General features: G+C 42.4%; 1 protein-coding gene across 46 annotated transcripts; it reads left to right on the forward strand.

Moving 5' to 3' along the window:
* The first annotated feature begins 40,818 nt into the window (after window positions 1-40,818).
* On the forward strand, window positions 40,819-121,246 carry ZBTB38 (zinc finger and BTB domain containing 38). Of its 46 annotated transcripts, none has more exons than XR_010132945.1 (8): window positions 40,878-41,345; window positions 42,412-42,486; window positions 53,844-53,906; window positions 59,302-59,367; window positions 68,692-68,936; window positions 76,359-76,463; window positions 100,058-100,245; window positions 101,851-102,588. XR_010132945.1 is itself a non-coding variant. In XM_055383083.2 (8 exons), exon 8 carries the CDS (start codon window positions 114,723-114,725, stop codon window positions 118,308-118,310), a length of 3,588 nt encoding a protein of 1,195 aa, XP_055239058.1. In that variant the 5' UTR covers window positions 40,971-41,345; window positions 42,412-42,486; window positions 53,844-53,906; window positions 59,302-59,367; window positions 68,692-68,936; window positions 76,359-76,463; window positions 110,578-110,700; the 3' UTR covers window positions 118,311-121,246. The 46 variants fall into 46 exon arrangements, 43 of the variants coding, with proteins under 43 accessions (XP_055239053.1, XP_055239055.1, XP_055239047.1 ...); XM_055383083.2 differs by lacking the exons at window positions 100,058-100,245; window positions 101,851-102,588 and adding exons at window positions 110,578-110,700; window positions 114,723-121,246 and having other exon boundaries at window positions 40,971-41,345; XM_055383084.2 differs by lacking the exons at window positions 100,058-100,245; window positions 101,851-102,588 and adding exons at window positions 110,603-110,700; window positions 114,723-121,246 and having other exon boundaries at window positions 40,971-41,345.
* Window positions 121,247-121,896: the final 650 nt, after the last annotated feature.

Consider the following 121,896-nt stretch of genomic DNA (forward strand, 5'->3'; position numbering starts at 1 on the left):
GATCAAGGTCAATATCAACAGTGATGATGTTGATGGTCTGTACCTTGATATGATGTGACAGGAACAGCACTTTACCTCTGTGGTCTTCCTCCCCCAAACCCATGACCCCAGTCCAACCATGAGAAAAACGTCAGACTAAAATTGAAGAAAATTCTATAAATACTTGACCAGCACTTCTCAAAACTGTCTGGGTCATCAAGAAAACAAGGAAAATGTGAGAAACTGTCAAAGCCCAGAGGAGCCTAAGGAGACATGACAACCAGATGGAATGTGGTCACCTGGATGCTTCCTTAGAAGAGAAAAAGGACACTAGTTAAAAACTAAGGAAACTGAATAAAGCTTGGACTTTAGTTAATGATACTATATCCGTATTGGCCTGTTAGTTATAAGAAATGCACCACGCTAATGTAATATATGAATAATGGAGGAAACTGGGTATTGGGTATATGGGAATTCTTTGTACTATCTTGTCAACTTTTCTCAAAATCTAAAAACTACCGTAAAATAGAAAGTTTAGTTTAAAAATATATAAAGCTAATTGCCAGGGAAACTACTGATTGGAAAGCTACTGAGACTCTGTGTCTTCCAATCTTTCCTGAAAACCCTTGAGAAATTTTATAACCACATGCAGACCTAGGTCATGCCTCTGGTGGCTGCTGCACCAAGATTAATGGGGAAAGATTCTAGTTGTATAGTCTAATGCTTGAAGTTCAAGATGGGAAAGCCAGGAGAAAAGGTAAGGTAATTCATCATTTTACATAATATATTCATCATTCATTCGTTCGCACGCCGCTGCACAGAAACAGTGACACCCTCTCTTCCAGTTCACCTTCTCCCAGTCTCCTTCATGGACTTCTCTGTCTATCCATGCTTAAAGGTGGTGTTTTTCATACAATTTCATGTGCATAATACCCTACATTTTTCTGTCCTCAGCCTCATCTACCACTTACTTGCCAATGACTCTCAGATCTAGAGATAGATCCACTTGTCTACAGCCATCCCCATTTGAATATCCCACATGCACAGCACATCTGCAATGGCACTTAACACCTCCTCAAAACTTGTTGAAGCCACTACTCTTTTCTTAATCTCTCTTTCTGTGAATGATGTCACCACCCCCTCATTTACTCAAATCAGAAACTCAACCTGAACTTCTTGTCCATCCCAGAAAGCCCCTCAGCTACCAAACTGTGCACACTCTACCTCCTAAATGTTTCCTGGGTCTAGGCCCTTCCCTCCAACCTCAGCACCTTAGCCAGCTTCTTATCATGTCTCATCACAGAGCCCCTACCTGGACTCCTCCAGCCCCTGGGTAACCCCCGCACTCCCCACACAGAGCGTCTCTAAAACACAGCCCAACCACACCACTCCTGTGCTGACAACCCTCCGAGGTGCTCTGTCACCCCTGGAATGCAGCCAGGCTTCTCTGCCTGGCACACAAGGCCCTTCTTTCCCCTCTTGTCATTCTCTGCTCATCTCCTTTCATGTTCCCAAACGCACCTTCTGCTTCCACCAAACTACTGGGGATTCCCTTTCCCAATTTTTCCCATGTCCTACTCCTACTTGGTCTTCAAAATTCAACCCAAGCTCTCTTTGGGAGCATTCTCTGAGCCCTCCAGGCCTCCTCCTGAGTGCTCCCATAGGTGCTCCTCCCCTACCTGTCTCCCCGTCCCCCAGTCGTGCATAGCTCTGCCATTGCTCTCATTCTTTCATCCAATAATTGGCTAGTCTGAATACTACAAATACAACAGCGAACAAGCCACAAAAGAAAAAAACCCCGCCTCCTTGGAGCTTTTACTCTCTGCACACTGGTTTTCCTGTCTTTTCCCCTTGAAGGTGAGAACCATTCTTTATATGCTTCTTAAGCACTTAGCATAGTGCCCAGCACATGGCCAGTGCTCAAAAATATAGATGAGTATGTGAAGGAAGGTCCCTGACTGTGTTCCTCCCATCCTTCATGCCATTCAATGAAAGGAATTAGAGAAATGGCTTCAACATGCTCAGGAAAAATAACTTCAATATATCACTCCATCCCTTCCCACATCCTTCTCCCAACTTAATTTTATTTCCCTCAGAGCAGCACACGTTTAATGACTCGTGACTGTACATCCTTCTTTGAGGGTCTCCACTTGCCTCTGGAAAGAATAATACTGCCACAAGCAGAGTATTATACATGCTACTTGTTTGTTTTTAATTTTAACAATCAACGTATATGCACAAAGAATTATATTTCTAGGGCAAGACATACAAGTTATAAAACGTGGTGCCATGTAGCAGGGATATTAAGGGACCGAGAGGTTAGGAACAGGGGAGGAGAGCAGAAATGGAAGGTTAATTTTCTCATCTTGTAAAAATGGAAGTTTCCAGATACTGCGTTACATTTATGTGTCAATAACTAGAATCCTATATTTCAACCTCTATTGCTTTTCATTGTACAGCCTTTGGTACTGTTTGGATTTTTTTTTAATTAGAAAATTTTAGAAAACTCATTGGAATAGAAAAATAATGAAGGGTGGCGAGGCACGGTGGCTCACGCCTGTAATCCCAACACTTTGGGAGGCCAAGGTGGGTGAATTGCTTGAGCCCAAGAGTTCAAGACCAGCCTGGGCAACATAGTGAGACCTTGCCTCTATAAAAAAATTTATATATCTATATATATTGTATATATATATATCACACATAATTTATATATATTTATATATGCATGTATTTTATATATATAAAATAATGAAGGAGAGATGACATATTTATTGTGGAAGAAAGGTGGCACAGTCACCAGGAGGTTCTTTGAAGAGTTCCTTCCTCTGGAGTCATGATGGGCACTGGGAGGTGTACGTGTCCAGTGTTGACTATAGCCAGTGGCCTCAGGGAGTGTGTCTGGTCCGGCTTCTAGCTGACAGCTTTCTCATCAGTGCTGAGTCACTGGCTGCAGCTGCAATTAATGCGCTCTCCTGACTAAGGGTACCATGGAACGTCCTCTGCCTTTGCCCCCCAGAGCCTTGGGAACAGATTCCTGGAAATTCTGAGCAAGGTGCTAGCAAGTCCATTGCAACCCACTCACCAGAAAGCCTTCCTCCACTGATGGGGGATGTATGGTGGCTGTCCTTGTCCCTCTGTGTCCCTTTTCTGATGATGTCATTCTCATCCACCCTGTGGAGTTGTTGGAAAGAACACAGCCTCTGAAACCAGAGGACCAGGATGAGAGGGTGTTCAGGCCCTCCCTTGTTCAGGGACCTTGTGTCAGACACTCAGACTCTTTATGCTTCTGTTCTTGCCACCCTGCCCAAATGCACTGCTGTGGTCTGAATGCTCCCCTCAAAATTCACGTGGAAACTTAATCCCCAATGGGGCAGTATTGAGAGGTGAGGCCTTTAAGAGTTGATTGAATCATGAGGGCTCTGCCCTCATAAGTGGATTAATCCATTCATGGATTAATGGTTAAAGGGTTATCACAGGAGGGGAACTGGTGGCTTTACAAGAAGAGGAAGAGAACCTCGCCATGCGATGCCTTGTGCTACCCCAGGGCTCTGCAGAGAGTCCCCACCAGCAAGAAGGCTCTCACCAGATGTGACCCCTCAACCTGGAACTTCCTGGCCTCCATAACTAAAGGAAATATGTTTCTTTCCTTATAAAATACCCAGTTTTAAGTATTCTGTTATAAGCAACAGAAAACAGACATGTACTTTCCCCATGTCTCCAGATCCTTATAAGGATCAAAGAGAAGATATATGTAGAGTTCCTCTGTCAGCTCAAATATTATTACTAGCAGCATCTCTTTGAACTTTTGCTTATAAGATCTTCAATTCCAACTCCATCTCATGACTCATGACATCAACTCTAAATATCTCATTTACTCTTCTGTTGAAGCATGCACTATGCAATGTGTGACACAGGTGAACGTGTGCCTTATGGAATAACATGCCTAAGAGCTCTGGGGTGATTGGGCAAAGTCCTTGGTTATGTTCCCACCTGGAGAATCTATTTCACTCTAGGCAACTACTGGACAAATTCAGGCTACTGATTATGTAGGAGAGAGAGACAGAGACAGAGCTGGCTAGCCCTAATATGTCACCATCAAATTGTGTCCAATGAGGGAATGTCTTACACTGTCGTCCCCATGGAAGTTTGTAGCCTGAGTACAGCTTTCACCTGTACAGCACTGATGTTTATGCCTGCTCAAGAATGACTGTATTTGGGTTGTTTTTTGTTTTTTGTTTTTTTTTTATTGCTCACACACAAATGAGAAGGAATTACTGTATTTTTGTGTAGGTGTTTGTGTTCACTTTGCTGGTTTTAGGAGAGGCTTCAACATGGGGCCATTCTTCTCTGGATTCCTTAGGCTGCAAGTGTGTCATAGTAAGCTGAGGCTGAGCCTGAGGCTGGGAGAGAGTTTAGGTGTTTCCCGTTCATGGGTTTGAGCAGAAGAGGAAAGATCTGAGAAGCGCTGACCTAGCCAGGAGGCTGCTTTCACCAGCCGATGAACAAGTGTCTGGTGATCATGCATCTGTGCTTGGACAGGATTCTTCTGGGAAGGCCTGTGAGTCAGGGCCCCTGGGAGTCCTCGGCTGGGGACTTCAAATGAGTCACTGTGCTTTCTGATGCCTGACAAATAAGTGGAAGATAATGCGCTTGCCTTCAGTCTGGAAGACGTGTGACCCTTTGGGGAAGAGGGTCAGCAGCGGGGAATCGTGTCGTTTCCTTTTCTGACCCTTGGCCTTTCCTGCAGATCAACGTCAAACACCATAACTGAGCAGCTTGATGTCTCATTTTTGTGCTTATCTTGTTTTTCATCCTAATACTTTTTTCCTAAGTTGAATCATTCAGGGCTCTTGATGGCCTCTGAAATGAGTTGAATTTTCCTAGCCTGTCATTCAAATTCTGGCCCCTTCCTATTTTCCCATTGAGAATGCCCTGCTACTCCAACCAAATTCATCAGCTGGCCATTCCCTGAGTGCACCCAGACAGTTCCACCCTTGCTCACATTTCTCCTCTTGTCTGTGTCTTGTCTGTATGCACCCCTTCTCTTTTTATGTAAACCTATTGAAATTCTGCTCTAGTCCCACATACTGGGTGGCAGTGGCCCCTTCCCCAGCTACTCTAGCCCCTGGCAACTCCTCTCAGCTCTGAGCCCTGCAGCCCTAGCTGCACCTCCAAACTTGGCACAGGCTCTCACCCGGCCACCTCTCCTTTATGTTGGGGATGTGTCTTGTACTTTGCTGTATTTCCAGAGCTTGGCAGGGGCTATAATATGTAATGGGTGCTTCATGATATTTGCTGTAGATAAGGATGAAACAATCTGCCGCCCTGAGCAATGCCCTGAATGCTTGTTCCTGGCACCCTTGGCTTCTAGAAGAGCCTGCAGATGGAGTGGGGGAGGGATGCCGAAAGAAGAAACCCAGAGGGCAGCTCTGCTTATATATCTTCTGTACTGAGGTTTCAAGTAACATTAGCTTAAGAAAAAAGATTCTGTGCTGAAAATTTGAAAACTACTGGAAACTACTGTTATTGTTTCTACACCTAATTGATAAACTAGGGGAAATTCATAACCGACATTCAGTGGCACAGAGAACTCATCAGAAAAGGAAGGATACAGAACAAGTGTGGGCATTTTACATGGCACCAGGAAAAAAATACCTGTCCTGTAGAAAGGGGTTTCTTAAACAACGAACTTGCCAAGACCATCTAAATTCTAGAAGTTTGCATTTTGGGTCTCAAGAGGTCACAAGTGATTGAAGCTCCACAGTGAGTTCTACAAGGGGTTGGAGATCTGGCTCCTTTGTTAAATCCTTAGCAGGCCTTTGAGGGTCCCAGGGGACAGTGTAAAGCCCAGACTCATTGTTTGCTCCAGTAAAGCCTTCTTCGGATGCAGGAGACAGAAGCCAATGCCAACTGGCTCAATTAATAGGGGACTGGGGTTGGTGTGAGGTTATAGGTAAAGGAGACCTAGGACAGCAAGTCAGATTCAGCCAGGCCCAGGAAACCAGCGCGGGAGAGTCACTCACATGGTTGGTTGCTCACTCCAGGCCCACTTCATCCCTGCTTCTGTCTGCCTGTCTCTGCTTGACGTCTACCAGCCCAGAGTCCACAAGACCTCATGGCTCCAAAGCCTGCTGCTATCTGGATGGGCAGCCACAGATGGCCTGCCACTCAGATCACATTTGTGAGACGGAGGCTCAGGTTGACCAGGCACAGCCCCTGCTGGGTCCACTCCATGCCTAATCAGTGAGAGGAAGGGGTTACCACAGGATCAAGAAGCACCAACAGGGCTGGCTGCAGAGGGTGGACAAGTAGAGCCCAGGCTGCCAAGACAAGGGCAGTGTGGGTGGGGAAAGAGTGCCCAGCCTTGCATTGACCCCTTGCCTAGCACCCTCATGGACCCAGAGACATCTGGCCCTGCAATTTGTTGGGTTTTGGAGCACACACTCACTGTGTAAGCACAGTAATATTGCAGTGGATATTTTCACAGCCAGCTTCCACCAATGATTGTAAGTTCTTGCTTCCTCCTAGGGCTGCAGTCTAGTTTCTCCCTCACAGTGTGGATCTTACAGCTTAGGGTGGAATCTGGTTGGCCAATTTTTCAGCTTTGACAACATGGAAAGTCAGAAAATAGGCTTTCATAAACAGTGTGGTTGCCTCTTACATAAAAGGTAGTGTCCAAAGTCAGCACACACAGGGAAATACATGGAATCAAAATGTCTCCTGAGAATCCTTTGAATCACCCATAAAGAATGGGACGTGTACATCTCTCAGGAAGCCTAATATAGCCATTTTCTTCTAGCACTAGACAGACCATGTGTTTTTGGCTGACAACCAAGCAATGTGGTTGGTTTGCATTCAGGATCATGTTTAATGAAAAATCTTTAGATCCCTTCTCAGGTATTTAAAAGAAAAAAAAAGCTATGTGCCAAAGAGGCCCATGGTAACCTAGAACCTTAGGGAAATGCAGGTTCTCTCTGAGGCATCTTCTCATGGGAATGTGAGGGGGGATGCTTTCAACATTAAATCACCTCCCTGCCTTCCTTCTTTCCTCCCTCCCTCCATTTTTCCTTCCTTCCTTCCTTCTTTCCTTCCTTCCTTCCTTCCTTCTTTCCTTCCTTCCTTCCTTCCTTTCCTTCCTTCTCCCTTCCTTTCTCTCTGGCAAGGATATATTGTTAAATTGCCTTAGGTTAGCTGTACATGGGATGTCACCATAAGAGGACAGCACCCCTGTCTGTCCCTCTCCCCTTCTTGCACATGGGGATGAGATACTCTCTCAGGCAGGGACTGTCCTGTGGTCTGCGGTGCCTCTCCCTATACCTTCCCCAGCCCCCGGTGCCACATATCCCAGCCCCCTGCATGCGCTACATCCTGCTGTAATGACCCCTGATTAACGAGTTTATTCTAACCCTGCTGTGCCCAGTTCCTCTACCTGAGAAGTGAGCTTTAACAAAGAAGGAGACAGGCTGCATAAAATTAAAACACCTGATTTTGAACAATTAGCTAGATATGGAAGGCTAATCTTTCAGATCATCTTTCTAAAAATGAAAAAATGGACTAGATCTCTGGTCCTTAAACTTGGCCATCCATCAGAATCACCTGCAGAGCACAGATTCTGGTTCAGTAGCTCTGGGACAGGTCAAGAATCTGCATGTCTGACACTACCGCCTCTGCTGCTGACACTACCGCCTCTGCTGCCGTCACCACTGCCAGGTCTGCCCCACTCAATGCTGGCGCTACCTGTCAGCCAGAACCACACTGCATATCCCTGGAAAGGGTGCTTGGTTGGAAGGCCTTTGTTAGAGAAACAGCCTTAGTGTCCCTCGTGCATAAACTGAGGATAATAGTTGTCTGCTCGTGTTATGTAGATTTGTTGCGAGCACTAAATGACTTAATATTTGTAGTGTTTAGAACTGTGTCTGATACAAAGTAATGGCCATACAAGTGTTTTTAAGTAACAGTAATTTTTAGAGTCCCATGCCTATTATCCACAAGTAAACTCTAGTCTTATACCTCTAGAACAAATGAAATCAACTTCCTTAGATACAGCTGAAATCCTGGCCTGAGTTCAGCTGAAAGCCTGGGCTTAGATGGCTGGAAAACAAAATAAGAAGTATGAATGTTCCTCATAACTTTTCCCAGCCCTGGAGCACAGATAACCTACAAGATCTGGACTGAATCTGCTGTTTCAGGTAGCATGATGCCCTGGGCTGGGCTGGAAGAGACAGGAACAGGCACAGGCCTTCCGTGGCTGCCGCCTTGGCCACTGATGGCACAATTATCATTCCCCACAACAGGGCCCAGCTAGCCTGAGATCACCTCCCAGAGGCATCTCTGCTGAACTCTCCATGACATGTTGGTCCCACTAGTTTCTGTCAATCACATCCGCATGCTGTTTCATCACAATAGTAACCACTGTTTAAAATGACCTGATTTATGTGTATCTGTTTATTTATTATGGCTTCTCCACTAGAATGTAAGCATTTATGTCTCGTTCTCTACTACACCCCAGCACCTAGCACAATGCTGACACATAGTAGAATGCTCAGTAAATATGTGTTGAATGTATGAACCACAATAGTGTCAAAGGGTATGAAATTGAAGGGGAAAATATCATATATTCTTTTCATTTTGTCTGTCATCACCTTTCTCTCTCTTACTACTGTGAGTTGAAAGCTGCTTTCTAAGAGCTAGTAGTCTGAAGCAGACTACTAGCAGACTGTCTGAAAGCAGACAGTCCTGTGCTGGAACTGCTAACCATGGGAGAAGGGACCCTCCCAACTTTACTTGGAAGGCTCTCAGTCTTGCCTGACTGCTGGTCGATGGGACGTTTGTCTTAAAGTATCAGCAAAGTACAAAGGCACTGGCTGGTGCCTGGATGAGCTTTATTCTCAGAAATATTCACATACTCTAAGTGGGAGATGTCAAACCCATGCCAATAGCTCCATTAAAACCCAGGCTTCCCACCAAGAGCAACTGGCATGGTTTTCTATTTGCTTCTCTTGACCATCAGTGATAAAATTTACTATTTTATATACAGAGACAGAACATGTGTTGGGCATCTCAGTAGTTCAAACCAAAGACAGAAAAACACCTCTTACTTGTATGTAATAGATTTTTTTAAATATACAGTTTTCCTTTTTTTAATTAATTCATTTATTTATTATAGAAATGGAGTCTTACTGTGTTGGCCAGGGTGGTCTTGAACTCCTGGCCTCAAGCAATCCTTCCATCTCAGCCTCCCAAAGTGCTGGGATTACAGGTGTGAGCTACCACACCTGGCAGTAATAGATGAATTTACTTGTACAACAAACACAAATTTTTGTGTTGTGCGGTTTCTCACTAGGGCCACTGTTGGCCTCTGGGCAGAGATACTACTATGTGGTGTGGGATTTTCCCACATGATAGGACATTTAGCATCCCCCGTCCCTGGGGAACTAAATGCCAGTAACCCCCAGGAGAATTTGTGACATCCAGAAAATGCCCCCAGGCATTTCCAAACACCTTCTGATGGATGAGACTGCCTATTTGAGAATCACTAGGCAGGGAAAAGTAAATTCCTTCATTTTACTTCAAATGGGGTGTGTTAGCATCATCTTGCTTGAGCAGCTTTAAAAAAATAGTTTCTAATTACATACATAACACATTCTCTTTGCAAACAAATCCTATAGATAAAGCTGAAGTCTCCTTTGACGCCCACTTCCAGTTCTAGTCACTCCCCGCTTCTCTGAGGAAGTGAGAGTAACTGACATGGTTTCTACCTTCAAGACCCTTTTCTTTATGTTTATATACAGATGTAGGAACCTGCATACAAGTATAACGGAGTGTTGTTGGTGTGTGTTTGTGCTGTGTATTTCATCTGCAACTTGAATTTTTTACTCCACAATACCTGTTGAAGGTCTTTCCATGTCCAAACACGTAGAAATGCCTCATCCTACAGCCGAGTAATACGTAATGACTGCACAGCATTTTATCATGTTAATGGGCCTCTTAGCAGAGAGCTGCAAAGGAAATCAGTTCCCTGGATGAGGCGTTGCCTGTGGTCTGGTCACAGGACCAAATTAGACAAAAGCTGAGGTCATTTTGAATCATCCCCTCCAACCCTGCCGCAGTCCGCAGAACAAAGCAGTGGCCTGACTTGAATTTGAACATAGTATCTCTAAGCCTGGGTATTCTGGCATTGTGTAAACACAGATCTCTGAGCCTACTGCACTGAAATGGATTCATTTCCTTTTTTAGCTTCTGGCATGGCATTTTTAGTTGATAAATTGTGGTTCTAAGGAAGCAGGTTTGATGATCCCCTTTGTCCTTCAACCAAGTGTGTAAAGGAGGATGTTTACTTTTATGGGTAATTACAGGTCTATGAATTGAGCACTTAATATGAGGCACCTTCATCCCTTATCTCAAGTCCTCACAACAGTCCTTTGCAGGAGGTATTAGTAGCTCATTTTTGCAGGGAAGAAAACTGAGACTTGCGGAGATTACATAATTTGTCTAAGGCAAATCAGTTAGTAAGTGACACAAACCCAGGGCTTACTCTCAGATCATAATTATCATTAATTAATTTATTTATTCAACAATATTCATTGAATGTCTATCGTGTGCTGGAAATGGTACCCAGCACTAAGAATACATCAGTAAACAAGGTAGTAAACAAAGCCAACAAGCATATGAAAAAATGTTCAACATCACCAATCATTAGATAAATGCAGATAACCACAGTGAGATATCACCTTGCACCATCAGACTGGCTATTATTAAAAAATCTAAAAATAACAGATGCTGGTGAGGTTGCAGAGAAAAGGGAACACTTATACACTGCTGGTGGGAGTGTAAACTAGTTCATCTGCTGTGGAAAGCAGTTTGGTGATTTCCCAGAGAACTTAAAACAGAACTGCCACTCCACCCAGCAATCCTATTACTATACTCAAAAAAAAATACCCAAAGGAATATAAATCGTTCTGCTGTAAAGACACATGGATGCATGTTTATCGCAGCACCATTCACAATAGCAAAGACATGAATGAACCTAAATGCCCACCAGTGGTGGACCGGATAAAGAAAATGTGGTACATAGACACCATGGAATACTATGCAGCCATAAAAAGAATGAGATCATGCCCTCTGCAGTAACATGGATGGAGCTGGAGGCCATTATCCTAAGCGAATTCATGCAGGAACAGAAAAACAAATGCTGCATTTTCTCACTTAGAAGTGGGAGCTAAACATTGAGTACACATGGACACAAAGAGGAGAACAATAGACACCAGGGCCTACTTGACAGTGGAGGGTAGGAGAAGGGTGAGGGTCAAAAAACTTCCTATCAGGTACTATGCTTGTTACTTGGGTGATGAAATAATCTACACACCAAACCCCTGTGACATGCAATTTGCCTATGTAACAAATCCGCACATTGTACCCCCTGAACCGAAAAAGAAAGTTGGAAAGTTGGAAGAAAAAGAAAATAAAACAAAGATGAGATATTTGCCCTTCTAGATTCTAGAGCTGACATTCCAGTGGGGGACAGAATAGGTAAACAAACAAACAATCTTTTAGGGAACATTAAGTACTATGAATGAACATCTTTTAGGGAACATTAAGTACTATGAATGAACGTAAAGCACAATAAAGGGACAATGAGTTGCAGAAGGGCTTTTTTAGAAAGGGTGTTGGATAAGACCTCCCTGGAGTTGTGACATTCAAGCAGAGACATGAATGAAGCAAGAGAGTGGGCCATGCCAAATCTCAAGTGAACCAGTGTTGCAGGCAGAGATCAGTAGGTGCAAAGGCTCTAAGGTAGGATATTCTGGATATGTCCAGGAAACATAAAAATGCTGACAAGGTCATATTGGAGTCACCAAGGCAGAGAGAGATATGAGGTAAGATCAGAGAGGAAGCCAGACCCAGTTCACTTGAACTGTTCTAGGCCTAACATGCCACTCCACCAGCAACTCCATGGGTTGATTCTGAATGTGATAGGAAGCCTTTGGAGCATTTTGAACAGAAGAGTAGTATGATCTTGTTTAAGTTTTTAGAGAATCATCCTGGCTCCTATGTGGAGAAATGTTGGTAGGTGGGGAAGAGTAGATTTAAGGACACAAAGTAGGAGACTACTATAAAAATCCAGGGAAGAGGTCATAGATTGGCCCAGAGTGGTAAGCTGTGGAGAAGGTAAGATGGTAAGAAGTGGTTGAATTTGTGTGTGTTTTGAAGGTAGAGCTGATAAAGCTTTTTGATGAATTGAATAACTTTTAAAGAAGAAAAGCAGTTAAGGATGATTCCAACCTTTTTACCTGGGCATCTCACTGGAGGTGGTGCCATTTACTGAAATTAGAAAGCCTAGTGTGGAGTGACGAGTGGGGACCAAGTTCAAGGAGGAGTGGGGAATCAAGAATTCTATTTTTGACATGTTACAATTGTGAGGCCTGTTAGACCTGCAGATAGAAGTGTTGAATCAGCAAATGAATTCATCAGGAAGAGAGTCCAGGCTAGAGATACTAATTTGGGAGTCGTTGACATCTTGATGATCTTTACAGGTGTGGGATTTAATGAGCTTAATGGGAATTAAGTAAAACTATTTTGCTTATTACTTATTATGGGTAGGTCACAGCACTTTGTGCTTGGAGTATACCAGCAAGCAAGGCAGACACAGTGATTATTCTAAGTGGTTTGCTCCGAGCCCTGCATGCCACCAGGAATGGTCTTGACTTTTGTTATTGTTAAACTTATTAAATGTTGGAGTGGATGCAAACTTAGAGATGACCAAGTACAAATTCCAAAACCTCTCTCAAATTTACAACTGAGGAAACTGAGGCATGGAGAAGTTAAGTAATTTGTTAAAACCTAGTGTTTAAAAACCATGTATACTTTAGAGTTTTCAATAATATTCAGTCCAAAGCGTTCATATTCTTCCTTTTTATTTGTATTTTTCTTATAGTCTAAGAAAGGAAGTTAAGTTGAGTGGATAGTAAAAAAGATAATTAGAGACTTTGCCTAAAAGACCTATGAGAGATTCAATTGAATTCAAAAAATAATTATTGAATGCCTATTGTGCTAGAAACTATGGGTATAAAGATGACTAAGAAGACAATTCCTACAAAGGGAGAAAATTTTGCAAATCACATTTCTGAAAAGAGACTTGTATTTAGAATATATAAAAACTCTTCAACTCAATAATAAAAGAGACAGATAACTCAAGTGAAAAATTGGCAGATCTAAATAGACATTTCTCCAAAGAAAATATACAAGTGGTTGGCCGGGCGTGGTGGCTCACGCCTGTAATCCCAGCACTTTGGGAGGCCGAGGCGGGCGGATCACGAGGTCAGCAGATCAAGACCATCCTGGCTGACATGGTGAAACCCCATCTCTACTAAAAATACAAAAAATTAGCCAGGTGTGGTGGCGGGCACCTGTGGTCCCAGCTACTTGGGAGGCTGAGGCAGGAGAATGGCATGAACCCGGGAGGTGGAGGTTGCAGTGAGCTAAGATCGCGCAACTGCACTCCAGCCTGGGTGACAGAGCAAGACTCTGTCTCAAAAAAAGAAAGAAAGAAAGAAAAAGAAAGAAGAAAGAAAGAAGAAAGAAAGAAAGAAAGAAAGAGAGAGAAAGACAGACAAGTGGTTAATAAGCGCATGAAAAGATGTTCAAATAATTAACCATCAGGGAAATACAAATTAAAACCACAGTAAGATACCACTTCACATCCTCTATGATGGCTATAATAAAAAAAGACAGACAGTAGCAAGTGCTGGTGAAGATGTGGAGAAATCAGAGCCCTTCTACATTGCTGGTGGGACTGTAAAACAGTACAGCTGCTTGGGAAACAGTTTGGCAGTTTCCTAGAATGTTAAACATAAAGTTATCATATGACTCAGCAATTCCACTCCTAGGTATATACCCAAGATAAATTAAAACATATGTCTACACAAAAACTTGTATACAATACACATGACTGTATACAAATGCTGTTATACCAGCATTATTCATAATAGCCAAAAAAGTAGAAACAACCTGAACGTCCATCAACTGATAAATGGGTAAACAAAATGTGGTGTAGCCACACCATAGATGGTATCCATATATACAATGGAATATTATTCAGGAGAATTGCCTGGGAAGCAAGTTCAGGGTGAGAATGGAGAGCCAAGGACAGAATCCTGTGAAGCACCAATACTGAAAAGACAAGTAGCAAAGGAAGGTCTGTGAAGAAAACAGATGGTCAGGAGTAGAAGATTAAGAGAAAGAAGAGTTAATATTAAGGAAACCAAGGGAAAGTCTTCCAAGAAGGAACTGCATAGCAGAGGCAAATGCTAGAGTGAGGTCATCAGTGAAAACCAAGACACAGCCACCAAACACAGTGGACATCCATGACTGCAATCTGAACACACCATCTGTGAAGACATTGCCAAAATAATTGAGGAAATAGGAATGTGGAATGTGTGTATAAGATGATATTACAGATTTGTTGTTAATTTTCTTGGTTTGATATGATACTATGGGTGTGTAGGAAGATGTTCATTTTTTTTAAAAAAAGCATACTGAATTATTTCAGGGTGAAACGTTAGAATGTCTATAATGAACAATAATTTAGCAGATAAAATGGATGAAACAAGGCAAAATACTAACGATGGGGCCAGGTACGGTGGCTCACGTCTGTAATCCCAGCACTTTGAGAGGCCAAGGCAGGTGGATCACGAGTTCAGGAGATCGAGACTATCCTGGCCAACATGGTGAAACCCTGTGTCTACTAAAAATACAAAAATTGGCCAGGCACGGTGGCACGTGCCTATAGTCCCAGCTACTCAGGAGGCTGAGGCAGGAGAATCGCTTGAACCCGGGAGGCGGAGGTTGCAGTGAGCCAAGATCACGCCACTGCACTCCAGCCTGGCAAGATGGAAGATACCAGGCAAGCTGGGACCAACACAGAAAATGGACCAATATCTTGAGCAATCTCAGCAGAGCCAGTGAGACTCTGTCTCAAAAAAAAAAAAAAAATAGTAACAATGGTTAAATCTAAGCAACAACTATATACGTTTACTAATTATACTATTCTCTCTAGTTTTTTGTCCATTTGAAAACTTTGGAAAATCTAAAGCAATCAACCACACAAACAAAACCTGTAAAGAAGCCACTGGATTAGGCAGTTAGGAGAACCCTGGTGACACTTGAGAACATAGCTGCAGTTGAGAAGCGGGTGCCACACCCAGATTGTAGGGGATTTGAGGTGAGGCTGGAGAGTGGGCACAAACCCTCGTGCAAGAAGTTTAGCCCGAAATAAAAAAACTAGAGAGGGCAATAAGGTCCCATGATCTTTTTTTTTTTTTTTTTTAATGCACAGATCTGGGTTTGTGTACAGGCAGTGGGAAGAAGCCACTAAGAAGCTAAAGATGGAAGGTGTTGCTGAGAGAAATAATGATTCAGGGAGGGAGAGAAGAAAAATCATGAACAAGAGCTGAGGAAGGGGAGAGGACAGGTCTTTTAAGCTAGGGGTGGAAGGGAATTATTTGATGTGAAGAAAATTGAATGAGCACGAACAAACCTGCAATGTCAATATATGGAGCTGTGTTCCATCTCCACTGAGATCAAATGTCTGCAAGTCTATATGTTTATGACACTGAATATATCATCAGAAACAAAGCTGCAAAGTATTTCCCATCAGTTTCATACATTTTGGGCATTGCATACTGTATTGTCAGGATTGATCCAAGAGAACAGCAGCCATGTGGCTTGCTGGATCGGAGGAAGTTTAGGACAAGGAAGTGAATGAATGGCAACAGGAAAGCCATCTGGGGTAAAAGTGGTAATCCTTCCCCACTCAGGGAAAAGATGGGTGATTCACAGCAACCAAGACCGCAGGAGTATTGGTTAAACCAACACTCCAGTTTACTCTTATGAACTACCTCAGAATCCCTTGGGGTTTCCATTCAAGGGAGCAGGACAGTAGTATCATTTGGGGACTTCCAAGCATGGTGTTAGGTCATGAGAGCCAGGGAGGTGGGGATTGTCAACAAGCAGATACAAGGACCCTTGGCGGTTGCGGGAGGAGAAGGACTCTGAGCAAATGGGATCAAACAAGTGGAATGTTTCTCCCACAAATTCTCGAAGAGGGTGACTAAGGCTATCACAGCATACATGGTCTTCCCATCCACACAGGAGCTTTGTTTCCTGATCTATACCAGCAGAGGTACAGATCAATCCAGGATAATTATCCTCAGCCCCTGTTGGTTGAAGATACCAGGCAAGCTGGGACTGACACAGAAAATGGACCAATATCTTGAGCAATCTTAACAGAGCCAGGACCAGGCATGGATCAAAGTACAACTCTCCTTCTGGATAAAGAAATATCCACAAAAATCTGCTTCGAACATCATATCATCTTGAGACAGTTCCGTGGCTCAGATTCATGTTGTTTTCTCCTTTGTCTTTGAGCCCCAGAGACATGTTCCATTGTGTAAATGACACGAATGAGGACACCATTCTCTTGTCAGTGATTCTCAAACTTTTTCACCCAAGGGCCTCTAACAGTAGAAGAGAGAAAACGTTGATGCTGGGAATTTTGAGGGACTTGCATCTAATCAATATGTCCAAAGCACAAAATCGATTCCATGTCTCCTGGTTACCTTAGGAACCCAGGTGTACTTTGTATTCTAGTAACAGCAGGACAGGAGACCTCCAACTGTGGTCCACTTTGGCTATGTTTTAGTTGGCTGCTGTTTTCTGTTGCTGCTGTAGTAAGTCACCGAAAACTTGGTGGCTTAACACACACAGTTATCTTACAGTTCCATAGGTCAGAAGTCCATCATGGGTCCCACTGGGCTAAAATCAAGGTGCCTACAGGTCTGTGTTTCCTTCTGGAGGCTTAGGGGAGAATCCCTTTCCCTACCCTTCCCAGCTTCTAGAGACTGTCCTGATTCCTTGGCTCATGGCTTCGTTCCTCCATCTTCTTCTTCTATTTATTTATTTATTTATTTTGAGACATAGTCTTGCTCTGTCACCCAGATTGGAGTGCAGTGGAACAATCACAACTCACTACAGCCTCAACCTCCAAAGCTCAAGTGATCCTCTTGCCTCAGCCTCCTGAATAACTGGGACCACAGGCACATGCCACCACACCTGGCTAATTTTTTGTTTTTATTTTTTGTAGATGTGGGGTCTCACTGTGTTTCCCAGGCTGATCTCAAACTCCTGGGCTCAAGTGATCCTTCTGCCTTGGCCTCCAAAAGTGCTGAGATTACAGGCTTGAGCCACTGCACCCAGCTCTTCCATCTTCAAAGCCAGCATTGTGCATTTCTCTGACCTTTCTTCATAGTCATGTCTCTCTCTCACTAACTACAATTGGGAAAGGTCCTCTGCTTTTAAAGACTCAAGATTATATTATGCTTATTCAGATCATGCAGGATAATTTCCCCATCTCAAGGTCCATAATCTTAATCACATCTGCAAAGCCTCTCTTGCCATGTAAGGTAACATATTCACATGATCTTGGAATTAGGACCTGGACATCTTTGGGGGTCCATTATTCTGTCTATCACAGCTGCTATTGCAAGAAGCCCTGCTGTTAATCCTAGGGAAGAAATTAAGGAAATTCTCATCTTCCTGAGAGGGGAGGCAGGCCTATGGTATTTCCAGACACTTCTTGTCATCTAGAGATCTAAGCTTAACTGTATATTGCTGAGAGTCATCAACCTCTCTCACATGAACTACCAAGAACTTTTGCAAAAGAAGCTGGAGAAGACTTTGTGTTGGGGTAAGTTGGAAAAATGGGGCACCCACTCTAGATAGATGTATGGCTTAGGAAGAAGCTCTAGTGGTTTCTGTGGGAAAGGGAGGCACAGTGTTCCTAGATGGCAGAACTTTTTTTTTTTTTAATGGCTTTGGGAGGGTTGGTAAAGGTCAGTTCTGTGACACAGATATGGAGGAGCAACCACAGGGCTACCCTTGGCTATGGCTGCCAGGGCCTGGACAGCTGATGTTGGACTACATGCTGGGAACAGGTGAGCTCTGGCCCATGGTGGTGTATACATGGGGGCATGAAGAAATGAGGGCTTCTGCTCGGCCTGCAGCTCATTCTCTCCTAGACTTTTCTTTTCTCAACCCATCTATTTGCATGTGAGATTCATAGTGTTTCTGCTAATTCAACTTTGACCCTATTTTATGTAAACTAATTATCCTGGCCTTACTATGCAAGGACAGTATTCTCCCATCTCTTTCCTGAGTTCCATCTCTTAGCTTCCCTGTGTTGGCATATTACTTCTCCCCGAGCTCAGAAAGGCTGCTTATGGTTGTGGTGCATGGGTGTGTGTGTGGGTGTGTCTTGGGGTGGGAGGTGGGAGGCTGGCAGTGCTTAACCTACAATAGGTTCCAATGCTAGTTTCCTTCCCATCCCTCCCTTGCCCATTCTAACAGCTTAGTTTTCCCCCAGGCCCTCACCCACCAAATCATTGTGACAACTGAAGACACCCCCATGGATTTCCCAAAGACCTCCCGGGGGACAAGGCCACCCCCACTGAGAACGTCTGCTCAGAAGGGTATGAGTGGAAGGCAATGTCTGTTCCCGGCAGGGCTTCGGGGGCAGTTTCTGGCTTACAGAGGCTGAAGAAATTTCCTGGAATAATACCTACTGGGCTCCACTGCTCTAAATAGTGGCTGTGATTTCTTACCAGTTAAAGCAATCACCTCTCTCTGAAGCTCCTGTTGTTCAACCTTTGGCCATGATATATCCAAGGTGGGGCTCACCTCAGAGAGTCTCCACCCTGGCTGCACGTTGAAATCACAGGGTATCTTTAAAAAATACTGATACCCAGGTGTCACCCCAGACAGTCTGATTAAACGGGCCTGGTCCTCTAGCTATTTTAACACTCCTGGTGATTAGCCAGAGCTGATAACCTGTTATTAGGGGATTTTCTCTGTGAATAACCTTGACGCTGGAGTGAGGAAGGGCTTAGCAGCATTGAAATAAACGCTTCCCATTGGCTGGAGAAATTTCCTCGTGAGCCACTCCTCCTTTAATTTATCCCACTCTTTCTCCTTTCCTCCCTTCTACCCATTTTTGTTATAATTATTTAGAATTAATCATACAGTTCCCTTTCGTTCATCCAAGCTATTACTCTGTTGCAACAAAGGTCAGGATGAAAAGGGCAGCGCAGTTGGCAGCTCCATATTTTTACTTCCTCTTGGTGTAAAGTTTTACTGAATAAAGGGAGTGCTACAGTGAGACGCTCAGACGAGGGGTAAATAGGAAATGAGCCAGTGCCCAGCTGGGCTCAGCCTGGTCCACTCAACATTGCCAGCCATCAGACTTTCTAGAAAACACAGGCTGAAGGCACCCCTGCTGCCTCTCAAACTCTCCGAGGTTTTTTTTTTTTGTTTTGTGTGTGTGTGTGTGTGTGTGTGTGTGGTGCAATGCTCACACATGAAGAAGGCCAAACCTCAAGCTTTCTTCACATACCTGTACATTTCAGTCTCTGAAAGAAAGCACTGTCTACTATGAATGTTTTATTCTGCCATCTGCCTGGTGGAAATTACTGAGGGAAACAGCTGGTTCAGCACTTCCACCACTAGCTTTTATAAAGGAAGAACCAAAGAACTGTTCCTCATTAGTTGTGAAGCCTAGGTTTCAGAATGCACTGCTTTTATATTCTCATGAAAATTACCAAAGAATATTCAAGTTAGTTGTCACTGTTTCAAACGCCACACAGTTGATGAGTTACATATGCGTGGGCTGCATGGCATTTCTGCAGTCATGGGAATTGTAGTTGTGCATCTTAGACTCTATGCTCCTAGTGTTAGGGTTAGAGACAAAATGTGAGTAGAGAAATTGTTTCTACTTTCAAAGGTGGTGGGGTGATGTGCTTCTTGGTTTAAAAAAATTAAAAGTATAATTTGTGGCCAGATGAGCAATAGTTTATGGCTCATTTGAACCTGATCTGAATTCATTAAGACAGTCTTGACTTGACTGGACAAGACATAATTTGAATCTGAGTATATATAGAGCTATAGAGGCATGTACACATATATTTCTGTAATATATAGTCTCTTAGCATATGTTTAACCTAAGGAATGACCACGCTGTGTAAAATACTTTATACACGGGCCTGTTTGGTTTCAGACTCCTTCCTCACCCTTCACCTACTCTGCTCTTTGTCTTACCAGTGCCCACTTTTGCAAACAGATTTCTCTGGCTGCCAGGTCACCTAGGCTCTGGCTGGGCTCAGCCAATGAGAAACACTGGAAGGCAGGAGGAAGGAAAAGGCCAGGGTTTCTCTCCCTAAGCCTCTCAGATGTGGATGGTGCCTCTGACAGTAGCAGAGGCCTGGCTCCAGTTCCTGCCAGAAAGGCTGCCATGGTTGTGGCTGTTCTCAGTGACCCTAGTCCCTGGACATTGGTAACACCATCTCCTCCAATGGTTCCTTCAGTCCAGGATTGGGAGTGACTTCCTGCTGTCACTATTCTTAGCTTCTCAGATTCTCTGTCACGTGTGTAACCAAGTCTCTATATTATATTCCCTCTGTTATAAATACATGTAATGGTTTCTCTTGTTCTGATTAGACCCTGACTGATACATATGTCATGGTTAAAACACATTTTCCTTTAACATAGATTACCCATTAGTAGATTCTTTAATTACAGTTGTGGTTGCCAATCTATTATTATTTGTAATTATTTGTTTGAAGGGTAGTTCTTAATCTATTGAAGTTATTTGTATTTGCCCGTAACATTTTAAAATGCTTCAATATCATAAATGCTTATGAATTCCACCATCTTGAGCTTCAAAAGAGTGGCCTAATTTTACTATATATGTTCAGATGGTAAATGTAATGGAAACGGTAAATCATAAGCCCGTGAATAATTGTTATTCATAATGGAACTACTACTGTATTTTGTAGAAATAGCCCACATCTATTCTTGAGCTAATATACATGCTGACTTCCAGCAATAGTGCCATGGAGGAATTATCCAGTAGTAGTTACAGTAAAAGAAATGCTCATAATAGCTTTGGAACTTGGAAGTAATTATATCTTCCTCTTTAAGTGATTTATTTGTATCATTACTTGCAGTGTCTTTCCTGAACCTTAGCCTAAAATCCTCTCTCCTGCTGACTGCAAATTTAGATCCTTCCAGGAGGGGAATGCATTAGTAGAATATCGTCAAAGGGCCCTCAACTAAAGCAAGTCAGTGTGGCTACCATTTCCTTTCTTCCCTCCTTTTCTCGTCTTACTCAAGCTTAAAGGACCGTAAAGTATAAGTAAAGCACATAAACGAGCTAGGATTTCAAACGTGGAACCTGGCACTCTATCTGTCAAGAGCCGATGAGTATCTGATTAAAGATGGCAGATAAGCACACTTGATTTATCCTCACCAAGACCCCACTCAAATGATAGTAATGGCATTTAAAAAGTGATAATCACCATAGTAATGGTAAAGGGACTCCCGGCAGAGAAGCAATTTTACAGAATTTCTGGAGGGTAAACAGTGGATGGAGAAGTGGAGGTAGAAGAAAGATAAAGGAAGCCAAACCTTTATTACAAGAGTAAGGGTGGGGGAGGCTAGAACTGAGGAGGAAATCTTTGCAATGCAAAATCTAAGAGACTAGGCAACTCATAAACATCAGCTGAGAGAGTGATGGGGCTGAAAATCACCATGATTCATGAAATACCCCAAAGGAGCACTTAGCCTTTCACCCCACTTGGCAGCCAGACAGGCCCTCCTCTACCTTTTCTCCCTCACTCCACTAAAAATCTGACAGACTTGCTCTTCTCTCTAAAAATGAGGTGGCCCCAAAAATGAAACTCCTGATATCCTGACATTTAGGAATTCCCTAGCTAAATAGCTGAGTCCCTACCAAGTAATTATAATGCAAGTAATAGAAGCAGCAAATTGTTATAAAACACTGCAATTAGTACATTATATATTAATTCATTTAATATTCACAACTCTAGGAAGAAACTAAAGCACAGAGTGCTGTTTGAGATCATGCGGCAGTTAACCGCTAAATCACCACAAGGTTAAATCACCACTAGTAAACTCATTCCAGGTGCAAAAAACAAACAAACAAACAAAAAACCCCAAAGCCAATTAGCACCTTATTGTCTCATTCTGAATTAAAGACAACTGAGGATGATCAGATACTTGAAGAAAGAATACAATACGATACAAAAATTAGCTGGGTGTAGTGGTGCAGATCTGTAATCCCAGCAACTTGAGAGGCTGAGGCACAAGAATCACTTGAACCCGGGAGGCAGAGATTGAAGTGAGCTGAGATCATGCCGCTGCACTCCAGCCTGGGCAACAGAGTGAGACTCTGTCTCAAAAAAATAAATAAAAATACATCATGAAAGACAGACAAAAATAAAAACAAGAATGGCCCAAGGAAAGAGTAAAGATGAGAAACAGAAGGGAAGAAAGAAACCCCCAGTTGGCACCCCTGAGAAATTTCATGAGATATTGCATCATAAAAGAACAGGATGCAATGAAAAAAGAAAAATCAGAGCATTGTTAGAAGCCCTTGGATATTTAAAACATTTACAAAAAATATCTCTATGTATTTTTAAACAAAAGCATTAGAATATAAATTCAAAGAAATCTCCCAAAGAGGACAAAAAGAAATCATAAAACAAAAGAAAAGAGTCTTAGAGGGCTAATCCAGGATGCTCCACAGCTGACTAATAGTAGTGACAGTAAGAGAAAATGCATATTGAGAAATAGAAGACATTTCCTAGAGCTGAAGGACATGAGTCCATTAGACATAGAATCATTACGTTTACACATCGGGGATAAGAAAAGATCCTCTATGACATTTGTAATCTGTGTTGTGACTAAAATGAAGTCTTTTGTGCTTTCTTTATAGGTTTAGTCTAGGAGTTGAAAATGAGTAACAGGGCTTACATTATGGTGACCATGAAAAATATTGTAGGGTTAGTAACCACTCTGATTACATTTCTTTTCTTGTATAGTCTTTTGGTTTTTTTCACTGGAGTTTGTATTTGCCTTTCTGAGCATCTTTGTCATCATTTTATCCCTCAAGTTTATTCAATCTCCTTATGTAATCAGTAATTCTATCAAATCCTCTTCTTTGCTCCTGAGACCTCACCTACTTCAATTTGGACGTCTTGCTCTCTGGGTCTTCACTGGATTAAATTGCTTGGAGTCTACATTTTGTTCTTTCTGGTCTTAATTCCTTGGTTTGCTGAAACAGATCCTCAGGTAACTTCTTTAGAAAGGATGTGTAGGTGATCAATTTTCTTTGACATCATATTTAATTATCACCTTTAATTGATACATGAGTCAAAAGTGTATTTTTAGTTTGAAAATTGTTTTTTTCTTGAAACATGGAAAAATTGTTCCAATGCCTTCTAGCACCAAGTGTTGCTAAGAAAAGTTCTGATAAAATTCAAATTTTCATTCTGTTGGTAAGAACATTCCTTTCCTCTACTCTCACTCTCTTAAAATGAATACAGCATGCGCTAGCAATATAAGCATATTGCTTAAAGATATGGAGATGTCTACCAGAAGAAATGTCTAAAAAGGTAAGAAACGATTGCCTTTGTACAGTAGTACTGGAGAAGACAGTTCACCATTGCTTTTTTTATTTTTTCTTAACAATGTGCATTATTATTTTGAAAAAATTTATACTATAAAACGTGGGTTGCTAAACTATAAAGAAAAGCCAGTGAAAGATTATCACACAGGGCAGGGTTGTGTTATCTCTAGGGTAGGGAGGTGGTTGTGCTCAGAACTCAGAAAGGAATGCTAGGGGCTCCTAGAGAACTGACATTACTGTTATTTGACTTGAGAAGTAATTGACCAGTTGCTTGCTTCATACTTATCCTTTAAATGGTACAACCATGTTTTATGAATTCTCCTAATATACAATTCACAATTTTTAAAAAGAGGCATATGACATACATTCATTCCAAATGCCAATGTAAATGTCTGGTCCAAGTCAGCTTAGCAAAATAAAAATTGTCTTGCAAAGATAAAATTATCAATACTTTTCTTTAATAGTACAAAAACATATATCAGACCAGGCATGGTGAAGAGAAAGTTCCCTCCCTAGGACTTTGGGAGGCTGAGGCGGGAAGATTGCTTGAGGCCAGGGGTTCATGACCAGACAGATCCTATCTGGGCAACATAGTGACCCTGTCACTACGAAAAAAAATTTTTAAAGCCAGGCACAGTGGCACATGCCTGTAGTCCTAGTTACTTGGGAGACTGAGGCAGGAGGATTACTTGAGCCTGGGAGTTAGCTGTAATCATTCCACTGCACTCCAGCCTGGGTAACAGAGCAAGACTCTGTCTCTTAAAAAAAAAAAAAAAAAAAAAAAGTATTGTCATTAATTTTCCCTTTTCGCTTTTCTCAGATTCAATATTATAGGTTGAAAATGTTAAGTATTAAGTGCAATCGTGATCTAACAATTCATTTATAGATGAGTTAAGCTTATATTTTTGAGGGGTTTTTAAATCCCATGGGAGAGGAAGATACCATTTGAACCTCAGGTTGTTGGAGATTTCAATACAAAGATAAAGTCTTGTTTTTGTAAGGTTATGTTTCTAGAGGTTTACTTCTCATTATTTAATTCAGTTCCACATTGACTGAGTACTTGAGACCTACCAAGAATTCATTTACCCAATAAATATGCCAGGCATGGTTTTGGCCTAAAGCTGCAGACAAAGTCCTTGCTCTCACCAAGCTTACACTCCAGGGGAGCAGGGGAGGCAGATAGTCAGCAATTCAATAAATAATTTTTTATATATCAAGTGATAAAGAAAAATAGAGCAGAAAAAGAAGCTAGAGTGGAGAGAGGGGGCTGCTATTTCATGCAGAAACCCGAATGAAGTGAGAGAGGGAGACGTGTGGCTATCTGGGATGTATAATCCCAGCACCTGCCTCCTTCTGGGGTTACACAAATAAATATGTCTGTGTCCTCAAGGTATGTATAGACTATGAAAGAACCCATGATAATCTGAACTCTCAGAATCAGAATGTTGTAGAAGGGGTAAGATTCAGAGTATGTTTAGAGTGAAGATATACAGATGGAGGGAAGGTCAATGGGAGGGCTTCAAGTTTAAGAGAGAGATGAGTAAGCAGGCAAGAACGGAAGAAGCATTTCATAAAGGGAAAGCCAGCTAGGGTTGGCTCAAGGAATAGCTAGGAAAATGGGGTGACAATGGTATACATGGGTGAAGGGAACTGGGGGAGAACTTAAAGCAAAATGAATTATAGGCATAATACATGACAAATGGGGTAAGCCAGAGAGTGGACGAGAGGGATGGATGATCTATGCCACAAAGCAGCTCTCTAGGCAGAGTAGAGAGTGAAGCCTGTATTTTCGCCAGATGAAGGAGTGGCCCCGCTGAGCTGGGCCACTACATGCTGCAGCCATAAAAGCCATATCTCTGATCACGGCGAACTCACAGGCCAGTGAGCCCAGATATCAAGCGTGCACAGACAAAGGAAACCTGAAGACACTCGACTGCAAAACTGAAGGTAACATAAGAACCCCCAAATAAGATTAAGCTGCCTTCAGTCTTAGTAGTACTAGTTTGCATGCCAAGCAAATGAACAAACAAACCAACAAACCCTGACCTCCCCTCCCCCCATCCCCAAACCTTGAAAAGTAGCAGAGTATGTGCAGACCATGATGAAGGAGTTTCAGGGCATAATGCACGGCAAAACTTCCTCCAGACAGACAAGAGTCCCTTCGTCCCAAATCCCTCAGTTCACCAGGGGTGTTTAAGCCCAGAGGCTCTCTCTTTTCTCCTCCCCATCAATCTCTCTGTCTCTGTCACCTTCACCATTTCTCTTCTACCGCCTCCTCTTTCTTTCTCTCCAAACCAAGCCCTCAGACCTCAACCCAACCCTTTCTTCTTTCCATGAGTTCTGGCCCTTCCCCCTGAGGGTGATGCCCCTTTTTCATCCTTCCCCTTTTGCATCACTTACCCCCAAGCTTCCTCCAATTCACACCTCTTAGAAAGTAGAGAAAAGTAAAGAATTCTAAAATTTCTCATTGAATGTCTTCACTCTTGTTACTAACCAAAAAGCAAAAGTTGACATTAGAACTCATGGAAGAAAATTGAGAATCAATTACCTACCAATACAATAGATATTTCAGTTTTCCAGAGGGAAAGGGCATTGGGAAGGGGGGAAGGGGAGAAGGGGGAAGAAGGAAAGAGAGAACGATGGCTCCACTATCATTTGTATGTATGTATGTTTCTCCCATGGATTATGGACCATGCCACACATTGCGGAAGCCTGTATCTTCCACAGCGCCTTAGCAGGTAGAAATACTTGAGTGAATGAGTGAATGAATAAATGGACACATGAGCATAGCAAATGAGGCATTGAGTGCAGTGAGATTGCTCCCAGCTGTCTGATGACAGTCCTGGTTCACTCTTACTCACTGTAGATGGAGACAGCTTCTTGGAAGCTATCCTGGACTCCAGCAGTTATCTCCAGGAACACTCTAGTTGTTCCTCCGGCAAGTGTGGTCTTGCAGAACAACATGATCATCAGCTAACTGCTGCAGGAATTCATAAGCCACCTTATGAAGTCAACGCTTGGGTATCTGGTCTTATCCCAAATTTCTTCAACTCAGGCCCTCTTGGTTGGACTTGTTGATTTCGTAAGTCAATAATCCCTTCACACTCTTACAAATAGTGTGGATTAAGTGGTATCAAGGTATAATCTCTTTCAAAGTTCTGTGCACAATACACACAATGCTTGTATCTCAAACTTTTAAAAAATACCATAAACGTTATTACAAGGAAATCATTACTAACCTACAAAACCCTTAACACTCAGTATATCCCACGTGAGCTGCCTGCTAATCCTCTTTAAACCCTGCTCTCAGCATGGAATTCCTGTGCTGAAAACCCAGCTGCCCAGTGTCTGAAAAACTCTATACAGCATTGAAAGCTGGTCCCACTTTCCAGGCCACACTCCATGCATTCCTCATTGCTTCCAACATGCTGCCTCGCAATCAGGTGGTGGCCATTCTCATCTCTGTCCCTTTGTCCAGCCAGCTTCTTCTTCCCTGGAGTTTCTCTCTCTTTCCCCTCCTCTCTCTCCCAGCTGACTGAAATGGAGAAATTGGATGGGCAAAAGTTTCCTCCTAGAAGCTCTCCTCCAGGGAGCCTTCCTGACTGGTCCAGTCCTTGTAGCTTTCTGGGCTCCCTACATCCTCCCTTGCTCATGGTCAGCACAGCCCCACCGTGCACCTCAGGATTCCTTGGCACATCTCTCCCGGCAGGCAGTACCTTCCTCCTGGAAGTACCCATATCTTTTACTTCTCTCTGTCTCTCAGAATACTTAACACATTGCTTTTTGCATAATGGCTATTACTGCAAAACTCTGATTGAGTCAAAGGAACTAAATCCATTTGTCTAAGGACTTGCAGTTCACCCTGTTGTTCCTCAGATGATGGGCACTGGGAGAATGATGGGCACTGGCAGAATGATAGGCGAAACCAAGATGGAGGGTCTAGGCCTAATTCCAGGCCTCTTTCTCACGATTCTTCTTGAAGATCCTGTTTTCATCTTATTTTTAGGATGGGTAGTGGAGCACATGGCAAGATCCTAAGAAGTCATGTTTCCACTAAATTAACATATGCACACATTGTTATAAACTAAGCTATACATGCTTAGTTTATATTCTCTTAGAATTTCTAAGAGGTAAAGATAACAATGAGAGGAAGGAGAGTTGAGGAAGCTCTGCTCAAAATACAAGCACTCCTCTCTTTCCAAGGAGGAATCTCATAGATTACATTATAGAGATAAATGTGGGTAACAGGTAAGAATGCTGTATAATAACAATACCCAGAGGCAAAGAATGTCACATTCCTGTATTTCTCTAAAATCAGATTAAACTTGGCTACAAGGTCCTTACTCTCCAAGGTTGGGAAGTAGTCTAATATCCTGATTACTGGGTCTTCCTGACCCCTCCATGGGCATGTACAGGAGCCCTAGGCTTTCACATGCCCAGAGAAACGGGGATATCCTGATTCATAGACCATGGTGGTTGTCGTGGTAACCACTACTCCTGCTACTTCATGTTCTAGTCTTTTCTGCTAGTTGGACCCTCTAGGGGGCATGGAAAGGCGTCTTGGTGCTGTGCTTGTCTCCCCTGGCCACAGGTTATCCATGGAGAGCCCTACTCCGGCTCTCAAAGTCAGAGCGTACAGTGTGCAGCCTCCACAGGCTTTCCAGTAGCTCCCACCTGAGTTCACACAGCAGGGGTGGGATGTAGATCCCTGCCACCATGTAAATCTCTAGCCCAAACATCCACCTCCCACACAGACTTCCCATCTTAGAGGGGTCACCAATAGGGCTGGACCACCCTCTCCTCCCTTAGCCACAGCAACTGTCTCCACCATCCTGAATAATTCTTCTTAATCGGTCTGGATTTCAAACAAAGATCTGAGTGGAGGGGCTTTATCCTGGAAGCCCAAAAACTTCTCTGTTTTAGGCTCCAAAGCACAAAGGGCTATTTCTTTCCCCCTGAGGAAGGAGAGCCAGCCCAAGACACAAAATTCAAAGCTAAGAAGAAATTCCCTTATCATGCTTTTTTGCTGGTAAGGCCGCAGCAGTAAAAAGGACACCAATTAACTTCTCTGCCACTCTCTGTTTCATGGGTGAACACTCAGCCTACAGGTGTGTGTTTGTGTGTGTGTGGTGGAGTGGGGGTTGTGTGGCCAAGTGCATTAACGAAGGCGATGTGGAGCCCTGATGAAATCTCAAAGGGCAGTTCTGAAAGAGGAGCCATGGAAAGAAAGCATTAACTGTAGCAGATGCTGCTGTGCCCTGGGACCATGGGAAATGAGGAAATGGCAATTTGTTAGGATTTCCTGCACAGCAGTTGGACTAGGGCTGGAGTAAGGAATAGGACTGCTCATACGGTGGCCCAGGGGTGAGAAGACAGACGGCTCTTCCCTCGCCCAGCCTTGCATCCTGGCATGGGGCTACACTTCAAGGGACGCCTTTTCTCACTCATACAAAAGTGTTACAGGGCTGCTGCGGCTCTGTTTAGGAAAGACAGTAGGATAAGAAAATATGCCAGGTTCAGGGGAAGCCTCGGTATTTGGTCGACCATAAAGGCTGACACAATTCTGTACTACATCTAACCTTACATGAAAGCCTCACCAAGCATCAGGGAAACAAAACGCATTGACACAACCAAATACCAATCAAGGGAAGCCAGGGATGGGGAAACCAAGGCAGAGCAGCATCTCGTCCCCCTCCCTGCTCTCCTCATCCAGTTGGTCAATTGGTCAAGTGCTCTGGCTGTATCAGTCCAGGCAAATATGGGCAATTCTTAAATTCTCACTTAAAGTGTTAGAGGAGAGTTTTAAAGATGATTGTTCCTGCTAGGCTTCCTTATCTGTTATTGCAAACAACTGGGAAATTATCTTAATAAGCGTATTCTATATAAGTGTCTTAGAATGGAGAAATTGGGGAAAAAAGATTTAAGATTTCCTTCATTAATCATCAAGAATGACTTTTTTAAAAAGTTCACTTGGGAACTATAAATGTAATATCTGTTCATTGCAGAAAATAATTAGATCACTACCAAATTGCTGTCTTCAAAATAATGTATAATATATGTTATAAATTATATAGAACCAATTTGTTTTCTCATTACTACTATTTGTGTTTGATCTTTTCTCCATACACTTGACCATTAGGCATATTCTTAATCTTTTCCATGTTTGCCAATGCGACAGGCAAATGACCCTCCTTGTGTTGGTCTCCATTTCCCTGACGCTAGTGATATTGAACATGTTTTACATACTATTTGTCATTGGTACTTTTTCTATGACTTACTTTTTTTTCTTTGCCCTCTTTCTTGTGTGTTGTTTGTTCGATTAGCACTGATATTAATCCTTTATTATTCTCCTGAAAATATTTTCTTGAAGTATGTCATTTGTCTTTCAACAGTGTTTATGGTGTCTTTAGCCAAACAGAGTTTTTATGCAAATAAATCTATCAATGACTTACTTTATGGTATTTGGAGTTTTGTGACTTATTCAGGAAGGCACCCTCCATTATAAAAATATTCTCTTTTATTTTTCCATTTGGTATTTTTGTCATCTTTTGTTTTTTGTTTTGTTTTGTTTGTTTGTTCATTTGTTTGTTTGTTTCGAGATGAAGTCTCGCTCTGTTGCCCAGGCTTGAGTGCAGTGGCGCAATCTCGGCTCACTGCAAGTTCTGGCTCCCGAGTTCAAGCGATTCTCCTGCCTCGGCCTCCTGAGTAGCTGGGACTACAGGCACCCGCCACCACGCCCTGCTAATTTTTGTCTTGAACTCCTGAGCTCAGGTGATCTGCCCACCTCAGCCTCCCAAAGTGCTGGGATTACAGCATGAACCACTGCGCCTGGCTATTTTTGTGGTCTTTAAAAAAGTTTGTATCATCAACTTAGCTTTTATTTATTTGTTGTATAATGCAGAGGTAAGACCCTTAATTAACACCACCTAACCACATTTTATATGCATTGTAGAGAAAAAAGGAACCTAAGCTCTTTTATTCATCTGAGAGACCGTGGTGAGAACTCTGTGAGAGAGGAAAAGATGTTTCCCAATAAAGATCATACACTCTAGTGGGGAGGCTATTATGGTAGCCACATAATCCAAATTTTCTAAAGTAGTCCTGGTTTGTAATATTCTTTCTTACTGACACAGTATTAGCACCAACTTCTGTTTCAGAAACTGTGGTCATATAGCCAATCAGCCTATGAAAGAGGACAAGGTAAGCACCACAGGAAGTCTGTTGAATTCTACTAATTCAGAGGTGCAAGGGGCATTTCTGCCTGGCTTTCCAGGCAGAAATATTAGGGAGAACATTTGAATTGAACCTCAGAGGCAAGTTAAATTTTGATAGACCAAGATGGTGGGAGGGATCCTGCCAGGCCCAGGGAACAAAGGAGCAAAGGCAGAGAAGCAGTGAAGCACAGGTTGTATGTCTGGAAGCCTTGCGATCTGTCCAATTGTCTGCCATATAGGGAAGTCAGGAGGATTTAAATTAGACGATAGTTTGAGGCCAGAGGGTGGAAAACTTTGAAAGTCAAGGAAATGAATTTGTGCTTTATTTTCTAGATAATAGATCACCACTGAAATGTTCTTTTAAAAATGGCTTTATTATGATATGATTCACACATCATTCAATTCACCTATTTAAAGTGTAAAATTCACCCTTTTAAAGTGTATAATTCCAATTTTTTTAGTATAGTCACAGACAAATGCAACCATCAACATAGTCACTTTTAGAAAATTTTCATCACTTCAAAAAGAAACCTTGTACCCTTTGGCTGTCACCTCCCTAAGCCCCTATCTCCATCCCAGCCCTAAGCAACCACTAATCTATTTTCTGCCCCTACAGATTTCCCTGTTCTGGACATTTTATATGCATGAAAACATAGAATTTGTGGTCTTTTGTCAGTGGCTTCTTTGATTTGGCACAATACTACCACTAAAGGCTTGAACTACAGAATTCTCTAACCAAACTGGCTCTTTAGAGAGAAGGGACTGGATTCAGGATGGTGGATTGGGGCTGGGAGACCAAGGAGAGCCATTAGGAGGCCAGCGAGTAGCTGTTATGTGGTCATATGAGTGCTCAGTAAGGAAGATTTTGGCTGCAAGTAAGGAACACTGAACTACAAATTGCATAAATGACAAAGACATATTATCTTACTAACAGGAAATCTGGAAGTAGGTGGTTCTTGAGTTGGCCCAGGACTTACCAGTGTTGCCAAGGACCCAGCTCTTCCACCTTTCTCTCCACCGTCTTAAAGTACTGGTTTTTACACTCTGACCTTCCCCCTCATTGTTGGAAGATGCTGCTGCTCTTCAAGGAATCACCTCTTCATACAATTGCCTACAGAAACCTGAATCTCTGGCTTTTAAGGAAAGAAACTTTTTCCCAGTGCTGTACCCAAGAAACTTCCCTTCATGTGCCATTGGCCAGGATCATGCCACACATCCATGCCTTAGTTGCGAGGTAGGCTGAGCATGTGCCTATCTGCCATTGTCAGCCCCTATGGTGGGTGGTGAGCTGTGCCCAGCAAGAAGGAAGGAAGAGGTGGTGGCAATTGTGTAGGCTAACAACAGTGTTTGCCACAAGAGACAAAGAAGATCCAGGATAGTAGAGCATTCTTAGTCCAGCAAAGGACAGTATTTTTTGAAGATAAGAATGTGGTCAAATGGCACAGTGAAGATAAGAAAAACAGTAATCAATAAAAAGATAATGGGCCAGGTGCAGTGGCTCATGCCTGTAATCCCAGCACTTTGGGAGGCCAACGCAGGAGGATCACTTGAGCCCAGGAGTTCGAGACTGGCCTGGACAACACAGCAAGACCTCATCTCTACAAAAAGTTAAAAAATTAGCCAGGCATGGTGGTCCATGCCTGTGGTTCCAGCTACTCAGGAGGCTGAGGTGGGAGGATTGCTTGAGCCCAGAAGGTTGAGGTTGGAGTGAGCCATGATCACACCACTGCACTCCAGCCTGGGTAACAGAGCAAGACCCTGTCTCATAAACAAAAACAAAATTTTTTTGAGTTGTCTTAGTTTTTCTTATAAATTTGTCATAAGATGAAGTTTTAAAACCTCATATTCAATAGAAAACCAACAGTGCTTCCTATCAAGTGCCCATAATAATAAATACAAAAACAACAAAAGAATCTTACTAATTTCTAGTTAGACAGAATAGCCTACAGAAGACTCTAATCCTGAACCAAGCTCTCTACAAAAGGGTGAGATCCCAAGTGTCAAAGAGGCATTAAAGACATGCACCACACGATTCAGTGTCCTCTAATGTCTGTCATAGACCATCTTAGCTCTGGGACCCCACAGTGCTGCTTATAATTTGTGCTGTTGACTCTAACTCCTGTATGACAAGCAAAGTCAAAAGAATCCCCTGTGTGCCTTGATGCTTGTTTCGGCGTGTGCCTGGAGTGAGGGATGAACGTCTTAAGCTTTGCCATCAGAAATTGCCATTTTTGTACATCAAAAAGGGTCTACAATTGTCATTTCTAATACAGTTCGGCCTAATCAACCACCAAGGATGTTAACATTGATTCTGGGGAGGCATGAGGGGATGGAAAATCTTTTAATTATATTTTATTATATTACTCTTATTTATGAACATGTATTATTTTTGAATCATTAACAATTCTAATTTTTAAAAAAGTAAGGAACAAAAAGAGAGTGCTTAGTCTGAGCTGTCAAAAGCTGTGAATAAGCTGTAAGTCCCTGGGCAGGTCCCGTCATTTTTCTAGTCTAGGATTTCTTCACCTCGGCACTAACGACTTACTGGACCAGATAGTTGTGTTGGGGTCGGGGGCTGTCCTGTGTATTGTAGGATGTTTGGCAGCATCCCTGGCTTCTACCCACTGTTGACAGTATTACCCCCAAAATGACAATAAAAAAGTCTCCAGATGTTGCCAAACGTTTTCCAGGGGGCAAAAGCACCCCTGGTTGAGAATCACTGCTCTTGTCCTCAGTTTCTCATCAATAAAAGGAAGCACAGAACCAAGTGCTTTAAGCTCACCTAAAGCACCAAATTCTCTGACTCCATCAATGTCAAATCTGTAAATGTGTTTTCCAGAAGCTATTTTCCTCCAGAGCCACTAGAGGGGACACTCTGCTACACAAAGGACAAAAACAGAGCACTCAGGGAACTTTGTTTTCCTCTCTTGACTTTGTTTCTGTTTCTGACCGCACCAGCCTTAAATAAATAGTCTTTGATGTTGAGTGTGATAACCCCTTACCACGAAGCATGAAGAGTTGTTTGTCTTGTGCCTGGTGCCATAAAAGTCAGTGTTTTTAGATATGGCGGGGAGGGGAGAGCAAAATATTCTCTGCTTTTTAAACATTCTTTGTAAGGTAGTCAGATGAATCATGCCTCTAAAAAAAGATATGCATTTCCATAAGCGGAGCCTGCAGGACAACCAGGCTGGGAGGTGGAAAATCTAGTTCTGTTCCTGGTCCTGCCACTTCTGGGCTGTGTGATGTTGGCCAAATTTCTTGACTTCTCTGGTTTTATATAGATAACAGAACTGAGGAAGCTGAGGCTGAGAAGTTAAGGTCACACAGTATGTTAAGTGGTCAAGCAAGGACTTGCGTCTGACCCATCAACTTCATAGAATAGTTGTGAAAATCAGAAGAGATAGAGAACGTGAAAGAGTCTTGAAAAATAGAAAACCCCACACAAGTTCAAGGTGTGAATGTGTAGATATTGTGGGAATGAGAGAAGGGGATGGCTATGGGGTAGCATGAGGGAGCAGGGTAGGTCCACACAGCAAACAGAAGTTACTCCTTCTCCAAGTGTTGTAAATTACAGGAAAGAGCCTCAGTGCCCCCAAATACTTCACTACTGATGGAGCTTCATCCCTAGGGCTTAAGGTCTCCATCCCTATAAAAGTGGACAGATCACTAAGAGGAGTTTACTTTATGCTGTGATGAGTTGTTTATACACCTCAGCGAAAGTGAGGGATCTACAACACTGGTTTTTAAACATTTTTTTAAAACCCTGAACCACAATAGAAAACATGTTTCACAGAGAGACCCAGCTCACATACATATTATAAAATCGAAATGAAAGTGTTAGTTATAATGTACTTGGATCTTTTCTATTGTTTTATTTTATTCTATCACTTGAAACCCATGCTGACCCACTAAATAATGAGTCCTGACCTGCACTTGAAGGTATTATACTAGAAGGTTTTGTGGAGGGGAAAGAGTATAGGGTCCTGGAGCTGGTCTAGGGAGGAAACAGATGTGTCCTCCAAACAATATTCAAGGAGCCCTAAAGATGAACTTTTTACAAGTTTTATAGTTTTCCAAGGGCTGATTCTCTGAGGCATGATTCAGGAGGAAGAAAAGAGAACAATAATTCCAAATTTGAATTCCCAAAATTCACCCAAATGAGTGAGGATGGGCCATTGGGTAGCAACCTCTAGACTGGATTCTCAGAGGTTATGATCTAAACCCCCCACATCATTAACATAAAATAGATAACATAAAATATAGATAGCATAAAATAACCACCAGCACAAAAAACATTTTTAATCCAACATTTATTGAGCCATTATTATATATCAGACATTGCATTAAGCACTTTACATGAGTGATAGGACATAAATTAAGTTTAAGTGTTCCCTGATTTTCTTCTCTTCCTGCCCACTAACAAGAGTTCTGGCTTTGTTTGTCCAATTTCTTTTTCTGCCCCAACAAAAGAAGAACTGGACAGAAGCGGAAGGACCAGAGGAAGGCTGATTAGGACTGGAGAAAAGATTTCAGGGAGTTTGGGAGAAAGAAAGGGAGGCAGAAGCTATGGGGTGTAAGAGGCTTGGATAGGAGGGGAAAAGGATGCTGAGGAGAATTGAAGGGGCTCTTTGTGATGTTTGAGAAATGCAAGTATTAATATGAGTTAATTAGAAATTACTTTTGGTGACTAGACTGGGCTTCTTGGGCTGCAACCCTGCCCCCCACCCCAAGACTGCACCCTGTAGGTCATGGTCTGAATAGGGTTACATATGCATTATCTTATTTAATCTGCATAACAAACCCATGAGGTGGTGTTAGTATTTCCTTTTTCTCAGATGAAGAAAAAGAACTTGATACAGTCTAAGTAACCTTACATTACATGCAGCTAATAAATAGTGAAACCAGGACTGGGACTTAAGACTTTTGATCATGAAAGCACAAGCTCTTAAGTCCATGAGCATAGATGATTCCCAGTATAAACAATACCAGTTAATAAAATACTCGAGAATAAATTTAACAAAAGAATTGCAAGACTTGTACACTGAAAACAACAAAACATTGCTGAAATAAATCAAAGATCTAAATAAATGAGAAGGTTTCCTAGGTTTATGAATCAGATGACTGAATATTGCTAATATGGGATTACTCCCAAAATTGATCTGCAGGTACCATTTAACATCTATCAAAACCCCAGCTGTATTTTTTGCAGAAATTGAGAAGCTGATCCTAAAAATCATATGGCAATGCAAGGGATCCAGAATAGCCAAACAATTTTGAAAAAGAACAAAGTTGGTGGACTCACACTTCCTAATTTCCAAACATAATATGAAGCTATAGTAATCAAAACAGTGTGGTACTGACATGACAATAGATATCTAAATCAATGGAATAGAATTAAGAGTCCAGGAATAAATATTAATATTTATGGTCAGTTGTTTTTTGACAAAGGGGCCAAGACAATTCAATAGAGGGAAGAATAAATAAACTCTTTATTTTAGAATAGTTTTTTAAAATAAACTCTTGATTTTAGAATAGTTTTATATGTACAGAATTATTGTAAGAATAATCTTTTCAACAAATAGTTATGGGACAACCAGATAGCCACATGAAAAGAATGAATGTGGATCCCTACCTCACACCATAAGCAAAATTAACTTAAAGTGTATCATGGATCTAAATGTAAGAACTAAAACTATAAAACTCTGAGAAGAAAACTCAGGTGTAAATCTTCATGACCTTGGGTTAGATAATGTTTTCTCAAATATGATGCCAAAAGTACAAGTGATGAAAGAGAAGATTGATAAGTTGGACTTTATCAAAATTAAAAACTTTTATGCTTCAAATAACACCAACCAGAAAAGAAATGACAACCATAGACAGGGAGATAATATTGTAAAATATATATCTGATAAGGGATTTTTGTCTGGGGTATATAAAGAATCCCTAAAACTCAAAAATTTAAAAAGAAAAAAAATTAGGCTGAGCGTGGTGGCTCACGCCTGTAATCCCAGCACTTTGGGAGGCTGAGGCAGGCAGATCACCTGAGGTCAGGAGTTCAAGACCAGTTAGACTTCATCAAAATTAAAAATTTTTATGCTTCAAATAACACCAACCAGAAATGAAATGACAACCATAGACAGGGAGATAATATTGTAAAATATATCTGATAAGGGACTTGTGTCTGGGATATATAAAGAATCCCTAAAACTGAAAAATTAAAAAAAAAATTTTTAGTCCAGGTGGCTCACACCTGTAATCCCAGCACTTTGGGAGGCTGAGGCAGGGAGATCACCTGAGGTCGGGAGTTCAAGACCAGCCTGACCAACATAGAGAAACTCCATCTCTACTAAAAATACAAAATTAGCCAGGCGTGGTGGCACATGCCTGTAATCCCAGCTACTCGGGAGGCTGAGGCAGGAGAATCGCTTGAACCCGGGAGGTGGAAGTTGTGGTGAGCTGAGATTGTGCCATTGCACTCCAGCCGAGGCAATAAGAGGGAAACTACATCTAAAAAAAAAAAAAAAAGCCCAATTTGAAAGATAAAGGATTTGAATAGACAGTTCTCCAAAGAAGATATACAAGTGACCAATAAGCTCCTGAAAACACACTCAACATCATTAGTCATTTGTTAAATGCAGTTCAAAATCACAATGAGATATCACATTGTACCCACTAGGATGGCTATAATAAAAAAGACAGGCAATAACAGCATTGGTGAGGATGTGGGGAAATCAGAACCCTCATAAATTGCTAGTGAGAATGTAAAATGATGCAGCACTTTGGAAAACAGTTTGATAGTTTCTCAAAATGTTATACATAGTACAATATCACTTAGCAATCCCACTCTTTTGTGTCTACCCAAGAGACATGAATGCATGTCCACAAAAAAAAACTTGCACATGAATGTTCATAGCAACATTATTCATAACAGCCAAAAAGTGAAAACAACTCAAGTGTTCATCAACTGAGATTTGGATAAACAAAATGTTGTATACCCACACAGTGGAATATTATTTGGGCATAAAAAGGAATGAAGTACTAAAATATTCTATGCCTTAGTTCATTTGCTGTTGCTTAAACAGAACACTTGAACCTGGGTAATTTATAAAGAAAAGAAATTCACTTCTTACAGTTATGAAGGCTGAGAAGTCCAAAGTCTAGGGATCACATCTGGTGAGGACCTTCTCGCTGGTGCGGACTCTCTGCCAAGTCCCAAGGTGACACAGGACATTACATGGCAAGGTGGCTGACAGTGCTAGCTCAGGTCCCTTTTCCTCTTCTTATAAAGCCACAAGCCTCTCTCTTGTGATAACCCATTAATCCATTAACCAATTAATCCATTAATCCATGAGTGGATTAACCACCTCTGAAAGACCCCACCTCTCAGTACTGCCATACTGGAGATTAAATTTCAACATGAGTTTTGGAGAGGACAAATATTTGAACCATATATTGTATGATTCCATTTGTAGAAAATGTCCAGAAGAGGAAAATCTATAGAGACAGAAACTAGATGAGTGGTTATCTAGGGCTGGTAGGTGGGGACAAATGAAGAATGATACCTAATAAGCACGGTGTTTTTTGGGGTGGTGACAAAAAGTGTTAAAAAAAATAGATTACAAATTACATAATTCTGTAAATACACTAAAACCCATTGAATTGTACACTTTAAGTGAGTGAACTTTCTGATATGTAAATTATACCTTAATAATTTTTTTTGAAGAGAAGGAATAAAATGAGAGAAATCTAAGTCAACGAGTATAGACAAGTCTTCCAAGGAATTCCTTGCATTCATAAAGGTTTGGTTTTAATCACCAGCATTTAACTGCATTTGTTGTAGCAAAGGAGGAGGATGCTCCACTTCATGTAGAGACCAGGGAAGTGCCATTGTACTTACTTCTCTGTATCTCCAAGTGGATATTTTTCCCAGTTCTCTGATTTTATTTTCACTGTTAGTATCAACCCCAGAGCATATAACCCAAGAATCTGTGTCTCACTTAAGCTTACTGATCATTTCTGCTTCTTTTCTTTATTTTTCTGTTCACAGTATCCTGATAGGATGCAGGGTGAAGAAATAATCAGCCTCTGTTCATCTTATTAGAGAAATAAATACCTGTGTATATGAAGCAAGCAAGGCCACTGAGTCTTTGGGGAAACAGAGCAGGGAGGTGCCCAGAGGCATTTTCTGCAGAGAAGGAAGAAAAGAATAAACAAGTCTTCTGCCAAAAATGCCTGGAACTTAAAGCGATTTCCTCAGCCCAAGATCAGGCTGTGTGCAGACACTGACAGTGAACCTGATCAGTTGCTGCTGCTCCCTTGATTAAAAGCATGTGGCTTTCTCTCTTGTGAAATTCACCTCTATAAATTCCACCTGCCTAGAGATTCAAACTACATGGAACAAGTGCAATTCCTCAGAGTGGCAACTGGCAGAGCTCCCAGGAACAAGGTAGAACTACACAATGTCCCAGGCATCAGAGGCATAGATTGCCTGAGCCAGGGAGAGTGGTCTCTGTGACCTGACACCCCACCCACAGTGGGAAGGAAAGCTGTGGGTGTGTTATCAAGGAGGCCTCCACAAAGGGCTGGAAATTCCTGGTTTTGTCTTCCTCTTGGAATGAGACATTTACTCTAAGAGAATCATGGAAAAGTACAAACCACAGAATCATAAACCACAGAGGGAGAAGCTACCTCGTAGGTCATTCTTATGCTGGGCCCAGATACCCCGATAAGCAGATGTTCTCTTCTCGCCACCCCTCCTCGCCTTTGCTTGCCCACAGCCATTGCCAGGACTCTTCCTCAGGCCCAGAAAGGCAGCTGATTCCTGGTAGGAGGGCGCTAAGAGTAGAAAGTAACTACCGTTGTCAGGTCCAGATCTGTTCCCAATCCCTTCTCACTCCTCCTGCACTCTAAAACCACACCACAGTTCCAACTCTTTTTCTGAGTCCGGAATCTTTGAGAGTGCCGTCATGTCCTTCTTCCTGTAGCCTTCTTGTCCACCCCAGATGGACTGACCCTCCCACCTACATCCATGAGGCCAGAAGGCAACAAAGACAAGCGTGGACTCTGGCTCCCGCCGAGGTACTCTGTCCCCCGTGGCTCTCGGATTTTGCATCTACCACATGCCACAGGCGTGCGTCCATCCGACCTCCCTAGTTTCTCATCCCCACTTGAACCTGATGACTGACTCGCCCTCCTGGCTACGCTGAGTAAGCCACCCACTTGCCAAACCTCAGACCTGGTGTTGACGCAGTAAGAAGGCATGAGGCCCATGTTGCCAGAACATTCCTAATTGTTTCATTGTTTCCTTGTAGGATGTGGTTTCAAGTCCCATCTTTGTCTCTTTTCTCCTGGCCAGGTTGCCCTTGGTCAATATTCCTTCATTCACTCCAGCCACTCAGCACCGTGATTAAGAAAACAGGATGTGAGATTAGATGATCCAGGCTCTGCCATGAACTAACTAGCTGGGAGGCTTTAGAGAAGTGTCTTAACCTCTCTGAGCATCCATTTCCTTCTCTATAGCATTAGGAATATTAATAGTACCTACCTCACAGCTTTTTTGTTGTGATAATACCAATAAATGAAATAATCTTCATAAAGCACAGAGGCTTGAATGTTCACTCTAAGTATTTAATATGTGTCCTCTACCATTTTATTTTACAATTATCATTCCTTAATTCATCATATAATTACCAAGCCTCATGCCAGGCACTGAGATATAAATATCCCCTTTAAAGAGTGGTCATGTCTTAAATCCAGGAAGAGCTAGTTCATGTTGGCACCCAGGGTAGGGAGCGAAGCCCAGGGCCACAGCACAGAGGCAGAGGAGAATAGACACTGACCACCAGGAGCTGCCCGGGGATGGTGACAAAAGTGCCTTCCACCTTTCCGCATCTCTTTCAATACCACTGCAACTCCTTGAGTAAGGTGGGCACCACACAGAAGGGGGATGGCAGAGGGGCAGTGAGAGGTCCCCAAGGAAACACCCTCTTCTTCTTCCCTGCTTCTCTGACAGAGCACGGCCATGCCTCTGCCATGCAGGAGGGTGATGTCCTTTGGGGAGGCCTTATTGAATCTGTCTGGGGCTGTTCCGGAACTAGGAAGGGCGGCTGGGGGTGGGGAGACGGCAGGAATGTTCTCCTGGCCTGCTGGTCTGTGCCGGCGAGTGTGCTGAGAGGAGGGCCTCTGGACATCAAAGGTTCCTTTTGTCCCCTTCCGAGTGGCAGGGCAGCCCGGCCCGGGCTGCTGGCGATGACTCAGGCCTGGCCCTGACGTCACCCACGCCCGGCCACTGGCCTCCCTCTGAAGCCAGGAAACTAGTTGGGGAGTGGCACTCGCAGCTGCAGCAAATCTCAAAATAAAGAGGCAACGGCCTTTCTCTTCCTCTCCATCTCCCTATAGCACACCTTTTATTTCTTTTCTTCTTTTTTTTAAGCCTCACGAAAGATTTTACTTGTAGATCAACTTTCAAAATGTAGGAAGTCAGAATGGGTGACATCATCAGAAAAATATGCGGAGCTGATCACAAGAAGTGAAGAACCCAGAGCACGAAAGCGGTTGTGACTCCTGGGCCTAGGGAGTTGACAGCGTCTGGGCTTCAGAGGAGCCAGCGCCTCCGAGTAAGTGAAGGCCCACTTTTGGCCCCCCCTCACTCAGCGCCCTTCACCGTAGGGCGCCATCTTGTTCCCTGACGCCTACAGCTTGCCAAGCCCCAGCCCAGAGTTGGGAGTAGGGACTGCATTTGGGAGACCCTCTAAATACGGCCCCAAAGGGATCTGATATCTCTCTCTACAGGATCAGAAAAGAATGCAAAAAAAAAAAAAAAAACAATACTGAGACGGAAACCCTGGGGAGAACAGCCCAACTGATGCCTTTCCCTGTCAACCCTCTTGTTTTGCCTCCTCTTCCTCCCCTCACCTGAGTATTCAGTTTCAGACTGTCAGAATGTTTGTTCAGAGTTCTGGATTGTTTGCTTCCTAGATCTTATACTGAGCGATCAGACATAAAAATAAACCCTGTTCTAGGCAAATACGTGTCCTGTGCCATCAAATGGTATTTTCACACTTAACCTGGTAAAATATGACAGCCCTGGTAAAAAGATGTACATAATTGTGCTGCCTTTACTGAGCACGTTTCTGATTGTTCTGTGTATGAACCTGCATTATCTTATCGCCCTGTTTACAGAGGACTTATTTTCATTCCTACTTGTGCCATCGTATCTGGGATGATATTAAGCACAAAGACACAATGTGTCTGTTTTAACTTTGTCTAAAAACTCATAGTTCTTTACAAAGCCTATAATTTCACGACCTCTGGAAGTTCCTACCCAAGAAAGTTAAGTTCCCAAGAGAAAAGTTTTGACATATACATGAGAACAGCACGTAGGCATAGAAATCATACCCTGATTTTCCCGGCTTCTAAGTCATCCCCTGAGTCAGCATCTAGTCTTCGTATAGCTGACGTACCAGGGGAGATCTGTTCTTCAGAAATTCTATGTTAAAATGACTGGGAGCGGGGAGGCGTAAGTCTCATTTTAAAGGCAGTAAGGAAGCTTGTCATTTACTGGAAAACAGTGGCATATTCCTTTGTAAATGGACAACTCCCTTTGGAAATTAACTATCACACACTAAAATATCTGTTTTATAGGCCTTATGTTTTACTTTTTGTTTTACTTTAATGTATTAGGTTGTCTTGAAGTGAGGCTCTGCTGTAGTCCTGTTCTTCTGGCTCTAAGATCTGAATGTTGTGACCACTAATTTGGTAAGTGTCATTTGTCCCCAACAGCTACTTAAATTTAAGTCTCCCAATTCTCCTTTTTTAGTTTGTGGTAAGATTCAAAGAAAAGGGTAAAGGGCACAGAGATTTCTGTACACAATGATTACAGCTATATCAAAAAGGATATTAGGATAGGCTAATTGTTATAATAGAACCCCAAATCTATAATGGCTCAAACACAATAGTTTATTTCTTGCTCATGTAACAGTACAGGTCAGTGGGGCAACTGTCTTTCATGCATTCATTCAGAGACACAGGTAGAGAGGGGCTTTGCCTTCTGCAGCATGTGGTTTTCAAGGTCGCCTAGGGGTGTCTCCACTCCTCAGTGAAGTAAGAAAAGAGCATGAAAAAGTGCACATGGGAGTTTTTTATGGGCTCTGCCTAGAAGTGGTGCGTGTTACTTCTACTCACATTCCATTGGCTAAAACTCCATCACATGACCACAGCTAACCACAGAGGAGTCTGGGAAATGTAGTCCTTGGTGGAGCAGCCACTTAGCAGTGACAGCTTTGGAGGGGTTTCTGAAGAAGAGGTAGTTCTCTCTGGCACAGCACATAAAAGAAACTTGGAGACACTCAAGGATAAAGTTGCATAGAAACAGTGGGAGAAGTAAAAAATTATCCACATTTAGGTTTTCCTGACTGACACTCTTAGGTAACATCTGGCCATGAGGGCAAGATGCAATGGATGAGATTTCTCAACACCTCTGTCCATTATGACCCTAACCCTTTATGTGAGCACCATCATGTTGCCCATGGCCAGTGAACCATGAAGGACATTTTCCTTATTTCCTTTTACTTATTTTTCCTCTCAGGATCCTCTTGGTCTAGGACTATACTGGCTTTCTCTTCTTCCTAGATCTAGTCATATTAGTTGGAATTGTGACAGAATTCTGCTCCCCCAACTATGAGCCCCAGTGGTCTATAGGAAAGCTCTTGACTTCCTTAGCTCGTAGTTTTCTCTGCTACTGGAGGCTTTGGAAATGTATCCTACCAGATCTGCTCCAGGTCTTGGGACACTTGATCAGGGGGAAAATTCTCAAAGGTTAGACCTTTAAACCAAGTTATTAAACTGTTTTTTCTTTTCTTTTCTTTTTTTCTTTCTTTCTTTCTTTTTTTTTTTTTTTTTTTTTTCTGAGACAGAGTCTTACTCTATTGCCAGGCTGGAGTGCATCGGCATGATCTCAGTTCACTGCAACCTCTGCCTCCCAGGTTCAAGTGATTCTACTGCCTCAGCCTCCTGAGTAGCTGGGACTACAGGCACGCACCACCACATCCAGCTAATTTTTGTATTTTTAGTAGAGATGGGGTTTCACCATGTTGGCCAGGATGGTCTCCATCTCTTGACCTCGTGATCTGCCGGCCTTGGCCTGCCAAAGTGCCGAGATTACAGACATGAGCCATAGCGCCCAGCCGAGAAACTTTTTTTTCTTTGAGACAGGGTTTCACTCTGTCACCCAGGCTGGAGTGCAGTGGCACGATCATGGCTCACTGCAGCCTCAACTTCTCAGGCTCAAGCAATCCTCCCAAGTAGCTGAGACTACAGGCATGTGTTACCATGCCTGGCTAATTTTTGTATTTTTTGTAGAAACAAGGTTTCACCATGTTGCCCAGGCTGGTCTTGAATTCCTGGGCTCAAGCAATCCACCACCCACCTTGGCCTCCCAAAGTGCTAGGATAACAGGCTTGAGCCACCGGGCCCAGCCGAGAAACATTTAAAAGTAGACTAAAAAGTCTCAGGCTGGAGCTATTAATGCTACCCCAAAAGATGTGATATATATGTCTAGCTTTTTATTTTCAGGAAAAGTTTCAAAACATTTACTGAAATAACAAGTGGTAAAGTTGTAAGCTCTGTTTGGAGAACTTTTAATAAGTTTAACATTTTATGTAACCTTCTAACCATTGTTGATGTTGGTGAAGTATTCCCCTCATTGGTAAATATAAACCATATGATGGGTGCCTTGTGATGCCCCAGACTTAAAGGTGTGAAATAAAAATGAACTCAAGTCTTTGCCTGAGGTGCCTGGTACCTAGTTCTCTAGTTTTGTCAATATCTGACTAAACACTCTGGTTTCTGATTGACTTTTGCCCCTGGACTTGACCTTTCTGGCACCCACATCCACACCCTGAAGAGCATGTATTGTCTGTTGTGTGGGGATACCTGTTACTGGCCAATTTGCCACAGCTTCTCAGATATCTGACAGAGGCTGATGCCTGGCCTACTCTCCTGTTACGGCTGCCTAGCCTCTGCCCAGTCCCCTTACATTAGGATGGAGCTGAGGAGGAATGGAATAGAATAACAAGATGAGTTGCTGCAAAAATACTTCAGCCTCTGAAAGTCTGTCTTTCCAAGTTGTTAGGAACTGAAAGTGTCTATTGATCGGGGAGCTGGCTGGGCTAGTGGTGTAAGCTAATGATAAGACCAGGTTGGGCTGGGCATGGTGGCTCACGCCTATAATCCCAGCACTTTGGGAGGCCGAGGCAGGTGGATCTCTACTAAAAGAAAATACAAAATTAGCCGAGCATGGTGGCGCACACCTATAATCCCAGCTACTTGGGAGGCTGAGGCAGGGGAATTGCTTGAACCTGGGAGGCAGAGGTTGCAGTAAACCGAGATACACCACAGGACTCCGGCCTGGGCAACAAGAGAGAAACTCCATCTCCAAAAAAAAAAAAAAAGACCAGGTGAATGGGGAATACAGTGCCTGCTAGAAGGGTGCAGTTGAAGGAATAAGTTAAGAATATGTGCCAGATTTCAAAAGCTGGAGCCAAATGGGGATGATGTGTTGCTGGAAGTCCTAGCCTAACAGAGTCTTTCAGGAAGGGCAGAGCCAAAGGTCTCAGTCAACATCAGGGTCCATTCATGTGGGAGAATGGCTAATCACAGCTTGCTAATTTCAACTACCATCTGTTATGACTCCTCAAAGCACTAAGTATGCAGGAGTTGACATATGAATGGTGTTAGGGTTGGGGGAGGGGGCCAGCCTCCTGATTTCTAATTTCTAGCTGCATATTACTACAGGAAGGGGAGTAAGACCACCACATCAGGTACCAGAATTTCACTACTGTCAACACTTTGTGTTTGAAAGAAAGCCATAGATCCCTGTGACCACTGGATGCTGAGTGACCTCACAGACAACATCAGCAAAGCAGGATTGTGTACAAACACACATTTCGTAAATATTTTGATATTTGACATTTCAAAAAAAGCATCAAAGTAGACAGCCTGGGAAAAGTTAGACTTTGTTGAGCTTTCTCAACCTTAATTTTGTATTTTGTTATTTTTTTCTATTTTAATTTCACATGGGAGTAATAATTCAAATTTGAGGCACTATAGTCTTTTCAGAGCTTAGGTCATCTAAAGATCTGAGCCTGGCCTTGTTGAGCCATGATGAGCAGATGTGGACTGAGCACACAGTCTCACACAGGCAGCTCTTACACTAGTTGAGTATTTTAATCCCTGAGGTTTTAGAATTGTCATAGCACAGACGTGCAAGCTCCTTTCTCCCCATGGGTCAGCATCATGAATGTTCTGTCACTCTCCTTAGAGAGTTTTGCAGAAATACCGCATCATATTAACCAAAACTAAGAATTCATAGTAATAGGGCTTTATAATTTCTCACACTGAAATCCCCTAATTTCTTGTCAAGAACCAAGTTGGAAAATACCACACTTCAGGGTTTTGTTTTTAACTCAAGAAGCTTCTGGTTTTCATCAGAACTTTAAAGCTCCCTCCTACCTCCAAAATAGTATTGTTAGAAAATGTAATGCTGAGACTCTGTCAGAATAAGTAGGTGATATATGCAAAATGATTTGGGCAACTTAGAAAAGTGCATGTCAAGGTAAACTGCTGATAAAGGCCAGGAGTGGTGGCTCACACCGACAATCCCAGCACTTTGGGAGGCTGAGGTGCGCAGATTGCTTGAGGCCAGGAGTTCAAGACCAGCCCAGCCAAAATCGTGAAGCCCTGTCTCTACTAAAAATACAAAAATTAGCTGGGCTTGGTGGCACATGCCTGTAATCCCAGCTTCTTGGGAGGCTGAGGTATGAGAATTGGTTGAACCCAGGAGACGGAGGTTGTGGTGAGCCACGACTGGGCCACTGTACTCCAGCCTAGGCAACAGAGGAAAAAAAAAGTGTTGATAAAAAATAATCATCATAATTATGGTCAGTATTGGTGCTTTGACTTTTGATATTGTTATTATCATTATTTTAAAGATTTTTTTGTCTTTCTAAATTGACTTTCATCTGGGAGCCTTAGCATCACTTCTAACTAGCCAAAGCATGTTTGATTGTAGGCCAGACTCCCCATGGAGAGGCTTCTGATCTTATTCACAGGGACATTTAACCTGGGGTTCACTGAAACCTTTGAGGAATGATGGATGAGTCATCTCTCTGCCAAAAGAAGATGATTCCTGGCATTCTATGGGGCTCCCAGTGCATTGGGACAAGGAGGCTTGGAAACTCCTCCACGGAGGCATTGACCTTGGGTAGTGCCTTCCAAGCCAGAGTGGAGAGAGTGGACCCCTCATCTTTGTCCAAAAGAGCATTAGTATAACCCCTCACCCCAACCCCACCCCATTCTCTCCTTTTTAAAAGGAGAGAAGAATATATACAAGAAAAAATTGGAAAAAATACATCAAAATGTTAAAAATTGTTGAGATGGTATTTTATGTGGTGTTTTGCCCCCATTTAACATTATGTTGTAAACATTTTACCAAATCACTAGATGGTCTTTGAAAACATGATTTTTAATGGCTCTGTTTCCATTGCACTGATACATTTTAATGTATCAGTTTTTTGTTGTTGGACATTTTGATTCACTTTAGTGTTCTACTATTTTTAAAGTTTCTAATGCATATTGGTGAATTGGCCCCTAGAAAGGTACGAATGTCTATTTCAAAACCTTGGTCTTTTTAGTTTCTCACATTAAAATGCATGCTGCTAGGCCCCAGTGGTATTGGAAGCTCTGAGGAGGAGCCTGGGGATATGCATTTTAATCTGCCCTCCCAATTCTTCTGCATTAATGCCTGAGAACTATTGACATGCTGCATTCAGTTCAACAACTATTCAGTTGGCAAACATTTATTAGACAAAAAAAATTAGGAAACTCTGAGCTAGTATGTCTATGCCAGAATTTAACTTAAAGTCTTTTTTTGGCTTCTGATTTTTAGATTTTCCTTTAACTGTAATATGATGTAGTAAAAAGATTATTAGCTAGGGAATCAAGAAACCGTATTGTACACATGAAATCACTGAGGCCCATAATGGTTCATTTACTTCCTGGTGGTCACTCAGAGATTTAGTGGCAAAGGTTGAACTAGACAAAGGGCCCAGAGGAGCTCTTACCTGCCCTCAGATAGGCATGCCCGTACTTCAAGACACTCTTGGGCAGCCTAGACCTAGCAAGGGGCCCACGTGCCCATCTTGGTCACCTAATGGGGCCAGACCGTGGTGTGCCCTGATCCCTGAGGTGGTAGCACTGAAGAAGCTGGACCCAGGAGGACAGAGGGCAGCCGTGCAGGCAGCATCCATGTGATCAGCATCACAAGAGCAGAGTAGGAGGTGGGATCTGGGGTCAGAAACTAAGACAGCGGAGCAGGGTCAGGGCAAGTGCCAGACTAAAATGTGTGGGCAAATTTGAGGTCAAGGCAGGGATGAGTTGAAAGGAAGACAAGCAAGAGCAAGAGGGGAACTGCTGAGGATTTGGCCTCAAGGATGGAGTCCCACTGTGTGACCTCACAGTCAGGGGAGGTACCGGCCCCAAGCCGTGCCTGCCTTTTTAAATCTGAAAGGTGCTGTGTGCTGGGCTGCCTTCTGACAGCAGGAGAGTAGGAGCACAGCCTGAGAGGAGGCAGGCCAGAGCAGGAGGAACCTGAAAATGGAAATTTAGGAAACAATGGAAAAAACAATTATAGCAACAAAAAACCATTTTCTTTAAACTCTCACCATCCTCTAAGAGGAAGTCTGACTATTCATCCTGCCTGCATAACACTGCTGAAACCCATCAACCCACACCCACTGATCACCTGACAGTGTCTGACTGCCCAGCTTCCTCTCATCCCACCACCTCAATTTCCAGAGCCCACCAAGGCATCACTTGACTTTCAAGTTCTGCCTGGACAGACTGCTCAGCTCCCTACCCGCCCAGTTCATGTTCAGGTTCTTGAAATCAACTTTAGGTTCCACCATGCCTACATCTATGTTGATCCCCTGCAAAGGCACCTGGTGACACACAAGAGCCAGAACCCAAAGGAGCTCCTCCACAGGATCCTCCCAGGGCTTAGCCACTAGGGAATTTTGCTGATGATCCCCAAGCTTCACTGCCCCATGCAAGTCTCCATTATCTCAAGGGTATCCCTGTTCAGGATCACTACTCTCCTGATTCTTGGCCTCCTAGTCCAAACTCATGGCTCCAGGGTCATGATGAGTAAGAGTTCTGAAAAAGTCTACAACCTCCCTTGAACCAGAGGTACCTTGAATCAGATGGAGGGTGACTTTCCAAGAATGGCTGGGCCGGTTCAAGTCTTCACTATAATGTTTGCCTTATGTAAAACCCATCACCTTGTTGTCCTGCACAACTTTCTTGAGTGAGGCACCTCTGATACTCAGATGACATTCTAATTGCTCACGAGACCTGGACCCCTGGGCCAGGAAAGCCCATGTGGTGGTGACAGCAGTGCTTCCAAATCTCACCCACAGGAGACAAAAATAGGAGTTCCATGGCATCCAGACAAGGTGTCCACATGCTGCTGGAGAGTCTTGGGTGGTCACAGAGTACAAAGTTCAAGGGCAAAGATTGTTCAGTGGGTCCCAAGATTTGACAAGTGCCACTGGTGGTCCCACCCTTGCCTCTCTACATTGATTCCATGTCCCACTTCCTCTCACACTATGCTGATAACGATCTAACCTGAGAAATTAAAAGTATTCACACAGCCTCTGGCCAAAGCTACAGGAAGACCCTGGCCCAGGCAAACTCTGTTCCTGCCCCACAGCTGTCATTTCACCTGCCCTACCCCATGGGAGCGTGTACCACTGGTATCAAGTCTTCCTGCTGGGCCAAGAGGCACTGCCTCAAAGAGGCTCAGCATCCCCAGATAGCAATGTCCCACCACTGCAGTCAGGAGCAACTGGGCAAACCCAAAGACTCAGCCTCCCCATCCAGAAAGACCATCCCATTTTCCATCGCCTAAGTGCCAGACAGCCCAAACTGCTGTGTAGACAGCTACCAGGAAAACTGGAGCAATGAGAGACATCTGAGGTCACCCCAGCTAAGCTCGGAAGGCCACAGAGCTTAACTGCCTTCTTGACTGTGGCCCATCAAAAGGAGCCCGACACATCTAGTAGATGGCTTAAATAAAAAATACTGAGGTTACCAAATGCTGGCAAACATGTGGGGACACTGGATCTCTCCTACATTGCCTGTAGGAATGTAAAATGGTACAGCCACTCGAGGAAACAGTTTGGCAGTTTCTTATAAAAGTTAAACATATACTTACCACATGATCCAGCAATCCTACTCATGGGTATTTACACAAGAGAAATGAAAACTTATGTTCACGCAATAAACTTTACATGAACATTTATAGCAGCTTTATTTGTAATACCTAAAAACTGGAAAATAGCCAAATGTTTTTCAGCAAGTTAGTGGGTAACACACTGGTACATCCACACCTTGAAATACTATTCAGCAATAAAAAGGCATGTGCTCTTTACATACAATTCAAATGGATCACAAGGGCATTATGCTGAAAGCCAATCTCAAAGAGTTATATGCTACATGATTCCATTTAGAGAACGTTCTTGGACTGACAAAATTACAGTGATAGGCCAGGCACGGTGGCTCATGCTTGTAATCCCAGCACTTTGGGAGGCTGAGGCAGGAGTGCCCAGGAGTTCGAGACCAGCCAGGGCAACACAGGGAGACCCGCATCTCTACAAAAATTTACAAAACTAGCTGGATATGCGGGCGTGCACCTGTGGTCTCAGCTACTTGAGAGACTGAGATGGGAAGACTGCTTGAGCCCAGGAGTTTGAGGCTGCAGTAAGCCATGATTTTGCCATTGCACCCCCAGCTTGGGTGACAGAGCGAGACCCTGTCTCAACAAGCAAAAAAAAAAAAAAAAAAAATTACAGTGATAGAGAACAGATCAGTGGTTGTCAGGATGGGTGTGATTATCAGAGGAGGAGCACAGGGAACTGTGGTGGTGACTATTCTCTATTCTGATGGTGATGGTCATCACTCCAGCCTGCACATGTGATACGTTGCATAGAACTGTAGACATACAGGTACACACACACACAGAGTGCATGTAAAAACTGGTAAAATCACATAAGACTGTATCTGCATTTATTTGAACTATACCAGCATCTGTTTCTTGGTTTAGCCCAAGTACTACAGCGATGTAAGACATCACTGGGGGAAGGTGGAGAAAGTAGACACTGTATAACTTCTTGTACGTCTTATGCTATTTCACAAAAAAGGTATTAAAACTTTTTAAAAGTTGTTAAAACTATGTTTAAAACAGGGTTCTCCCACCTTGAGGAGGGGGATTTATCCCCTGGCTTCTCCTTTATGAGCAACTCCTACTATTTATTTTGCCGCCTTCTAACTTGTGGTTTGAAGTCTACAATGTCCTGCTGGCTTTGGCCGCACCCTCTGCCTCTCAGAGACTGACAGCCCATCTCGGATGGAATCAAAGCTTAAGTATGCCAGCACTGAATGTGAATATGCCCCATTTACCCCTCCCTGAGACCATAACTTCAAAGCTAGGTAGATTCAGATCTAAGAAATGGTCTCATGGTGAAAATCGAGGACAAATCATCCTTCTCACCCCTGTGCAGTAATTTCTTTTCTGGAATGGCTCTTTGCTCTGCTCTTCATACAGATTACACTCTTCACCTTCACCAAATGGGCCCTCCTTTAATGGAAGGAGATTAACCCTTCTTTGCCCCCTTTCAATCTCATTCAGCTGAGGGCTTTCTTTTAACAGTGCTGCTGTCTCTGGGCCTTGTGCCACAGCTGAATGCTACAGAGTGAGATGGCTGCCTTCTCTTTGAAGCATTTATGTCCCTGTCAAATACCTTTTTGCCAGACTTGGCCCTGGAAAGACAGTTTTGAAATTAAATTTATTGTGAGCTGCCTGGGTTGGCAGTATGGAATTGCACAAGGCCATGGGCATTTAGGTCAAGAGGGACTCGCTGCACTCACCACCTTGGGAGCCCTATCTTAATGAAACTCGAGCTGTATTTACTCCCAGGTTCTGCAGAGGAGTCCCCAGCATCACCTAAGATGGAGGCTGAGCATATAGGCTGAAGTCTATGCGGCATCCTGTCCGGATGTGACAATACACTCACAATCCACTGCTACCCCAGGACTGGCCTCAGCCCCCAGCTTCCAACTGTGCCTTAGTTATTAGAGGGACTCATCTCAAGAGACCATGATGAGAGGGACAGCGGTGCTCATTTCTCGGGCCTGGCTATGAGTTGGCAACCAGGATCGTGTGCTAGAAAGGTGACAATTTTAATCGTTGACTTTCCGTAGTCGTTGGTGAATCTCGTAGTTTTGCACCTTTTAGTTTCAAAACCATACTGAACAACGGAAAATGAAACCTGCAGCTTATTTTTAGCCGTTCATGCTAAATCATGAGATTTTTCTTTGCAAACCAAAGAGGATAAAGGCTACTTCAGCAGGCTAAACTTAGTCAATTGACTTAATATAGCAATCAAGTCTGGTTCTCTGACAAGTCTCAAGTGACATTGAGAAGTTTCAGGTGATATTTTGGCCAACATTGACTATTTTGCTTAAAATTATATTTAGTTGAGTTTTGTTTTTAGTTAAACAAATGTAGTATGATATTTTCATCTGAGAGGAATTGGAAAACATAAACCCTCCATTCTGTCATTTAGTCATTAATTCAATTAACCTATAACTATTTTTAAGTATCTGACGGCTTAGAATTTTTTTAATTGAGTCAGTGTGTTGAATTACAAGAGCAGAATGCTAGAAATTAAGGAATATGGCTTCTATGCTCATTGCTGAGGCCTTTATGTAAATATGACACTTACTCTCTTTGAACCTAATTTTCTTCTCCCTCAAAGAAATGGTTTAGATGGCATTTTCTAAAGCGTCTTCCTTGTCCTTTAATTCTGTGAAACACGCTCTGCCACTGAGGGCCTGAGGAAATGTTGAGGTATTCTTTGGGGGCTGTGGCAGTGTTGTCAGGCCACTCTTATTTCTGTCTCCTCTTTCCCTGTTCTAGGAGAGACAGGTTTACACAAAGCACTGTGGTCTGCTTGCCAGACAACTTGTGGCTCCCCTTGGTAAACAAGTGATTAAGTACTTGAAAGATTTTCATAGAGATTTTCAGCCCCCAAGCCCATTCCTTAACTCCTGAAGCAAGTACTTTAACTTTAGGAAGTGGCTTCATGATACAAAGCTGAGGATCCCACTGGTAGTGGTAGAGAAAGGACTCCGGAGTTTGGTGTTGGTGAGTCCAAAGCATCCTCAGTGAGCCTCTCCATGGTGTTAGGAAATGCTCTAGTGCCCTGGAAGATACAAAGATCTTGCAGGAAGCAAGCCAGAGACATAGGCCTAGGTAGATAATTCAATACAACCAAAATGCATTGTGTTTTTTTCTTTAGTCGAAAGGAGTTAAAGACTCACTGAGGTTTGTCAAGCTTCTCTGACTGAGAAGAGGTGCATTGTTGTGGCCCTTTCTGAGCTGCAATGTCATGTATCTGAGAGAAGAGAAAGCAAGTAAATTTATTCCCAGGTTTAAGTCTTGAAATATTTGTTGCCCAGGGTGTGAAGAAAGATACAAAGAGAAGATTATGCTCTCACATGAGGTGGATTTTTATGGATCTGTAAGAATTCTTACTTTTTTACCTTCATTTATATCCCCACCTTCCCTTTTCAGCCTAGTTGCCAGTCTCTCCAAAAAGATGAAACTCTACTTCCTTGCTGAATGTGTTTTGCCAATTCACAATCTAGAAGGCCCTGTTGTTTCACTTGCTCTCCATCTGGTGCATGACAAGCAGTCATGGCAGAAAATGAGCATGTGATTGGGTAGTAGGAATGGGCACTCAAGGTCATTACTCATGCCATGTTTCAAATGCACTGATGCACTGAGAAATGACAGCAGCAACTATTCAGTTGCTAAAGCCGAGGTAGTGATTTCCATAATGGTGGTGACACCTGTTGAGGATGCTCCCACCGGAGGATTTGAGTTGGGTTAGGATGGGTTGAGATGTTGTCTACCACAGTCTGCCTTGCAGCCTATGTCATTTGCCACTTTTCCTTTGTTAAAAAACACATGGTTTACAGTTCCCTTTTCCTTCCAGCTCTTTCCTGGAGGGTAACCCCAGTTTGGTCCACAAGGCTTGCTGCCCAATCCTTGCCAACAGGTGTGTACTCCTTTCTCATGTCCTACACAGATGCTAATGGATGGACGTGAGGATGCTCGTGTCCAAGAACTGGAGAAGGTTTCCTGGAGTTCAGAATCCTCAAGCATATCATTCACCCAACCCTTCATTCTACTACCTATGAGCATTGAGCAAGATAGTCTTCCTCTCCTATTCCCAGGTAGGGTGGAGCTGGTGGATTAGAAAGCCCCCTTTGAGAGCCATCTTGTTGGCATATACAATTACTGCAAATGAAGCAGGATAGTCAGCTGGCCACGTACACCAGAAGACAGGAGACTTGGAGTCCAGCTCTTGGCCTACTTGACCTAGAAAACAAGCTGGGCTTGATTTTTTAGAATCACAAACTTTTAGAACTGGAAGGGACCTGAGACAGAGGCAAAATGAACAGATGTTAACAAACAGAGTCATTAAAATGATTTTAGTGTTTAAATCATTTTAATGATAAAGCAGTAAATTTGGTTGAGGAAAATCTCTTACTTCAAAATTAGGCTTTTTAAAAGTCCATTTAAAAATATGTTGGAAAAAAATCATAATAGCTACTTAGGTTATCTGTTCAGGAGAAAAATACTATTTGTGAGTTGAAAGTAGGTCAGTTTCAGCCGGGCACAGTGTTATGAGCCTATAATCCTAGCTACTCAGGAGGCTGAGGCGGGAGAATCGACCGAGAGTTCTAGTCCCACCTGGGCAACATAGCGAGACTCTGTCTCAAGAGAACCCAAAACTGTTTCAAACAAACAAAAGAGAACAGGCTAGTCTGATTGTTACACTGATTTTTCTTTAACTGATCATTTAGAGTAGAACACTCTAACAATCTGATAACAAATTTATTCACAAATGCTGAATACATTGGGTGTAAAAGGAAACTAGCTATAATTTTTAATATAGTGAAAGGCTGCATTAATAATAAACTCACTTATGAAGTGTGTGATCTTGGGCAAATCGTTGGATCTCTCTCAGCCTGTTTGGTCACCTGTGAGAGGGAAAAAACTAGACTCCACTAGGTTTTAATAAATACATTTCAAGTGGAAATGTATTTATTAAAATAAACATTCCATCTGAAATATATTTATGTCATTTATTTTCATTTATTTTGCCTTATAAAATATTTTTTGAATTATGGCAAATCTCCCACTAAAATATTTACTCTGCTTTCTACACTTAACTTTCCAACATGGTCCATCTGATTCCTCCTCTTTCATTGTGTCTTTTCCACCTGCTGGGCCCAGCCTGTCTCCAGCTGGTGGCATCCTAGGTTCCCACAGTTCCCAGGGCCTGGAGGGTAGAGGCTGATTCATATGAACAGAGGTAGTCAGGGCTCCAGGGAGATAGAGTCCTCTACCAAGTGTCTGCACAATAAGAAGATTACTGACATCAGGGATGGAGTGTGGACGTAGGAGGAAGTTTTATCCTCTTAGGACTGGTGGAAAGACGTAGACTTTGCAATCAATCAAACTTAGGTTTGAATCCTAAGTCTGCTATTTACTGTGTGTAATCTCTATTAGTTCCTCACCTAAAATTGAAGATACTCAGTTTGCAGGATTATTGGGTTAGAATGAAATAAACATTGGACATGTAGCTAAAATATTGAGTACGTAGTAGGTTCTCCATAAGGGTAGCTAGTGTAGACTTTTTAGCTCTGATCAATGTGGAAGGCAGAAGTTCCTGCCCAGGTCTCTAGGCAAGATGTAGATGTTCAAAGTAGCATTGAACTTTCTCAAAAATCCAAAGGCATTTTTGGTCATTTGTAAATTAAATCACCATGTTGTTTCCAGGACTAAATACGCTATAGACAGATGTAATAACCAACCTCATTAAAAAATCTTAAACTTTTTAAATACTAAGAATTTAAACAAAAGTGTATTTGGTAAACACTTTTATTTTTCTTTTAATTTCAATTGGAATAGCCTAACCTGACAACAATGTACCCACAAATGTTGACTACCTCTATTAGGTGTAAAAAGAACCCAGCTGTAATGTTTAATGTGGTGAATGGCATAAAGGAACATGCAAACTGATCCAAATGTTTATAAACCAAGTATTCCTCTGGGACTCAGTGCCCTGACTTTATGTTTTTTTAAAACATAGAGACTCAAGCTTTGTTCATACTTGAATTATGTACATTGCATTAGCCGTGCAATTTAACTTTAACCCACAGGACTGCAAAGAAAATTAGCTCAGCCTGCAGAACAACGAGACCGCGAGCAAGTAAGCACGTTAATCAAAGTGAAAGGCTCACCCCTCACGTCTAGCTCTGTCCTTCTCCAGCCTGTGCCTGCCAGATTATTTCGGGTTCCTCGTGTTTGACTCGTCAAAGTGGCAGAAACAGGCTAAAATGTTCACTGTGGAAAAGGGATTTGCCTTTTAAATTAATGTTTGTGCACATGCCCCGAGGAGGCTGATGAGAAGCACGCAATTTTTTTAAATCATAAGTGAATGCATACCCTTGCCACTAGTAATCATGACAAAGCTTAAGTAATTCAGGCATGAGCATGGTTTTCTGAAAGTATAAAACAGGATTTACTCGTTGAGAATGTCTGCCTAAACAAGCTCATTGCTTTGAATATTTTCAACTATAGTTCACATTTGTTTAACCCGAGCAGGTCTGGTAAACGTACCACGTTTACTGATTGAGTGTCTTGGAACATCACAAAATAAACCAATACATGGCTTTTAGGCTGGTTTTGACAGAGGGTGGACAGAGAACCCCACAGGGGGTTTGGAAACTGCCCTGGCATCTGGCTTACAAGTACCAGTAGGGGACCTGACCACATTCACCACCCTTCCCTGTAAAGGGAATAGAACACTATTTACTCATCTCCTGGGAGCCTAATATGGATTACTGTTGTTGTCACTGTCATTTATTATTCCCGACAGAGGAGGCAGATGACTTAGTTCTATGTGGTCAGAGTTGATTCCATAACATGTATATTTAGCCTACATGATAATAATTTGCGAGTATCTTTAAATGAATGTCTAGCTTTCAAATGTCATTAATGGGGAATATCTCAACAGACATGAAGAGCATTCAATGCCTAGGTGTTTGCGTCAACCTCCTCCCACCCCACTCCAAGGACTCTGCTTCACAGATGACCATATATTGAATTGGTGCCTTGTAACTCAGCGTGATCATCTCTCTAATTCTCGACCCCCATGGTAAAGGAGGAATTGGCCTAAGGATACTCCATTCTAATTTTCTGACGCTGTCAATGCTAACCAGAGCTCATAGAGCAATGATGTGGGGGTGGGGAAGATGGTTCCACCATTGGTGTGAGACCAGGAGCTACTGTTTTCGTTAGAGCCACATTTATTTCTGGAGTAGTTGTGGGAGAGAGATGTACTCCAAAGAGAAGAGGACTCTCGCTATGGTTCAGGTATGACCCACCATCTGGACAACTCAACTCAGAGACTTTAAAGTCTATAGGATATAGGAGGGCAGGGTACATTCCACACACTAAGCTAAAAATCACTTATGTTCTGGGGCAGGAGACAGAATGAGAGCTAGAAACAAAAGATCCAGTTGTGAAACCTAGTACCTCAGCTAAGGTGTTTGAACATATTTTCTCTTTTAAAAAAATTCTGGGGAGCTTCAATGTGTTGCTAACCTCATTATTTTCAGCCAGTCCTTACAGAAGATTGAGGTGCTGGAAAACTAGCAACCCCAGAAAATATTAATTCATTTTTGCAAGTGTTAAAATTAACAACAGCATATTCAGTGATGCAATAGGCAATTAAAGACTTTTGGAGAGATAAGAAGAAGAAAACTATAAATATTATATATTCAAAATCAGTCTCAGCATTTTATAAAAATGTTGGCTTATGTCCAGGATCTAAGGGTGGGGGTGGGTATGGTTTCTTTGTAGCTAAAGAAATAGAGTGGAAAAGAATCTGTTCTATTTCCTTAAAAATAAAAGACTTCTTGTTTTATACAGCATGGCAAATAAAATGCTTTTTTGTTTTTTTACCTGCCGGCAGGATCTGGAGGAAATTTTGCTAGCAAGCTATGCTGTTTTCCTCTTTGGGGACCTGGTGACACTGGTTTTGCAGCAAAACCGTATTTGCTTATTAGGCATTTCTTAAAAATCCTGAATAAGCAGCTCTTTCAACAGTTTTTGTTCCACATGTTAAACATTTCATTGCAATTCGAGCTTTGAGTGTGTGTGTGTGTGTGTGTGTGTGTGTGTGTGTGTGCATGTGTTGATAGGAAGGAATGAAAGGGGGTGCATAAGAATTCTTAAATGTTTTTTATTTAAAAAATTAATTCCTCACCATTATGTATTGGACTATCTGCAGAAGGTGATTCCAATTTATTACATACCACCAAACTAGATCCCATCAGTCTTGAGCAGTGGGGGTAGGGAGGTGGTATTGAAGATGACATGAAATTTGGTGTTTGAGTAGATGAGATTTAATTTTCGGAAAACATTTCACTCATAAAACGGATATCAACCCAGTGTCAGCACTGACCTCCTGATGTCAATGTCATCATGCAAGCATAGCTAAAATAAGCCTCAAAGTAAAACAAAGAAACATTGCATCTCAGCACAATACGATTTCTTCTCTTACAGTATGTACTATCTATAGCCTTTTGGTATTCCTATTAATGGCTTGTTACTTTAAAATTTAGCTTTCGGAGGGGGAGGGAGAAGATAAATCATTTTGCATTTTCTGTGTTCTGAACGCATACAGTATGCTGCTGTAAGTCTTAGTATTATTTAGGTCAGTATCCTAAGGATAGCTTTAATCGTTCATGATGGTCAGCTATACAGCCAGAGGAATTCAGCATCAATTTATTTTTCTGTTCTGATTTTATTCTGCTTCCAAGTTTTAAAAAATCCATTCACATTTTAATAAAATTCTGAGGCGGTATCTGCCGCTCTGTACTGCAGATACATTTAGCAGGATACATTTACACTGCTTGTGGTTAAAGGTTATAGCACGGATACAGACAGCTGATCATGCATTTTTCTACAAGCCTGCCGGCACCATTTAGGATTTTGAAAAATAATCTAGAAATGCTATACCCTTTATCAAAATTATTCTTTACTTTGCAAGAGCTTAACAGTTTTGGTTTTTTCTTAGCAATTCTATAAAATTAATATCTATAAAATGCATCCCGGACCAGATACATACTGTATTGAAAGCTTTCTTCAGGAAGAGAATATGAGAGTGTTCTTTCCAGCTTATTTTCTTCCTTAGCAAAAGGATTGTTTGATTCTCAGAAGCAGAAGGACACATTCATTGTGGAGCAGCTCTGCTTAAGTGTATGAAATGCCTTCTGTCTGGTTGCAGAATTTGGAGTTTACTAAACAGTGTTTAGTGATTGGGCTCATCTTGCATCACCAGTTGATGACATTTTTCTTTGTTCCCTCCTACCCAGTTGAACCAAGACTCTGAGGCTGATATGCAATGTCACTTACAACATTAATCAGATACTGCATTTAAGGTGAGCTGTCCCTTGCCTCCTCCTTCCCCAGTGCTCGTGTGCTGCATGCAGTGCGTATCTTGCTTCTGCGAGCCTAAGATGGCAGGCAGGATTAGCCGTGCTTGTGCTGTGTGTGCATGCTGTGTCTAGAATTCATTACACGTTGCCTAGTATTTCAGATGTGAGTATGTAAATGCTCTGTATGCCATATCATCTGGTAGCGAAGACTTGTTTTTGCCTCATTACAGCCTTAGATATTTCAACATCACCTTTCATTTCCAATTCATTTGCTTCTGGATGTTTGCTTTTCATCACATTCAAAATATGATTTTACCTTTTTTTTTTTTAACAAAACCAAAACCCCCCACAAACCCTAAAAACAAAAACAACAACAACAAAACTCTGCTACCAGATGGTGTCTCTCCTTTCTTCGTGCATTTGCTGTCTTTTAAATAATGTATGTTGTATTGTTAATTAATGTGAATATCAAATTAAACACTTGAAACTTACATGTTTATTATGCAGGTAGGAGGCAAGGTGGATTCTATTTTTAACTCTTATGCACTCCATCATGTGCAAGCAACTTGGGTTCTCAAATTTGTATTTTCAATGCTGGTATCAGTGGTTTGATTTTCAGCAAATGTGAGAGTGGCCCTTGCAGTGGTCAGCTCCGAGCTTTGAACTCTCAGAGGAGGAAGGGGAAAAAAATTCAACACACCACCTCCTTGGTTGCAGTCTCAGAAAAACCTTGGATGAGAAACTTCTTTTTTCAATCCTGTTTTCCTGTTGATAAATTCAGTTCTGTGATCACAGTTCATTCAAGCTGTTCTGCATATGATTTTTGTGTGTATGTGACAATTGCATCTAAAACTTGTGAGAAAGAAGACAGAGAAATCAGTTGGTCTCCATCGCTTTACATAAAAATGGCTGAGTGTCTTGTCATGCTAGCACTGCATTAAGTGATGCATACAGGTAGGTTGAAATTTGCATGTTTTTATAGTTTTTTTTTGAGCCATGCAGCAAGAACATTAGATGCATTAGAATATGACTTTTAAAAAAACAAAAATTAAATAAGACAGTTGTAATCTTTTGGGGGAGGGTTTTTAATTGGACAGCCTCTGCTATTCAGATAGTATATAAATGTATAGCTTTTACAAACTTAGTAAATGATTCTGCCATAAAAGGGAGATTTTTTTAAAAAAAAATCATATATATGATAGGTGTGGTGCCATTAGACAACAAAAGAATTTTTTGAAAAGAGTGATGATTCAGCTCCATTTCAGCTTGAAACTAAAAATAAATGGGTTTCTGGAGATGATTTCAAAGAGCGTAAACAAGCTTAATAAGAAACATTAAAAATATTTAAATTTTAAGAAGCGGTCTTTAAACGTGTTATATGAAAGATGAAAATAAAAACTGATATGCTTCCAAAATTAATTTTAGGTAATATACAAGAATACATTATATTATGTATATAATTTGGGGGGATGAGGAGTTACAATTTTTAAAGAGGGAAATATTAAATATAGATGGCCCTCTTAAAAGAAATAGAGCTTCACTAAATGAAACCGAGCCCCTGGAATGGTTCATTGCAGACCATATAGCTGTGGTTCTGGCACTTTTCAAAATAATTTCATGAGCTCTTTCTTTTGAGCTTAACTTCTCAAATATATTTTAGTTTCAAATTTAACACTGGGCCAGAACCTGTTTCCTTGGTAACCAAATCGTATTTAAACATGCAATAACAGATATGCAAAAGAATGTCTTTAAAAAGGAAACAAATGTTTAATGAAAAATTTACAGTTCTTTTTCCTCTCATATAGAATCTGAACTGGTTTTAGATGGTTTTTAATGCGGTCTTCAAGCCTTAAAAATTAAGCCATGTTTCTAAACATATAGAGAAAGCTTGCACAGTGACAGCTTTTCTCTCCCTCCTTTGTGCTCAGTACTTTCAAAATTAAGGTTTTCTTTGCAGTATGCTCCAGAATGCAGGTCAAGGTTTGTGTACAGAGGTGTAGTTTCATTATCACAAGTTCACCAGCGCCACTGAAACAAAAGGTATTTCAGAAATTCTGAGAATCAGAAAATGCTTGTACTCTTGCCTTCCCTGATCCCTCCGTTGGTAACCTCAGTGCTGTCGGTAGAAAAGGACCCACATCCAAGCCTACCCCTCCAATGACAAGTGCACCCTGAACCTTTGTGGAAATATCTCTATAGGTGTGTTAGGAAGATGGTGCTAAACCTGAAACCTCCCCGAGGTTTGCTTCAATGTGAAGAACATTGAGATTCAAAACCATCTGTGTAAATGGCTGCTTTATTCTAGCAGTTTAACTAATATTCTATTCCATAGCACTATCGTAGAATTGAACCTCTCTAATGGGCTGAAGGGTGGTGGTGGTTGTTGTCATGTTGTTTTGTGGCCAACTAAAATATTTTGCTTGGAGTCTTTCTCTGGTTCAATTATTTTGGAACGTGATTCATCTCATACTGATTTTGTTCTCCAGGCTTGCCATGAAATACCCTTCCTGCAACACCTTTTTTTTTTTTTTTTGGCTGTTGGGAGCCATTTTCCTTCTTGCCTGTGACTTTAAATGACTAAGTACATTTTGAATATAGTATCAATCAGAAGATTGTAAACTGAAGGGAAATATCAGAAACCTGATTCAATATTGCCTATTTTTTTTTAGTACCAACAGCATTAACAGTTGCAATAGGATCAAGCTAATTGTCATTCGCTCTTGAGCAAATAATGAGCCAGGCATTTATAATTAAAACACTACCGCTAGTCAGAAAGCTTATAACTACAATGTCTTCTATTTTGATAGGCCAGTACAAAGTAATCATTTTGCACCTATTTGAATCTTAATTACAAGATTAGATGGATGCAATGCAATTGTTTTACCATTAAAATGAATGCCTGATAGATTCAACAGTGTATTTCTTCTTTATAGAATGTCGATTCTTTTGTTTGTGACTCAAGCATGGTTGCGTCATCTTGTAGATTTTCATACTTAATGGCGTTGTTTTGTGGCATTATTCACTTATGTTGCTCTTAGTCTTGCCTAAAAGAATTTTAAACCCAATTCAAGGATCTAGAAAGCCAAACAAGATTGTTGGGAAGTGTATCGTATCATCGTCATTCTAATAAATAAACCAGTGAATAGAATAATAATTACTATATATTACTTCGTTGTGTTTCACCTTAATACTTTGCCTTCATATTTCACAGCAATCTTGACAAGGCACAAAGCTTTCCTAAACTTACCCATTTACGATTATTATTGAATTTCCAAGATTAGCTGAAAATGCTTCTTGATGATTGTAGAGGATGGCACTTACCCCATCTCATTGTTTGAAAAGCTATCCTGAACCCATTTACACTTTTTGGCTCCGGTATTTTTACTGGGCAGGCCAGAGCAGGTGTGACAGCAAGACTGTGCAAACAATTGCACTGTTCTCACCAAAACAAAATGGGCAAATATGTGGTTTTCTGTTGGAATGATTTATAATATAAAATACTATAATATTTTTAATACTATAATACCAAGATTGCATCTCTTGCCGTAATACTAGAGTGGTATTTATCTACCTCATCCATTTCCATGGATCCCCCGGAGACGGACTGGAAATCAGACTATGACTTAGAGCCTCTTCACTGTTATGTGAGAAGAATCTAGAAAGAGATCTAGCACTTTCTCTTTAGTACTAGGTCATGCTAAGTCTTTAAGTTCCTGGTACCATGTGGTTCATTCTAACAGCTCCTTTCCAAGGGAAATGCTGTTCTTAACAGCTCTCTTGGTAAATAAACAGTCAACACATTTATTGAGCATCTACTACATGCCAGGCATATTCCAGAGGACAGGAGGGTGCTTGCAGGGAGGGGAATAAGCAAAAATATAGATGTAAATAAAGAAGGCAAGTGCACGGAGGAAAATTAAAAATTTAAAAATGAAAGTGGGCCAGGCACGGTGGCTCATGCCTGTAACCCCAACACTTTGGGAAGCCAAGACGGGAGGATTGCTTGAGACCAGGAGTTTGAGACCAGCCTGGGCAACATAGCAAGACCCCATCTCCACAAAAAATTTTAAAAATTAACTGGACACGGTGGCTGGTGTGCACCTGTAGTCCTAGCTATGCCGGAGGTTGAGGTAGGAGTATTACTTGAGCCCAGGAATTCGAGGTTGCAGTGAGCTAGAATCATACTACTGCACTCCAGCCTGGGCAAAAAAGCAAGACTCTTTCTCTAAAAAAAAATTAAAATTAAAAAAAAATAAAATAAGTGAGGGTTATGTGGTTCTAGGGAGGAGAGCCACTTTAGAATGGTTGATCAGAATGTTCTGAGGATGTAGCATTTAAGTGAAGATCGTGTGCTGAGAAGGATCTAGTCAGGTGAAGATCTGATGTGGGGCATTACCAGGAGAGGAGTGCTCATGCTCAGCCTTCAAACTTTCCTTTCTTTGTGTAAATGTTGCTATCTCAGAGCCAGGTCTGACAGCTTCAAGGGCTGAGGCTTAACTTAGGTAGGCTTCCCCTACAGTAAGAGGATGGCCCAGGTCCCTGTGACTGGTTTTAGCCAGTCAAACTCCCAGAGTCTGGTACTCATGGGGTCATTGCCTTTGACCCAGTCACGACCCTGAAACTGCTTCAGAAGGTAAAGTACATTGCAGTGCTAGGTGGTGATGAAATTCTGGCACAGATTCAGTGTCAACCCAAGAAATGCACGGAAGAAAGACCTCTCAGAGTAGAGAAATTTCTGAGAAGCCTCTTGCTTTATTTTTCGTAACAATTCTGGAATTTAAACCAATGGCAAAACATTGATATAGTCATTGAATTTTTTTCAAAGGCAAAATGGTGGAAGGGTTTGTCTCATCTCATCTCATCTGGCCAGTAGATTGTCTTAGTCCTAAAATGCCTCCCATCAGAGTGAAGTTTTTTTCAGGTTTTGCTAAAACGCTTCAGCTCTGCACACATCTTTGCCTGTTGGTGACTTTCTAAAGAACTAGTGAGGTTTTTTTTCCTCTATTAGAGCAAGTCATTCTTTAAAAAATTCTTCTTAAGAACCAGAACTCTTTCATGCTTTTCAGGTTATTCTGTTGACAAAGGTCAGGGAACAAAGGGAGAAGTTTGCTATGCGAGTTAGAAACTATAAGGCTCTTTTGAGCCTTCTAAACATTTCAGAAGCACCTTCTAAAATTGATTCATTACTTAGCTGACTTTGCTTATCACAGTAGAGGCGGCCTGGCTGGCATGTTATACTTCGCTGGGTTTTGAGAGGCCCTGAAACATTCCACAACATGAAGACAAGCTTGTTCGGTTCCTTTGTAGTAGAGTGGGGAAGGGGGCTGGTGGTAAAGGGGCTCTCTGCCCATTAGTGGGGAAGGGGACTGCAACAATTCAGTTTACTTCTTTGAGCATTTGTTGAGCATCTGCTATGTGCCAAACACTGCTATAAGCCAAGCAGAATGAAATATGACATAGTACCCCTATGAAACTGCAGTCCAGGTTCCCACACAAGGGTAGAGCATTGTATGGACAAGTACAATTGTGTATCCTCCCTGTCCCAGGAAGAAATAAATGGCGTGCTGTTCTCTTAATGGCCTTTTATACTGTTCGCTAGAGGCCATCCCTCAGTTTGGGGCATTTCAGCTGATGACAAGGACAGTTCTTCACTTGGACTTTGTGTCTTGACCTCACCACCTTCCCGAGATGTCTTGGCTCCTAATAAGCCACCGTATGTCTGGCTGCCCTTCTTCAAGCTGGTCCGCCTGCATTGCCAGGTGACCTCAATAACGGCTGCCACTTTTGCATTCATGAGCAGATGTTAAGTTGAGAAGCCCTCAAATGCAAAAATTTGAATTTGTGATGTAGGCAAGATGTTTTTGGTTTTTTACCTTCCCTGGTTGACAGTGGGGGGTCTCCATGCTGGCTGTTCTGCAGAAGGCTTTCTGGGCAGCAGGTAAATCAGAGACCAATTGCAAAATCAATTGTCTTTGTTAGGTGATCCCAGCATGCCACTGCCTTAGCCTAAATGTCTCATTGACCAGAAAATTGCTCTTTTGATCTCATAACTCATTTTGCATTTTTTCCCCCTAATGTTCTCCTTGCTTCTGCAGCAATTCCTGCTCAGGGTTCAAGACTGAACACTCCCTATGTTTGGCCTGTGGAGGGAGTTTGTTTTCTGGTGCTGTTTGGTTTGAAAATTGCCAGTGTAAATATTCTTTCTGTGCTCATGAAAAGCAGTGGAGGCTTTCATTATATGCTTTCTACAATAAAACAATCCTCTTCCTTACTCTGTGGTCATTGCTGCCAAATGGATATTTTGAAATTTCTTTTCCTCTTGCTTGCTAAAATCTCCCACCCTGTCTGAGGCCTTGCTCTAATTAAGGCCTAACAGTCCTGCCGACCTTCCCCAGCGCTGAGCATGACGTAGAGTCCCTGCCCTGAGGGCCTTACAAGCCAGTGAAGCCAGAAAACAAAAGCCACCAGCTGAGAGTGTGGTTAAATCCCAGAAGGGCAGTGCCCTTGTCATTTTTTTTTCCTTTTCTCTTGTTTCTTGAACTCAGGAAGGGAAGAGAGGAACCTGGAGCAGGGAAAGGAAGGAACTACACCATGGAAAGATTCTCTGAAGTACTCAGGGTACTGGGGAACAGTGCAGAAGAGAATGGGGTGGTCATCTGGGAAGCAAAATGAGGAGCTGGCTGTAGATAGAGAGGGCAGCACGGGTGGCAGGGTGAGGATGCAGAAGATAAGAAAGAGGGAACAAAGGAAGCAGTCAGGAGGCAGCCAGGGGGACAAAAGGAAATGCCGCTCTGCTGCGCCATGGAGCTGGGGGAACAAGGTACCAGGGAGAAAGTGGGAAGGGGTTGCAACTAGAAAAAGAAGGCTCAGGAGAGACCTTAAATGCAGGTTGCAGGCCTACGGCATACAGACTGGGTGCTATGATGTACTCCCTGGCTTCGCTCATAATGTTGGCCTTGCTACTTAATGGCCCCACGTTGGCGATTGTGAAGCGCCTACAGATTGATGTCCTTAAAGGTGATTTATTTACTACAGAGTCATAAGAACTTTCCATTTATTTTTTTTTTCTTTCTTTCTTTTCTTTCTTTTTTTTTTTTTTAAACGGAGTCTTGTTCTGTCGCCAGGCTGGAGTGCAGTGACGCAATCTCAGGTCACTGCAACCTCCGCCTCTTGGGTTCAAGTGATTCTCCTGCCTCAGCCTCCTGAGTAGCTGGGACTACAGGCATGCACCACCACGCCCATCTAATTTTTGTATTTATTTTTTTTAGTACAGACAGGGTTTCACCATGTTGGCCAGGATGGTCTCAATCTGTTGACCTCGTGATCCGCCCGCCTCAGCCTCCCAAAGTGCTGGGATTACAGGCGTGAGCCACCGCGCCCAGCCTGAACTTTCTATTTCTATCCCAAGTCTCCTATTCTACATGCTGAGGATGCCAGAGGGTCCCCTTACCACCACTCCTCACCACCCCCTACCACCCTCCTCCCCATCACTGTACTAGATCTGAATTAAACATTAAATGAAATAAGCAGACTTTTTATTCATGCTATGTGATCAAGTGCTTTTGATCATCTACAAAGCACAGACTGAAGACCTACCCAAAATACCTGCTGTACACTGCAGACTTTAGAAATTATTTTCCCCAAAGTCAGGTTGCCCACTGCAGGCATGCTAGTTTGCTCTGGGAGCCCCCAGAGCCTTCCTCTTCCTTCCTTCACCAGCCTATCCAGCCCCGAGTCTGAGTACCTGTGGAGCCATCCTCAAAGGATATTCTGATTGTCTGAATCGCTTGGTCTCCAGGAGAACCACACCTGGCTGGCATACCAGCATTTAGCACTGCATCATCCCTGTACTTCCTGCTAAGCTCTTATGGGAATCTGAACTACACGTTTCTGTTGCCTTATTGATTTTAGACTCTTTTTACCCTATCTTTGAGGGAATCGTGGCCCAGAGAAGATGGGACTTCTTAAGGTCTCTCGGAGAGTTAAGTGGTGGAATGAAACCATGCATGACTCCTAGACCAGTGTTCTTTCGACTAAAGCTGCCTTGAGGTCACAGGGAAAGCCCAAATTCTAAACCAGAGGCTGACAAACTTTTTCTGTAAAGAGTCAGACTGCAAATACTTTAGGCTTTATGGCATGAAAAAACAAATTTTCAACAAATTGAGTTTAAAGATCTACTTGGTTTTTATTAGCAATTCGTGAATCAGGCAGCACGCTATCTATAACAAATAGGAAGGTATTCTGTTGGGCATGGCAGAACAATTGGTTTTTATAAGGTAGCTTAGGCAGGAACAAGGAAATAACATAATACAAAAAGCAGATTGGTTAACATCAGGTCACTGCAGGTAATTTTCCTTATAAAGGTTAAAGCAGAGGGGACTGCTTTATCATTCTGGCTAAAATTGGCCTATTATCTCTCTCCTAATTTCTCAAGTCGGATAAACAACTTCATTTCAGTTTGGTGATGTGGAACTTTAGCGTGAGTGACTCCATTTTGGTTTGGTCTCTTGGGGCTTAGTGCAGGAGCCAGTCTAAATCAATGGCCTTCTATACATTTAGTTTAACAGTGGGTCAAGACAAAACTGAAGATACTTCGTAGGTATTTATATAACAAGTGACAAAGCAAATTTTCATAAATTTTGTATTGATGAAATTCAAAATACAATAATATATTAAGTATAGTAATAATGATATACTATCATTCACAGATACAGAAATGAATGAATGTGACTGTGTCTCAAAACTTCACTTATAAACTCTAAAATCTGCATTTCATATAATTTTCACATCATGAAATACAGGCATACCTCAGATGTCACAGGTTCGGTTCCAGGCTACTTCAATAAAGCGAATGTTGCAATAAAGCAAGGTGCACAAACTTTTTAGTTTCCCGGTGCATATAAAAGTTGTATTTGCGTTATACTGTAGTCTATTAAGTGTGTAGTACCATTATGCCTTAAAAAAATGTATATACCTTAGTTTAAAAATAATTTGTTGCTAAAATATGCTACTGATGTCTGAGCCTTCAGCAAGTCATAATCTGTCTGCAGGTGGAGGGTCTTGCCTGGATGTTGAAGGCTGCTGACTAATCAGTGTTGTGTTGCTGAAGGTTGGGGTGGCGATTTCTTAAAATAAAACAACAGTGAAGTTTACTGCATTTATTGACTTTCACAAAATATTTCTCTTTAGTATGTGGCACTGTTTGATAGCATTTTACCCACAGTAGAAATTTCTTTCAAAAGTAGAGTCAGTCTTCTCAAACTTTGTCCTTGCTTCATCAACTAAATTTATGTAATATCATATATCCTTTGTTGTCATTTCAACAAGGTTCACAGTGTCTTCACCTGGAATAGATTCCACCTCAAGAAACCAGTTTCTTTGCTCATCCATAAGAAGCAACTCCTCATCTGATCAAGTTTTATAATAAGATTGCAGAAATTCAGTCCCATCTTTAGGCTCCACTTCTAGTTCTTATGCTATTTCCACCACATCTGCAGTTACTTCCTCCACTGAAGTCTTGAATCTCTCAAAGTCATCCATGAGGGTTGGAACCAACATCTTCCAAACTCCTGGTAATGTTGATATTTTGACCTCCTTCCATTAATCATGAATGTTCTTAATGGCATCTAGAATGGTGAATCCTTTCCCAAAGGTTTTCAATTTGCTTTGCCCAGATCCATCAGAGCAATCACTGTCTATGGCAGTTATAGCCTTATGAAATATATTTTAAATAAGACTTGAAAGTCAAAATTATTCTTTGATCAGGACTACAGAATGGATGTTGTGTTAGCAGGCATGAAAACAACATTTATCTCCTTGTACATGTCCATCATAGTTCTTGGGTGACCAGGTATATTGTCAATGAGCAGTAATATTTTGAAAGAAATCTTTTCTCTGAGCAGTAGGTCTCAACAGTGGGCTTAAAATATTCACTAAACTAGATATGCTGTCATCTAGTCATTGTTGTTCCATTAATAGAGTACAGGCAGAGTAGATTCAGCATAATTCTTAAAGGTCCTAGGATTTTCATAATGGTCAATGAGCACTGGCTTCAACTTAAAGTCACCAGCTTCATAAGCCCCTAATTGAAGTTTTGAAGCCAGGCATTGATTTCTCCTCTCTATTTATGAAAGTCCTAGGTGACATCTCCTTCCAATAGAAGGCTGTTTTGTCTACATAGGAAATCTGTTGTTTAATGTAGCCACCTTCATCAATTGTCTTAGCTAGATCTTCTGGATAACTTGCTGTAGCGTCCACATCAGCACTTACTTCACTTTGCACTTTTATGTTATGGAGACAGCTTCTTTTTCACACTTCATGAACCAACCTCTGCTTGCTCCACATTTTTCTTCTGCAGCTTCCTTACCTCTCCTAGTCTTCCTAGAATTGAGGAGAGTTAGGGCCTCACTCTGGATTAGGCTTAGGCTAAAGGGAATGTTGTGGCTCGTTTGATCCTGTATCCTGACCACTCATTCTTTCTCCAGATCAGCAATAAGGCTTTCTTATCATTTCCATGTTCATTGGAGTATCCCTTTTAGTTTCCTTCAAGAGCTTTTCCTTACAACTTGGCTAAATGCTTAGCACAAGAGGGCTGGCTTTTGGCCTGTCTTGACTTTCGACATACCTTCCTCATGAAGCTTAATCATTTCTAGCTTTTGATTTAAAGTGAGAAATGCTCAATTCTTCCTTTCACTTGAACACTTAGAGGCCATTGTAAGGTTAATTGGCCTAATTTCAGTATTTTTGTAGATGAGGAAATATGGAGGCCCAAGGAGAGGAAGAGAGGTAGGGAATGGCCAGTCAGTGGAACAGTCAGAACATAAACATTTATCAATAAAGTTCGCCATCTTATATGGGCGTGGTTCATGGCACCCCAAAGCAATTACAATAGTACCATCAAAGATCACTGATCACAGATCACTATAACACATATAATGATAATGGAAAAGTTTGAAATATTGTGAGAATTACTAAAATGTGACACTGAGACACAAAGTGAGCACATGCTATTAGGAAAATGGCGCCAGTCAGACTTGCTTGACGCAGGGTTGCCAGAAACTTTCAACCTGTAAAAAAAGACGCAGTATCTACAAACCCAATAAAGTGGAGTGCAATAAAACAAGCTATGTTTATATTCTCCTTTTGATTTTTTCCCAATAATTAAAAAATGTATAAACTATTCTTAGCTTGTAGGCCACACAAAAACAGGTATCAGGCCAGATGTGGCCCGAGGGACCTAATGGGTTTTGCAGGCCCATTTTCTAATTGGAAACCTGTAAACTGGGGCCCTATTGGCCAGATTCAGTCCACCTGTGTGTTTGTTTCACTTCTAACAATGTTTTTAGTTGAATGAGTCACCAATATTTTTGTTTCTTGGTTTTAAAATGATATTACCTTTTATTTTTCAAATTATAAAAGTAGTATATTCCCTATTATGAGGTAATTTGGAGTGTTGAACATTTTGGCCTTTTATCTACGCATGCTGCATTTTTTAATTGTTGAGACAGTATTTTGTAGACAAACTATGTATCTTCTTGTCTACTTAACATCCTAGCAGAAGCATTTTATGTCATTTTAAATACTTTTATTAACATAACCTTTTAAAACTTTATGAAAATCTTAAACATATGTAGTAGAGGCTAGTTTAATGAACCCTCAGTTAGTTCTTTGACAATTATCAGCTGCTAGGCAATCTTGTTTCATGTAAATCTCCTTCTGTATTTTTTTTGCACTGTTCTTGTAACACTTCTATAAGTTTGAAACATTTTGAAATAAAAGTTTTAGAAATGTAGATTACTTTTAAAATATATTTTTTAAATGTGGATTACTAAAAAAGAAAAATAACCACAGTACTAGACCACACCAACAAAGAACAATAATTCCTTGATAACATCAAAACATCATAGCATTCAAAAAATGAGAGGTCATCTTTTAAAAAACCAATTTATTTGTTCAAGGCTCAAATCCAAATAAAGTCCATACAGTGCAATTGACACTATTAAATTTCATTTAATTTATAGGTTTCTCTCCTCTCTTTTTTTCCTTGCTATTGCTGTAAAATTTTGTTGAAGAAACTGTAGTTTCCTCCTATCTGAAATTTGGTGATTACCTCCCTTGGTGCTGTTCTATGTGTTTCTCTATCTCAGAGATTTCCTGTAAATTGGGAGTTACATCTAGAGCCTTGGTCAGATTTATATTCCTTTTTTTTTTTTTAAGTAGTCAACATTTCATAGATTTTATATAAAAATCCTGATTTAGGCTCCCTTAGGAAGTGCTGCAGATCTGGCATTTCCACCTGGCAACAATTGGTCGGGGTTGGGTAGCCACCATCCCCATTCCCCACCTCCCAACCCCATTTAGGTGGGACTTGAATTCTCCTGCAGGCCAAAATTCATGCCACTTCCCATAAGCAGTTTCACACATTTATCTGCCTGGCTCCCACGGGCATGGGAAGTTGACACCCCTATTCTAAACATTGCCTCTTCAAGGGCTTTGGTAGATTTACTACCAAACACACACATCACACACAACAAGTAGCCTTTCAAGAATGTAGTAGAGATGAGAAAAAATGATTTGGAAAGAGACTTCCTTAAAGTGCTTGAAGGGAAAGAGATAAGCAGCCAAATTAGGGGAGGCCAAGTTATAGAATTTGGTGAGAACCCAGGTTGAGGGAAAGAGGAAAAAAAGTAAAACCACGAATTAAATTAACAGAGTGCTGCTAGTATGAGAGTTGGAATGAGTTAACAGATTCCTAGCCAATAGTAGGAAACAAAGACAGCAAGCGGGTTTAAAAAAGATACTTTAGTCTTTTAATATATTATAATATTGAAACCTTAAAGAGAAGACGTTAGTAAGTGTTAAATTGGCCAAGAGTCCTAGTCAGAAGGTGCAAGCAGGCAGTTGTAGGATAACAGAAACCTGTGTGGAGATTAAATGAATGAGGTAGGAAAGCCTTCTAGAAAAGGCCCCTGGAAAAGGATAAGGAAGCATATTGTGGGAATAGTGAAGAACTGGTGGAAATTTAAGAATTTAAGAGAGGAGATAATCTTGAAAGTCTTGCTTTTTTTTTTTTCAAATGTATTGAAATGAGAAGTATTATAAAGATAGAGGAAACACATCATGTTTAGTGGTCTTGAAAATGATAAACTTTTACAGAAAAGAAAATAATTATGACAACTTGGGCCCTTCCTGGAAATTTCCAGATAGTTCCCCATACTCAGAAGAATGATTAAGAGAGAGAATCTGTGACTGGTTATGAGGAAGGATGGAAAATTTTGAAGAACGGGTTGATTATGTAATTTTTAGACTGTGTTGTTTAAAACTGTTGCTGTGATATTTTAGTTATTAATAACAATTTGGGGAAATCTAGCCACTTCTGGAGAAACATTTGGCTCTAATAAGAAAGAAATGCCACTGTTTGTGAATTCCCAAGTGGATGTAAAGACCCATTCACTTGCTAAGCCTCTTAGGAAACCCAGAGCCGGTTTTACCCTTAACAAGCTGTTGACAGAGTCTGGTCAAGGTACCACCTGGAACATGTTAACAATACAAAAAAGTGGATATGGAGTCAGACCTATGTTTCAATCCCTTTATGTCACTCACCATGTGACCCCGGCAGATTACCCATGGAAAATTTCTAGGGTGTAAAGGTTGTTTTACCCACAGTAGCTATGATTCTCACTGTTTGGATGGTAGGAACTTAGAACTCCGAATACTTAACTTCCAGTACTAACAGCAGCCACAACAGCCTGCAATCATAGCGCGCTTACATAATACCAGGTACTCTTGCAAATGCTTCATATGTATTATCTCATTTAGTTCTTAAAAAGCCCTACAAGGTAAGCACTAATATTAAAATTAGTCCCATTTTATAGATGAAGAAGCCATGGGAGTTGAGCTAACTTGCCTAAAGTGGCCTTGTAAGCAACAAAGCTGGGCTTTAAACCCAGGCAGGCTGATTCCAAAGCGGAATTGCCTTGCCCTACCACCTCCCACCTTCCAGTCACAGGGAAACACAGAGAGCAATACTGCATACTAGCACTTCCCAACCCTGGTTCCTAATCCCTGTGCCTCAGTTTTCTTGGAGGTCTTTGAGTAATTTTCAGAGTTTCCAAAAGCTTCAGTGGAAACATACAAACATGCAATTATTAATAGACCACAAATTTTTTAGGTTGGAATCCACTATTAACAACAGGTTAGCTCAGGTTTTGAGAAAGCTCTGATTGGTAATTGCATATACAAAAACATTGCAGGTTTTTGTTTTTGTTTTTTTTAAGTGGGAAGATGAATCATTACTTAATAAATGCAGTTTAGTTGAGTAGATCTTTCTGAACACATGGCGTATGGAGGAAGAATAAAGGGTGCTTGGCTTTGAGGAGGTTGGGAAATGCTAATATACATGTGTATGCATGTTGCCCAAACTGTCGGCCTTCAAAACTCTTCCTTTTATTTTTAAATAACATGATTATTTAATTTGACTTGGAGTCAATATATTTTTCCCTCATTATTTAAAATGTTTTGTTGGCTTTATATTTAATATTGGAGTCTATTCATCAAGTGATCACATTCTTAAAACATGGTCAGGAACTGGGATGCAGAATTGCAAGTACTGTAGATTTCCTGGCTGAAAACGTAAAGAATTGACTTTTTAATCCTTTTAAGCTGTGGCCTTGAATTTTTTTTTTTTTAAGAAAATTTAAGAATAAGACTCTACTGCCAAAACACAGGGAACATGGACGATTTAAAGAAAAAACAAAAACACCTGTCCATTATTCGTTTATTAGCTCCACATGGCCAGCTTGTGGCAGGCCCTCTCTGAATACTTTTTCAATGAGCAGCCCCTGGATCTTGGAAGAAAGATGCCAGCGGCCAGGGCCCTTCATTTAAAGAAGAGGACTGGGTCTTTTGCGTGAAATAGTTTCTGTGCCACGTTGGGAAAAATCTATCTAGGTCTCTCTTGACGGCCATGGAAAAAACACAGGTGACTCCTTATTCCTGAGAATTTGATGCAATTGAAACAGCGACTTTCTGCGAATCCAGTGTGCATAGTCTCGAACAGGAGCCCACGGACCCTTCTGCGGCCCGAGGCCTTGTTCTGACAGTCACCAGGCTCTGTGGCCCAGAGTCCTAACTGCGTTGTCCTTCGGCAGGTTCTGAATTGTGTCCTCCCTGAGGAGGCTGAGGCCGCTGCCTCCTTGGTGGGGGGCCCTGGCTGGCCACTGGGTCGGGCATGGGGCCTTACGGGGCCCTGGCGGGTCCCGCCGCCGCCCTCCTGAGAGGCCTGGTCCTCGGCGCCGCAGTTACCCCAGCCCCGGGCCCGCGGGGCTGCGGGTCGGGCCGACCTCCTCCCGGACGGGCTGCGTCCTCTGCCCCGCGCCGGGGGCGGGCCGGGCCGGCAGAGCCGAGCCGCCGGCGTCCATTTTCTGGGCGGTGCTGTGCAGCGCTGCGGCCGGACTCACGGGTCCGGAAGCACCATGGACCCCCGGGGAAACGCGCCGGCGGCGAAGGAGCCGAGCCCCGTAAGTGCCCCTCGCAGGGTCTTCGCGGGGCCGGGGGCGGGGCGGGGCGAGGCGCGGCCTGCCGGCGCGGCGCCCGTGGCGCCGCCAGCCCGATCGCTCCTCGCTTCTGGAGAGAGCCGGGAAGCCGGGCTGGGGAAACCCTCGCAAGGGTTGAGCTCTGCAAACGCAGCAGAACCGAGCTGCCCGCAGGGAGGAAGCGCCCGCAGGTGCCCGGACTCCGGGGCCCGCGCCCGGAGCGGGGCGGGGCGGGGTGGGTTCGGCTGGAGAGTGCGGGCAGGTTGCGCCGCATCTCGTGGCCCAACTGCGCGGCTGTGCTAGAGGGCGGGGGCCGAGGAGGAATGCGCTCCCGGAGCCGGGGACGTGGTGGGCTCGAGTCCAGCGGACTCGGGCACTACTTTGACAGTCACACCTCCCGTCTCCTGGATTGGGAATCGAAGCCTAGTCCTGACCCTACGGGAACTTGATGATTTCCTTGATGCAACACCAAGCCCCTGGAATTGAACGGGACGTGCAAAGGCAGGGCCCTGCCCCCAGGGGTTTGCAGTCTCAGCCGCCTACTTCTGCAGTAGTAAGGTCTGCTCTGTTGGTACAACATACAACACAACCGCCCGCCGTTAGCCACTTTTTTTATAGGGTACATCATAAATCACCTGAGATTTTAGTCTGTCCGCGGTTCCACTTTATAACTCCTGCACTGCGGTAGGTAAGTGCCTAATTCCATTCTGGACGTTGGCCCTAATTGAGTATCCCTTCTAAGGATCGATTATAGGTGATATGTGTTATGGTGCCGTATACATATTTTAAAGGTTAAACACTTTTCTTCTGTGAAGCTCAACTACTTGGTCAGATTCTCATGGTTACAAAATGTGGAAGAGTTTTGTCCTGGTTTCAGAGAAGCAGCTAGCGAGTCGCTATATCTAAGTGTAGCGTTTTCAAGAGTGGGGGACCCATTCTAAGATTGTGGGATCAGTTTAGCGGGTTGCTACTGGAAATCTTCTTAAAGATATAGAATATATAGTACAATACAGAGAAGCATAGAAAAAATAACGTGCATTGCACATAGTAAGGGTAAGCATTGTTTTATGAGACTTTTGGTTTTCAGTTTATATAATGTAAATTTTTAAAACAGTGGGTCACTGTCTGAAAAGTTTTTAAAACCCTGACTTACTGGTTAATAGCCCAGGCTTTGGAATCAATTGAATCTGGATTTGAGTCCTAATTGTCACATACACCAGCTGTGTGACCTTAAACAGGTTCCGTGGTCCATTAGAGTCTCCGTTTCTATAGCTGTAAAATGGGGGAATGTTCCCTACATCTGAAGGTTGTTATGAAGACAACACGAAACCACATATGTCAACCACTTTGTGGGTGTTTGACTTATGTGTTCGATATGTGCTAATTGCAGTTATTATTGTTGCTAAAAGATGAAATCCTAGCAGCTAGTCATGGGACACTGCACTTTTTTTTTCTTTTTAGATCTTGATGTGGAAGAAATGGAGGACTCAGAACCAAGGATTTCCAAGTGATTTCTTCCAAAGCACAGGAATCTCACTCTGTTAAAGCTGGTCTGTTCTAACTGAGGTAACTAAAGTCGCGTCTCTCCTTAGTCTACATGAGATATTAAATGGTCTTTCTGAGGGACTCCCAAAGGGTATACGATTCAAGACAGCAATCCACCAAGTTTTGGGGTTACAAAGTGACCATGACACTCAAGTGATATGTTACTGGGAGACCGGATGTGTGAAGCCCCCGTGATGAAGGGGAACTAGGAGATCAAGGCTTTAGGACAGCTGGTTTCTTGTTCCAGTTCTGTCAGCAATTGTCGTGGGGTCTTTTACATGTCTCTTCACAGATCTCTAGTTTCCCTAGGCTGGAAGGATGCACTGACATTGCTGAGGCCCGGAGAGTTTAAATGACTCTTCAGGGTTACCCAGTGGGTTGAGGTCAAGGCAGGACTGGACCTTGGATCTTCGTTGCTCAGTCACATAGCCAGCTTCAGGGCCCTCTGTGAGGTGAGCGCTCTGCTAGGCACCGAGTATACAAATGTGAAGAGACCATCCCCGGGACACTTGCAGCTGTCGCAGACAAATATTGACGGCCCAGCACACTAAGCTCTACCTTGGAGCCATATACAAGGTCCCAGATGGTGACAATAACAACTACCATTTGTCGAGCATTTGTGTGCATGTGTACGCTAGGCAGTGTGTGAAGGGCTTTAAGCACAGTATTTTTTATTTACCCCTCACGATAGCCCTATGAGGTGAGGAAGAATAGGCGTAAAGGATTGAAATGTGAAAATAGAGACAGGTCATGGAGAGCTTTGCGTCTCATACTGCATGTATGAAGTCCCTTCTGTGGGCACAGCTCTGTGCCAGGACTGCAAAGTGCCCGTCCTGGAGGAGCTTGCAGCCTGATTCCAGAGAGGCACAGTAGGATGGACGGTGCTTGCCATTCACCCCCACCTTCTTCCCCTGCTTCTCCAGCAGTTGCAGAGTGGGGTCCATCGCAGGGACAGACCAGAGTCGTAGACACACCAAAATTCCTACCTCTAAATTCAGTTTTTCTTTTTTCTCCACTTAAATCTATACTTCCACCTATCTATTAAAACTTATGCCCTCAATTTATTAATGATAGTAAGGCCTTCTCTGAATTCATTCATTTATTTTTCATCAACAAATGTTTATTGAGCTTCTACAAGGCACTTGGGTACTCAAGACCAGACAGATTTGTTTTTACAATCATATTAGTCATTTCCAGTCTCTTAGCAAAGAATTTGTTGTTCAACTGTTAGCAATTTTCTATTGTTAATATGCTAGAATGTCAGCTCCACGGATGTTGGAGGTTGACCCATACGTAGAATTCCAAATGGATATATAGGAAAGCCATTTAAAAAGTCTTAATATCTTCAGAAAGGAATTTCACACTTCTCTTTAAAATTTTGATTTTGTCATTCTCGTTACCTGCTTATAGAGGCCTTTTCATTTGTACGTTTAACTCATAATCCAAGAAAAAGCAGTTTGGCAAGGGGGCTTTGTTTGGTTTGAAATGTTCTCTTTTTTTAGCTTTGTAGGCCACAGAAGACTGTGGGTATTCAAAAGTAAAGTAATTTAAGAAATATGTTTGTTTAATTTATAAGGTAGAAAATTAGAGATAGCTCTAAGAATTGCAATAAGCCACAGAAATCAAATCGCAAGTCTTGAATACTACCTGTAATAACTTAATCCCCAAATAAAACGAATGAGATGTTGAATGTGAACATGCTTTATAAACTTGAAGGTGTTCTGTGAATGCTGTACAGCAATCTACTACGAGTATGACTGTGCTAGAGAGAATGGAGAATTCAGCTGCCACAAAAATCTGGTCTCTTCGCTCTCAGACTCTGTTGAGGAAAGAAGATATGCAGAAATAACCATGTGATAAATGCAAAAAGAAGATATTTTGGTAATTTGAGGAGGAAGGGGTCCCTTTTATCCCTGGCAGTCAAGAGACTCTTGAGAAAAAGCATCTAAGCAAGTCCTTGAATGATGTGGCATTTCAATAAAAGAGATGGAGAGGAGGCATTTGAGATAGGAGGACTAGTAGGAGATGGAGAAACTTGGAGCATATTCAGGGAAAAGCATCAAGTCCAACTGAGTTAGAACTGGTCTATATACAGGCATCAAAACTGGAGAACATTCAGTGCCAAATGATACAGTCTTGAATGCCAGCTAGAAATTGTGAATGCATTAACCAATAGGTGTCATTAAAGGTACTTGAACAGGGGAGTGTTGTGGCTGTGCTTCAGGACCAGGCTCTTGTGAGTAGCTTGGGGGGAGATCGGGAGGAGAGGCAGGGCAGAAACTAGAGGCCAGAAAGCCAGTTAAGCTACTACAACCCACCAAGGAAAAAGAGGGGCAGGAAAGGCCTGAAATGGATGATAACAATGAAATGGGAAAGGAACAGATGCAAAGGGAAGAACTGACAGAATCTGATGTCTCAGTGAAGGAACAGCTAAAGCTGACGCTGCGATTTCCAGAGCAGTGGTACCCATGGGGGAAACTCAGAAGGAGGTAAGGAGCTGCATTTTAGAGGTGCTGTGTTTGCAGTGTTGAAGCATGCTGTCTCCCAGGCAGAAGGGGGCTTTGCACTCCACAAGAAGGCCAGGGCTCGTTTGGGAGTCTTTGGTTTATAAGAAAAAGTCAAGAGATGGGAAAAGAGATTTTTGAGAGAGAATATAGGGGAAAAATGGTTGAGGATGGAGCCTTTTGAGAAAAGAAAGGAAGATCTAGGGAAGCAGATAGAAGTCTGGCAAGATAGTAAGGAAGAACCATGGAGGAATGCAACTCCAGAAGCCAGCGGAAGGGGGTTCCTAATGGAGGGAGCCAGGCACATCAGACCATGGAAGGTGAGGGATGAGCTTAGGAAGACTGGTGGATTGACAAGTGCAAAGTTACATTGTTGGTGTTTTCCTTTTTAAGGTAATATGATGTGTGTGATGAATATTAAGTGGTTTAATTTACACAAATCAAGAATCACTCTTAAATTTGTCCCCGGCAAGTCCCAAAACACATTTCTGATTATGAAAATTCAGGCTGTTAAATGTGGTTTTGATAGTAGTCATACACTGTATTCTGTTGTCAGCATACAAATTAAAGAATATCCCTTAATAGAATGAGTCCTTTAAAAACTACATTTCTGTTGATGCAAAAAGTTTCTAACAGTAATGTAATTCCATTGCCTTTTACCATATGGCTATTGTATGACATGTGCGTGTCTGCGCATTTTCACGTGCATATGAGCTTAGTACAATGGAATGAGGAGACTGGGGTCAGATAAATCTAGTTTCACAACCTAGCTGGGCCACTTTCCAGACTTGTGACTTTAGAAGAGTTTCTCTCTAAGCCTGACTTTTTCCATGCATAACTCATATAGGATTATTTGGAAGACTGATTAATACATAATTTGGTCAGGATTTCTATATACCATAGTAGGTAATTAATTAATATTGGTTCCCTTCCCCTCGCAACCTTGTATAGATATGTAAATTTATATATTGTGCATCTACACATAAAGCCTTATCTTTAAGGCTCATTTTAATTTTTAATTTTATCACAGAAAGCACACATCTCCTATTACCACTGATTTATTCTGGGTTAGTCCCAGTGATCATCAATTTAGTATGGACAAGAATCCACCTGGGGAACTTGTCAAAATGTAGATTCCCAGGTGGGGCAAGGGAATCTGCATTTTAAACAGCACTGTCATGGCTGGTGACAAAGATTAACAATTGCCAATTTCTGCGAAGCAGAGGAAGAGATAAACCTGAGATTTGAGATGCTAGTTTCAAGTCCTGTTTCTACTAGAGATATGTCTATACTCAAAATTTTTATATCATTAATGTTAATGGATTATATGCATAATCAGACAAAAACAAATACGTTCCAGAGAGTCAGGGAATGGTGGTATTATTGCACCCTCCCACCCCGCATCGTCTCATTGCTCTCTGCTGTGTGATCACAGTACTGGGTAACATGCTGCCTGCAAACCAGTTTCTTTTTCTGGGGAATAAGTGATGACACCCTGTCCCCATTGCCAGAGTTTGCAAAACCATTGTAACTTGTTTGTTAGCAATATGTGACAACACTACAGTCATGCCATTAAAGTATTCTACATGACTCTGTCTTCTGGTGGATAAACATCTCTGTCATTGTATTATTTCCCTCAATCTCTGCATCTTAAAGTCACTTAATTTTTAGGCTAAAGTTCATATTCTTCATCTATCCCAACCCCATTTTATAGATGAAAAAATCATCTGGCCGGGCACAGTGGCTCATGCCTGTAATCCCAGCACTGTGGGAGGCCAAGGCTGATGGATGAACTGAGGTCAGGAGTTCGAGACCAGCCTGGCCAACGTGGCAAAACCCCATCTCTACTAAAAATACAAAAATTAGCCGGGCATGGTGGCGCACACCTGTAGCCCCAGCTACTTGTGAGGCTGAGACAGGAGAATCATTTGAACCTGGGAGGTAGAGGTTGCAGTGAGCTGAGATCACACCACTGCACTCCAGCCTGGGTGATAGAGCAGCACTCCATCTCAAAAAAGAAAAAAAAAAAAGAATGTATCATTTTTTTCTTCCTAATTCTAGCTTTCCTCTTTGTTTATTCACAACAAAAGATTGAGATATATAGACATGTTTGGTGTTTAACTTAGATATGGAAAGTATAAAACATTTGACGTGTATATGGAATTGCTCTTTATGTTCTCTGTACATAGTTTAGAAATCAGATGACTTATTGGGAATATATTTATGAAAACTATATTGAGTCATTTTAAAACGATGTCAGCATCCTCTTGCTGGTTTGCCTCTTTGGAGGAGGATGCTGATGGCCTGGAGCCTTTCCTAGAAACAGAGTTTCTCTCTCTATACCCACAGCTCCCAAGGAAAGAGGATGGAACTGACATTCATGGAGTTAGGTCTGTACCTTATATGCATTATCTCAGCCATCTTTTAGAACCTCAGACAACATGGTGTGGCAAGTGAAGCAAAAAGAAACTCAACTACAGCCAAGATTGTAGAGATGGGAGTTTATTTTTTTTTAATTATTATTTTTTAAGACGGAGTTTTGCTCTTGTTGCCCAGGCTGGAGTGCAGTGGCGCTATCTCAGCTCACTGCAACCTTTGCCTCCCGGGTTCAAGTGATTTTCCTGTCTCAGCCTCCCAAGTAGCTGGCATTACAGGCAACTGCCACCACGCCCAGCTAATTTTTGTATTTTTAGTAGAGATGGGGTTTCACCACGTTGGCCAGGCTGGTCTCGAACTCCTGACCTCAGGTGATCCACCGGCCTCAGCCTCCCAAAGTGCTGAGATTACAGACGTTAGCCACCGTGCCCATCCTGAGATGAGATTTTTACACCCTGGGGTCTGTCTGACTCACAAGGCCAGCCTCTTCTCTCCACACTCTGGGCTGCCTCCCCAGCCACATAGTGAGAGTATGAAACAGGTATTTGTTCCCGATTTTAACTGAGAGGCTCAGAGATCCTCATCCTTAATATTATTGTAACCTCAGAATTTTTGACAAGAAGCAAATGGGGCAGAGATAATGTGCAAACTTGAATTTGTTCAGCAAATATTTACTTAGTATCAACTACGTGCCAGGTAGGAGATCAGGACCCCACCCTCATGGAGCCTCCCTATACCCCTAACCTATCCTTATCTACTGTCTCTGCTGCTGCTGCAACCCTTTCTTTTAGAGTAAAACACCAATGGAGTTCCACACTGATCAGATCAATCAATTTGTGTCTTGCTATAGCTGTCACTGTCACTGTGCTGGGCTAAATGTTCCTAGAGCCTATACCAGTTGAAAGTTTAAAACTGCTCCTTGGGGGATTGCCCAGAGGGCTAAGTAAATGTTTGTTGATTACCCTCTGAGGCCCTGAGGAACTCTACAGGGGGCTAGGAAAATTGCCCAGAGCCCCTGCAGGGCTGGGTTGGGGTGAGAAGAAAGACATTCGTGAGAATCCAGAGGGGAGGCCTAGGAATTGTTCCCAGCATGACTTTGCTTGTTTGGTTTTCTCACCTATAACCAAAGGAGGTTTTGCTCAATGATGGCTGTTTCCTTCCGGCTCTAAGGTGTAGTACTTTATTTTCTTTTGAGCAGAAAAGCAGAGGTGCTGGGACAAGCAGGGGCAGGGACTCAGTCTGAGGTCTCCCAGGGGTCTCAATGTAGTAGCTCCCTCCTGTCCTCATAGATATGCCGATATTAGCCAGACTTTGGGTTCTGCCTTTAACCCTCTACACTTGAGGAAAGTGCATGAATTTAAGGGTGGGAGATTGTCCACTTTTGAGGGAATGAAGACTCTTACAGAAGGATTGGGACAGGCTGGTAATCATGGTTTTCAAATTTAATGCTTACAAGGAACCTGGGAAATAAACTAGCCCGACCTCTTTGCATTCCAGATAAGAAGAGTCCAGAGAAGTCTTAGGACTTACTCAAGGCCACATCATTAGTGGCAAAGTGGGAACAGAACCCACTGTCCTAGGCCCAGTCTGCCAGAAAAAGGCAGGTTATCAGAAGAGCAGGAGATGGCAGTCAGCAGCAAAGCTTAAAGAAGGACTGGCATTGTCCCATGAGAGCAAGCTGACCATGACATCTGCTGGGCTTCCAGCAGACACACGCAGTAGGACACCGTGATGCAAAGCTTCCGGTCCAGTTGGAGCCCTTGGGTTTTTGCCAATTAAGATAGTCAAGCAAATTTATTTTTGACCTGGGAGAGACAGAAGGCTGTTTTCCATCTTACAAAAGCATTTCTCCTCTCTTATGTAAATGAAAATTCCTAAGCTGTATTATAACTTAATATTGAAAGAAATTAAAACATTTACGCAGGGAGAGAGGAAGACCCAGCTTGCACACCCCTATTTTTCTGGCCACTACTGTGAGTGTTCATACCGGGATGCATTTTCATGAAAAATCCATGGCTGTTTAAGTCCTGGAAGGGTATCCTGGGATTATTTCAGCAACCCATGAAGGCAGGCTTTGTGCAAGGTGAGACAGATATGAGCTGTCACTTCCTGCTTTGTGAGTTGGATATTGTTTCTAGGCCCTGTTTTATTTATGTTATTTTTCCTGTTCATGTGTTAGAACAACTGACTGTTTGTAGAGCTGATTACAATCAGGTAATAAGACCACCAATTCAGTCCAAACAAAGATGAATTTATTATCTTGCCAGGCAAGGGAGACCCGCATATTCAGATCAGTCTCCCCATACTTTTATGCATTTTCATGTAAGAATGGAGATTTCCGATTAGTTTTAATAGCACAGTGATTGGCTCCTAGACACCTAAATGAGGATTTCCTTTTTGAAAAACCTACTCAGCATTCTGATCTGTCCCTGCTTAAACCTATTTAGTCTGGTCTTATAGTCCCTGACTTGAGCCCAAAGAGCAAGGTTTCTCAAGGTCTCTGTGCAGGTCTTTGATGCTCTTTCGTGGAAGAGATTTACAGTGGTTAGAGCCATAACCGGTGCCTGTGGCTGAACCATGCCTTCTGTAGTGTGTTCAGCCCTTCCCTTGAATTAATGCAAGTTCCACCTTTGCTTTAATGGGAGGGGACAAAAGGACCACTTTGAGGAAGCGGAGGCAAGAAGATAGTCTGCAAAAGCCACGACGTGGCACTGAAATGAAGCCCTGTGTAGGGTTTTACTCAGACGTTAGAGAACTGGCTGCCCCTGAGTGCTGTGCTAACTAGGGAAAGAAAAAAAACCCTGACCTTTAAAATTTTTCCTGTGAAGGTCTAGCAATTCTGGAGTGTCTTCAGCGACTACACAGTGTAAAGCAACTTTTTGCACAGAAGCACCGTAAATTACCTAAATGGAAATTTGCTTCTAAGTGAAGTTCTTACCCTGTCTGTTGGATATTTAGTATTGTCAATATTTGTTTTTGTTTTTGACATTTTCAGGAAACCAAGAGCTTTTTGTCACATTTGAACAATCTCTTTTAAGAGTTTCTTTTCTATTTATAATGCATTTCTGATAAGAAGATTTGTGCCTTTCTCTATTTTAGAAAATACTTTTTGAGGTCTTTTGTTTTTCCTTTTATGAAGTTTAGATAGTTGTCTTAACCTCCAATCCTAGCAACTCCCTTACATTAAAAATGACCTATTTTTTTTTTTTCCCCATGAGGTTCCTTTGCTCAGAGAGAATAAGGAAAGTTCTGGTAATTAGTCATTGTGGTATTCTGTAAACAAGTACTTTGGAAGCTATGATTTATGTTACTGGTCGGGAAGAAAAAAAAATGGTTTTGTATATCTCTAGACGATTACCCTTGTGAAAGGCAAGTGCCTCGTATTCCCAAAAGGTCTCTTGGGTGCCCTGTTTGTTGTGTTAAGGTCTCTCAAAGCCAGTGGCCATTTTCTGCGAGCTGAATCCCTGTGTGAAACTCCTCCCACTGTGAGGTCTACGAGCATTTGTTTTCTAAAATGAAAGCACAGGCAGAAACTCAAGCTATTCTACAGAACAGTCTGTTCTTTTGATTTTTTTTTTTAGATCAGTATATTTAAAGCATAATTTTTCTAAACAACATATTGCGAGTGTTTACCTGCAGTGGTTTGGAGTTTGTTTGGGGAGTTTTAATTATTTTTTAATGTAGACAACTTATTTGCCAACATCATTGCTCCTTCTGCTCAGATAATTCTACCCTAAACCAGGTGAATAGGGGAACTCTGTAGGCACCTGACTACTGCCAGAAACTTTCCTTCTGTTTCTATTACCTTTCTTTTGGGGTGAAATTGGCAACAGCTGACTGGAATTTAGCTCCCTTAATATTCTTTCTCCCTCCCACAATTTTTTCCACTCGGTTTTTTTTTTTATCTGAACCATTGTTCATCCATTTGAAACACTGGCCAGAGTTTTTGTCGCTTTTCCATAGTAGGAAAGCCTTTGTGCCTCTCTTTGTACCTCAGACCTACTGGTGGGCTTGCCTGACAGCTCTGCCAAGCGCCTGCGTCTCCTGAGCCTATGAAGAGGCGACTTTCACAATCCTGTGCTGCCTTCGAGCTCTGTGCTGCCAGGCCTGGCCTCCCTCCAGAGGTCGTAGTGTTGCCAGCAGTGGCTTCAAACTGGAAACATGGGAGGAGGAATTGTGGGAAATGGGGAAGAAGAAAATGTTTGTGCAGGGAAAGTGTGTACGTGGACTTAAATAAATATCTGAGGGCCCAGGCCCATACAGATGATCTCTGTACGCTGGTATTTTGCGCCTGGAGCCAGGTGTCTGTTGACAGTGGGGAGGAGGTGGGGAAGACCCGGCCGGCCGAGAGCCTCAGCCACCTTCCTGCAGGAGGTCCTCACACCCCAGACGGTCAGAATGCTCCCCAGACTGAGGAATCAGCCGCACATCCCCCTGATGTCTCTAAAGCTGAAATCTGCTTCCTGGGTTTAGCCACCATTTTCATTGAGCAGTTCTGAGGATTCCTTGAGGGTACTTGTGATCTTGGTGGAGATGCTTCATGGTGTTGACCCTATTGTTTTGAATACCTGACAGCTGGCTGGTCCAGGCCCTATTTCTATGATCTGTTTTTTGGAACTGTTGTATCTGTGTGACACAGTGATGGAGCATGATGTCAACTCCCACATACTGTAACCCAGGAAGGAGCATGATGTCAGCTCAGGATACCGGAACCGATAAAAACTCAGTGAGTGTTGCTTCCCCCGTTACACACCTGCTCATGATGACTTGTGGGATGCTTGTTTTAAAGGAGAGCTGAGTGCCTCTGATAGAAAATCTGATTTCATGAAATGCTTATTAGGAGTTAAATACCCCTTTTTCTTGAAGCTTGAACAGACTTTATCATTAATGTGACTGACTGGAGCAAAGTGAAGGGTTTGATACCTGCCACTCTGTCTCTGAAGATTTACGTAGAGAAATTTTCCCCATAGGAATGGACAAACTAAAGGGATCCTTAAGAAGTAGTATGTCACCCAAATATATTCTGTGGTAAGGCTTCTCAACACCTGTCCTTCATTAGGACGGAGCATCCTGAGAGTTTTGAAAACTTGAATACTGACATCTCATCATTTGAATTTTAGAAGGACAATGACTCACGGTACAGAGATTAAAATTTCACAGGCAGAACAAAACCTACACGTGATTTATACTTACATTTTTATAGACTAAGATCTAAAACTCACATACATACAGGAACAGGAAGGTAATATGAACGTCAAATGTGGGCTTGGTATAAGAAGGTAAGCAAGTGGTTAGATTGTGGCAAACTGGAGGTTTGAAACTTTTTCACACAGATCGGGGCCTGATGAGAGCGTCTGCAGGCTGAATGGAGCCTGTGGACTGCTTCTTGCATGCCAGTTGCTCGCCATTTGACTCAGTCCGCTGATCCGAATTCCCTCAGTGGCAACCTGCCCAGTCTTCTCCTGCAGAGCGTTGGGCTTGAAGCTGTCTAAGGCCCAGCCCAGGGAAAAGTAAAGGCCATTGAGCCTTCTCCATGTCACCACAAATAAGTCAGCCACTTCAGATATAACTATGTCCATTTCATACAGGCAAAGTAATTATGTCAGTGGGGTCAGTAGCAGAGCATAGTATTTGTGTCCAGGGACATCTGGAAGGCATCAGACAGAGCAGCCCTGACTAAGTTGCCCAGTGCTCAGTGTACTGATCCCAGGGTGAGACAGGAAGAACATCAGAGGAAGCCCCTCTGTGTCCAGGCATGTCCGTCTTAAGGCAGCCAAATGGAACCAAGCCTGCAGAGGCTAACCTGGATGGCATCAGGTGATGGATGACAGCAAGGGACAGCAGATACGTCCTGGTGTACTTGGTCTTTGGTATGTTTGGTCCAAGGATGTTTTCTGAAATATCAAACAGTGACTCCTTAACTAGGCCTAGACTGGGACAATCTGAGGATTGTCCTCTCTCCCTCTGTTGACACTTTATTGACCTTCCACACACCCTGGAATTTACAGTGCTTTCCCTCTTTTCTGCATATCTTTTAACCCTGCCCTTTCTTTCTCGGTGCTGAGTCATAATGTCTTTGACGCACATAGCACAGGGCCTGGGATGTAAAAGGTGCTCAGTCAGTGTTAGCTTTTCTTGTTTCTGGCATCATCATCATCATCTTCTCCATTCTAGCTATTATTTCACCAGAGGTCAGGGAACTTGGTTTCCCTACACTCCATTTAAACCACATCTTCAGGGGTACCTCAGCCATCTCCACCCTGACATAGATGAAGATGGACCAGACATACAAGACCCTTTTCTGGAATCTGTCCTGTTTACGTCACCCATTTTCATTGTAGGAGTTGGGCTTTTATTAGAAATACAAGTTTCTGCCATTATAAATGAAGTTGTAGGGCTTATGCTGTGTGGGCTGGACTCTAGGGGGGCCAGGGTGGAATCATTCTAGAAACTTGTTCCAGGATGACTTGACCAAAGAAAAGCCATCAGATGCTGTTGCAGTGGAGTCCTGACATTTGCTACCCCCAGTGTGGTCCTCAGACTGGCAGCGTGGACATCCTCTGGGAGTCCGTTAGAAATACAGAGCCTCGAGCCCTACCCCAGACCCACTGTGTCAGAAAATGCACTTAACAAGATCCTCAGCTGACTTACACACATTGACATTTGAGGAGTGATGCTCTAGGCACTCTGGCGAAGCACAGAGACAGACTGACATAGAGATTGGCCTATGTAAGATTGTGGACTTGCTGACTGGGAGGTGCATTGGATGCTTTGGTCTTAGGTGGTGGGGTTGAGGGTTGTACCTTTTAAGCCCTGCTGTAGAAATGTATGATGGGGTGATTGACCACATTAAGAATCTGATTCTGAAGACTCTTGTTGTCCCCTGGTTGTGACTTTAATCTTATAGTGCCTCATTCCTTTCCACCATCTCCAGCCCCCACTGACCTTCTGGCCTTGGAAACCCTGTTGCCAAGCAGGGAAGGTCCTATTTTAGGGGACAGAAAACCTTTGTGTATCAGGGAACTGACATAAATAATTATAATGTAGGATTTTAATGGTAGAACGTGTATCAGTATAAAAATGAGGGGTGGTCTGCTCTCAGTGAATTTTTATGGGACCCTTGTAGGTGGTGAAAAGGGAGGTGTAGCTGAACTTCTTTAATGTTCATGGCTGAGGGCATTGCCTGCTCCTAAGAAAACAATGGGAAAGACAGAAATAATTAATCCCATGCTGCCATGGTGACCTGTCTGGACTGGAAACTACTAGGGTGGTGAGAAAAGGGCTGCAGAATCTTAGAGAGGAAATTCCAGCTTCATATTACATTAATCTAGTTTAAAAATGAATTAAAAGCCTTTTCAGCCCTTCCAAGTTCTTGCCTACATTTTGAGGGCAGCATGGCCTGGCTTTTTGTGAATTTATGGTTGTTGTGATTTTTTTCCATTCCGTGGAGTACTCTCAGGTGGTCCTTTGCCCTGGACTCACAGTGGCCTGGGGTCCCTTGAGCAGAACACAACTTGGGAGTACAGCTGGATATCTTAGGAGTCTCTGAGCTGGCTCGCTCTCCCTTCCTCTCCTTCCTCTTCCTACCACTGTCAGGAAGCTTAGCATGGAGTTCTGGATCCCAGCTCCCTCTCACATTCATTCATGTGAGCTACTGCCATGGTGTCAGTAATGGGTTGAATGGCTGCACCCCAAAAGATGTGTCCATGTCCCAGAACCCGTGAGTGTGACCTAATTTGGGAAAAGGGTCTTCGCAGATGTAATTAAGGATTCTGAGATGAGAGGTGGACTCTAAAGCCAATGACAAGTGTCCTTATAAGAGACACACAGCAGAGACACTTGTAGAAAGGAGAAGGCCATGTGCAGATGAAGGCAGAGGATGAGGGTTATGCAGCCACAGGCCAAGGAGAGACTGGAGCCACCAGAAACTAGAAGGGGCAAGGAAGGATTCTCCCCCTGCAGCCCTCACAGAGAGGACGGCCCTGCTGACTCCTTGATTTTGGACATCTGGCTTCCAGAATTGTGAGATAATGAATTTCTGTTGTTTTAAGTCACCAAGTTTGAGGTAATTTGTTACAGCGGCCCCAGGAAACAAGTACAGTGTCCAAACCTAGCCTTGATCCAGCAGCACAAGGGAGCTTGTTAGCAATGAGATTCTGGGGCCTTACCAGATTCAGTCAGTCTGGAGTGGCATGAAGAAATGAAATCGCAGTAAGGGTCTGCAGGTGGTTCTGATGCACCAGCATCCATTGTTCATGCTCCCCTTTTAGCCCTATTTTCTTTTCATCCAGTTTACTTCAACTTGGGCAAAATGCATGCTCATGTTTGCAACCACCTCCCATATGTCATTGCACTGCACATCTGAATCTTCACCCCAGCTCCCTTTCAGAACTGAAGTCCATTTTGGATGTCTGTTGATTGAGGGAGCCACCTGCATTTTCCTCAGGCTTCTCAGAGGGAGCACAGACTTCACAACCTTCATTATCCACCTCCCAAACCAGCTCTTTGATCTGGGCTCCTGACCTGTTAGTAGCACATCTAAACGCAGTAGAACTGGCACGTCAATCATTCTTGCTCCACTGCCTTTCCCCTAACTTCCAGTTAGTCGATTCTTCATCCAAATAGCTTTCAAATTTTTCCCCTCTCTTTCATCCCCACCTGTCTCTTTGCCTTCTTTCAGACTTTCTCCAGACATCCTTCTAGCCAAACTGCTTTCAGAGTGACCTGTCTGCAAATTTGTCAAATCATTCCCATATTAAATCTTTTAAATGACTTGCCATTGCTCAAGTTGTACACAGAGAGCTTATTTTAAAAGCCTAGGCTGAGCGCAGTGGCTCACACCTGTAATCCCAGCACTTTGGGAGGCTAAGCAGGCTTGATCACGAGGTCAAGAGATGGAGACCACCCTGACCAACCTGGTGAAACCCCATCTCTACTAAAAATACAAAAATTAGCTGGCGTAGTGGTGCATGCCTGTAGTCTCAGCTACTCGGGAGGCTGAGGCAGGAGAATCATTTGAATCCAGGAGGCAGAGGTTGCAGTGAGCCGAGATCGCGCCATTGCACTCCGGCCTGGTGGCAGCGAGACTCATCTCAAAAAAATAAATAAATTAAAAATAAAAAGCCCAATACTCAGGCCCCACCCAGGACTAAACAAATCAGAATCTTGAATTGGGGCCTGAGTATTGGTGTTTTCTCAAGTTTCCAAAGGCGATTTCAGTATGTAGTTAGGGGGTTAGAACTATGGGACTAGAGGATAAGGCCCAAACTCATCCAATATTGGAAACTTCTCATGACCAGGCCCCACCAGGGTTCCTCCCCATCTCCCAGCGCAGCCCTGCACATGCCTGTGGGGCAGCCATCCCACCTGTTTGCCCCTCCCCAAGTGTGTCATTCTATTTCATACCTTCTTGCCTTTGCTTAGACCTCTGCCTACAAAAGAATGCCTTTTTCCCTCTTGGATTCCAAGGAAATTCTCCCTATCCTTCAAGAGCGAGCCCCACCTCCCTTGCACTGACTCCTGTTCCCCAGTTTAAGGCTGCTTCCTCCAGAGCCCTGGATGCCCCATCAGTGAAGCACTCTCATCATCATAGGAGCTGTCTGCACGTCTCTCTCCTCCATTGGAGAGTGGGCTCCAGGAGGTTGCTGAATGAGGGAAGAAATAAAAGATTCAAAAAGGCCAAGGAGAGGAAATCATTCTGTTTCTTAGAATTATTGTACTGATACTGCATTATACCTCATCAGATACTTGTTAAGAAAACAAAACTCTGCTTGATTTTAGTGAAAGCATTGAAAATGTGTTAGTAGTAGTAATATGGCATACCATTAATTGAATATTTGCTAGCTAGGGTCTCTATATTCACTGCCTTCTTCAGCTATCACAATAATCTTCTCAGGTGTTATTCTCATTTTAAAGAACAAATTAAACAAAATACTGTGTGATCAAGTAAATGCAAGATGGTAGAAAATACAAAGTAGAATATTTACGTGATCACCTGGTCAGCAGTGTGTTAATGGCATGCTATAGGCTGATCAGGAAAAACTGGTTTTGTTGGTAAAGATAGCTAACCATATTGTATTAGTCTGTCTTCACACTGCTGTAAAGAGCTACATGAGACTGGGTAATTTATGAAGAAGAGAGGTTTAATTGACTCACAGTTTTGCAGGCTTAATGGGAAGCATGACAGGGAGGCCTCAGGAAACTTAATCATGGCAGAAGGTAAAGGGGAAGCAGGCATCTTCTTCACATGGCGGCAGGAGAGAGAGAGCAAAGGGGGAAGTGCCACATACTTTTAAACCATCACATCTTGTAAAAACTCACTGTTCAGGAGTATAGCAAGGAGGAGATCCGCCCCCATGATCCAGTCACCTCCCACCAGGCCCCTCCTCCAGTTCAACATGAGATTTGGGCAGGGACACAAACTCAAACCATATCACATATGTAGTTTTTTTGAGTAGCAGATACATGTATGACACTGAATTTGGCATAAAATAAGCACGACTGTTAAGCATACCAACCAAAAGATGAGATGGTGGTTTATATTTGCTAATGTTTAGAATCACACAAATCTAGTCTTCCATTTAAGTACGTTAGAAGTTAGTTTGAAGCTCACAGTCACAAGATCAGGACTGAAAACCCGACTTTTCCAGTGACATGTGATGTGGTGCTGGGACTTTGTCTTCATTTTTCTGAGCCTTGGTGTCCCATCTTTGAAATGGAAATACAATTTCCCAGCCTGCAGTAGCATCGTAAGAAGGAAAGTAAGGAGGGGTGTATGAAAGAGATTTGTAGGCCAGGTGCAGTGGCTCACACCTGTAATCCCAGCACTTTGGGAGGCCGAGGCACGCAGATCATCTGAGGTCGGGAGTTTGAGACCAGCCTGACCAATGTGGAGAAACCCCATCTCTACTAAAAATACAAAATTAGCAAGGCATGTTGGCGCATGCCTATAATCCCAGCTACTCAGGAAGGCTGAGGCAGGAGAATCGCTTGAACCCAGGAGGCGGAGGTTGCAGTGAGCCAAGATTATGCCATTGCACTCCAGCATGGGCGACAAGAGCACAACTCCGTCTCAAAAAAAAGTGATTTGCAAATGGTACAAGGCTACACAGGAATGAGGCTGGGTGTTTTTGTCTTTGTTCTGTGTTTGGGTTGAGAAGGTTGGTCTTTGGGAGGGGTCAGGATGAGGAAGGTGGTGTTCTGCTGGGTAAGCGGATATGGGCACTGAAACAATCGCAGGCTGCCTGAATTCCAGGCAGGGTGGGGCACGAGGATGCTGGGATGTGAGCCTGAGAAAAACAATTGGAATGAGCTACTTAGGGAGAATGAGGGAATAGAGAAGAACAGTTGAAAATTAGAGTCTTGCTGTGGTTTTGAAACAGTGAAGCTGAGAGAATGTAATTGGTTGGAGTTTTGCACTGGGTCACCTGTAACCAAAGACCAGCCCAGAGACCACAGATCAGTTCCAGGGAGCTTGATATCTTGATCTTTTATTCTTAGGTTATTCCCAACAATTCTGCTCCCAGGAGCTCTGAAACTTTCTGGATCTGAGTTCAAGAGCTTACTTGCCTTGTGGCCTCAGTACCTTGATTCCAAACATATTGATGGATTAAGCTGTTCAGAACTGCTTCCTACAGGGTCACATCCTAATGATGTGTGCTCAGTTTCCTTCTTTAAAGATGAAGCCAAGGCTTTCTCTTTTTTTATTCTAATAGATTTTAAAATATTTTCTAAGTATAACAGTACTGATCTCAAAATATGATTTTTGGGGAAGAAGAATGATCCCTTTCTGCGCTCTGTGGAGGTGAGCTAGAATAGTCATGTCTTTTTATCCCAGTCGTCACCGTCCTGAACTTACTGAAAGCTTCTAGAGCAAGAATCAGTTGAGCATGTTTAAGTGATCAGTAGATGTATTTTAAGATAGAATTGATGTTCTAAAATACCTCAACAGGCAGAGAAAGGATGGATAAAACAAACACAATTAAGTTTAACCAGAATAAATAAGGGAAATTTTGAGTTTCAGTTAAAAAAAAAATCCAGTCCTGGAGGTTTGGAAGCCATAGGAGAGGAATAAAACAAGGGAAGAAAGGAGAAGTTCAGGCAAAAAAAAAAAAAAAAAAAAAGTCTGTATATTATAAATAAAATCAATTATTGAGCACTTACTACTTGCTATGTACTTGCTGAGTGCTCATATGCTCTCAATCCTCCCAGAACTCCATGATATGTATAGTAGTCACTCCATTTTATAGATGAGGAAACTGAGGCTTACAGTGAGGTCAACCACTTTAATAAGTGGGGTCCTAGCATCTGCCATTTGAGGAGTATGGCATAATAAGCCATGTGGAACCAGGAGTCTAGAAACTTCTCTTTTTTTTTTTTTTCTTTTCTGTTTTTAAGTAAGACTGGGTCTTGCTATGTTGGCCAGGTTGGTCTTGAACTCTTGGCCTTAAGCAGTCTTCCCGCCTCAGCCTCCCAAAGTGCTAGGATTACAGGTGTGAGCTACCACACCCACTGAGGAGTCTAGAAACTTCTTTTGGTCACACTATGAGATCTTAGGCTTTTCTGTAGAGTTTTTTGGGTTTTTTTGTTTTGTTTTGTTTTTGTTGTTATAAGGGAGTAGCTGAAGAAATTGGAGATGTATAGCCCAGGAAAGGGTAAACATTCAAAGGGCTGTCGTATGGCAAAGGCTACAGTTGAGGGCCCCTCAGTTGCTCCCTCCCTGGTGGGGACTTCTCTAACAAGGAGATTCACACACTGGCTGGAGCCGTCCTCAGCCCCTCACCCCACTCCCCATCTGAAGAATCTCTAAAATCCATTCGTGGCAAATAAGAATGAGTCAGAGTGCATGTTCCACTAAGCATCATGCCCTCTGTGCTTTTTGTTATCTAAAACATCCCAAGCTCTGGTCATAGTGAAGTGATGCTTACTCATCTGCCCATTTTGAGAAAGGTCTTGGGGCTGGATGACTGGCTACCTGGGACCCAGGAGCATTTCCTTGGGTGGTCTCAGCACCATCTTGTGGACACAGCACTGTGAACTGGGGATGGGCTATGGTCATCAAATCTAAAGGAACCCCAAAACACAACCCTGAGGAAGCTGCTGCTGGGGAAGGGCTCTGGCCAAGGAATCCTGTTTTTAAGAGGCTCTGCCTGCCCTCAGAGCTAGGAACTGCCTTGGGGCATTCACTTTTATGACTCTGCCTCCTTATTAAGCCCATGACACCTGAAAGAGCAGAATGGGTAGGCTCAGCAATGCAGAAAGAGCCAGGCCTTTCCAGGAGTATGCTGCAGTACTGGGCTACCGTTCACTCAGGGGGACAGCAGAGGCCTCCTGGGTAGGGGGAGCCCCATGCCCCTTTCTCTCTGGCCTTTCTCCTCCTGCATCCTGCCCCACCTCTCGGGCCAGGACACCCCTGTACCCTGCCTCCTCTCCTTGCCTGGCACTCATTGCCTCTCAGAGCATAAGTCACCTTACTGTGTTTAAAAGGCCCCTCGCCACCAAGGCGAGGATGGACCAGGATGAAGCTGTGAAGGGAACAGAGTGCTCCTATGCTGAAATTCTTTGGTCTTCTTAGCCCAGTCTCCTAATGCTCTGGTGAAGCTGAGTGCCCTGATGTTTCTATGTGTGAAGAAACTGAATAATCATCTAATTCAGGGTAAAGTGATGCTCGGAGGGCAGATTTGCTCAATCTCTTTACTTGGACGGGAAGGGGCAACATTTAGGCCTATAGAAGCCACTCAAGGGGTAGAAGCTCCCCTCTGGTTGTTTGAACCCCTAACCTCTTCTCTGTTTATTCTTCACAGTGGGGCTGTGTGGGTGCCTTATCCTTAGTGGGCATGCAGGGCTCCCCAAAACAATATAGTCACTTAATTTTGTGTCTGTTAACACACAGTTATTGACTGTATTTATCACAATATTGCATCGTGATGCATGTATCTATTCTTTCAAAGTATTATAAAAATACTTTTTTATATAATACTTTGAAAGTATCAAAAAATAGGTTTTTTTCACTGTACCAAAAATATTAACATATTCTCCCGAAGCCTTAATATATGAACTCTTACTGTATTACCTATAATCCCCTATTTTGTTAAAAATTTGGTTTTGCATGTGCCTTCCACAAGCACTTTTTCCCTGGATTCCCTTCTTTTGGGGTCAGCCTGGCCTGAGCCCCTCGGCTCCTGACGATACGGCCTGCAGAGCTGATCTTGCCAGGACTTAGAGGAAGCTCTTAAAGCCTGAATCTCTCCAGGCCACTCAACTCTCCACTTCAGCACTAGGGAAATCTCCACTTACAAACTGACCCAGCTTCCAATACCTTTCAACTGTCGAGCATTTAATGGGTTGCTAGTATCATAATGAGATTGACTGGAGAAAAAAAGCTGTAGTTATAGGTTTTTGTTTGTTTGTTTTCTGGAATTTTCATGGAAGATTATGAGAGTGAAAAGCAATAGAATGAGATACTACATTTTATCTGTATTATCTCATTTAATCCTTATAAGAATGAGGTCACACTGCTGTGTCCACTTTATAGTTTTTTTAAAAGCCAGGTCTAGAGATGCTAATTAACTTGTACATGTGCATACAGCCAGCAAGTTAGCGGAACTGTAATTTAAACCCAGGAGTGGGTAAGCAGTGCTCTACCTCTGAAGACAAAGATAACTCACTATACGGGAAGAAAAAGGATGCCCCACAGAAGAGGAAAGGAAAGCTTGGAACTATCAACTACATCTGACAGTTCCCAGTAATTTAATCAAGGACTTCAAGGGAAGCTTGAACCAAAATCTAAAATAAAGCACAATAAACATGCCAAATCCCAAAGTGAACCCAAATTTTTAATTATTTTTTACTGAACAAAATACAAACTAATGAATCCATTAAACTGAGACTTAAATAAAAAAGATTCTAAAATCAAAAGCCCAAAACACCAAAATATTATCTAAAATAAATTGTAACCAAACTGATATGTTATTAAAAAATCCCCTTTGCATCCAGAGAAAGGAGCAGATGTGATTTGTCAAGTCTGTAAACAGATCGGAGAGGTTATAAGGCCCAGTGCAGGAGAGGCTTCTTTAGGAAGGTGAAAGAATGTCACTATCCAAAACAGACAATACACAGATAAAACCCTAGCTTTGTTTTTATTCATCAATTTATACCCAAATTTGAGTGACCTTCTGATTTAAGAGGATAAGTCCACATAATGGAAATTTATTGATGATCTAAGTATTTATCTTAAACACCTTCCTTTCTACCAAGCTTTTTACTGGAACAGGTAATAAACATTGAACTTGAAAGACTTTTTATTTAAATAGTTACTGCCAGCTTGGTGTGGTGGCTCACACCTGTAATCCCAGCACTTTGGGAGGCCAAAGCCAGAGGATCACTTACGCCCAGGAGTTCAAGACCAGTCTAGGCAACATGGCAAGACCCTGTCTCTACAAAGAAATAAAAAAATTAGCTGGGCATGTTAGCGGGCACCTGTGATCCTAACTACTCAGGATCTGAGATGGGAGGATCACTTGAGCCCAGGAGTTCCAGGCCGCAGTGAGCAATGATCAAGCTACTGCACTCCAGCCTGGGTGGCAGAGTGAGATCCTGTCAGTAAGAAAAATAAAAATAAAAAATAATAATTCCTTTTTCCATTTGCTTAGAAGAGATGCTAACAGTGCAACTAAAGAAAGAAAATTATTTAAATGATAGTTATAATTAAATGCCTGTGTGTGTGTGTGCGTGTGTGTGTGTGTGTGTGTGTGTGTGTGTGGTGGCCAAAGCTCAGGTGTAACTGCTCTCTGCATTAAGAAAGAATAATTAGTTAATGAGCCCCTATGGGGTATCAAGCACTGTGAGGGGGTCTGGGGAACTCTGGACACACAGTGAAATAGGATATTTGTCCCTGCCGTTGAGGAATTTCACATTCCCTCATTTGGGGCCTGGGGCCAAGGCTTAGCTAATACTTGCTCCTGCTGACATTTTTGACTAATAATTAATTGGTAATAGTAATAATAATAATAGCTAATGTTTATGAAGCTTGATTTTTATGCCAGATACTATACCAAGCACTTTAAAGGTACCACTTAGTCCTCATGTTAACCCGAGTATCTTCTATTATTAGCTCCCATTTTGCAGAGGAAGAAACTGAAGTGCAAGGAGTTTTTAAAATTTGCACAAGGTCACAGCCAGAGCGTGACAGAGGCAGGTCCCCCAGATACCAAAGTTCAGACTTTTAGCCACTGTACCAGACTGGACATGGTGTGCCTTATCCTAAAGTATCTATCGTAGAGCCCTGTTTTAAGAATGGAATAACATGGAAAGAGTAACAGTGCTTTGGGAGTCTCTCAGTTCTTTCAGTTCAGCAACTTTAGTCTCCCCACAATTCCTTTTCTATGCCCCCATCATATGGTAGCCCTACGTATACATTCAATATTATCTTGAAATGGGAGTGGATAAAAATCAAAATCAAAATAAGTCATATTCATAAGTGCCATATATTACTTTGAAGTTCACATTTTTTAAGACAATGAATTAAAAGTAGAATTTATGGAAAATACTGAATTTCCCTTAAATGTTCACCCCGGGGCCACCTGGTGGTCCCATATAGCATCTTTGTACATAGTGAGAAATGGCCTTCTTCTGGCAGGCACTGCAGCCCTGCACCGAGGGACATGCCCAGCCAAGCAGAGCCTGGGCTGCCTCTCAGCCTACCACAGGGCATAGCCTGTACCCCACACGTGGCAGCCCTGCTCCAGGCCGGTTACATTTTGCCAGATGTAAACTGGTCAGTAGGCTAGTGTGATGCCCTATGAGCCTTCAATAGTTTGGTCGCTAAATGAAACCAAGAAAAACATGGACAAGCTAAGTTCTTTATGTTTTGGTGCTCCTGCACCTGAAATGGAAAGTGTGGTTTTGAGTCATGCTGCCTGGGTTTGAATCCCAGCTCTGCCACCAATAGCTAAACAATCTTGGCTGAGTTCCACAGCCTCTCTAAACCTCACTTTTCTCATTTGTAGAATGAGAAAGATTGCTGTGAGGCCTAAATGGAATGATATAAATGCAGTGTGTAGAACGGTGCAGAGCACACAGCACATATATGCTTGTTAGGTGTTGGGACACAGCTTGGATGACATATGTAGGTGACTTCCTCCTGTCAAATGATGTCACAATGGGGACATTGTTGCATTTGTTAGGAGTATGGGCATGTCACTTTAAAGCAGTTCTCAGACAGGCTGCCGAGAGGGGCTCCAGCATAAGCAGGAGACATGGTAAGCTGTTCCTTCATAGTGTAGTCAGAAGTCACAGGCCAGGTCGTGCGGACTATATATCTTGGTAATTTTCAGCAGGATGCAAAAGCACACCTGCCCAGACCCTGTCTCCCAAACCCTGGCTCAGTGTCAGTGATATCATTGATCTCAAATTCTTTTTGTGGTTCCACAGGTGAGTCTGATATGCATAGTTCTGCTGAGAACAACCGTTATAAGTACACACGACTGTGCCTTTTCCATCTACTATTCGTTGCCTGATGGGGGGCAAGTGCTGGGATGCAGAGCATCTACAGTTTCATGACCCAGCAGCAGGCCACAGACCCAGCACCGTCTCCAGATTAGCTCCTTATGAGAGGAGGAGAGGAGGCTGGGGGAGGGAGCAGACGCCAGAAGGAAGCGACCGGTGAATGCAGGGTGGAAAGCTGCCAGAGTGTGGGAAGGGAAGATGTCACGTGGAAGCTAAGTCCTTTACAAACACCCAGCACCAAGGCCTCACACGACACTGCCATGTTGCCACCTTTACAACCTTTTTAGTATTAAACTTTAAAGAATTTGTTGCCAATTCAGCCCAGGTACTCAAGACAAAGGCCAAATTCCTGGACTTTGAACAAAGCATGTCGGTAGTGCTTGAAAGATTGCTCTTTTTCTTCCTTTTGGCCAAAATGGTGATAGTAAGCAGTTTTTCAGTGTTCCAGAGCTGTGGTTCAGTGTTTTAACTTGTTTGGGCTGTAATAGCTTTGTGGGCAGCGGATAGCTCTGTTTTATCTTATGCAGCTCAGCTTTAGGCCAGCAATGTTGATTTGTGTGTGGGGTGGGTTCTTTTTCCTTTTTCATATCAGAACAACCTTCTTGGCTTTTTTTTTTTTTATGACCACCCATTAGCATAGGTGGGAAATAGCAGGGCAGTTCAGGTTGACCTGACACTGGGTCTGGAAAGCTCGGTAACAGTGCCAGGTATGATAGGCTCTATAAAGCTTAGTTTTGGGTGCTTTCTGTTTTTCATTCATTCAGTAAAGGTTTATTAACAATTATTATGTGGCAGTTGCAGGGCTGAGTGCTAGGAAAACTGGTCAACAGTCTCAGCCCTCATATAATTTTTACTCTGTAGTAAAGGCACAGACTTGTCAAGTAACTTTTAATTACAATCATAATAAGTACTATGAAGGAAAAGTATGCTAAAAAATATATAACAGAGGCACCAGATGGGAGGAGAGAAGTGGGTGGTGGATGGAGGTGAGGGTGGGCTGCTGCCCAGGCTAGAAGGACATTCCAGGCTGCAGAAGCAGCATGCGCAAACGCCCTGGGCTGGGAAGGCCCCAGGCACACTCAAGGAACAGAAGGGTGGCTAGTGTGGGTTAGAATGGCAGGAAAGGAGGTCAGATCACAGGGGACCTTAGAAGCCTTGGTAAAGCAGCTGAGATTTGGATTCAGGGTGTTGACAAGCCCTGCTGACCAGTCTCCACTCTGTATTGGCCAGGAGATTCTTTCCTCCATCATGGAGGAGGCTCACACCAGAAGCCAGCGCTGCCCTTGGAGACTCTCTTCCCCCAGTGCTCCCCTGAAGCTTCACACTCACCAGTCTCATGCTGCACCCTGACCGGCAGGTCCCTAGCATGAGCCCCATAATCCCTGGGGACTGCATTATCACAGACCAGTAATAAGAAGGTAAACCTACATACTTGTGGTGGGGGAGGGGAGGCAAATGAAAACCCATCTTCCTGAGGCATTTACTTTAGATTAGCAAATCCTGGCTGTGCCAGTGTTTTCTGGGCTGTGGGGCAGACACAGATTGATTACATGTCAGGCGGCACCTGGAAAATGCCTACTGGACAGCTGTTGTACACCTGGCTAGCCATGAAGGATCCCAGGCCCAAGGCCCACCACCCAGCAATGCTCAGATCATCCTGGCAACTGCCACCCCGGATCAAGGGGCTGCATGCCTTAACTGCCATCCTCGGCTGCCCTGCTTGGAGACCTCTCTGGCACATTCCTTGTTCTCTCTGTGATTTCTTGGCATATGACTCAGGCTGGTTGCCCCCAACTGCCCAACCTCTTGAATCCCATTCTGGGTCTTTTCCAGCTGCCAGCTTCTTCCATGGGGATCTTGTATAACAAGCCTGCAGTTTGGACTCACTGCTGGGCCCTTTTGTGCCATATAGAACAAGTCACCTGCTCTGACTTAATTACTGCTGTATGTGTGCACATTCATGTGAGGCAAGTCACTTCTCCAGGCTCAGTTACCACATCTGTACTATGAGCATGTTAATAATACTAGCTTCCATATTGAGCACTAACTGTTAATTCATTGAATCCTGTGAGTACATACTAGTATTTGCATTTTTTTTTTTTAGACGGAGTTTTGCTCTGTTCTCACCCAGGCTGGAGTACAGTGGCACAATCTCAGCTCACTGCAACCTCCACCTCTGGGGTTCAAGTGATTCTCCTGCCTCAGCCTCCCGAGTAGCTGGGATTACAGGCGCCTGCTAATATTTTGTATTTTTAGTAGAGACGGGGTTTCACCATGTTGGTCAGGCTTGTCTCAAACTCCTGACCTCAGATGATCCTCCTGCCTCGGCCTCCCAAAGTGCTGGGATTACAGGCGTGAGCCAAGGCGCCCGGCCAGTATTTCCATTTTTTATGTGCCGGCCTCCACAGGATTGTGGAGGTGATTAAATTAATTAATATGCAAAGTGCTTTGCAATTTGAAATGTATCTGATAAAAGCAATTTTATTCAATATTGGGGAATTCAGACAGATGAAAATTGTAATTGGCAATATTTATGGTGACCATCCTCATGTAATGTTGATTTATAAACATATATCTTTTTATAGTATAGATTGTTCATTTTGTAAATGAATACTGAGGGCCTGCTCTGTGTCAGGCACTGTTCCAGGTGCTTAAGATATGTCAGTGAAGAAAATCAAAGATTAGTACTCTTATGGGGCTTACATTTTTGCAAGCAGACAGACAATAAGTAAGTCCATTTTGTATGTAGTGTATTGGAATGTTGAGTGCCGTGGAAAAGTCAAAAAGCAGAGCAGGGCAAGGGGGATCGTGAGTGCAGGGGAAGGCAGCAGGTTGCCTTTTGGGGGATCGTGAGTGCAGGGGATGGCGGCAGGTTGCCTTTTGGGGGATTGTGAGTGCAGGGAACGGTGGCAGCTTGCTTTTTGGGGGATCGTGAGTGCAGGAGACAGCAGCAGGTTGCTTTTTTTAGTCAGGGTGAGCCTGGTTTGTGTTTCAAATGCATGGTCATGTCACTTACTCGCCAGACATTTACTGCGTGCTCCCGCCATGTGCTGCGGCCTGGAGATACAGCAGTGAACAGTGAGCAGCCTAGAGAAGCAGCTCCTCCTGGAGCTTACTTTCTGGCGGGCAGAGTGGACAGTAAACAAGCAGGCAACGACAGGTGATAATTGCAGGTTGAGGTAAGCAGTATGAAGAAATAAACAAGGTGATGTGAGGGCAAACCAAAGGGGCAGCAGATAGAGAGATGGGGTGGCCCCTCCGAGGAGACATTTGAGCTGGGCCTGAAGCACGAGTCTGAGCCAGCCATGGGCAATGCCGGAACTGTGTGCATCAAAGGCCACAGGGCCAGAAGAGACCGGGCAGGTAGAGTCAGCCCAGGGAGCCTGTGTGCCTGAGCAAAGGCAGCGCAAGGAGTGCAGTGGGAGGGAACGAGTGAGTCTGGAGAGTGGACAGCACAGGGCCTCGCTGGGCACTGGGAAGGGTCTGATTTTATCCCAAGAAGGGGAAGTCCACTGAAGGGCTTTGAGCAGGGCTTGATTTGATCTCATTTGTGGGTTTGTTTTTTCGTTTTTTGTTGTGTTTTGTTTTGTTTTTTTGAGACAGAGTTTCGCTCTTGTCACCCAGGCTGGAGTGCAATGGCGTGATCTTGGCTCACTGCAACCTCTGCCTCCTGGGTTCAAGTGATTCTCCTGCCTCAGCCTCCCGTGTAGCTGGGATTACAGGCATGCGCTACCACACCCGGCTAATTTTTTTTGTACTTAGTAGAGACGGGGTTTTGCCATGTTGGTCAGGGTGGCCTCAAACTCCTGACCTCAGGTGATCCACCTGCCTCAGCCTCCCAGAGTGCTGGGATTACAGGCATGAGCCACCATGCCCGGCCTCATTTGCAGTTTTTAAAGATCACCCTACATACTGGATGAAGGATAAGCCGCATGAGCAGTTCTCTCCATAGCCACCAACTAGGCAGATGCAGTCAGTTCTCAAGCTAATTCCAGCTGACATTTCTTGAACCCCCTGCCAGGTGCCATGGACCGCACTTGGTGCTTTTCAGGCGCATCATCTCATTCACTCTTCACTGCCCAGTTTCTGATTTATCCAGGAAGTACCAATGTAAGCTGTGATTCACTGTCTTGCAGGAGAACCCAGAAACCCAGGGTGCAGAGGGGCAGGGAGTGGGGAGCGGCAGTGCAGTGGGGGAGGCGGATTTAGATTTAACACCAGAGCAGCAGCTGGTGCCTCGTCCATTTTAGGACAACTCATTCTTGTGATTAGCTGGAGGTTCACTCTTGTTCAGAAGCCAGAATGTAAACGGCTCTTCCCTGTGCCGTCCCCCAGAGGTAGCAATCAACTGAGAGGTACAGAGCCACCTTCCATTCAATCAGCCAGCCCTTTGGGTTCACAAGGAAATGATGGTTGGCTTTTGAAACCAATTCTTGATAAGCTCACCCCTAAAATGAAAATTTTCAGGGAACAGGAACCCTGTCCTGGGGAACTCTGGGACACATCATTCCCCGCAGCATTCAGATTAAAAATACCTTCTATTAATACATTTTGGGGCCAGGCACGGTGGCTCACACCTGTAATCCCAACACTTTGGGAGGCCGAGGCAGGAGGATCATCTGAGGTCAGGAGCTTGAGACCAGCCTGACCAACATGGTGAAACCCCGTCTCTACTAAAAATACAAAAATTAGCCGGGCGTGGTGGCAGGTGCCTGTAATCCCAGCTACTCGGGAGGCTGAGGCAGGAGAATCGCTTGAACCCAGGATGTGGAGATTGCAGTGAGCCGAGATTGTGCCATTGCACTCCAGCCTGGGGGACAAGAGTGAGACTTCATCTCAAAAAAAAAAAAAAAAAAAAAAATACATATATATATATATATATATATATATATATATATATATATATATATATATATTTGGGGGGGACTCTGAGTGTCAGTGGAATTTGGGTAAAACAAGAAATAGAGACACGGCACTCAAAAGGCTTCAGAGAGATTCTCTAAGCCTGTTTGCCAGATTTCTTAAGCAAGCAGGTGCCCAGGCAAGCTTGATCCTGAGATGAACCCAAGGCGCACGAGCTACCCTGAAACACTGCTGCATTTCAAAAAGAAAAAAGAAACCCAGGACCTTTTCCCCCTTTCATCTTTCCAAACAAGCAACCTAAAATATTTAACTGGGCCCATTGCATCATTCATGAATCTGATAGTACTCGTTCTCACAATCCTATGTGCACGCAACTGCAAGTCCAGGGCCCTAATGTTTACCTTTTCCAGATAATAGGTGAGGTTGTCCAAGCTGGCCTCCCTCTCTGCTGAGTGCACTCCAGCAGCTTCCCGATGTTGGCCTTTAGAACAGCCTGAATTTCAGTTAAAAAATAAGCTTCCCCTGTCACACGATGCCTTCTTGAATCTGATAGCTTAAGTGCAGTAAAATCTGATAAATGTAGCTTTTCTGTGCCCGTTTCAGGCCACATTTAGAAGGCAACATCAACAGGATTTTCCTTTTCCTAGACACAGCTCAACTCCATAAAGGACTTCTGTTTTGTAATCTGTTTTCGAGATCTGATGCGTGTGTTTCTAACACCCCGTCACGTGAGGAGGTCTGACGTAGTCACCCAACATGACTTTGAGAAAATATACTGCAAAGATGTGTGTGGGATGGTACAGCCAGCTCACTGAAGCAAAATATCCTTTGTCGGAAAACTTTCCGCAGGGAATAACAGACCTGCGCAGTAGATTTCACTTTGATATGGCCCCTGCGCTGGCCCAGTATGGACTGCAGGTTTGACTTTTGCAGGATTCCAGGTCAGTATCCTAATATAGTGCGTTCTTTTTTTAGTTAGGTTTTATTTCTACGTTTCTTTTTATAGAAGACAACTTGCCGTAGAGGGAGGAGAAAGTTGCTCTGTCGATTCAGTTGTTATTATGTACGTTAGGGTTCTTGGCCTTTTCCTCTGATTAGAAGATTTAAAAAAATGGGGTTCATTCTGGCCCTGGAGAGTGGCTTTGAGTAAGTGACTTGTAGTTCTCACTAAGAATGTGGACTGAAAAGGTTTACTTAACTCTCCTCTCTGTAATGTCTTAGAGCTTTACTAATAAAAATATACCAGATTTTACTAACAAGCCCTATAAAGATCTGCATAATAGATGCATTAGTTAACAATTTAAAGAGATTTTTCAAGATTCGTTTTGCATTGTAAGAATTAGAGTTTACATGGGAACTATCATTTTAAGTTTTCTTCTGTGCATTTCAGTAAGATCGCCTTAACTAATTGAAGGGAGAGAAGATTTAATTAAGCTGGAAACACTGGGAAGTAGTTAAAGTCAGATTATTGCCAAGAATTGTTTCCCTTATTTTCAAATTCATTCCCAGAATGAGTGAACCAATACTTAAAAGCAATATCCAGGATAGATTACTGTGATCAAGCTAACCTTTGAGACTTGGAAGGCAAGGATGCAAGCAATGATAGATTGATTGTATAAACAAATTGTAGGTAGCAACCTCAAAGAACAATTTTCACCTGTGTATAGTGTGGACCGGACTGTTGGTCCACCTGGTTTTTCAGCCATGTTCAAACTCAAGAAATAGTCATCGCCTCAAACTTGGAAAATTAAGGACAGGTATGGAGAGTGTGCATATCTGCGTGACTGTGGGTGTGTCTATGTTTCTGTATTCCTTGGTCTCTATCTGTCTCCTGAGGATTTCTGCTTTGTGTTTCATCACATTTTTATTCACTGTCTCTTTAGTCCTTTTAGGCTTATATATATTTATTTTATTGAGTAAAATAATTTTTAAATAATTTCTTAGAAAAATTATTTAATTAAGATTTTTAATTAAAATTGTTTTGACTTTTGTTTTTTTTTTTTTTTGGTTAGCACAGCAGTTCTCAAACTTTTTGGTCCCTAGACTCCCTTACACTCTTACAATCATTGGGTATGCAAAGAGCTTTTGTTTATCTGAGTTCTTTCTGTCAATATTTACCATATTCAGCGTTTTATATGAGAATGTAAAGAACTATTAGATTGATGCAAAAGTAATTGCAGTTTTTGCCACTACTTTTAATTGCACCTACCTAATATTTATTAACTGATGGAAAATGACTGTGATAAATCCAACTGAATAATAAAATAACATTTTATTAAAAGTATTTTTTAAAACAAAAAAATAGTGAGAGGACTAGTACTGTTTTACATGTTTGCAAATATTTTAAAGTCTGGCTTGATAGAAAGACAGCTAGATTTTCATCTCTGCTCCTGCCTTCAGCCGTGGTATGCTGTTTTAGTTGAAGTATATAAAGCAAATCCAGCTTCTCACAAATAGGTAGTTGGAAATGGAAGGAATTTTTTAATAGCCTTTTCAGCTAATTATGGATATTCTTTGATACTATACCAAAACTTGACAAGTGATAATCTCCTAAAAGTGTGTTTTTATTAGTAAATCTTTAAGAGATTGCAGAGAGAACTGTGAAGCAATCCTACATTCTTAGAACTCGAAGGCACTTTCTCAAGGCCGCTCTCTAGGGCCAGTTCCCCTCTGCTCACTCTCAACATCACCAACAACGGATTGTCATGCCTACAGGTGCAGGGAGTACAAAGATGAATCAGATTGTCCCTGTACTCAAGGAGCTCATAGGGAAAATATAAATGTGAACAAATGCATGATACCGTACATTGTAATGATGGGAAACCAAAAACTAGAAATTCCAGAGGAACAAGGCTATGCAGATAAGACACCAACTGAGACAAGAACAAATGAGGATTGCCAGGTAGGGGAACTAGGGACTGGGAGAGAAGGATAATCTTAAGAGGAAAAACAGTTTCTCTCCTAAGGCTTTATTCAGGCAGAATATAGAAGTCTTCCAAAGTTATAAGAAAAGGGACCTATGACGAGGGGGAGTGTGTGCTGTGTGTGCACTGGGGGCGCGGGGGGAGTATGGTTGTAGGGAGTGGGGAGGCTAGGATGGAGAAGGGGACTTCTGCTTTTTACCTTAATGCATATTTGTGCTGTTTCAGTCTTTGACCATGAGCATAGATTCATTTTCTTTTTCTAAACCTAGGAAATTCTAAAAAGCAAGTGAAGAAGGTTCATTTCAGTCATCAAAAGTATCTAAAGTACCTCTGTTTACATTATATGTATGTGTTTTTATTATATAAGGCTGAAGCATAGCAGGAGACAAAAACAGAAAATTCCAAATATGCTAATTTACTAGAATTTCCCAGTGGCATTTATATAAAGTCTAATTATAAAATATGTTTATCAGATATTTATATAATTCTTAAAAGTACTTTATTCGTACAATATACTTTATGTAAATAAACACAAATGTCCTTATAAGTATAATATATAATTTTATATTTAATTTATATAGGCTGGCTGTGGTGGCTCAGGCCTGTAATCCAAGCACTTTGGGAGGCCAAGGTGGGAGGATCACTTGAGCCCAGGATTTGAGACCAGCCTGGGCAACATAGTGGGACCCCGTCTCTAACAAAAAATTTAGAAATTATCCAAGGATGGTGGCACACGTCTGTTGTCCCAGCTACTGTTGGGGCATGGGGGAAAGCTGAGGTGGAAGGATCACTCAAACCCAGGAGTTCAAGGCTGTGATGAGCCATGACAGCACCACTGCTGTCTGACAGCACTCCAGCCTGGGTGGCAGAGCAAGACCCTGTCTCAAAGAAGAAAAAAGATAATAAAAGTAAAATAATTTATATAGAGATTTGTTTATATATAAAATGCTGGATGACCATTCATCCTGATTTTTTAAGGTATAATCCCAATGTATACCTATTTCCCTGGCATTAGTCGCACCTCCTTTCTCTCTCAAGTGTCCTGTTTTGGATGCTGAATTATATGTTCATCCTATTTCTACATCTGTGCATATAAAATGTATTTAAGTATAATATATGTCAGCATATTTATATATTCATGCTTGTATTTGCACATACATGTGGCTATATATACATGTGTAATATGCATTTTAAAAATATATTTTAGGCCGGGCGCGGTGGCTCACGCCTGTAATCCCAGCACTTTGGGAGGCCGAGGTGGGCAGATTACAAGGTCAGGAGTTCAAGACCAGCCTGGCCAACATGGTGAAACCCCGTCTCTACTAAAAATACAAAAATTAGCCAGGCACGGTGGCACACACCTGTAATCCCAGCTACTTGGGAGGCTGAGGCAGAAGAATTGCTTGAACCCTGGAGGCGGAGGTTGCAGTGAGCCAAGATCGCACCACTGCACTCCAGCCTGGGCAACAGAGTAAGACTGCCTCAAAAAAAAAAAAAAAACTAAAATAAAAATATATTTTAAAAGCTATTCCAGCTAAAATGCAAACTCAGGAAAATAATGACATTGAAGTCAGATGGCCAGTTATCCAATTACAAATTACTTTATGTTTTTAAAAATATTGACTCATCTACAATTTTATATCTAGAATATTTTTGTTAGCTTTTTTATGCTTATCTATTCCATCTCAGTGAATTTATTGCACAAAACTTGCTTTTTAGAAAATATTTTAGAAAGTTACATGTAAATTAAACCTCATCTTCTTTCTAACTTATATTTCTTTTTCTGAACTCTATTGGGGGCTTTCCATTGGCAGGAGCTCCTAAGACTTCTGTTTTAAGTTACTCTTTATGAAGAAATGTAGTGGAGGAGGTTGCTTTAAAGTAACTTTAAAGTCAACGAATACTGTTTTTGGTGAAAATGACTGTCCCCCTCCCACATGAGCTCTTTTAAAGTCTAAATTTTCATCCTGGGGATATCCTTCAAGTAAGTATGTCTAAGATCTGTGGGTCCAATGTTATTTTACTTACTGTTCTTATCAGTTACACAAACTGAACCTGCCGAAGAGGCCAGGCAGGCCACATTACTGAGAGAAGCTGCCTGGTGATAAATCCTTGGGCAGGCAGTGTGTGTGTGTTGGGGACACAGCCACTTGGCACCAGTCCTTTTTGCCAGGCAGGCTACAACCCCAGTGTTGCCTGGTCTTCCTATTTTTCAAAAAAAGCTATATTGATTTTTTTGTGTGTGACTGAGTCTTGCTCTGTTGCCTAGGGGGAATGCAGTGGCGTGATCTCGGCTCACTGCAACCTCCGCCTCCCAGGTTCAAGCGATTCTCCTTCCTCAGCCTCCCGAGTAGCTGGGACTACAGGCACTCACCACCATGCCTGTCTAATTTTTGTATTTTTAATAGAGATGGAGTTTCACCATGTTGGCCAGGCTAGTCTTGAACTCCTGACCTCAAGTGATCCACCCACCTTGGCCTCCCAAAGTGCTGGGATTACAGGCATGAGCCACCGCGCCCAGCCAGCTATCTTGATTTTTATGTTAGAGTTTTTCAACATGGTTAACTAAGATTTTCAAAAACATAGTTTTAAAAATCACATGGGTCAAACAAAACCTGTGGGGACCGGATTTGCTGCATGGCTTACAGTGGGCCTCCTTTGGTCTGCAGATTTAGAACTCATTTCCTTGTTGCACTTTGGACCTGTGAAATAGCTTTTAGCCGTAGCACTTTCTGAGATCATCCAATGAGCTGGATAACTGTGCTCTAAAGACAGTTTTGACGATACTTGGTGGTTTTGGGAGCGGGCACTGTTAAGATTGGAGAGGTGGATACTAGAGTCTTAACTTTAAATTGCTTCTCCAACAAGTTTCACTGCTTTTTTTCAAGTTCCATTGCAGATTTGGACTCTTTGTTTTAAGCAGTTGCATTGACTCCTGGATTATAAACTTCTTGAGGGCATGAAACTCTGACTCTGTCTCTTTCTGCCTGAAGTTCCCTTTTCTCCTCTTGTCCATATCTGCAGCACTCAATTCCAGCAGCAGGATCCAGTACATACCACGCCCTTCTGCCTTCCTTACTCTCTGTTGAACTCCCATACCTTTTCCCTGCATGCCTGATCCTGGATGTTCCCTGGGTATCTTTGTTTTGCAGTGTTTCATGAGCACATCTTAGTTCCCCTGCCACCCTGCAAACCTTTGAGTGTAGAATTTTTGTTTCTCTTATGGCACTGAGTTTTAGTGTCAGCCCTTAGAACGGTTCTGGCTGGTTGATTAAAAACTACCTGAAATAAGGTGCTCCTCTGGAACAAGGTGGGAAGGAGACTTTCCAATGTTTACTTTGTGTGCTTTTTCAATTTGATAATTATATGTATGTATTACTTATTCACAAGAGAAATTAAGGTATAAAAATACATATGGATTCCAGGGTCTCACTCCAGCTGTTCTAAACCAGAATATAGGAGCAGGGGAGGTGGAATCTGTAAAGCTGTACTATCTGAATACCTCCCAGGTGATTTTGATGCCTGACCAGGTTTAGGAACCAATGTCTCAAAGCATATAATAGGTATTCAGTAAGCATTCGTTCAAAGGAGGGATGAACGCTTGTCTTTCTTTTTTCTTTTTCTTTTTCTTTTATTTATTTATTTTTTTTGAGATGGAGTCTCGCTCTGTTGCCCAGGCTGGAGTGCAGTGGCGCAATCTTGGCTCACTGCAATCTCTGCCTCCTGGGTTCAAGCAATTCTTCTGCCTCAGCCTCCCAAGTAGCTGGGACTACAGGCACACGCCACTATGCCCAGCTGATTGAACGCATGTCTTTCTATAGCACTTAGCTGATGCCTTCTGCCTAAAAATTGTTCAATAAATATTTGTTAAGAGAATTAAATTTTGAATTCAGATGCCATCACCACCTCCAACACCCCATCCCACTTTCTTTCTTTTTTTTTTTTCTTTTTTCTTCTTTTGAGACGGAGTTTCGCTCTTGTTGCCCAGGCTGGAGTACAATGGCGCAATCTTGGCTCACCACAACCTCCGCCTCCCGGGTTCAAGCAGTTCTCCTCTCTCAGCCTCCCGAGTAGCTGGGATTACAGGTATGTGCCACCATGCCCGGCTAATTTTGTATTTTTAGAAGAGACGGGGTTTCACCATGTTGGTGAGGCTGGTCATGAACTCCCAACCTCAGGTGATCCACCTGCCTCGGCCTCCCAAAGTGCTGGGATTACAGGCATGAGCCACCACGCCTGGCCCACCCCATCCCACTTTATTAGCTGGGAAGTGGAGTCATCTGTTCTTCCCCAGGCTCTCACTCTGTCTGGGGTGGATAGCTACTTTTTACCTGGACCACTGTGATGGCCTATTGGTCTCCTGCCTGCAGCCTGCCTCCCTCTGAGCCTTTCAGCATACTGCAGGCTGCGTGATTTTTTTTTAAAAAAGCTCCAATTTCATTATAACTCTCAATGGTTCCCTATTCCCTGCAATATAAAATTTAACTGTAGGGAGTCCTTTAGGGCCCTTTATGATCTGGTCTGACCCTTCTTTCCCAAGCTCTCTCATTCAACAGATACATGCTGAGGCCTGCCATGTGCCTGGCCCCACATAGACGCTGTCGACTGGGCTGCACACGCTACTCCTACTACCACTCAGACTCCCTCATTAGCCCCTGAGAACAGTACCCACTTTGATCATTTTTAATTTTTTTTTTTTTTTTTTTTGCCTATAGTGTTCCTTCTGCTTACAGCATCCTTCCTATACCCCTGTTTTACTTATTTATGGAAGTAATCCAGGGCCTCTGTAAATAATTGTACTTACTCTTCTAACATTTTATACTTATCTCCAGTAAATGGCCTGCCATCATGGATTCCAATGATTAGTTGACAGTTCTCTTTCTTCCACTAGACTCTGGGCTCCTTGAGAGCAGAGACTTGCCTTCCTCCTGTTCATATCTCCAGTATAACTCTAGCACCCAAGTACTGTGTCTGACCATATTAACATATTTGCTGGATAAAGTTGTTAAAAGGTGTGTCAAGAAGGCAAATCAAGGTGCTACTTAGTAACTATGATTTTTAAAGGCTTTCTGACACACAAAGGTAGATATCCCCTCTGAAAAATGTCATGCTTGGATTTTGCAAAGTTATGACAATATTTTAATGACATATATAATGATATTTATTGTATATGTTGTTCTGTTAAGTATGACTACGATATTATTCCATGTTAAGAGTTGGCCTTTTGCTAACCATCCTAGTTGAACAATCTGAGAGGAGAATCAGAACCCCACAGAAGTGGTTGGGGCTTTGTATATTATAAATCTGAGTCAGGACACCCTAGAGTGTTCATTAGCCTGATTTGAAATGCCGTATTCCCCAAATGGAAGCAGAGCCTAAAGGGAGGTTCAGGATGCTGTGAAGCAGAATGTTTTGGAAGAAGCAGTAGTTTTGAACTGGAAAGACAAAATAGATGATGTCAGCATAGACCTAAGCCACCTTTTTGAATCATATAGCATGTGTTTTGTCAGATCTGAAGCTATCTAGTCAGGCTGATAAAGAATTAAAATAACATGTGGGCTTCCAAGAAGCCAAACATGATAAAAATATATGAGTCAGGGGAGAAAGGAGATCCTACAGGGGCCCAGAGCCGAGAGACTTGAAAGAAGGCAAAAGAAACATCAGCAAAGTATGCTATTGATCTGTGACCCAGTGAAGGACAGACTCCTTCACTCCGGGGTGACCCTTTCTCCCTTCAGGGGCAAAGAGGAAGTCATAAGATTCCATTTCATTTCATTCTAGTTTTATTTGTAGAAATAATCCCCCATACTTCTAGAAAAGATTCATGGAAGATTACAGTTAAAGCAGGGTAAACAAGAGCAGAAGAACTAATGTTAAATAAAGAAAATGAAACAATAGGCACACCAGAAACCCAGGCCAAGAATAGCTACAACAATTGATGATAAAAGTTAGTTCTGAGCTTCTTTGTCTGAGAATTAAAACAGAAACATGGTGAATATAGTGTTCTCATTATCTGAATTGAAGAATTTGTTAGTAGAAAGATACTTTTTTCCTATGACTGGATACAGTAAAAGAATTTATCAAATGGATCCTTGTATAAAGGACACTAAATAACATAATAGTCACAGCTTATAATAGCAGCTTTACAAAAAGGTAAAGAGAGGTTCTTTGTGTGGCCATCTGGTCCATCCAACTAAATAAATGCCATGAGCTAAATGTTATACTTTACTGCTAGGAAAACATTGCCACTGAGAGTTAAAGAAGTATCATCAAACTGTAAGGCTTTCTGGAGACGTCTCTTAATACAGAATAGCACAGAGAGACTGGATGAATCTCTGGTTAGTATGTTCTGTAGACCAGAGGGGTTTTTTTGTGTGTGTTTTGTTTGTTTTGCTTTACTTTTAACTGCATGTGGTGATCTATTAGTGGGTAGTGAAATTAGTGAGTTGCTGTAAGCATTCTTTAAAAGAAAAGGCTGGGTGCAGTGGCTCACACCTGTAATCCCAGCACTTTGGGAGGCTGAGGCGGGCAGATCACGAGGTCAAGAGATCGAGACCATCCTGGCCAACATGGTGAAACCCCGTCTCTACTAAAAATACAAAAATTAGCTGGGCGTGGTGGCATGCACCTGTAGTCCCAGCTACTCGGGAGGCTGAGGCAGGAGAGTCGCTTGAACCCTGGAGCCGGAGGTTGCAGTGAGCTGAGATCATGCCTTTGCACTCCAGCCTGGCGACAGAGCGAGACTCCATCTCAAAAAAAAAAAAAAAAAAGAAAGAAAAAGAAAAAGAAAGAAAAGAAAAATACTAGAGCAGAACAGAATGCATCACACCTAGTAAGGGTGAGTGTTAATTTCATTTGTGTCTTAGGTCACTATGTACTGTGTATCTCTTACTGTGGGAAGTATGAAAGCTGCTGCTTTTCACTGCCCCTCACTATAATATCAGTTAGTAAACTTTAGCACACCAGACTCATGGAATAGGACTTACATAGAGAATATAGCAAATACAGAGAAGAAAGGAGATGGGATCCTCAGACCAGAACAAGAGCCACTGTGCCTTGAAGTTGTGCTAATTCAGGAATCTATGACTAGATTCATTCTTGTCCGCTCTTGTCAAAGGACTTAGAAATGTCCTTTCCTGGTTTTACATTTTGTCTCCTTTTTAGTTGCCTTCAGTACCTGACAGTTCTTTTTGAAAACCCTAGTCTACTTTGTCTCTACTAAAGGGGAAACTAGAAAAGGAACCTGATGAGTCCCCATAGGGCCAATAGCGCAGAGAGGCGGGGTGCCCCTGGTGGTCAGACTTGGTTACACACCTTGCAACTCTAGAGATTGACCCTTCTGAGCCACAAATTAGGAAAGGCTCCTTCAGTTCTTGCTTCTTCTCTGAGTGGGCAATAGCTTTGCATATAGGTACCACTTAAGGAAAATTCATTTAAAAAAATAGCCTGGGCAACATGGCGAAACCCTGTCTCTACCAACAATACAAAAATTAGCTGGGCGTGGTGGCTCTCACCTGTGGTCCCAGCTATTCAGGAAGCTGAGGTGAGAGAATCGCTTGAGCCTGGGAAGTGGAGGTTGCAGTGAGCGGAGACCACACCACTGCACTCCAGCCTGGGCAACAGAGTGAGACTTTGTCTCAAAAAAAAAAAATCATTTTCCTGCTTCATGGTTATGACTGGATCATCAGATTTCTCTCTGAAAATAGGCAGGAAGCTTGTGGCAGGACCATGGCATTGCCCAGCTCTAGTAGTTCAAAGCAGCCTTGAATGATGATGAGACCCTTAACATTTCAGAAAAAAAAAAAAACCCTCCTCCCCTCCCAAATTTGGACATGTATATATAGCTCCAACTTTGGAGAAAAGGGGAAGGAGTTCTGGGAGGATTTCCAATGATAACAACTATTAGCAATGGTATGAGAAACAGGCTGGGGCAAGAAAAAGATTTAGCTTCTAATGTTGACTCTTGAGTCTCGGGAGCATCAACAGAATGAGATAAAAACCTGAAGTTTCATACAAAAGAACAGTTTTTCACAGAAGTGGAAAATAGTCTAGAGATAAAGAAGCCACCTGTGGAAGATTATCTGACCATTTCTCTCCTCTTGTTTCAGATGACAGTCATGTCCCTTTCCAGGGACCTCAAGGACGACTTTCACAGTGACACGGTACTCTCCATCTTAAATGAGCAGCGCATTCGGGGCATTTTATGCGATGTCACTATCATTGTGGAAGATACCAAATTTAAAGCCCACAGCAATGTTCTGGCAGCTTCAAGCCTGTATTTTAAAAATATCTTTTGGAGCCATACAATCTGTATTTCCAGCCACGTCCTGGAGCTGGACGATCTCAAAGCTGAAGTGTTTACTGAAATACTTAATTATATCTACAGTTCCACAGTCGTTGTCAAGAGACAGGAAACAGTCACTGATCTCGCAGCTGCAGGAAAAAAGCTGGGAATATCGTTCTTGGAAGACCTTACTGATCGCAACTTCTCAAATTCCCCGGGTCCTTATGTATTCTGTATTACTGAAAAGGGAGTGGTTAAAGAAGAAAAAAATGAAAAAAGGCATGAAGAACCAGCCATCACTAATGGGCCAAGGATCACAAATGCATTTTCCATCATCGAAACAGAAAATAGTAATAACATGTTTTCCCCGCTGGACTTGAGGGCAAGTTTCAAAAAGGTCTCCGACTCCATGAGAACAGCTAGCCTTTGCCTGGAGAGGACGGACGTCTGCCACGAGGCAGAGCCTGTCCGCACGCTCGCCGAGCACTCATACGCTGTTTCTTCCGTAGCTGAGGCTTACAGAAGTCAGCCTGTACGTGAACATGATGGCAGTTCACCTGGTAACACAGGGAAAGAAAATTGTGAAGCCCTTGCAGCGAAACCGAAAACATGCCGGAAGCCAAAGACATTCTCCATACCACAGGATTCTGATTCAGCCACAGAAAATATACCACCCCCTCCAGTATCCAACTTAGAGGTTAATCAAGAAAGAAGTCCACAGCCAGCTGCTGTTCTCACTCGTTCAAAATCTCCAAACAATGAAGGAGATGTCCATTTTTCCAGGGAAGATGAAAATCAATCTTCTGATGTTCCCGGGCCACCGGCAGCAGAGGTTCCACCTCTGGTGTACAATTGTAGCTGCTGTTCCAAAGCCTTTGACAGCAGCACTCTGCTCAGTGCCCACATGCAGCTTCACAAGCCAACCCAGGAGCCTTTAGTGTGCAAGTATTGCAACAAACAATTCACCACCCTGAACAGGTTGGATCGGCATGAACAGATCTGCATGAGGTCAAGCCACATGCCCATTCCTGGAGGAAACCAACGCTTTTTAGAAAACTATCCTACCATCGGACAAAATGGAGGTTCATTCACAGGTCCAGAACCTTTATTATCTGAAAATAGGATTGGTGAATTTTCCAGTACCGGAAGTACTTTGCCAGACACGGACCACATGGTTAAATTTGTTAATGGGCAAATGCTCTACAGTTGCGTTGTGTGCAAACGTAGTTATGTGACCTTATCTAGCCTCCGAAGACATGCAAATGTTCACTCCTGGAGAAGAACATATCCTTGCCATTACTGCAACAAAGTATTTGCATTGGCTGAGTACAGGACAAGGCATGAAATTTGGCATACGGGAGAAAGACGATATCAGTGCATTTTCTGTCTTGAAACTTTCATGACCTACTATATACTCAAAAATCATCAGAAGTCTTTCCATGCCATCGATCATAGACTTTCCATCAGTAAAAAAACAGCAAATGGAGGCTTGAAGCCTAGCGTCTATCCGTATAAACTTTATAGGCTACTGCCTATGAAATGCAAGAGAGCCCCTTATAAGAGCTACCGAAATTCTTCCTATGAAAATGCACGAGAAAACAGTCAAATGAATGAGTCTGCACCTGGTACCTATGTTGTTCAGAATCCACACAGCTCTGAATTACCGACGCTGAATTTCCAAGATACTGTAAACACCCTGACCAACAGTCCAGCCATCCCATTGGAAACATCTGCATGTCAGGACATACCCACTTCTGCCAATGTACAAAATGCAGAGGGTACCAAATGGGGAGAGGAGGCATTGAAAATTGATCTTGACAATAACTTTTATTCAGCTGAGGTGTCAGTTTCTTCCACTGAAAATGCTGTCAGTTCTGACCTCCGGGCAGGGGATGTACCTGTTTTATCTTTGAGTAATAGCAGTGAGAATGCCGCCTCTGTGATCAGCTACAGTGGCTCTGCACCCTCGGTCATTGTACACAGCAGCCAGTTTTCATCGGTGATCATGCACAGCAATGCCATTGCTGCCATGACCAGCAGCAACCACAGAGCCTTTTCAGACCCAGCTGTCAGTCAGTCCCTGAAAGATGACAGTAAGCCCGAGCCAGATAAAGTGGGTAGGTTTGCAAGCAGACCCAAAAGCATTAAGGAGAAAAAGAAAACTACATCACATACCAGGGGAGAAATACCGGAGGAGTCAAACTATGTTGCTGATCCTGGAGGATCACTGAGCAAAACCACAAATATTGCTGAAGAAACCAGCAAAACTGAAACCTACATTGCAAAACCTGCTCTGCCGGGAACCTCCACAAATAGTAATGTTGCACCCCTTTGCCAAATAACAGTGAAAATTGGAAACGAAGCCATTGTGAAAAGGCACATTCTGGGATCTAAATTGTTTTATAAAAGAGGGAGAAGACCCAAGTATCAGATGCAGGAGGAGCCTTTGCCACAGGGGAATGACCCAGAACCCAGTGGAGACAGCCCACTCGGGCTTTGCCAATCCGAGTGCATGGAGATGAGTGAAGTGTTCGATGACGCAAGTGACCAGGATTCCACTGACAAACCGTGGCGCCCTTACTACAACTACAAACCCAAAAAGAAATCCAGACAGTTGAAAAAAATGAGGAAAGTCAACTGGAGGAAGGAGCACGGAAACAGGAGCCCGAGCCATAAATGTAAATACCCAGCAGAACTGGATTGCGCCGTGGGGAAGGCTCCTCAGGATAAACCCTTTGAGGAAGAAGAAACTAAAGAGATGCCCAAGCTGCAGTGTGAACTCTGTGATGGAGACAAAGCAGTGGGGGCTGGAAACCAAGGAAGGCCCCACCGACATCTTACTTCTCGGCCGTATGCCTGCGAGCTCTGCGCCAAGCAGTTCCAGAGCCCTTCCACACTCAAAATGCACATGAGATGTCACACCGGGGAGAAGCCATACCAGTGCAAGACCTGCGGACGGTGCTTTTCAGTGCAAGGAAACTTACAGAAACACGAACGCATCCACCTGGGCTTGAAGGAGTTCGTCTGTCAGTATTGCAACAAGGCATTCACCTTGAATGAGACCCTCAAAATCCATGAAAGAATCCATACTGGAGAAAAGCGTTACCACTGTCAGTTCTGCTTTCAGAGATTTTTGTATCTCTCCACCAAAAGGAATCACGAGCAGAGGCATATTCGGGAGCATAATGGGAAGGGCTATGCCTGCTTCCAGTGCCCCAAAATTTGCAAAACAGCTGCTGCCCTTGGAATGCACCAAAAGAAACACTTATTCAAAAGCCCAAGTCAGCAGGAGAAAATAGGTGACATGTGCCACGAAAACTCAAATCCCTTGGAGAATCAACATTTCATTGGTTCAGAAGACAATGACCAAAAGGATAACATACAAACCGGTGTGGAAAATGTTGTCCTTTGAGTGGCAAGAATTAGAAAAATCTTCAAAAATATAGTTGGTGGTTTTTTTTAGTTATGATTTAAGTTTAGTTTAATTTTGTCCACGTGACAGTCATGAAGGAGTGAAATTAAAAAAAAAAAACAACTCATTTGTGAAAATTCCAGAAAAAGGATCCTAATATCTACTTTGGGTTTTAGCATTAACTTTATGCAAAGTGCACAAAAACAATAGAGCTGACTCCTCCAATATCCCAAGTTTCTTGTGAAAGTTAATAAAATTCTTAGCTGTGGTATTTCTACCAGTGAAAAAAGGAGTTAATTTTAGCCTAGTTTAAAACTTTCTAATAATTGCTAATAAGAACTGGCTGCTGAACTGTCTTTAGTCACTGGAGAAAATAAGGGTCAGATATCCTGAAGATGGCATCTTCGTAAATATGTTACGTGGTAATGAGCTGTGTGACGGTCTTTATTCCCATCTGGCTTCTGCACTATTAAAATTTGTTTAAATTAATGGATACACATGAAATACTTAAACAATATAACTGAAATTATGTGCATAATGAGTAACCTAAAGTAGGACATTCATACATTATGTAGAACTACTTTTCTGCAACACAAACCTTGTAAAATACATATATAAATCACTATAACTTTTAACTGTCCATATCCCCTGTAGAGAATTATGAGGAGCAATAGATCTGCAAATAATGAGGACTGATGTAAAAATCAATAGAAAGCATTTTGAATATGATTTAAGAGCATGTGAATGCTTTTAGATGGAATGCTGTTCCCTTGAAGTTATGGCTGAGCTGTTCTTAGAACTGGTCTACTCAATTCACAGAAAACATAGGTCATGCCTTATCTATGGGGGAACACCCTCCCAGAATTTACCTGTGATTACCTGTGCTGCATATTACTTTGCAATGGCCTCATCTCAGAGAATGAAAGAGGGTCACATTCTTCTGAAACTCTCTGCAGTCTTCCAACCACCACAAGGCCATGGATGTGGGGGTCTATTCCAGACAGACTTAAGGGTTCAAGTGGAACCTGCCATCTCCCATTCCACTAAAGGACTGTCCAAGAGATTTAGTGCAAGGTACACTGCAGTAGTGAATTCCCAGGCACTTGAAAGTGACTGCCTAATCCCTACAATTACTAGCCTTGTTGGAGATTATGCAGCCCACAAGTACAGACTAGTATAAAGCAAAAGGACAAAGGAACCCCCACCCTCCACCCCACCCATTAACGACTTGAGTGGGCAAGAAGAAGTGATGGCCTTCCTTGCCTAAAACAGTAGCTTTGTTTTTAGGGGATGGGAAGGTAGGATGTGGAGTGACATGGTTCTATCCTTTACTTGTGAGACTCAGAAATATATCTACAAAGCCAGATGCTCTGTCTTCATATTTGCAGACATCTAGACCCCTTGCTAAAAACCCACTGAAGTTTTTTTTTTATGTTCTTTGACCCACACCATCAACATTACCCTCAAATCTAATTGCCCTACAGCATATTCTATCATGTGGACTAGGTTCCTGGAAAGCTGGAACTCATGATTCTTTTTCAAACTGCCAGAATAGAAGGGAGAGAGAAAACATTTCTACCCTTTGATCACCAGTGTGAACAGAATCCGGAATGCAGTTTCAGCGTGACCTGCAGTCATTCATGTTCATTGGATTTGACAGATGGAAACCCAAGTTTATCGAAGATTGGAAGGTTATCATTGTGAAGAAGTAGCTCAAAGGACTCCGGTTTCTGTCTACAAGTGTGATGTCTCCATGAAGAAGACTTAGTATGGATTTGGGTGGGTAAGAAAGCATTTAAATGCCCAGGAAAGGACATGATTAAAGTTGACCGTTTAATACTGTAGTACCTTGCTGTTAAGTAACCCCACTATTGTATCTGCATTTATCTTTTGTTCATCTACTTTCACTTACATACAGTATTATATAAGTAGAGAAAAATGGGAAAATGCAAGCAAATTCAACTTTATTTTATACATTGTAGATATGTACACCCTACACTATTCATTTGGGTTTTGTTAAAGAGATAGTCACAAAGGGCTTATGAAAATCATTTTTGAATTGATAATTAGAATATTGAATAAGCAATCCTATGATCCACTAATTTGTTTTATCAGTTAATAATATTAATCAAAGACATTTACTGTATATTCTAGTCATTTTGATTTGAGTTAACCCCAAATATAAAATTACCTGTAGTGATGTCTCTCTCCCAGCCCTTATATGTGGATATTTTTTAAGTGGACTTGTATGCTGATAATTCTAGACCAAAGTAAATATGGCAGAATATTTATACATGAAAAAATAATTTTGCAAATATTTTCTATAATTGTATTCATTTAAAATGTTGATAGCTTGTGTTAGTTTCAGGGAGGGGTGTATATTTTGATAAAAAAATACTTGACTTTGTAATTCTGTATATTCTATACAATTTATAGCAGAGCCGTTTTAAGACAGCCTTGTCACATTTTTTTGTTAATTGTGAAAATTCTATTGAGTGATGTTTAAGTATGCATTGAGTACATGACCAACTAGAATTAAAGTAAGTGTAAACAGTGAACATACTGTATGCTGTACAAGATATAATGTAACTTGCTGTTTTAGCATCTGTATTTTGGTTAGAAGATATTATTAAATGCAGATGTTAAGGATTGGAAAAGTCTAATTTTATTTTTAGAAATAATGGATATAAATTTGTTTTTGCTTGATTAAAATAGCTTATTCCTACATTAAGTCTCTTTTTAAATGTTTTCATGTTATTTCTTTTGTGCAGCTATTTCATCTGTGTGAGTCACAGCTTTGTTTCCACGTATTATTCAGTTTATTTCTGTTTCCTTACTTGTTTACATTCCGTGGTACCTACTTACATGCTTAGGAGTCAAATGGATTATGACATTAGGAAAAAAGCAGAATAAAAGAGATTGAAGTCTTCTGATGATTGAGTGTTTTGGATAGGCCTGATCTTATAATGATAAATCAGAGAATGAAATGCTCTCCAGGAAGCATTCTGCTCCACTCCACTCATCCGCGGGAAACAAATTACATTTATTGCGTACCAGGCACTGGGCAATGTCTTTACATAGGCTATTTCATTAACACACACACACCAGAATTCGACCTCATTATCCTCGTTTTATAGTGACTTTGAGAAGGTCTCACAACCAGACAAAGCCAGGATGCTAACCTAGGTCTGCCTGACTCCAAAGCCCATGTTTTTGTTCCTTCTCAACACTGTAGAGAAAAATGATTTATAGAAACTGAACAGAGTATGAGGAAAGGAGATATGATAAAGTAATGCAGCTTTAGGATGGCAGTTAGTGACTCCCCTGGAACAGGATTAAAGGAGGCTGTGTCAGGTTCAGCTTCCCCTGAATTGGGCTTCCCTTACATCTCAGGAGATTGCCCTATAAAATCAGTAAAATTTGTGCACTTTTTTAAGGATATGGAGTAAAATTGTAATAGCATTATAAGCTGGTAGTTTTCACACAAAGAAAAAAATACGTTCCGTCGTCACAGACTCTACTCCTAAACTTAGCTAACTATCTTGCAAATGCCTGCAGTTTGTCCCAGTGGGCAATGTGAGAGGGG

The sequence above is a fragment of the Gorilla gorilla genome, chromosome 2 (assembly GCF_029281585.2).
Source record: "Gorilla gorilla gorilla isolate KB3781 chromosome 2, NHGRI_mGorGor1-v2.1_pri, whole genome shotgun sequence".
Taxonomy (NCBI): Eukaryota; Metazoa; Chordata; class Mammalia; order Primates; family Hominidae; genus Gorilla; species Gorilla gorilla.

Excerpts from the sequence above, each read along its gene's own strand:
- ZBTB38 (XM_055383070.2), top strand. The coding sequence starts at position 112,830 with ATGTTATACTTTACTGCTAGGAAAACATTGCCACTGAGAGTTAAAGAA. Across the intron at positions 112,953-114,722 it reads AGAGACTGGATGAATCTCTG|ATGACAGTCATGTCCCTTTC; the intron begins GTTAGTATGTTC and ends CTCTTGTTTCAG.